At 43.6% G+C, this 125,729-nt stretch overlaps 1 protein-coding gene across 1 annotated transcript; it reads left to right on the top strand.

Annotated features, from left to right (window-relative positions):
- Positions 1 to 4,539: 4,539 nt before the first annotated feature.
- Positions 4,540 to 109,438, top strand: LOC311099670 (eukaryotic translation initiation factor 3 subunit C-like). The gene is given in 28 exon segments (XM_084140390.1): positions 4,540 to 4,632; positions 9,453 to 9,573; positions 9,659 to 9,724; positions 11,705 to 11,894; positions 12,103 to 12,228; positions 21,476 to 21,527; positions 21,876 to 21,988; positions 34,202 to 34,326; positions 34,731 to 34,893; positions 36,868 to 36,959; positions 37,323 to 37,464; positions 38,033 to 38,161; positions 38,515 to 38,613; positions 38,919 to 39,104; positions 45,747 to 45,971; positions 84,121 to 84,312; positions 86,058 to 86,229; positions 87,130 to 87,289; positions 87,609 to 87,674; positions 88,423 to 88,510; positions 88,696 to 88,861; positions 102,174 to 102,218; positions 102,749 to 102,778; positions 102,781 to 102,792; positions 102,970 to 103,017; positions 103,668 to 103,709; positions 104,262 to 104,303; positions 109,117 to 109,438. Coding segments are annotated over 27 exon segments (3,096 nt in total). The 5' UTR covers positions 4,540 to 4,632; positions 9,453 to 9,472; the 3' UTR covers positions 109,341 to 109,438.
- The last annotated feature ends 16,291 nt before the right edge of the window (positions 109,439 to 125,729 follow it).

The following is a 125,729-nucleotide window of genomic DNA, read 5'->3' as shown; positions in this document are numbered from 1 at the left end:
CTTCACAAAATAGATGGCATCATGAGGAAGGGAAATTATGTGGACATATTGAAGCAACATCTCAAGACATCAGTCAGGAAGTTAAAGCTTGGTCGCAAATGTGTGTTCCAAATGGACAATGACCCCAAGCATACTTCCAAAGTTGTGGAAAAATGGCTTAAGGACAACAAAGTCAAGGTATTGGAGTGGCCATCACAAAGCCCTGACCTCAATCCTATAGAACATTTGTGGGCAGAACTGAAAAGTGTGTGCGAGCAAGGAGGCCTACAAACCTGACTCAGTTACACCAGCTATGTCAGGAAGAATGGGCCAAAATTCACCCAACTTATTGTGGGAAACTTGTGGAAGGCTACCCGAAACGTTTGACCCAAGTTAAATAATTTAAAGGCAATGCTACCAAATACTAATTGAGTGTATGTAAACTTCTGACCCACTGGGAATGTGATGAAAGAAATAAAAGCTGAAATAAATCATTCTCTCTACTATTATTCTGACGTTTCACATTCTTAAAATAAAGTGGTGATCCTAACTGACCTAAAATAGGGAATTATTACTAGGTTTAAATGTCAGGAATTGTGAAAAACTGAGTTTAAATGTATTTGGCTAAGGTGTATGTAAAACGTCCGACTTCAACTGTATGTGTGGCTCAGTTGATAGAGCATTGCGCTTGCAACGCCAAGGTTGTGTATTCGATTCCCACGGGGGACAAGTAAGAAAATGTAGGCACTCACTACTGTAAATCGCTCTGGATTAGAGCATCTGCTAAATGACTAAAATGTAAAATAAAATAATTTATGGTGAAGTTCACTGGGTGGTGAAAGTGCATGCTGAGCTTGATGCTCCTTTCCGATAAATATTGAGGGTCTTATTCTGTTGGCATGATGATCAATACTTGACTGCCATTTTACAAATATTCTCTGCTCTTATCCATCATAATCTCATCATGTAGACTAGCCTACCCGCACTGTATCTGCTAGCTGTTGGCTAGAGCGCATTGGCCAAGACCAGAGTAGGGACGTTTGCTATTTAATGCAACAGTTTTTGTGACAAAACATACACAACTATCAGTAGTTGAAAATGAGATGGAAACACATTGAACTTTAGATTTTTATTCGGTACATGAAAATGTAAGCGAAAAATTAAATGATGTGTGCACTACGTCATCATGCCCTGATTTTTCTCTGCAACAAGTCAGTTTGGTGGAAACACACAACTGGAGGAAAAATTCACATATTTTCTTAATGCGGATTTAAGAATATTCGCATGAAAATCTGTCGCCAATTGGATGGAAACCTAGCTTCTGATGGTCTTTGAGTTGTCATCAACTCCAAAATAAACATCCAGTGTTTGGAGTGTTGACAGTCAACATTGTTGTATTTGGCTTCAATGAGTATAGGCCTTTATGCATCTCCTCAAATAAAACATACTAGGCTCCCGTAAATTGTATTGTTTGTGTGAGGCACGTTCTCAATAAGCAAGATATAGCGTAGAAAAATGTGAATATGTTTGGAGGAGCGTGTCTTTGGTAATTGGACAAGAGGCGCTTTTTAGAAATGGGGATGGATACAAGCCCAATGGTGTATGCGCTGCAGGTAGGCCTATGTGAATTGTGAATAATACAAAAGCATTACAGCAAAAGCCTCAAGAGTAGACCATTTAAAAACCTTTTATGGATAGGCTAATTGACTAATGCATGGCCAGGATAAGAAAGACACCAGAGGCATTGCTGTTGAACCAGCTTTCATTATGCTTGTTTTTTAATCGAACGAAAGGGGAAAAAAGCAATTGTTACAGAAAAATCTACTTAAATGTTTCTAAATAGGATTGTCACCGGATTATCTCATATCTCATTCCATGATTGGCATATAGCCTACATGGAGGGGTTTTTACGACATCCAAAATAATAAAAGGAGCTGGCTAAAATAATGTACAATAGCCTACATGGCTAAAAAGGGGATTTCCGCTCACTGTTTTGCTGCTCCCAAACGTGATGTTTTAATAAAACTTTGGTGATTAAGATTTATTTCAAAGCGGTCTCACGAGCCAAACCCTTTATCGATAGTCTTGACTTTTGACCAAAAAAAACAGCCTTCATTGAGAGGAGAGGTTATGCTTGGTTTTTAATCAAATTAAAGAAAATGGGAAAACACTTTTGTTTTGTGTTTCTAAATACGGGGTTTACAGGCATAAAAAGCACATAGCTCTTGTACCATGTGTATATGGGCGCGTCACGGATGGATAGGCTGCACTTTCGTTGTCAAAATCCATGCCATAAACAATCTCATTAGGGACAGATCGGGGGGAGGGGTGGACCAAAATAGGGGAGAGTTGTCAAACATTTTGTTTTGCTTTGGGGAGGGTTGTGTGGTTTTTTATGGGGCACACGGGGAGGGTAGTGCATTTTTTCCCCTGGTTTACATTCGCTCTTCTGCTTGTACAGTATTTTCCCTATAAACAATGGCTTGACTTACTTTTGATATTACCCTAATAAAGTTTAGAAACGTTTGGTATGGTGTGGCTATTATTAAGCTTTAGCTACTGCAGGCCTTTGATATGAAGGCAGTGCGCCAAGGCACTCCAACTGACTACGACAGTTGAACTTGAGGTTAGGAAGACTGTTTCAGGCCTACCAGAGTTACTCCTATTATTGAACAATATAATGCTTATCTTTATACAAAATATTCTGATCGGAAATGTATGAATTACCTTCCTTCTGTACATCTATATATGTATAGCAGACGCAGTAGCCATCTGACATAAAAAAAATGCATATCAGTGTCTTAGCATGCCACAGGCATATCTCTATATCTGGTACCAGTCAAAAGTTTGGACACACCTACTCATTCCAGGGTTTTTCTTTATTTTTAGTATTTTCTACATTGTAGAATAAGAAATAACACATATGGAATTATTTAGTAACCAATAAAGTGTTAAACAAATCAACATCTATTTTATATTTGAGATTCTTCAAATAGCCACCCTTTGCCTTGATGGCAGCTTTGCACACTCTTGGCATTCTCTCAACCAGCTTCACCTGGAATGCTTTTCCAACTGTCTTGAAAGAGTTCCCACATATGCTGCATTTCCTTCACTCTGTGGTCCAACTCATCCCAAACCATCTCAATTGGGCTATCTTCTGTAAGAAGGAAAGAAATTCCACAAATTAACATTTAAGAAGGCACACCTGTTAATTGAAATGCATTTCAGGTGACTACCTCATGAAGCTGGTTGAGAGAATGCCAAGAGTGTTCAAAGCTGTCATCAAGGCAAAGGGTGGCTATTTGAAGAATCTCAAATAGATTTGGATTTGTGTAACACTTTTTTGGGTTACTACATGATTCCATATGTGTTATTTCATAGTTTTGATGTCTTCACTATTATTCTACAATATATAAAAATTGTAAAAATAAAGAAAAACCCTTGAATGAGTAGTTGTGTCCAAACTTTTGACTGGTACTGTATATATTATAATATCATCTTTGTATCTCAAAATCATCATTATGTGGTTAACCTTAAAAATTAACATTATTCAAATCTATACTGAACAAAAATATAAACGCAGCATGTAATGTGTTGGTTCATGAGCTGAAATAAAAGATCCCCAAAATGTTCCATAAGCACACAAAGCTTATTTCTCTCAAATTTTTTTGCACAAATTTGTTTACATCCCTGTTAGTGAGCATTTTTTATTTTCCAAGATAATCCATCCACCTGACAGTTGTAGCATATCAAGAAGCTGATTAAACAGCATGATCATTACACAGGTGCACCTTGTGCTGGGGACAATAAAAGCAATAAAAGGCCACTCTAAAATGTGCAGTTTTGTCACACAATACAATGTCACAGATGTCTCAAGTTTTGAGGGAGCATGCAATTGGCATGTTGACTGCAGGAATGTCCACCAGAGCTGTTGCCAGATAATTGAATGGTCATTTCTCTTCCATAAGCTTCCTCCAACGTCGTTTTAGAGAATTTGGCAGTAAATCCAACCGCAGACCATGTGTAACCACGCCAGCTCAGGACCTCCACATCCGGCTTATTCACCTGCGGGAAGGTCTGAGACCAGCCATCCGGACAGCTGATGAAACTGAGGAGTATTTCTGTCTGTAATAAAGCCTTTTGTGAGGAAAAACTTGTTCTGATTGGCTGGACCTGGCATAGTGGCTGGGCCTCTCCCAGGCCTACCCATGGCTGGACCCCTGCCCAGTCATGTGAAAGCCATAGATTAGGGCCTAATGAATTTTTTTCAATTGACTGATTTCCTTATATGAACTGTAACTCAGTAAAATCGCTGAAATTGTTGCGTTAATATTTTTGTTCAGTATACTTTTTTAGCTACTTTGCAACTACTTAGCATGTTAGCTAACCCTTCACTTAACCTTAACCCATTAACCTAACTCCTAACCTTAACCCTGTTTCTCCCTGTCTCTGGCCCACACTCCAGTACAGTAGGTGGCGGTAAGGCACCGTTGGATGTCAACCGCCGATAAACCCCACAGAGGCTGTTTTGTGAATTCTTCCATAATTTCCTTTCTTGACGCAAGTGTCCGAGAGAGGCTTTGCACGCTGTCAGTTTTCCCGTAAAATCGCAAAACTGGATTACACTACAGGACGATTTTCAAAAGAACATAGGTGAGTCCCTCGCAATGATTTGTTGGATCTGTCTTAAATGGTGTTTACATTTGCTGGGAATGTTTTGGCTAGGCATGTCCGCAGCACTAGCTAACTTGTCGCCGTTTTTGCCGTGAAAAGGAAGCGTTCGCCGTTATTTATCTTGTCTAACTAGCCATTTCACAGTGCGAGAAATACGGCAAACAAATAGTTATTTTCCTTGCTAGCTAGTTTATGTGAATTAGTTAATTGGCTAGCTAGTTACCTTACCCCATCAAGAATGGATGATTGTAACCTACCATATGCTTTTCTGTTTACCTGTGTAGTAAACGTTAGTGTTAGCATGCTAACTTGTCAGTCGTTATACAAGCGTTTGTTAGTTAACTAGCTAACGTAACTACTCTGACCACAAGATTGGTGTATTCACTATTTTGCTAGTGATTAGATAGCCAGGAAGGATATTCAGTATCTTTGGTTATACGACTTGTTCATCAATCAGACATAGTTAGCTAACTAGGTAGCTAGTAAACTAACGTTAGCAATAACAGTAACTAACTGGGCTAGTGTTAGCTACATTGCTAGCTAACTAGGGCTGTGTTTGTAAATTCAACCTGGAGTACCCTCTGGGCGTTAGTAAATTCAGAGCGTTGGTGACTAACTGCTGCTGGCGACAATTTAATTACGCTTTTTTGCCGACGTTTACTGACACCGGCCATATTCAACGGGTGTTGAGCGTTCGTAAATTCGTCAGTTATTCTGCGATCTGGCACACTCAGACGAGAGTGCTCTGAAATCGGAGTTGATAGCCAGATAAAATTTACGAACGCATCCAATGATGATTTGAAGGGGATATCTTTGCTGGTTGAACTGGTATGTTTAAGTTACATGTTACCCAGACCGCGCGTGCGGCCGCCATAGCGCGCAAGTTGATTTTGTCCCCCCCACACCAGACGCGATCAGGACACGCAGGTTGAAATATCAAAATAAACTCTGAACCAATTATATTAATTTGGGGACAGGTCGAAAATAATTAAACATGTATGGCAATTTAGCTAGCTAGCTTGCTGTTGCTAGCTAATCTGTCCTGGGATATATACATTGGGTTGTTATTTTACCTGAAATGCACAAGGTCCTCTACTCCGACAATTAACGGTAGCTAACTCGGTTCCGTACATACATGTGGGCAACCGCGGCATTCAAACGAGGCTGCAATGAAAAGTAATGGGACTGTGTTGGCAATGAAAAGTAATGGGACTGTGTTGGCATCAAAATCCGGGGTGGGAACTAAGTTTGGATTCAGCGTTGATTGACATGGTAATGGACCAATAGTATTGGAGAAATAATCATGCTTATCGGACACCTGACGCTGTACGTTAAAGTTTGTAATGTCATGACGTAACGTATGGCACGCATTATTCAACTCATTCTGTGCCGTACAGCCTCTGTCCACCAGGTGTAGTGCTTCTCACGCAGATTAAAAACAAGAAATGATCAATGGTGAGTGTAAAGTTAATTACTCGTTCATCAATAAATAGTTAATTCAATCAATTGTTAATTTTTCGCGTAATCACTTCTAGCCATCATGACTCTCAAAAACCGTGACACACACAGTTTAATTGTGAAGACTCTTATCTCCCTCACTAACTTTAAGCATCAGTTGTCAGAGCACCTTACCGATCACTGCACAGCCCATCTGAAATTAGCCCACCCAAATACCTCATCCCTATATTGTTATTTATTTTGCTCTTTTGCACCCCAGTATCTCTATTTGCACATCATCTCTTGCACATCTAGCATTCCAGTGTTAATACTAATTGTAATTATTTTGCACTATAGCCTATTTATTGCCTTACCTCCATAACTTGCTACATTTGCACACACTGTATATATATTTTCTGTTGTATTTTTTTGACTTTATGTTTTTTTTTACCCCATATGTAACTCTGTGTTGTTGTTTTTATCGCACTGCTTTGCTTTATCTTGGCCAGGTCGCAGTTGTAAATGAGAACTTGTTCTCAACTGGCTTACCTGGTTAAATAAAGGTGAAATAAAATAAAAATATACATTTTGCGCTGTCCTAAAAACCCTATTCAAATAGGTATGTAGTGAGACATTATATAAACTCTTTATAGTGTTTTATTTACATTTTAGAGGTGATAAGTTGGACAAATCGGGTGAAAAAAGCCAGTTCCCCACACAACATATCTCCCCCTTTCACTATGACGCACGCAGTAGCTTTCGCTTCCCCACCTGGCTATTTTTTCTATGTCTCCAGGGCTCTTATTGTGCTTTAGAGTTTCCTCCACATTGAAAACTGACATGTACTGCAATGCTTCGATGTTGTCCGTCAGTCTCACCCTCAACTCATTAGTGAGGGAGATGGTGAAGGCTACACACCGCTTTCGGACATTGTTTTCATCCTCAGGCGCAAGGTGGAGCTCAGCTGCCTTTGACTCAAAAAGGAACCAAGGTACGGTTTGGGACTGATGTATCCAACTATTGGCCCTTTGAGTACATCAACATTTGCCAGTGGATTCAGCACCCTGCTGCTCAGACTTTATCAGGCTAATCAAGCTGTCAAGTAGCTTAAGAGGATCTACTTGCTCTCCCTCAAAAGCCTTGATGGCCAACTGTACCTCACCCAGCACTGACTTAAAAAAAGTCAGATACAATATGTTTTGAGGATCACTGTACATGGAGTATAAAACCTCAGCCATGTACTCCTGAGTGGCGCAGTGGTCTAAGGCACTGCATCACAGTGCTAACTGTGCCACTAGAGATCCTGGTTCGAATCCAGGCTCTGTCGCAGCCGGCCGCGACCGGGAGACTCATGGGCGGCGCACAATTGGCCCAGGGTAGGGGAGGGAATGGCCGGCAGGGATGTAGCTCAGTTGATAGAGCATGGCGTTTGCAACGCCAGGGTTGTGGGTTTGATTCCCATGGGGGGCCAGTACAAAAAAAATATGTATTCACTAACTGTAAGTCGCTCTGGATAAGAGCGTCTGCTAAATGACTAAAATGTAAAATGTAGCAGTGTTCACTGGACTTGGTGACTGTGAAATGCAGCCTAAGCTCCTCCCACTGGTTAAAAATGCATGAAACTGCAGGTTCAATGGTGAGCCAACGTGTGGCACACACCTTGGTTATCTGTAAAGGTTTCTCCCCACAGTTGATGTTCTCATATAAGGCCTCCCTGCGCTTTGGAGACACTGAAAACCACTTTTTTCTTTCTATCGCGCATTGGCGGGCCGCATTTTACATTCAAACAGCATATCGCTTAGCCGTTCTAAAATTAGGCAACTTGCGGATCGGACCTGTTAACCATTTGTTTAGGCTAGAACTTGTTCAGTCATGTTACCTCATTAGCTAGCTAAGCTAACAACCTGGGGCGCGTTCAGCAGGACACAATGTTTGGAACGTTCAAATATAAATATGTGCTATGTAGAACAAACATGCCTCTGACATCTTGAATAAGGAATAATGTTGGCTCTATTAATGGAATTTCTATTTGCAACGTTCAAAAACATTTTTTGACTGATAACATTACCAGTAGCATATATGCAAATATTTGGAGGCACAGAAAGAACGGAAAATGGATAGAAAACTATTTATTGATTTAAATCCTTCTTGCCACTACACTATATCTGACCTGGTAAATAATTGGAGTTAATAAGGACCCAGTGACTCAGACTTGAGCACTTGGACCAGGACTTGGACTTGAGCACTTGGACCAGGACTTGGACTTGAGCACTTGGACCAGGACTTGGACTTGAGCACTTGGACCATGACTTGGACTTGAGCACTTGGACCAGGACCTGGACTTGAGCGCTTGGACCAGGACTTGAGCGCTTTGACCAGGACTTGAGCGCTTTGACCAGGACTTGAGTGCTTTGACCAGGACTTTAACTTGAGCACTATAACTTGAGCACAGGGACCAGGACTTGAGCACGGGGGACTTGGGACTCGATTTGGACTCAAGGTTTAGTGACCAGTTGGGTTGTTTACGAACGAAAGGCACTAGGCTACACTGACGAGTAGAGCTGGGACGATAAACCAAAAATTATCTACACCGACCATACCAATCACTTCTCAGGCATTTTGCTGATATCGTTCATTACGATAAGTAGCCTTTACTGCTGATGTGTAGTTTGAAATGAAATACGTATGCTAATATAGTGATTGTTAATGGGACAATTGATGGCTACAACCATCAAACCAGTAGTAGTAGTTTAAAGGATCATTTGAAAAAACTGTGGCGCACATTAATGTTATAAACATATTGTTCTATTTATTGTTATCGCATCAGTTCAGGCAATGTATCGCCAAGCTCTACTCACTTTAGTGGTCACCGGCAAGTCTCGACATGGGCATTCGAATCCTAGGAAAATACAAACAAGGTCTTTGGTTTACTTGTCCCGACGCGATACCATACGTTGTATGATTTATGAATAACAAAGGGATATAGATTTACTTTGTTCCGTCAGTTCAACACCTTTAATAAACTAGTCAACACAAGCTGTTCGATCGTCAATCACCGAACAGAAATAACACAGGTACCGAGAGGCAGGGCAGACTGACAAACCAGCAGTTTTTGCCAGGCAATAGATCACTAGAAGATTTATATAGTTCATTCTAGGTAGAAAAGGCTGTATGGACTTTTCTGACTAGTGAATTGAAACTTTTAAATTGAAAGAAGGCTAGTTAATTTATGAAGTAGAAAAAGCGCTTATGGAAAACACTGGGTCATTGAAGTGGATTATAGAATAGTTGTTTTTTCATGTTGCTCCTTTGCACAATATGTTTGAGCCTCAATATAAGATATCATGATTCCACTCCCACAGATTGACGGCACCCTTCAGCAATGTCACGTTTCTTTGCCACCGGGTCCGATAGCGAGTCGGAGGATTCCTTGTCGTCTGATGAGATCACCCCTAAAGTACCCGGCACTACTTTCACCAAGCAGTCAGTACTACTTTCTCTTTCCGAAATCTCAGTCACACTAACTGTTTTGGCAGCTTTCTCACTTTTCCACATTTGGTCCCTGTAGGTCATTGCTGCTTCGTGACGATGAGGAAGACACCAAGAGAGTGGTGCGTAGTGCCAAGGACAAGAGGTCAGTCATTTACTCTACTTCATTATCTAAAGAACCATCTCCTTAGCCTTGTCCCTGATCTGGTTGTGCTGTATAGCCAACTCCTACAGTGAGGGAAAAAAGTATTTGGTCCCCTGCTGATTTTGTACGTTTGCCCACTGACAAAGAAATGATCAGTCTATAATTTTAATGGTAGGTTTATTTGAACAGTGAGAGACAGAATAACAACAAAAAAATCCTAAAAAACACATGTCAAAAATGTTATAAATTGATTTGCATTTTAATGAGGGAAATAAGTATTTGACCCCCTCTCAATCAGAAAGATTTCTGGCTCCCAGGTGTCTTTTATACAGGTAACGAGCTGAGATTAGGAGCACACTCTTAAAGGGAGTGCTCCTAATCTCAGCTTGTTACCTGTATAAAAGACACCTGTCCACAGAAGCAATCAATCAATCAGATTCCACTCTCCACCATGGCCAAGACCAAAGAGCTCTCCAAGGATGTCAGGGACAAGATTGTAGACCTACACAAGGCTGGAATGGGCTACAAGACCATCTCCAAGCAGCTTGGTGAGAAGGTGACAACAGTTGGTGCGATTATTCGCAAATGGAAGAAACACAAAAGAACTGTCAATCTCCCTCGGCCTGGGGCTCCATGCAAGATCTCACCTTGTGGAGTTGCAATGATCATGAGAACGGTGAGGAATCAGCCCAGAACTACACGGGAGGATCTTGTCAATGATCTCAAGGCAGCTGGGACCATAGTCACCAAGAAAACAATTGGTAAAACACTAAGCCGTGAAGGACTGAAATCCTGCAGCGCCCGCAAGGTCCCCTTGCTCAAGAAAGCACATACATGCCCATCTGAAATTTGCCAATGAACATCTGAATGATTCAGAGGAGAACTGGGTGAAAGTGTTGTGGTCAGATGAGACCAAAATGAAGCTCTTTGGCATCAACTCAACTCGCCGTGTTTGGAGGAGGAGGAATGCTGCCTATGACCCCAAAAACACCATCCCCACCGTCAAACATGGAGGTGGAAACATTATGCTTTGGGGGTGTTTTTCTGCTAAGGGGACAGGACAACTTCACCGCATCAAAGGGATGATGGACGGGGCCATGTACCATCAAATCTTGGGTGAGAACCTCCTTCCCTCAGCCAGGGCATTGAAAATGGGTTGTGGATGAGTATACTTTTTTCCCTCACTGTATGTTAGTTTTTATGCCTGATGATAGGAGTTGGCATTACAGCATAGGCATAAACTGATCTGGGACCAGGCTACCACCCATAGGAGTTGGCTGTGCAACATATACATATCTGGGACTAGGCTACCATCTCCTGACTGTCTGAGGCAGTCTAGTATATGCTGGTATGCCTGCCCTGGACTGTGCCATCTAACCCAGGGATTCCCAACATTTGGGGTGCCAAAATTTCGTGTGGGGGGCGTAATACTTTTTTTGGGGTGCAATTCTCGATTGTTTATACCAATCTAAAACAACGCAGAAATCCGCAATGCTTTAGGCTAGAAACAAGCTGTTAAATGCCAGAGGAAGCACAAGGGGATATTTTTGGTTTGTCTCTATGACATTCAGAAGCTGAGCTACGAGGAGTCAAATAAATTTGACTTTGCTTGGGAAGTAATCTTATACAATGTGTCACTCTGTTGCTACCAATTGATCAAATCACTTTCTGTAAAAGAGAATGTATAATTAAATTGAAGGTTCATGTAAATGATCTTAATAAAATATATTTGGTAGCGGAATAACATTTGTGGAAATTGGATCTAGACTTTATTTTCCTCATCCATTATTAGTATTATCATTAAATAGCCTACCTAAAATATGTCATGAGTCTAGTTAAACTCTGTAGAACTGCAGGAAATGAGCGTCGGGGGAAAAAATATATTTTCCTAGGTCCCTCAAATTAAACAAAATCAAGCTGGTGTTGTATTTAATATAGGCTATCTCAATAAACAATCATTAAAAAAATATTATGTCCTAGGTTCGAGGAGCTAACTAACCTGATCAAGACGATCCGCAACGCCATGAAGATCCGAGATATGTCCAAGTGTCTGGAGGAGTTTGAGCAGGTATGTCGAGCGTTCCTCAAAAGCAAGACTATAGTGGACAAGGAAGGGGTGCCCCCCTTCTACATCCGTCTTCTGTCCGACCTGGAAGACTATTTAAATCAGGTAAACATTCTCAGTTCACACTGTTTATGCTTGTGAAACTGCTCCGATGTCACTCAGTGACATCTGATGTGAGGTTATGCAAACTGAAAAAGGAAAGGAAAAATATGCACATCAATCAGGTTCTCGATAGAAAGAAAAAAAAAACATAGTGATTTATTAAGACTCACACTCCTACCACTATGCCTAAGCACAATGTGTTTCCCTACAGCTTTGGGAGGACAAAGAAGGCAAGAAGAAGATGAACAAGAACAATGCCAAAGCACTCAGCACCCTGCGGCAGAAGATCCGCAAGTACAACAGGGACTACGAGACAGAGATCGCCAGCTACAAGGAGGTGAGGCTTTTCATTATGACAATACAGGATGGTAGATTCTTTCTGTGGTTTTTTTAATGTAGCAAATAACACTTACCAATAAGGAACGTACATATGAAGCTACATTAAATAATCCACATATGCATTCTCTTTTGGCAACATTTATAGAACCTTTTGGAGCCCAAATCACACGGGCAGTTGGGAAATCAAATGCATGGGAGTGAATGAGAGAAGACGGGCCGCGAGCATCAACTGCGTCATGAGCTTATATAGCGTGTCAAATTGTTATCGCGTCTACGCAGAGCAATGCTGGTAAAATTTGCTGATAAATTCTAGTGATGGGGAAAAAAATAGATGGTTATTTATCTTAATATTATTTTGGAAAATATAATATCAGTACTTTGACTCCCAAGTATCGATAAATTAATTAAATGCTGTCGGCCGTACCTCCGACAAATCTCTGGTATATTTCATCCTATACCTTAGATAGTCAGCCACCACATTTTCAGCACTTTTATTTCCATGACTGATCAAAACTCATTTTCTCTTTCTTGTCTCTCTGCAGCAGACAAGTAGTGAGCAATATGTTTGGAATATCAAATCGCAATAAAATCGTAGTATCGTAATATCATATGGTGAGGTCCCTGGGATTTCCGAGCGCTAATAAATTGTCAGATAATAGACTGTTTGTGCATTGCTACCTCTGGAATTGTAGAAAATTGGCAGAATCTACCGCACACCCAAAACCGATAAGTGGAGGTGCTGGAGCCAAAATGCTAAACTGAAAAAGTCTGTGCACACTTCCAGTCAGGTTCAAATGTATTTTAATAGTAGCTGAGCTTTCGGTCAGTCGACCGATCAGTGCATATCTTCACCTGACTGACCAAAAGCTCAGCTACTATTTAAAGAAATAAGCATCTGACTGGAAATGTGTAAAGACTTTCTCCAGTTTTTCAGTTTTACCTCTGGAATTCTGAAGTGTATAGTTAAAAAGGGTATATTTAGTGTTTAACTGCAAGCCAATTTATTTATTTATATATACATACACACACACACACAATGAGGTGGAAAAAGTATTTGATCCCCTGCTGATTTTGTACGTTTGCCCACTGACAAAGACATGATCAGTCTATAATTTTAATGGTAGGTTTATTCGAACAGTGAGAGACAGAATAACAACAAAAAAATCCAGAAAAACGCATTTCAAAAATGTTATAAATTGATTAGCATTTTAATGAGGGAAATAAGTATTTGACCCCTCTGCAAAACATTACTTGGTACTTGGTGGCAAAACCCTTGTTGGCAATCACAGAGGTCTGACGTTTCTTGTAGTTGGCCACCAGGTTTGCACACATCTCAGGAGGGATTTTGTTCCACTCCTCTTTGCAGATCTTTTCCAATTCATTAAGATTTCAAGGCTGACGTTTGGCAACTCGAACCTTCAGCTCCCTCCACAGATTTTCTATGGGATTAAGGTCTGGAGACTGGCTAGGCCACTACAGTACCTTAATGTGCTTCTTCTTGAGCCACTCCTTTGTTGCCTTGCCCGTGTGTTTTGGGTCATTGTCATGCTGGAATACCCATCCTCAATGCCCTGGCTGAGGGAAGGAGGTTCTCACCCAAGATTTGATGGTACATGGCCCCGTCCATCGTCCCTTTGATGCGGTGAAGTTGTCCTGTCCCCTTAGCAGAAAAACACCCCCAAAGCATAATGTTTCCACCTCCATGTTTGACGGTGGGGATGGTGTTCTTGGGGTCATAGGCAGCATTCCTCCTCCTCCAAACACGGCGAGTTGAGTTGATGCCAAAGAGCTCGATTTTGGTCTCATCTGACCACAACACTTTCACCCAGTTCTCCACTGAATCATTCAGATGTTCATTGGCAAACTTCAGACGGCCCTCTATATGTGCTTTGTTGAGCAGGGGGACCTTGCGTGCGCTGCAGGATTTCAGTCCTTCACGGCGTAGTGTGTTACCAATTGTTTTCTTGGTGACTATGGTCCCAGCTGCCCTGAGATCATTGACAAGATCCTCCCGTGTAGTTCGCATGATCATTGCAACTCCACGAGGTGAGGTCTTGCATGGAGCCCCAGGCCGAGGGAGACAGTTATTTTGTGTTTCTTCCATTTGCGAATAATCGCACCATCTGTTGTCACCTTCTCACCAAGCTGCTTGGCGATGGTCTTGTAGCCCATTCCAGCCTTGTGTAAGTCTACAATCTTGTCCCTGACATCCTTGGAGAGCTCTTTGGTCTTGGCCATGGTGGAGAGTTTGGAATCTGATTGATTGATTGCTTCTGTGGACAGGTGTCTTTTATACAGGTAACAAACTGAGATTAGGAGCACTCCCTTTAAGAGTGTGCTCCTAATCTCAGCTCGTTACCTGTATAAAAGACAACTGGGAGCCAGAAATCTTTCTGATTAAGGGGGTCAAATGCTTATTTCCCTAATTAAAATGCAAATCAATTGATAACATTTTTGACATGCCTTTTTCTGGATTTTTGTTGTTGTTATTCTGTCTTTCATTGTTCAAATAAACCTACCATTAAAATGATAGACTGATCATTTCTTTGTCAGTGGGCAAACATACAAAATCATAATTTTTTCACTGTGTGTATGTATGTATGTATGTGTATATATATGTGTACATATATGTGTGTGTGTGTGTGTATATATATGTATGTGTATGTGTGTGTGTGTGTGTGTGTATACACTACCAGTCAAAAGTTTGGACACACCTACTCATTCAAGGGTTTTTCTTACTATTTTTGATGTTGTAGAATAATAGTGAAGACATCAAACCTATGAAATAACACATATGGAATCATGTAGTAAACAAAAAAGTGTTTGCCTCGCAAAGAAGGGCACCTATTGGTAGATGGGTAAAAAAAAAGCAGATATTGAATATCCCTTTGAGCATTTTGAAGTTATTAATTACACTTTGGATGGTGTATCAATACACCCAGTCACTACAAAGATACAGACGTCCTTCCTAACTCAGTTGCCGGAGCGGAAGGAAACCGCTCAGGGATTTCACCATGAAGCCAATGGTGACTTTAAAACAGTTAGTTTAATGGCTGTGATGGGAGAACTAAGGATGGATCAACAACATTTTAGTTACTCCACAATACTAACCTAATTGACAGAGTGAAAAGGAAGCCTGTAGAGAGAGAAATATTCCAAAACATGCATCCTGTTTTCAACAAGGCACTAAAGTAATACTGCAAAAAATGTGGCAAAGTAATTCACTTTTTTGTCCTGAATACAAAATGTTAACTTTGGGGGAAATCCAATACAACACATTACTGACTACCACTCTCCATATTTTCAAGCATAGTGGTGGCTGCGTCATGTTATGGGTGTGCTTGTAATTGTTAAGTACTGCAGAGTTTTTCAGCATAGAAATGGAATGGTGCTAAGCACAGGCATAATCCTAGAGGAAAATCTGGTGCAGGCTGCTTTCCACCAGACACTGGGAGATGAAGTTACCTTTCAGCAGGACAATAACATAAAACACAAGGCCAAATCTACACTGGAATTGCTTACCAAGAAGACAGTGAATGTTCCTGAGTGGCAGAGTTACAGTTTTTACTTAATTTACTTGAAAATCTATGGCAAGACCTGAAAATGGGTGTCTAGCCATGAACAACAACCAATTTGACAGAGCTTAAAGGATTTTGAAATGAATAATGTCCAAATATTGCACAATCCAGGTGTGGAAAGCTCTTACATACTTAAGGCAGACGCATGCTTCCCAACCGAAACAATTCGGTACAGTTTGTGCGTATTTTCTGATGACATTTTCTGACGTTTTTGTTCGTTTTGGAGTTTGGTTAGGGTTTTGTCGGTTGTTCGAGCACACACCCCTTCGTCCGTTATTGGTCAACTGTAGGGGTGACGCAAGTTTCTGCTTCTTGTCAATTAACCCTGAAACTCAGTGTGGATTCAACATGGCGAAAGACAACTTTGAGCATCGATTGACCGAGGAGGTACGAAAGTACCTTCACCAGTACGATTCTAGCCATGCATTATAAAAAGACCAGCATGTAAATGCCATTTCATGGAGGGAGATAGCGGAGACGCTGGGGTCCGACCCAACCACTTGTTTGAAAAAGTGGGGTATGGTTCGCGACAAGTTCGTCAAGGCAAAGAAAATAAACTGGCCGCAGTGGAGATGCCGGTGGAAAGGCTACTCCAGAAATGTTGCTGCTGGCTTGTTTGGCACGTGAAGCATGGGAATACTGAAGGCCACATGTCGTCTTCACCAAAGGATGGGGTATGTTGTTGTATTTTCTATTGTAGTCGACGAAAAGAGTAGCCATGTTTTGGTAACAATAGCTAGCGCTAGCTACTTGGCTGGCTAGTGGCTAGCTAGCCTAGCAGCATACTCGTGCAGGGAAAGCAAGCCAACCAACTAAACTAAAGATCTTTAGAACTTTTGATCAAACATAATTTTGTCATAGAAAGAAAATCATATTCCCACATTGGTAACACCAAAGTCAAAGTTTGCTAGCAAGGTCCAGCTAGTCAAAATGTTGCAAAAGTTTGAGCAGAGTTGAGTAGCTAGTCCAGGCCTACTCAACTCTACTCAAACGTTTGCCACATTATATAGTCTATTGTAGTCTTGGTTAATAATATTTGATGGTCATTAATGTTTCGGATATGTGTAGTAAATAGCCCTCTTACTTATATTTTTAAGGCACAAACACCAGTGAATGGAGACAGCACCTGGTTTTGTTCTCTGCGCCCCAGCACTGCCTGTTCACTGGCCCTAAGCACTATCTCTGCTGCCAGTACTGACGGGTGATCGGCCCCCAGCCCATCTCCTGCACATAGTTGCAGTGCAGAATTAGAAACGATCAACATGCAGGACCTGGGAAGCTCTATCCTGGGCCCACCTCCAAGACCGATGCCACAGAGCAGCAGCAGTAGTAGCAGGGGTGTGAGAAGGGAGAAAAGACCTGCAGACTCAGTCCTTGACACATCACTCGCAAAGGCATTGCAAATTATTGAAGACGTATCTCAAGATCTGGAGAACGTCATGCACCGAGCCACCAGCTTCTCACAGAGGTAAATAACAAATAATTTCAGACTTTACTCTGATCCCCTTTCCTCTCTTGTGTTGTCCTTTTTCCTCCTCTCCTCACCATGCATACGGCTTTCCAGACACTCTTAATTTCCCTCCTCTTCTCATCCTCTCCACAGGGTCCTGTCACCTATAGCTGATTTCATGGATGAACTCGCGCCAAAACTCCAGGAGGAATTCGATCACCAGTTGCATGAGTTTGTGCATGACATAACTTGTTCTGTTGTTGTTCAGACATCTCAGGAGTCAGACACTTTCATTTTATTCCATATACACTTTTGTTATCTACAGGTCTGTTCATAAGACACTGTTGTACTATTGTTCAGAAATATTTATATTCAGGAATATTTAACTACTCTGACACATTTTATTCCATAGACACGTTTTCATTTCAGTTCTCAGCAGACACTTTTTTGTATTGTGGTTTACTTTCAGAAGCAAGAATAAAGGTTTATTTGTGTGCTGAAAAAGCTTTGTTGGCATTTCTTCAAGGTGTTTCAATTTTAACATCAAGTGCTGACAACATACAGAAGAGCTGTGTGCCACAGATTTTCTTCTACTTGTGTAGTAGTAGTTTAATCAAAATTATTGCACACTGAGACGTCCCAGAATCTGATTTCATTTTATTAACAAGATTAAAAAACTACTGGTTCACGGTGCACACCAAGAACTGAGTCTGTGCGTCCAATAATCCTCATCCTTGCAGCCATGATGCCGAATGCATTCTGACTCCGACAACGGGAGTGGTAGTTCCAGGTTTACTGAGCTGGACACCTGTGAATGCGAGGTAACGAGAATATATGTCTTATATTTATATTTGGAAAACAAAAAAAACACCATACCATTTTTCAGGAACCATATTCCAAAAGCCTTGATAAAATGGCACTTATCATATAGTGGTGCATACATGTATGCAGTGTGGTGACGTGACTTACTTTAATGTATGACTGTTATTTATCGAATCACCTAACTATGTTTAATTGTCACTCGATTAAATGAATCATGTAACAATTAACTCTTTAGGAATTTGGGGCACCACGGAAGAAGTTGTTTAACGAGTTACCATCTCCCGAATTAAACTCTTAGAAGATATATGTTATATCGATAACAGTCACTTATTAAATAATTACCTCTTTTTAGTCTCATTCTGAATGTCGCATAATCCTTGAACCTGCAAGAACCCTAACCTTATTGATGAATCTGCAATACACAAATTGGCTTCATTATTTATTTACTAACTAAATAATAAAACAAACACACACAGGTTGATTACTAACGTAATACAATGAAACAGGTCCCTAGTGAACTGGACTAACAATAGCATGACTGCTTGGGTAGAGGGAGGTTCAGAGTGGAAGGGAGAGACAGAGATTCAAACTATCGTGGTTACTTTGGAGACTATGCTCACAGTAATCATAATACTTATGCACCCTAATAATGCTCATTCGGATTAGAAATGCAACATGTATTTACGTGTGGCTGTCCTCGATAGTTGAGTTGATGATGTAGGACTCTGGTTTGCCCACCAGAGATCTCAATGTCCTTGGTAGAGTATCTGGTCGCAGTGGTGGTTAGAATGGATACTACAGATGTACCAGCGGTTGTCTGAGAGGGATTGTCCTTCCCACTTCGTGTCTTTAGTGAAAGTTCTCTAGACGACTATACATGCCAGCTGCAGACTGAAATGATAAGGTCTAGTGCATTGTCGTCTTCTTCACCTCGTGTAGAGGTTGAGAGTTCCAGAGTTTCTCAATTTCAAACGTGTGGACTAACGTCTCACTTTTTCTGGTCTTTCTAGTCTAACCATTTTGTAACGTGTAGCTTCAGCTTCACGCTTCTTGGTCTTGTAGAGTGGGGCTTACTGGTCTGGTAGAAATTCAACCATTTGCAACGGTTGGCTCACGCTTCACGTCTGCTGGTCTGAGGTGAATTTCGTCACAAGGCTTTTTATGCACTTGGGGTTAAAGGGACGTTCCATCATGTCTTTGGACCCAAAATAACTATCTTAAAACACTCCACCATAGCTCTCTCGGCCGTATGCCCCTACATCCACCATTGTGAACATGCAGTGGGCATCTTATCTGTCGCCATATCTCGCCTATTATGTGTTGCTAGGTACATCCAATTCGCACCAATAAAATGTTCTTGCCAATCAAGTGTCTCTGTACACAATTTTATTCTCCCGCGCTTCATCTCTTCACTTGTTTGGCCGTAGATGGCTATTACCAGCTCATCGCCCTCTACTGTCCCAGGGTAATATTGCCACTTTCCCCTTTTATTAGTTTTTCAAGCAAGCATCTTATGGCGCATTCGAGCACACTCATTCGGTTCAGCTAACTGACTTCAGCTAGCCGACAGCCAAACTGAAGCATGTTGACGCCTTTACCCAGAAAGACTCACAGCTGTAATCACTGCCAAAGGTGCTTCTACAAAGTATTGACTCAGGTGTGAATACTTAAGTAAATTTGATTTCTGCATTTCATTTTCAATACATTTGCATACATTTCTAAAAACAGTGGCACAGTGGTCTAAGGCACTGCATCTCAGTGCTTGAGGCGTCACTACAGACCCCCTGGTTCGATTCCAGGCTGTATCACAACCGGCCGTGATTGGGAGTCCCATAGGGCGGCGCAAAATTGACCCAGGGTCGTCCGGGTTTGGCCGGTGTAGGCCGTCATTTGTAAATAAGAATTTGTTCTTAACTGACTTGCCTAGTTAAATAAAGGTAAAATAAAAAAATTAATGGAGTATTGTCCAGTGATTGCTATCTTGGTTTCACAATTAGGCTATTTGTTGTATTTACTGTTAAATTATGGCTCCAGAATTTTCAGATTTCTTTTGGTTCAATAGATGAATTTGCCTGCATCTTTATGTGCACTAATATACTAGGCTAATTTATTTAGGTCACTACCTGAGTATGTGGAAACCAAAAATAAACATTAGCTAGATCGTTAACTCTAAATATAATAGCCACTGCTAGTAACCATGTATTAATCTAACAGTGAATTGAATGTCCAAAAAAAGTTGCAGTTGAAGCCTGTCGCCCAATGAGACCCATGCAATGGCCAATGCGGATTTTACGTTGTGCGTATATCAAAGCCATATTGAATATCTTGGTTATAAAATAGTTCATTCTTGAGAAATACAAATTACACCTTCAGAAAGCTGGGAACCTCTCTTCAACTGTGACGACAGGATAGCTGTGTTTTCCCCACAATTGGATTTAAAAATGTAATTAAATCAAAACACTTTATTTATATTTTTCATGAAAGAGTGGCTCGCTCGACACGGCAGCAGGCCCCAGCAAAACAGGTGCAAGGGCAGGCAGAGACTTTCATTACAGGAATCATGAGGATAATGTACTTTACAGTTTGACCAACTCAAACAGTAAAGTATCTCAAAATCTAGTTTTGAGTGAGGTGACCATGTAGAATGTGCAGTTCGCACCAATGCGACCAATTAAAATGTAGCTCGCCATGTCAAAGGGTCGCAAAATGTGACTAAATGGTCGCAGTCTGGAGCCCTGAGTTAATCTGACAAATAGGCTATCTATTTGAAATCAATGCAGCAGCCTGCCTGTGTTGATTTCGATCATGGGCATAGGGGTGTCAAACATACGGGCCACAGGCCAGATTGACTGGGCTCCGGGCCGTATGTTTGACACCGCTGCTTATATGCAGGGGGGTTTGAGTAAAATAAAACATTTTATAATTGTTTTCTGAGAAAAGCGATCTTAATTGACATTGAAATGACTACAACCAAATTGAAACTGTGTAAAGATTATAATGGACCTACATTTATATTCTGTATCTGTCCTGCTTGCTTATCGAAAATTCCAAAAGTGTTGGATAGGGGACTATTTTTAGCAAATTCTGACACAGGGGAAATATAACAACCGTCATTTTACGGGGCAAAATGACGGTTGGAAAACTTGGAGAGTTAGGTAACTCCGATTTCAAAAGAGAATACAACTGTTTAGAATAATTTACTCTTATTCTGGTGTACACTACACTACACACGCTTGCAGCTCTCCCGCGCCTAAATTCACTCCGTTGACAGATGTCCCCCGTGTGTTTTCGGCTTAATTAATCTTTCCCAAGACCCTGCGAGCCAGTGTGAGACGCTTAGTTCCCACTAATGGCTCTGTGGTATAATAGCAATCTTTTCTCTCTCTCATTTTCAGAACCCAATGGCGTCTGCGGATGAGGAGGAGGAGAAGGATGAGGTTGAATCAGGTGAGTTTCTTTCCATGCCTTTTCATTACACCTCGATCTATGCCTACAGTAAATGCCATTAATGGAAGACTCAAAAGTCTGCTTTTGTCATTTGGGAGCTAGCCCATAGTAAAGAAAGTAGCCTTGTCCAAGACAGAACAGCCAATAGGGCAGGAGCTTACTTCCTGTTTCGGTATAAAGAGGCAGCTTGATGTACAAGGAAACCCACTGGACAGGAGGCTATTCTATTGCAGGGCCTTACCCCCAATCCATCTCAGGGCGCCATTGATGCATTCATTCTATGGACTAGCCACTGTTTTACCTGCTGTTTTTTTTTTCAAAATCACCCATCTTCCTTGATGTCTGTAGGGGTGTCGTCAGATAGCGACGACGAACCGGGTGACGCCAAGAGCTTTCTGAAGAAGAAACCGGCCACCGAGGCACCGCCGCCAGACGGTAGCAAGTTCCTGAAGGGAGCGGCGGTAAGATGGAGGACGCTCTCAGTGGCTCTATTGTAGTGCACAGTTAACTCACTCAACAATTCTACAATAATTAGTCGAGTAAGCCAGAAATGTGACATCTATCTATTTTGGCTAAGGGCCTGCCTAATCATCATCTTCCCTACCAAGCCTTCTCCCGCTGACAGTCAATTTTATTGTCTACCATCACTTTAAAGGGGCAGTGCAGTCTAAAACATGAATTTTGTTTTTTATGATATTTCCACACTGAGGGAAATAACACTGAAATTCAGAAAATGATGTTAATGCCCTTTTTGTGTAAAAGTTGTTATAATTATTTATTTTTTTACGTCTCGTATTTCAGCCTCTTCAGGTGGAATTGAGCTTTTGGGCCGCCACATAACGTCACAAGGCGATATGGTAAAAATAGACCAATGACCATATATCCTCCTACTTCTGCCAGTCCCGCCTGGTCAAATTGGTATTCCTCATTGTTAACATGTACAGGAGAGGTAGCTAGTTATGCACGGCCAAATGCAAGAGTGATTGTGCAGTAGCCGGCTGCAATGCAGCAACTGTTTCTTTGCACTGTCTTCCATCAGAACAATCACTTTGTCTGATTTGGCTTTGATTTTATTTCACTTAAGTGCCGTAGAAATTCAGTCTGAACCTGAACATATGCACAGCAGACTTCGACAAGGTAGCTAGCCAGTGGATTTGCAGCTTTCATCCTCCATAAATGGTCTGTCCCATAGCTACATCTTGCATCCGGCAGTGGCAGCCAGCAGCAACCATTCAAGAAGTAAGTCTCTATTATTCTTCTATCTAGCTTCAATGTGATGGACATGATATTGTCGCTCTGCTGCTAGCGAGCTAATGTTAGCTTAGCTAGCTAGCTACTAGCCTCGGCCGCAAAGTGGATAGCTAGCTAGCTACTGACCTGATTTGTATTTACATGGGTACCTTTAGCTAGCTACATATAAAGTAATGTCAGAATTGCTTTCTGTAAGTCGGCAGACGTTGCATCCGACATTGTAAACTATACTGAACAAAAATATAAATGCAAAAATGTAAATAATTTTACTGAGTTACAGTTCATATAAGGAAATCAGTCAATTGAAATAAGTTAATTGGGCCCTAATCTATGGATTTCACATGACTGGGAATACAGATATTCATCTGTTGGTCACAGATACCTGTAGGGGCGTGGATCAGAAAACCAGTTAGAATCTGGTGTGACCACCATTTGCCTCATGCAGCGCAACACATCTCCTTTGCATAGAGTTGATCAGGCTGATGATTGTGGCTTGTGGAATGTTGTCCCACTCTTCAATGGCTGTGAGAAGTTGCTGGATATTGGAGGGAACTGGAACACGCTGTCCTACACGTCGATCCAGAGCATCCCAAACATGCTCAGTTGGTGACATGTCTGGTGAGTATGCAGGCCATGGAAGAACTGGGACGTTTTCAGCTTCCAGGAATTGTGTACAGATCTTTGAGACGTGGGGCCGTGCATTATGCTGAAACAGGAGGTGATGGCGGCGGATGAATGGCACGACAATGGGCCTCAGCATCTTGTCACGGTATCTTTGTGCATTCAAATTGCCATCGATAAAATGCAATTTTGTTCGTTGTCCATAGCTTATGCCTTCCAGTACCATAACCCCAACACCACCATGGGCCACTCTGTTCACAAAGTTGATATCAGCAGAACGCTCGCCCACTCGACGCCATACACGTGATCTGCGGTTGTGAGGCCGGTTGGACATACTGCCAAATTCTCTTAAACTACGTTGGAGGCGTCTTATGGTAGCGAAATGAACATTCAATTCTCTGGCAACAGCTCTGGTGGCCATTCCTGCAGTCAGCATGCTAATTGCACGCGCCCTCAAAACTGTGGAATTGTGATGTGTGACAAAAGTGCACATTTTTAGTGGCCTTTTATTGTCCCCAGCACAAAATGCACCTGTGTAATGATCATGCTGTTGAATCAGCTTCTTGATATGCCACACCTGTCAGGTGGATGTTGTAATGATGTCATGTCATAGTATTGTGAGGACAGAGGAAGAGTTAAAAGATGAGTGGTTTGGGGCCATGAAGTCTACATTCCATTATGTCAAAGGAGATTAGTGATGTTTAGGATAGCATGAATGATGTTTAGGATAGTGACTTGGGGTAAAGAGTGATGAGCATCAAAGATAGGGAGTGCCCATGGAGACTTACCAGATGTATGCCAGGAAGATGGTAATAAAGGGTATATAAGGTAGAGTGTCTTTGTTCAACTGACGAACGGCAAAGCCATGTCCATTTGTTATATGAACCCACGAGCTCGTGATTCAATAAATACTTGGTATGAAATCTCCACAAAATGTCTAAGTATATCCTTGCATCCTTGATTCTTTGATACCCGAGAAACTCATCATAACAGATGTATTATCAGGGCAAAGGAGAAATGCTCACCAACAGGGATGTAAACACATTCTTGCAGAATATTTGAGAGAAATAAGCATTGTGTGCATATGGAACATTTCTGCAATCTTTTATTTCAGCTCATGATGTTGCGTTTATATTTTTGTTCAGTGTATGTTCCCGCATAGCCAGCTACACTTTTCCCCATTCTGGGATTCAGCTAGCTAACATTAGCTAGTAAGTAGCTAGCTTCGACCGCAATTAGCTAGTATACTGACATGACATTTAGCTATATTTACGATTCTGACATAGCTTTATGTACAGGTTCCTAGGTAAATGCATGTCACGTCAATATCCAAAATACGGGGAAGCTAGCTAACGTTAGCTAGCTAACTGCATCCCCAACCTAGGGAAAGTGTAGGGTGAAAGTTTATGCTGCAAAGTTTACATTGTGGGAGGCAAAAGAAGCTCTGCATAAAATATAAATGCGTTGCTAAGTTAATCGAACCATTGGTACATGTGTAACCTCCGATAGCCCCTAAATGCGGTTGTGATAAACAGTGCTTTCTGTTTTTCTCCTGTAATGTGTCTAACTTTTTTATTTTGTTATTTTTATTTAACCTTTATTTAACCAGGTAAGCCAGTTGGGAACAAGTTCTCATTTACAACTGCGACCTGGCCAAGATAAAGCAAAGCAGTGCGATAAAAACAACAACACAGGGTTACATATGGGGTAAAAAAAAACAAAGTAAAAAAATACAACAGAAAATAGATATACAGTATGTGCAAATGTAGCAAGTTATGGAGGTAAAGCAATAAATAGGCTATAGTGCAAAATAATTACAATTAGTATTAACACTGGAATAATAGATGTGCAAGAGATTATGTGCAAATAGAGATACTGGGGTGCAAATGAGCAAAATAAATAACAATATAGGGATGAGGTAGTTGGGTGGGCTAATTTCAGATGGGCTGTGTACAGGTGCAGTGATCGGTAAGGTGCTCTGACAACTGATGCTTAAAGTTAGTGAGGGAGATAAGAGTCTCCAGCTTCAGAGATTTTTGCAATTCGTTCCAGTCATTGGCAGCAGAGAACTGGAAGGAATGGCGGCCAAAGGAGGTGTTGGCTTTGGGGATGACCAGTGAGATATACCTGCTGGAGCGCAGACTACGGGTGGGTGTTGCTATGGTGACCAATGAGCTAAGATAATAATAATAATAAATAATATGCCATTTAGCAGACGCTTTTATCCAAAGCGACTTAGTCATGTGTGCATAAATGTTTACGTATGGGTGGTCCCGGGGATCGAACCCACTACCCTGGCGTTACAAGCGCCATGCTCTACCAATTGAGCTACAGAGGACCACACCAAGATAAGGCGGGGATTTGCCTAGCAGTGATTTATAGATGGCCTAGAGCCAGTGGGTTTGACGACGAACATGTAGTGAGGACCAGCCAACAAGAGCGTACAGGTCACAGTGGTGGGTAGTGTATGGGGCTTTGGAGACAAAATGGATGGCACTGTGATAGACTACATCCAATTTGCTGAGTAGAGTGTTGGAGGCTATTTTGTAAATGACATCGCCAAAGTCAAGGATCGGTAGGATAGTCAGTTTTACGAGGGCATGTTTGGCAGCATGAGTGAAGGAGGCTTTGTTGCGAAATAGGAAGCTGATTCTAGATTTGACTTTGGATTGGAGATTCTTAATGTGAGTCTGGAAGTAGAGTTTACAGTCTAACCAGACACCTAGGTATTTGTGGTTGTCCACATACTCTAGGTCAGACCCGTCAAGAGTAGTGATTCTAGTCGGGTGGGCGGGTGCCTGCAGCGTTCGATTGAAGAGCATGCATTTAGTTTTACTAGTGTTTAAGAGCAGTTGGAGGCTACTGAAGGAGTGTTGTATGGCATTGAAGCTCGTTTGGAGGTTTGTTAACACAGTGTCCAATGAAGGGCCAGATGTATACAAAATGGTGTCGTCTGCGTAGAGGTGGATCTGAGAGTCACCAGCAGCAAGAGCGACATCATTGATATACACGGAGAAAAGAGTCGGCCCAAGAATTGAACCCTGTGGCACCCCCATAGAGACTGCCATAGGTCCAGACAACAGGCCCTCCGATTTGACACATTGAACTCTATCTGAGAAGTAGTTGGTGAACCAGGCGAGGCAGTCATTTGAGAAACCAAGGCTATTTAGTCTGCCAATAAGAATGCGGTGGTTGACAGAGTCAAAAGCCTTGGCCAGGTCGATGAAGACGGCTGCACAGTACTGTCTATTATTGATCGCGGTTATAATATCGTTTAGGACCTTGAGCGTGGCTGAAGTGCACCCATGACCAGCTCGGAAACCGGATTGCATAGCGGAGAAGGTACGGTGGGATTCGAAATGGACGGTGATCTGTTTGTTAACTTGGCTTTCAAATACTTTTGAAAGACAGGGCAGGATGGATATAGGTCTGTAACAGTTTGGATCTAGAGTGTCACCCCCTTTGAAGAGGGGGATGCGCGGCAGCTTTCCAATCTCTGGGGATCTCAGACATTACGAAAGAGAGGTTGAACAGGCTAGTAATAGGGGTTGCGACAATTTCGGCGGCTAGTTTTAGAAAGAAACGGTCCAGATTGTCTAGCCCAGCTGATTTGTAGGGGTCCAGATTTTGCAGCTCTTTCAGAACATCAGCTGTCTGAATTTGTGTGAAGGAGAAGCGGGTGGGTGCAGAGCTGGTGGCCGGGGTAGTGGTAGCCAGGTGGAACGCATGGCCAGCCGTAGCAAAATGCTTGTTGAAATTCTCGATTATTGTAGATTTATCGGTGGTGATAGTGTTTCCTAGCCTCAGTGCAGTGGGCAGCTGGGAGGAAGTGCTCTTATTCTCCATGGACTTTACAGTGTCCCAAAACTTTTTGGAGTTAGTGCTACAGGATGCAAATATCTGTTTGAAAAAGTTAGCCTTTGCTTTCCTGACTGCTTGTGTATATTGGTTCCTAACTTCCCTGAAAAGTTGCATATCGCGGGGGCTATTTGATGCTAATGCAGTACGCCACAGGATGTTTTTGTGCTGGTCAAGGGCAGTCAAGTCTGAGGAGAACCAGGGGCTATATCGGTTCTTAGTTCTGTATTTTTTGAATGGGGCATGTTTATTTAAGATTGAGAGGAAATTACTTTTAAAGAACAACCAGGCATCCTCTACTGACGGAATGAGATCTATATCCATCCAGGATACCTGGGCCAGGTCAATTAGGAAGGCCTGCTCGCTAAAGTGTTTTAGGGAGCGTTTGACAGTGATGAGGGGTGGTCGTTTGAGCGCGGACCCGTTACGGACGCAGGCAATAAGGCAGTGATCGCTGAGATCCTGGTTGAAGACAGCGGAGGTGTATTTAGAGGGTAAGTTAGTCAGGACGATATCTATGAGGGTACCCATATTTAGGGTTGTACCTGGTAGGTTCGTTGATAATTTGTGTGAGATTGAGGGCATCTAGCTTGGATTGTAGGATGGCCGTGGTGTTAAGCATATCCCAATTTAGGTCACCAAGCAGTACGAACTCTGAGGATAAATGGGGGGCAATCAATTCACATATGGTGTCCGGGGCACAGCTGGGGGCTCTGTAGCAAGCGGCAACAGTGAGAGACTTATTTCTGGAAAGGTGGATTTTTAGAAGTAGAAGCTCAAACTGTTTGGGCACAGACCTGGATAGTATGATAGAGCTCTGCAGGCTATCTCTACAGTAGATTACAACTCCACCCCCTTTGGCAGTTCTATCTAGACGGAAAATGTTATAGTTGGGGATGGAAATTTCAGAACTTCTGTACGGTTGAAGCTATAAGCTATTATGACCCCATTCCTGAAAGCTAAGATTATCAGAAACACATCGGTTTCCCTTTACAACACTCACAAGCTGCGCAGGACTCGTTAGTAGTGCTGAGCAATTAACCTATATATTTTTTAACTGATTGACCAACGTCTATCTGAAAATACGTGATTGATACCTAAGTGATTGATAGTTGGTATTCAGCAGTCATAAAAGTGTCTTGTTTACTTTGAAGAACTACTAAAATAGTGATTTTGTCAGACAGCATAGGCAGCAGCTCTATAGAGAACTTTATGTCACCCCATTCTATAATCAAAAGGTAAGGTGTAAGAGTGCAGCCAATCACATAGACGAGTAGCCCCTGTTCATTAACAATTCCTACTAAGTCTGTCAAAGTGCATGGTTTAGCCACAACATGTGGTGAAAAATAGTAATATATAGACATTTCGGTCAATTTTGCTGCCGACTAACTGACCCTCGGTTAACTATTTGTTCCAAATAGATAAAAATAACGTGACTAGGGCTGTTGTGGTGACCGTATTACCGCCACACAAGGCAGTTAAATTCTACGTGACCGTTTAGTCACGGTAATTAGGCTTCTCCAAGCTCTGATGCTGCTGATGGTCATTAGTAGGCTACCAAACTTGCGAACTGCCAGAAACTTAGTATTCTATTGTCCCTTTAAACATTCTGAAATCAATGCAAATGTAATCTAAAATCTAATCAAACACTTAATGAGAGCCCATGAGCTCATGTTGTGCAACATTTCTATAGGCTATGCAATTGCGCGAGAAAACAGTTGATGGCCTCTATTAAAAAGACGATCCCATCAGCAATCTATAGGCTAGGCCTACTATATTTATTTCTCAACTTTCCTGATATTAAGCACATTGCTTATCTTTACAACAGGAGTATAGCCTACCTGGCTGGCATGAAAATGAACCACGGGAAAAGCGTCCTCCATTCGCTATTTAAGTGCATAGATGCCATGTATTTTTTCCCGCTGCCCCTGTTTCGAGACGGGTGCATGATAATGGTCCATTCTAAATCAAAACATATTTCACACAAATATTATTTAGTATACAGTACCAGTCAAAGGTTTGGACACACCTACTCATTCAAGGTTTTTCCTTTATTTTTTTTACTATTTTCTACATTGTAGAATAATAGTGACGACATTTAAAACTATGAAATAACACATATGGAATCATGTAATAACAAAAAAAGTGTTAAACAAATCAAAATATATTTTATATTTGAGATTCTTCGAAGTAGCCACACTTTGCCTTGATGACAGCTTTGCACACTCTTGGCGTTCTCTCAATCAGCTTCACCTGGAATGCTTTTCCAACAGTCTTGAAGGAGTGCCCACATATGCTGATCACATGTTGGCTGCTTTTCCTTCACTCTGCCGTCCGACTCATCCGAAACCATCTCAATTGGGTTGAGGTCAGGGGATTGTGGAGGCCAGGTCATCTGATGCAGCACTCATCACTCTCCTTCGTGGTAAAATAGCCCTTACACAGCCTGGAGGTGTGTTGGGTCATTGTCCTGTTGAAAAACCAATGATAGTCCCACTAAGCCCAAACCATATGGGATGGCGTATCGCTGCAGAATGCTGTGGTAGCCATGCTGGTTAAGTGTGCCTTGAATTCTAAATAAATCAGTGTCACCAGCAAAGCACCCCAGCACCATAACACCTCCTCCTCCATGCTTTACGGTGGGAACAACACATGCAGAGATCATCTGTTCACCCACACCACATCTCACAAAGACACGGCGGTTGGAACCAAAAATCTCAAATTTGGACTCCAGACCAAAGGACAAATTTCCACCTCTCTTTCTTAGCCCAAGCAGGTCTCTTCTTCTTATTGCCGTCCTTTAGTAGTGGTTTCTTTGCAGCAATTCGACCATGAAGGCCTGATTCACACAGTCCCCTCTGAATAGTTGATGTTGAGATGTGTCTGTTACTTGAACTCTGTGAAGCATTTATTTGGGCTGCAATTCCTGAGGCTGGTAGCTCTAATGAACTTATCCCCTGCAGCAGAGAACTCTTGGTCTTCCATTGCTGTGGCGGTCCACATGAGAGCTTGTTTCATCATAGCGCTTGATGGTTTTTGCGACTGCACTTTAAGTAGCAAGCCAATCGTCTCACAGCCCTAAAAAAAAGTTGTTATTGAACATACAACTACTCTAAAGAAGCAACAAATGTAAAACATAATTTCAAACATTTGCCAAAATGCTATTCGTGGGAAAATGCCATTCTAAATAGCGCATCTGATGCAAGTGGTTCCATATGTGACAGAGCTGAAAATCTCAAACGTAGAAAGAGGGGGAATCTAAAGATGCAACAACTAGGATGGGTTGCTAATATGACTAGGATTGTGCCTTTTGCTTCTGGTCAACAAAATAAAGTTGATATGAAAACCAATAGAACAGGAGAGAAATGCTGTTTCAATGGCAAATGAGGAAGTCTTTATAAAATTGCCTCTACGTTTCTATGGTTTGATTTTGGCTAGGCTGGCTACTTAGAAGCAAGGTAATAATATGAAGTAAAACGCCCAGGTTTCAAACAATTGAAGTATGTTTTCAAAACGCATACTTCCTCCAGTTGCAAGGGGGTGGGTGACACGCTCATAGCCTTGCCTATTGTATTGCACATGCACTCGAATGGCGACTGGATGACTGGCTTCAATTCGGAGTTGAGAAAAGAAAATTGTAGCAATATTAATTGTGGCCTTCAAAACTATGTTTTTAACATGCGATTGCATTTAAAATTGTTGCGCAATTACTGTGCTTATAAGAACACGTTTTAACTCCAGCAGCATCCAGCTGTTCGAGAGCTGCATTGTCCGACAGGTGATATTATTTAGCTCATAGCCTACTGGGCACTGGTGGTTATGCTGTGCCTGTTTGATAAATAAATGTACACATGCATCAATTGAATTCCACTAAATTTAGCTAATTAACCTATAGTCCAATAAGCATGTATTTTCGGCCACTAACCGATCAACAGTTAACCATTAACATCCCTAATATAGACCCAAGATTGTTCTGCTTTGGGGGCAAAAGTTCTATTACTTTTTTCAGAGAGTGTAGTAGTTGAACCATGACCTACAGTTGAAGTCGGAAGTTTACATACACTTAGGTTGGAGTCATTAAAACTTGTTTTTCAACCACTCCACAAATTTCTTGTTAACAAACTGTAGTTTTGGCAAATCGGTTAGGACATCTACTTTGTGCACACAAGTAATTTTTCCAACAATTGTTTATAGACAGATTATTTCACTTATAATTCACTGTATCACAATTCCAGTGGGTCAGAAGTTTACATACACTAAGTTGACTGTGCCTATAAACAGCTTGGAAAATTCCAGAAAATGATGTCATGGCTTTAGAAGCTTCAAAAAGGCTAATTGACATAATTTGAGTCAATTGGATGTGTACCTGTGGATGTATTTCAAGGCCTACGTTCAAACTCAGTGCCTCTTTGCTTGACATCATGGGAAAATCTAAAATAAAATCTGCCAAGACCTCAGAAAAAAAATGGTAGACCTCCACAAGTCTGCTTCATCCTTGGGAGCAATTTCCAAATGCCTGAAGGTACCACGTTCATCTGTACAAACAATAGTATGAAAGTATAAACACCATGGGACCACGCAGCCGTCATACCGCTCAGGAAGGAGATGCGTTCTGTCTCCTAGAGATGAACGTACTTTGGTGCGAAAAGTGCAAATCAATCCCAGAACAACAGCAAAGGACCTTGTGAAGATGCTGGAGGAAACGGGTACAAAAGTATCTATAGCCACAGTAAAACGAGTCCTATATCGACATAACCTGGTCCTTTGCTATCGACATATCGACATATCGACATAACCATGGTCCTCTGTAGCTCAGCTGGTAGAGCACGGCGCTTGTAACGCCAAGGTAGTGGGTTCGATCCCGGGACCACCCATACACAAAAATGTATGCACGCATGACTGTAAGTCGCTTTGGATAAAAGCGTCTGCTAAATGGCATATTATTATTATTATTATTATTATTATAACCTGAAAGGCCACTCAGCAAGGAAGAAGCCACTGCTCAAAAACCGCCATGGGGACAAAGATCATACTTTTTGGAGAAATGTCCTCTGGTCTGATGAAACATGGCCATAATGACCATCGTTATGTTTGGAGGATAAAAGGGGTCGCTTGCAAGCCGAAGAACACCATCCCAACCGTGAAGCACGGGGGTGGCAGCATCATGCTGTGGGGGTGCTTTGCTGCAGGAGGGACTGGTGCACTTCACAAAATAGATGGCATCATGAGGAAGGAAAATTATGTGGATATATTGAAGCAACATCTCAAGACATCAGTCAGGAAGTTAAAGCTTGGTCGCAAATGGCTCTTCCAAATGGACAATGACCCCAAGCATACTTCCAAAGTTGTGGCAAAATGGCTTAAGGACAACAAAGTCAAGGTATTGGAGTGGCCATCACAAAGCCCTGACCTCAATCCTATAGAACATTTGTGGGCAGAACTGAAAAAGCGTGTGCGAGCAAGGAGGCCTAGAAACCTGACTCAGTTACACCAGCTCTGTCAGGAGGAATGGGCCAAAATTCACCCAACTTATTGTGGGAAGCTTGTGGAAGGCTACCCGAAATGTTTGACCCAAGTTAAACAATTTAAAGGCAATGCTACCAAATACTAATTGAGTGTATGTAAACTTCTGACCCACTGGGAATGTGATGAAAATAAATAAAAGCTGAAATAAATCATTATCTCTATTATTCTGACATTTCACGTTCTTAAAATAAAGTGGTGATCCTAACTGACCTAAGACAGGGAATTCTTACTAGGATTAAATGTCAGGAATTGTTGAAATGTATTTGGCTAAGGTGTATGTAAACTTCCGACTTCAACTGTATGTGTGGCTCAGTTTACTAGGATTAAATGCCATCCCCCCCCCCAAAACTTTTTTTTACTACTAACTCTTCTGCCTTTCCTGTGATGGGATGAGGTTATAGTTGTGTATAGTAATGTCAGTGTTTGAGAAAGCTGGTGAGGACAATGTAAATAAAACCACTACTTTTTTGTACTTTATACAATCAATGGCTACTCTGCTACTGCTCTACGTTTTAGACTTATCTGGTTATGTTTAACACCCTCTTACTTTCTCCGTGATCTGTTTTCCTCTCACAGGGACAATTTTCCAGAGCTTGAGCACATGTATAACAATAACTGGAAAATATACTTGCATGCTATGATTTAGACTTTCATTATAACCTTGTTTATGATCTGTTTATTATGTTATGTACATATCTGATTAGAATTTATGAAGAATGGCAAACTTTTCATTGGTTTCTATATTTTCAACATCAGAAAACATTCCAAAATGTGTTATTCAAGAGTCTTTTAGGTCTATTTCGTAAAATGAATAAATAGACTTTGTGTTGATACTGAAGATTATACCATATGGTCTGTACTGTAGATAATCATGGCATTCTGCATTGAATAGACCGCAGACACAGTGTAGGCCAAGATGGTCCACCATGCAAACAGGCTGTTCTGGTCCTGCATCTTCTGGTGACCTATTGAAAACAGTACAACAATGATATAGCAAGTTAAGAGGCATGCTGTATGACTTGTTTGTTTTGATGACAAAACAAAGAATCCTACACACTTGCCGAAGTTCATTGCTTTCAGAGTCCAACTCCAACTGACAGGTTGAATACCATGTGCCTTTGTTAGTTGAAGAGGTAAGGGGGTGGGCTTTAGACGATTCTATCAGTCAATCAGGCCTGACTATGTAAATATATTCAGATTTGTATCCCCACGCCCACACAGTCAGACTGAACATTTCAGTGGCCCAAGGAGGCTCAGGGAAATAAATTATGACAAATATATTTTGGTGTTATATTCAATAAATAAACAGTGATTGATTAGATATACAGAGATGATTTAAAAAGAACATTAAAAAGACTGCATGGGGGCTTTAATCTAACTTGTGTGTATTGTGTAATGACAGTGCTTGTCTTCAACAGGATGAGGAGTCTTCCAGCAGCAGTGATGGGGATGACGAAGACTGGGACTCAGACACTGCGGAAAGCGGCAGCGGTAGTGAAGACGAAGAGGGCAATAACGCCATTGCCAAAATCTTCCTCAAGAAGTCAGTCCCTTTCCCTGTCCTTTGTACATCGCACGTTAGGACGGAATTATTGTGGATTGAGTCTAGAGTCAATATCAGTGCCTCTGTAACCGAACATCGCTCTAAGTCTAAACATCCTGCCTCTGACTTTCATTCAGTATCTCTCACTCTGTATGTAAAACTATATTCTAAAGCAGTGGTCGGCAACAGACGGCCTGCGGGACAAATTTGGCCCCAAAGCGATTTTATTTGGCCTCCCGGTTTTGTTAGTTAGTTAATAAAAAAATATATAATCATGTTTAAAAATTGGCTGACGACTGAATATATTTGCCTACCCCCAGCTCTAGAGACTCTTGTCTCTGACATCAGATCAGTTTTACACACTGACTGAAATGTATTCACAACACCTCATTCTGTCTTGCCAGGTCTGGTAGCGAGGTTGAGCGACACACCAGTGAGAAGAAAAAGGAGGACAGGAAGAAGAGACACAAGCGGAAGGAGCGCCTGGAGGAAGAGGCAGAGGAAGAGGCCCAAGAGGAGGGCGAAGGAGAATGGGAGAAGGTGAAGGGAGGAGTGCCCCTCGTTAAGGTGGGTAATCAAGTCATGGCATGACAATACATATCCTCACTCCACTTATCTGTATATATGGTTTGTGTTCATTAACCACCAAATGTAAGAAAACTGACAGAAATGGGGAGGGACCACCTGAACTTTACTAATTAGAAACACTCATTTTCGTTTTTAATTGCAAAATGTTTTAAAGCATTTTCTGTCTCGAGCCCAAATGAACACGACCCAATGGTCCTATATGGTCATAACACGTCTTAGAGTAGAAGTTCTGCCTTTTAGATTGTAATGACTAGACTGGGGGGACCTGATCCTAGCTCAGCACTGCTACTCTGAAACGCTTTATGAAAACTGACCCAAACCTTCCAGGGAATGTGGATAGTGTGCTAATTGCTTTTCCCGACAGGAGACATTTAAAGGTTAGGTAGCATAAACGTAACCACATGTAACATATGGATTGGCATTAGTATATGCATCAAAAGTCCCAATGCAAAGTTGCACCTCACTTTTAAATTTTTCGGATGATTACATAAAACCTATCAGAATGCCGAAGTCATGCCAGAAAATGTTTTTGTGGGTTGTGATGTAATATGGAGGACCCGGCAAGCCAGCCTTTTTCCTATAATGTAAACTCCAACAGAAATACTCACTCAATTACATTTTCAGCCAACTTACAAGAAAATACTCTATGAATTTATTGTTGCAAGCTAATTAGGCCAACCAGCCTGCTAACGTTAGGCCAACCAGCCTGCTAACGTTAGCCCTACCAGCCTGCTAACGTTAGCCCTACCAGCCTGCTAACGTTAGCCCTACCAGCCTGCTAACGTTAGCCCTACCAGCCTGCTAACGTTAGCCCTACCAGCCTGCTAACGTTATGTTAGAACTGCATGGGTCAGCCAGTTGCTATAAAAACCTAGCTTACAGCTACATTAAAGTAAGCCAAAGTTTTGGAAATGCATAACGCAATTTAACCAGTTATCAAATAATGTTACCGGTATATGCAGTTATCTTAGCCAGCAAGTCAGCCAGCTAAAGTGAGTTATTTTAGCCAGCTAACTAGCCTAGCTAGCCAACCACCACGGTCGACATAGCTAAATAGTAAGCCAGAGAACAACACCAACTAGTCTAGCACAGGCAGGAACCCATAGAACACACACAAAAAAAGCCAGCAGATATAAAGTACAGAGAGCGGAGACTGATAGACGGCTGAGTTGGCTACCAAAGAAGAGCCAAGGAGAGAGGCACTTCAAAGGGAGAGGCCGTTTCACCGGCGGAGGGAGAGTCAGCTAATCAATCCTATAGTGAGGTAAATCTAAAGTAGATAGATTCCAGAGGCAATAATCCAGAGGCGGCATTGGGCACAGGAGACAAAGGGAAGAGTCGGCAATAAAACGGTGATCCGATGAAGGCTCCAGGCAGATGGAAATGAACAGCACAGTCAGTCAGTTACTGTAGTGCGCTAGTACTAAGCTAAGGTTGAAAAACTCACAACAGGTCGAAGAGTTTACCAAGTAAATTGGAGGACAAAAAACAAACTAAGAACAGACAAGGTACTATACAATTAGAGCAGGCAAGAATGATTTTCCACTTTCCTTTTGCGCCAGAGGCAAGCCTGCCGGTGCAGGATAAGTCAGAGCTACATGGAGCAGGCGAGCAGGATCATGCGGCCCCCACGTGTGTGGAATCTGATTTGGTTCTTTACATCACACCACCTCGTGATTGGTGGAGTGTAGCTCACCACTGCCAGCACTCTGTCAGCATGGCTAGTGGCTAACGTTAGCCAGCTCGAGCTAGCTAACGCAGAGTAGATTCTCCATATGACGTTGAGAAATAGTTAATTGTGGTTATCCAGAAATAAGTGAATAAATATGTAAATAATAATAACATAACTATGTTTGTAGTTATAGCTAACCAGATCGTGACTTCAACTAAGTCTTTGACCACACTGTGTTGTTACTTTTAGTGAGTAAAAACTCATGCTTCCTACCCTTTAAGATGTTTGCCAAGGGAACAGAAATCAACACAACAGTTGTGGTAAAGAAACTCAACGAGATTCTGCAGGCCCGTGGAAAGAAGGGAACAGACAGGTACAACTCATTTGACTACGTTGACATAAATGCTCTGTCCCAAAATGTGCCCCTAGTCACTTCTTGATGGCGCTTTTGTAGATCTGAAAACCATGCCGATGTAAACAATATGGTATCGGTTCTACCTAAGGCTAGGCAAAGTTTTTGCCTTTCACAGACATAGCACTTTCATGTCTACAAGGGGACATCAGGTAGGGTTTTGGGGTTTCTTTTGTGACCAGACAAAAACTCCATTCAGTAAAAGCCCTAGCCAATATGACACCAAAGCCTGAAAAGACCCTAAACTAACTTAACACTGTCCCTCCTTCCCTACACCCATTGTTCTCTCTACCTCCCTCCTTCTCTACATTCCACTTTGTTCAGAGCTGCCCAGATCGAGCTTCTCCACACCCTGGCCAACATCTCCAATGAGAACATTCTAGGTGAGGGCATCATGGTCAAGATCAAGTTCAACATCATTGCCTCCCTGTACGACTACAACCCTAACCTGGCTGCCTTCATGAAGGTCAGACTCACTGGCATTAAATGCCAAATTGTTAAATGCTTAATTGTTAAATTACTAAATGCCTAAATTGATAAATGCTAAAACTTTCCTGTTTTATTACCGCCCATCTGCCCACTCCACGGATGTGTGGCTATGCTAACGGGATAGACAGACTGTCCGTCGTTGTCTGAAGGGGTTGATCCTGAGTGGTCTTAATTCTGCCACCTCTATATGAAATGACGGCACATTTGAGAGAGAAAAACAGAATATTTAATGTGCAATTCTACAGTAATGGCAATTCCATCCATTTTAATGTCCCCCCCATATCAGTTGGGGAAAACATGGGGTAGGGGAATTTATTTAATGTAAAAACAAAGTTCAAGTTGTACTTTGTCCGTTTTTAGAAATGTGTTCTCAGCATCAGAATCGCCTTGATTCTCCAAGTACATTCACCTGGTGAAATGGTGCTGACAACCATAATCTCCCGTTTTCGGCCCGGATTCTCCCTTATCCGGCCCTGAGTGTGACCCCAATTCCCACTAATATTCTCCTCATCCCTTTTACCTGTCCCGCCCCACCCCTCTCCCAGGCTGATATGTGGAAGAAGTGTCTGGACTGCATTGACGAGCTGCTGGACATCCTCTTTAACAACAACAACATCTTTATCGGCGAGAACATCGCTGAGGACAGCGAGAACCTGGCCATTGCTGACTCTCAGGTAATTATCTCACAGAAAACTCTTAGTGGTTGATTGAGTTTCTTACAGTGAGTGAATGATTGATTGGTTAATTTAATTTATTTGAACTACTCCAAACAAGAAGTTCCCTCACAGGAAAATAAAGTTCTACTATCATTTTTTAAAATATAAATACATATACAGTCAAGAACAAGCAGTATGTACATTAGAAAATCCTATCAAATACATTAGTCTTTTACTTATTGCCATTGTGGTCCTTTTGGCAAGAATAGACAGGCGTGGCAAGAATGGCAAGACACTTCATGTGATAGGCTACAGTTTGCAGTTTGCAGTAGATTGTCCAACTAAAGTCTGTTTCTCTATCTGTTCCTCAGCCATTCAGGGTGCGCGGCTGCATTCTGACCTTGGTGGAGAGGATGGACGAGGAGTTCACCAAGATCATGCAGAACACTGACCCCCACTCTCAAGGTGAGGCCCTCCCATAGTGTACTCGCCATTTTAGATCCACACCCTCATTTTCACATTATAGAAGTCACTTGTGCGTCTGTCAAAGACAAACTTAATTGATACTCAATCACTATAGACACATATGAAGTAAATGGATTAATAGAATAGACAGCAATATAATTCCTATGAAAACATGTACCATGTACATAACACACTATTGGGATTACTTTTTCACTCATTCGTTTGCATATTGATCCGATCTCTTTTTCACACTAACTTTACATTTCACATGATCATATTCAATCACTCACTCTCTCTCCCTCCCCCAAAGTACGTGGACAACCTGAAGGACGAGGGGCGTGTGTGCGGCATCATCGACCGCCTACTGGGCTACCTGGAGACCAAGGGCAGCACGGAGGAGGTGTGCCGCGTCTACCTACGCCGCATCATGCACACCTACTACAAGTTTGACTACAAGGCTCACCGTCGCGCCCTGGGCCTCCAGGGAGAGACCAAGGTAAGGAAACGGGCAGAGACCCCACAATAGACACAGAATTACTTCCGGGTTATGGGTACACTCAATATGGCAGCTGGTCCACCCATCATATAACTTGAATGGGAGTGTCTGTTTTAGTCATTATATTTCTATGGACCCCATGGCTGCTTCTCAATTGTCTGAAATGACTTTGTCTCCTCTTATTCGTTTCAAATTGGCCCCGTGTAGCTCAGTTGGTAGAGCATGGCGCTTGCAACGCCAGGGTTGTGGGTTCGATTCCCACAGGGGGCCAGTATGAAAAAAATTAAAACTAACTGTAAGTCGCTCTGGATAAGAGCATCTGCTAAATGACAAAAATGTAAATGTAAGCGACGTGGTGGATACTTACTAGGAACTCGTGCAAAACGTATGTGGATCCGAAATAATTATTATCCATGAGCTAATGCCATAACTAGAGGATGTGACTAAATGTTTAAATACAAAAAAAATAAAAATGTTTGAACAAAGATGAAAACAATAATAAAAGGTTGTGAATTCAGATATGGTCCTGCGTATGACCACTAGGGTGCAATGCCGTTCAATCTACCGCAGTCCTGGCTACCTACCAGACAGCGCTCACCTTACTGCTGTCCCGCACCCACTTAGCAACAATGGTATTTAATATCGTTATAGGTTCTCTGCTGTTCTCATTTGGCAGTACATGGGACTTCATGTCCCACTTCTCATCAATATTATGGCTCGTTGCAGTACTGTATGACAGCGTGTTCTTAGACGTCTAATAATCTGTTGTTAACGCAACGTATGGGGTTTGAGAGCTTTGTACTTGCAGTTTCATTGTTGTACAATTTCTCCATCTGGGCCGTCATGGTTTTTTAGACATGGCATCTTGTAGTCTAGTTCTAGATATGCCATTAGGGCAATGAAGCCGACATCCTCTACCATTTAAAATGGCTGTATATCAACTGCAATAATTTCTGGTATCAGCGCTGTGATTTTCTCACTCCGTCCCTTATCGCACCGCTGCCAGCAACAGTTTGGGTCTCACGATGCCTCCCTTTCAGCATTGCACCTGTACTGCCACTGTAGTTTCGGGGGGATGGAGTCAAGTGCAAGTGTTGTTCAGGATTTTTTATTTTCCTTGGCAAATAATTTGAAAGATGCATATCTCCTCTTACTAACATTACAACATTGTTGTGTTTAGGTATTTTGTATTTTTCCCTTTATGATGATGATCGGGACCTGTTAGTGGTAGTTTGGTGATAACTGCACTTTGATTTTAATTTTGTGGGGGGAAAACGATTTTAAATTCACACTTATACTCAATACAACACATTGAGTTTAACTCCACACTGTTCAGTGTATAATAGAATACTGCATAGAATGGCTGATTTGCTCATATTTGCAAATGCCTACCTGTGATTTGGTGGGAGGAAAGAATAAACATGCATAATGATCTGCATGTCATTGTGTCAGTAAGGGGAAAACATTGCATGAAACCTTCTTTACACTTCAGTTAACACAGACACACACTCTCCCTCCCTTCCTCACACTCTGTCTCCCTCACTCTCATAAAAACACACACCTCTCTCTCTCCCGCAAACACACATACACACACTGCTCCCATCTTTTAAAATGTTAGGCACCAAACAGAATTTAAGGAGCACCAGAAAGTAATAGATTTTTGATATAGTTTAGGCATACTAAACTCAGCAAAAAAAGAAACATCCTTTTTTCAGGACCCTGTTTTCAAAGATAATTTGTAAAAATCCAATTAACTTCACAGATCTTCATTGTAAAGGGTTTAAACACTGTTTCCTATGCTTGTTCAATGAACCATGAACAATTAATGAACATGCACCTGTGGAACGGTCGTTAAGACACTAACGGCTTACAGACGGTAGGCAATTAAGGTCACAGTTATGAAAACTTAGGACACTAAAGAGGCTTTTCTACCGACTCTGAAAAACACAAAAATAAAGATGCCCAGGGTCCCTGCTCATCTGTGCGAACGTGCCTTAGGCATGCTGCAAGGAGGCATGAGGACTGCAGATGTGGCCAGGGCAATAAATTGCAATGTCCGTACTGTGAGACGCCTAAGACAGCGCTACAGGGAGACAGGACAGACAGCTGATCATCCTCGCAGTGGCAGACTACATGTAACAACACCTGCACAGGATCGGTACATCCGAACATCACACCTGCAGGACAGGTACAACAACTGCCCGAGTTACAGTGGGGGAAAAAGTATTTAGTCAGCCACCAATTGTGCAAGTTCTCCCACTTAAAAAGATGAGAGAGGCATGTAATTTTCATCATAGGTACACGTCAACTATGACAGACAAAATGAGATTTTTTTTCTCCAGAAAATCACATTGTAGGATTTTTTATGAATTTATTTGCAAATTATGGTGGAAAATAAGTATTTGGTCAATAACAAAAGTTTCTCAATACTTTGTTATATACCCTTTGTTGGCAATGACACAGGTCAAACGTTTTCTGTAAGTCTTCAAGGTTTTCACACACTGTTGCTGGTATTTTGGCCCATTCCTCCATGCAGATCTCCTCTAGAGCAGTGATGTTTTGGGGCTGTCGCTGGGCAACACGGACTTTCAACTCCCTCCAAAGATTTTCTATGGGGTTGAGATCTGGAGACTGGCTAGGTCACTCCAGGACCTTGAAATGCTTCTTACGAAGCCACTCCTTCGTTGCCCGGGCGGTGTGTTTGGGATCATTGTCATGCTGAAAGACCCAGCCACGTTTCATCTTCAATGCCCTTGCTGATGGAAGGAGGTTTTCACTCAAAATCTCACGATACATGGCCCCATTCATTCTTTCCTTTACACGGATCAGTCGTCCTGGTCCCTTTGCAGAAAAACAGCCCCAAAGCATGATGTTTCCACCCCCATGCTTCACAGTAGGTATGGTGTTCTTTGGATGCAACTCAGCATTCTTTGTCCTCCAAACATGACGAGTTGAGTTTTTACCAAAAAGTTATATTTTGGTTTCATCTGACCATATGACATTCTCCCAATCCTCTTCTGGATCATCCAAATGCACTCTAGCAAACTTCAGACGGGCCTGGACATGTACTGGCTTAAGCAGGGGGACATGTCTTGCACTGCAGGATTTGAGTCCCTGGCGGCGTAGTGTGTTACTGATGGTAGGCTTTGTTACTTTGGTCCCAGCTCTCTGCAGGTCATTCACTAGGTCCCCCCGTGTGGTTCTGGGATTTCTGCTCACCGTTCTTGTGATCATTTTGACCCCACGGGGTGAGATCTTGCGTGGAGCCCCAGATCGAGGGAGATTATCAGTGGTCTTGTATGTCTTCCATTTCCTAATAATTGCTCCCACAGTTGATTTCTTCAAACCAAGCTGCTTACCTATTGCAGATTCAGTCTTCCCAGCCTGGTGCAGGTCTACAATTTTGTTTCTGGTGTCCTTTGACAGCTCTTTGGTCTTGGCCATATTGGAGTTTGGAGTGTGACTGTTTGAGGTTGTGGACAGGTGTCTTTTATACTGATAACAAGTTCAAACAGGTGCCATTAATACAGGTAACGAGTGGAGGACAGAGGAGCCTCTTAAAAAAGAAGTTACAGGTCTGTGAGAGCCAGAAATCTTGCTTGTTTGTAGGTGACCAAATACTTATTTTCCACCATAATTTGCAAATAAATTCATTAAAAATCCTACAATGTGATTTTCTGAAATTTGTTCCTCAATTTGTCTGTCATAGTTGACGTGTACCTATGATGAAAATTACAGGCCTCTCTCATCTTTTTAAGTGGGAGAACTTGCACAATTGGTGGCTGACTGGATCATCCAAATGCACTCTAGCAAACTTCAGACGGGCCTGGACATGTACTGGCTTAAGCAGGGGGACATGTCTTGCACTGCAGGATTCCTCCTCAGGAGACTAAAAAGATTTGGCATGGGTCCTCAGATCCTCAAAAAATTCTACAGCTGCACCATCGAGAGCATCCTGACTGGTTGCATCACCGCCTGGTATGGCAACTGCTTGGCCTCTGACCGCAAGGCACTACAGAGGGTAGTGCGTACGGCCCAGTACATCACTGGGGCAAAGCTTCCTGCCATCCAGGACCTCTATACCAGGCAGTGTCAGAGGAAGGCCCTCAAAATTGTCAAAGACTCCAGCCACCCTAGTCATAGACTGTTCTCTCTGCTATCGCACGGCAAGCGGTACCGGAGTGCCAAGTCTAGGTCCAAAAGACTTCTCAACAGCTTCTACCCCCAAGCCATAAGACTCCTGAACAGCTAATCATGGCTACCCGGACTATTTGCACTGCCCCCCCACCCCATCCTTTTTACGCTGCTGCTACTCTGTTAAGTATTTATGCATAGTCACTTTAACTCTACCCACATGTACATATTACCTCAACTACCTCAACTAGCCGGTGCCCCCGCACATTGACTCTGCAACGGTACCCCCCTGTATATATAGCCTCCCTACTGTCACTTTATTTTACTGTATATATAGCCTCCCTACTGTCACTTTATTTTACTTCTGCTCTTTTTTTCTCAACACTTTTTTTGTTGTTGTTTTATTCTTAGTTTTTTTGTTGAAAATAAATGCACTGTTGGTTAAGGGCTGTAAGTAAGCATTTCACTGTAATGTCTGCACCTGTTGTATTCGGCGCATGTGACCAATAAAATTTGATTTGATTTGATTTGACTAAATACTTTTTTCCCCAACTGTATACCAGGAACGCACAATCTCTCAATCAGTGCTCAGACTGTCCGCAATAGGCTGAGAGAGGCTGGACTGAGGGTTTGTAGGCCTGTTGTAAGGCAGGTCCTCACCAGACATCACCGGCAACAACGTCGCCTATGGGCACAAACCTACCGTCGCTGGACCAGACAGGACTGGCAAAAAGTGCTCTTCACTGACGAGTCGCGGTTTTGTCTCACCAGGGGTGATGGTCGGATTTGCGTTTATTGTCGAAGCAATGAGCGTTACACCGAGGCCTGTACTCTGGAGCGGGATCGATTTGGAGGTGGAGGGTCTGTCATGGTCTGGGGCGGTGTCACAGCATCATCGGACTGAGCTTGTTGTCATTGCAGGTAATCTCAACGCTGTGCGTTACAGGGAAGACATCCTCTTCCCTCATGTGGTACCCTTCCTGCAGGCTCATCCTGACATGACCCTCCAGCATGACAATGCCACCAACCATACTACTTGTTCTGTGCGTAATTTCCTGCAAGACAGGAATGTCAGTGTTCTGCCATGGCCAGCGAAGAGCCCGGATCTCAATCCCATTGAGCACGTCTGGGACCTGTTGGATCGGAGGGTGAGGGCTAGGGCCATTCCCCCCAGAAATGTCCGGGAACTTGCAGGTGCCTTGGTGGAAGAGTGGGGTAAAATCTCACAGCAAGAACTGGCAAATCTGGTGGAGTATATTAGGAGGAAGAGATTCACTGCAGTACTTCATGTAGCTGGTACTTTTGATTTTGATCCCCCCCCCCCTTTGTTCAGGGACACATTATTCCATTTCTGTTAGTCACATGTCTGTGGAACTTGTTCAGTTTATGTCTCAGTTGTTGAATCTTATGTTCATACAAATATTTACACATGTTAAGTTTGCTGAAAATAAACGCAGTTGACAGTGAGAGGACGTTTATTTTTTTGCTGAATTTATTAGGCCTATATGAATCCTACCTTTTGAAGCACATCTCATGAGTAGCAGACCCTTTTCCTTTTTTCCCTGTGCCAATCAAATGTGCCTAAACCTACTGTCATGTTACCTGGTTGTTAGCTAGCTAGGTACCATGACAGAACAATGTTGTTTATTAAACCAAAGGTTAGCGACCCGCGATTTGTTTAAAACGGCCTTCACCATGGTTTGTGAAATTATATAAAATGTGCGCGAATCCCAATAGAAAGGGAAAAAGGCATCCTCGGTAATATGGGTCATATTTGTTTTTACTGTTTGGGCTAGAGACAAGCCGTTTACTTTGCTGTAAAGCTGCAAGCATGCCTGTCGCGAAGCGGTGCTCCATTTTCCCTCTGACACTGAGGCTGCATGACAGTGAACTTGCAAAGTCTACTCAGACTCTGTGCTCTTGGTTATAACAGGCAATGAAATTATACAATGTACAACATTGCTCGCTTTGCTCGACTGTAACAAATGTACAAATCTAATAACAGAAGACTCATCAGGGTCTGGGTCTGCATCCCTGTTCACCATCCTTGCTAAATTATATATATATTCTAACTGACGGGGGAATAGACACGGAGGAAGAGCGGATGGAGAGAAGCAGGTGAGGGCTGGTAGGGGATGCTGATAGCTGATTACAGCTGCCACATGTGACATGCGCATGAACCTGAAGTGGATATAATTGGACTTGTGCATACAAGAGACTACTAGCTGTTGCTTAAATTCAACTGAATTTATAAACAAAACTGACTTTATAAACATTTTATAACAGGCAGGCGCCAGCAGGTTCTTTAGATCGGTAGGGCTGAAAAGGTCGGTAGCATCATATGAAACGATACTACGGTATTCTAAAAGGTTATCATAAGTTTCATGACATTTTGGTACCGTGAGGATAACGTGGTACCGGTATACCGTGCAACACTATACACACCTACCATTGAATTGGCACTGTCCCTCTCCCCCTTCTCTCTTTGTCTTTCTACTTCCTCCCTAGTCTGAGCAGGATGCAGAGGAGAGTGAGGGTGAGGACAGTGCCTTCATCATGGACCGCCTGTGCAAGTTCATCTACGCTAAGGACCGTACGGACCGCATCCGCACATGTGCCATCCTGTGCCACATCTACCACCACGCGCTGCACTCGCGCTGGTATCAAGCCCGTGACCTAATGCTCATGAGCCACCTGCAGGATAATATTCAGCACGCCGACCCGCCTGTACAGGTATGAACATGTGAGTGTGGACACACACACACACACACACACAACAGGGCAGCATCCAGTATGCCAAGCTGTTCATACATGCAGGGGCACACACACCTGCAGGGCAACATCCGGCACACTACAGGGCTCCAGACTAACTGGTGCCACTAAAACACACAATTACCCTTGGACAAAGGAACTCAATGATATAATTAAGGAAGCTGATCTACTTCACATATTTAGAAACAAGTTACGATGCAATGTCAACTTGATCAAACACAAGTTAACCCTTAGCTACAAAGAAAAATGGTCAACTGATATATGGCTAAAACCAAAGCTCAGAACTTATAACCAGATCAAAACACCTATGATCCAGAACCCTATGTCACCTTTCGCTTAACAGGAAATAAAAGATCCTTGTGTGCCCAGTTGAGAACCGGGATACTGCCTCTGGAAATTGAAGTAGGTAGCTTCAATGCCATAAATGAAGAAGATTTGCTATGTACAGTCTGCAATTTAGGGGAGATGGAGAAATTATACTGTACTTTATATGATGATTTGACTGACCTTGTTTGAAGAAAATGCAACAACAGATTTCACATGACTGGGCAGTAGTGCAGCCGTGGGTGGGCCTGGAAGGGCATAGGCCCACCAACTGGGGAGCCAGGCCCAGCCAATCAGAATGAGTCTTTCCCCACAAAAGGGCTTTGTTACATGGTGCACTTGTATAATGATCATGCTGTTTAATCATCTTCTTGATATGCCACACCTGTCAGGTGGATGGATTATCTTGGCAAAGGAGAAATGCTCACTAACAGGAATATAAACAAATTTGTTCATAACAATTTAGAGAAATAAGCTTTTTGTGCGTGTGGAAAATGTCTGGGATTTTTTTATTTCAGCTCATGAAACATGGGACCAACACTTTACATGTTGTGTTTATATTTTTGTTTGGTGTATTTCCAAAGCTTGGAAGACGCGACAACATAAGTTGTATAACTAAAAGATTTTTGTTTTGTTTCAATTGTTTTCATTTCTGTAGAATTGCAAATGTGTGCATGTATGTACACTGACTGTACAAAACATTAGGAACACCTGCTCTTTCCATGACATATACTGCCCAGGTAAATCCAGGTTAAATCTATTACCCCTTATTGATGTCACCTGTTAAATCCACTTCAATCAGTGTAGATGAAGGGAAGGAGACACATTTAAAGAAGGATTTTTAAGCCTTGAGACAATTGAGACATGGATTGCCTGTGTGCCTCATTGAGGGTGAATGGGCAAGCCAACTTGACACAACTGTGGGAAGCATTGGAGTCAACATGGGGCAGCAGCCTGTGGAACGCTTTCGACACCTTGTAGAGTCCATGCCCAGACTAATTGAGGCTGTTTTGATGGCAAAAAAGGGGGTGCAACTCAATATTATGGAGGTGTTCCTAATGTTTTGTATAGAGAACAACCGATATTGGCCTTTTCTAGGCTTTCTGCCCTTTTCTATCGGCTTTGCCGATATTCCCTCTACATAGCAAAGCTGCTGCTATGCCAGCCGCCACTCACTGCCTGAGCTACGAGCACTGCACTATGCCGAGAAATGTCTAGCAGAGAAAATAATCAGCAGCAAGCTAGCTCATTCTTCAACAGAAAGGGGCAGTATTGAGAAAAGTATTAATTGACGTAGTGACCAAAATCGAACTCCTGTTGCAAATACTAACCTTTTTCAGGACCCTGTCTTTCAAAGATAATTCGTAAAAATCCAAATAACGTCACAGATCTTAATTGTAAAGGGTTTAAACACTGTTTCCCATGCTTGTTCAATGAACCATAAACAATTAAGGAACATGCACCTGTGGAACGGTCGTTAAGACACTAACGGCTTACAGACGGTTGGCAATTAAGGTCACAGTTATGAAAACTTAGGACAATAAAGAGGCCTTTCTACTGACTCTGATAAACACCAAAAGAAAGATGCCCAGGGTCCCTGCTCATCTGCGTGAACGTGCCTTAGGCATGCAACGACGTCGCCTATGGGCACAAACCCACCGTCGCTGGATCAGACAGGACTGGCAAAAAGTGCTCTTCACTGACGAGTCGCGGTTTTGTCTAACCAGGGGTGATGGTCGGATTTGCGTTTATCGTCTCATGGTCTGGGGCGGTGTGTCACAGCATCATCAGACTGAGCTTGTTGTCATTGCAGGTAATCTCAACGCTGTGCGTTACAGGGAAGACATCCTCTTCCCTCATGTGGTACCCTTCCTGCAGGCTCATCCTGACATGGCCCTCCAGCATGACAATGCTACCAGTCATACTGCTCGTTCTGTGTGTGATTTCCTGCAAGACAGGAATGTCAGTGTTCTGCAATGGCCAGCGAAGAGCCCAGATCTCAATCCCATTGAGCACGTCTGGGACCTGTTGGATCGGAGGGTGAGGGCTAGGGCCATTCCCCCCAGAAATGTCCGGGAACTTGCAGGTGCCTTGGTTGAAGAGTGGGGTAAAATCTCACAGCAAGAACTGGCAAATCTGGTGGAGTACATTAGGAGGAGGAGATTCACTGCAGTACTTAATGTAGCTGGTGGCCACACCAGATACTGACTGTTACTTTTGATTTTGACACCCCCTTTGTTCAGGGACACATTATTCAATTTCTGTTAGTCACATGTCTGTGGAACTTGTTCAGTTTATGTCTCAGTTGTTGAATCTTGTTATGTTCATACAAATATTTACACATGTTAAGTTTGCTGAAAATAAACGCAGTTGACAGTGAGAGGACGTTTCTTTTTTTGCTGAGTTTAGTTTATTCACTAATAATAAGGCTTGTCGATGTGCCCGGACATGCATGCAATAAGCAAGATAGCTTAGCAGATAGCTATGTGACCAGTTAGCAAAGATTACGATAACTAACCCTTTCATCTGTGGTGTTGGCTAGCTAGCTATATTAGCTGCTATGCTAGCTAGCTGGCTAGATAAACACAGTGCTGAATTATCAAATAGGAGCTAATAGCCAACATAGCTAGCTAATGTTAGCTGGTTATCATTTTGAACATGCACAATTTTCAGCAACGAGCCATCTGATTTGTGGTCTAACGTTAGCTATTTACTGGTGTGCTGATCTGACCAGCCGCAATTGTATCCATAAATTGACAGTTGATTAGATAATTGTCGTATTAGGGAAGGAAGTGTTTTTTTTTTTTTTTCAATTTGCATTGAATAGATGTTTTATATTCTCAAACTAACGGTAGTGCCTATATGATGTCCTTCCATACAGGTGTGAAATGCTGGAGTGATGCTTCTATGCAAATGTTGTTTATCAGTAGGCTAATATAAGTCCCAAATGGAAGGCAAACAGGTTGTTTGTCATCTGTAGCACCATAGACTCAACAGATCAGCCAAAATAAGCTCAATAACGTAATGCATGCACACATCCTATTGAATATGCTTTCACCTGTACTGTGAGTAGGACTATGCCATCTTCATTGACGCAGTTTATCAACAGATTTACCATTCAAATAAAATTATCATTACGTAGTTAGATTGGTAAAAACAAAGTCAAATGTATTGTTTGATTAAAAATGTATGCATTAATGCATACATGGCTGTCTCTGGGAAGTTTTGTCATAAAAAGATTCAAATGTAATGATATTGAATATCGGCGTAAAATATCGGCCATCGACCTTGACCCCCACAAATCTGCATCGGCCCTAAAAAATTCATATTGGTCGTTCTCTAGTTTTGTACACTGTGTATTTAAAGGGCTCGACATTAAGGCTTGTCCGCTTATCCGGGGCAAGTTTTTAAATTAAAAAAATGCCGGACAACCAGAATATAGATTTCAGTTGTCCGAATGGACAAGTAAAAAATCTGTATCAAACAATTCATTTGATCAGAATTGGATCAGGCAGCGCACAGCAGGGCAGTGCATGGTTGACGTTCTGATTAATTGCCTATTTTCCTATTTGCTATAGCCTATTTCAATAAATATGTTATTTACACAAAGCAAGAGAACAATGTAGACAGAGCTAGTGTCACCAAAGCACCGCAAAATGTCAAATGTTTTCTGTATTTTTTTTTATCTAGGCCAATAGCGGACACTCTGGTGTGTTGTTATAGAAACCCACATTTTCTATTTTCTCTACATTTGATATGAAGATGACTTGGCCTATTATGACTTGGCCTTTTCCTGGTTGCAAAAATTGTAATGGTTCGCCAAATTTCAGTTTGTGACAAAACAAGCAAGTATAGTGTTGAGAATCATTCTACCACCGCTGTGAAATATATTTTCCATAACCAAAAATATTGTATTTACAGCTGTTTTGAAGCTTGTGTAAAAAACCGAATGTACAGTGCATTCGGAAAGTATTCAGACCCCTTTACTTTTTCCACATTTTGTTACGTTACAGCCTTATTACAAAATGGGTTGAGTTGTTTTTTCCCCTCATTAATCTACACACAATACCCCATAATGACCAAGCAAAAACAGATTTCTTGATTTTTTTGCAAATGTATTAAAAATAAAAAACTGATATCAAATCAAACTTTATTTGTCACATGCACTGAATACAACAGGTGTAGACCTTACAATGAAATGCTTACTTACAAGCCCTTAACCAACAATGCAGTTTTAAGAAAGAAAGAACCTAAAAAAAATGAATAATAATAATTAAAGAGCAGCAGTACAATAACCATAGCGAGGCTATATACAGGGGGTACCGGTACCGAGTAAATGTGCGGGGGCACCGGTTAGTCGAGGTAATTGAGGTAATATGTACATGTAAGTCGAGTTATTAAAGTGACTATGCATAGATAATTAACAGAGAGTAGCAGCAGCGTAAAGGTGGGGGGGGGGGCAATGTAAATAGTCTGGGTAGCCATTTGATTAGATGTTCGGGAGTCTTATGGCTTGGGGGTAGAAGCTGTTTAGAAGCCTCTTGGACATAGACTTGGCGCTCCGGTACCGCTTGCCGTGCAGTAGCAGAGAGAACAGTCTATGACTAGGGTGGCTGGAGTTTGACAATTTTTAGGGCCTTCCTCTGACACCACCTGGTATAGAGGTCCTGGATGGCAGGAAGCTTGGCCCCAGTGATGTACTGGGCTGTACGCACTACCCTCTGTAGTGCCTTGCGGTCGGAGGCCGAGCAGTTGCCATTCCAGGCAGTGATGCAACCAGTCAGGATGCTCTCGATGGTGCAGCTGTAGAATCTTTTGAGGATCTGAGGACACATGCCAAATCTTTTCAGTCTACTTAGGGGGAATAGGTTTTGTCGTGCCCTCTTCACGACTGTCTTGGTGTGCTTGGACCATGTTAGTTTGTTGGTGATGTGGACACCAAGGAACTTGAAGCTCTCAACCTGCTTCACTACAGCCCCCTTGATGAGAATGGGGGTGTGCTTGGTCCTTCTTTTCCTGTGGTCCATAATCATCTCCTTTGTCTTGATCACGTTGAGGGAGAGGTTGTTGTCCTGGCACAACACGGCCAGGTCTCTGACCTCCTCCCTATAGGCTGTCTCGTCGTTTTCGGTGATCAGGCCTACCACTGTTGTGTCGTCGGCAAACTTAATGATGGTGTTGGAGTCGTGCCTGGCCATGCAGTCATGGGTGAACAGAAAGTACAGGAGGGGACTGAGCATGCACCCCTGAGGGGTCCCCGTGTTGAGAATCAGCATGGCGGATGTGTTGTTACCTACCCTTACCACCTGGGGGCAGCCCGTCAGGAAGTCCAGGATACAGTTGCAGAGGGAGGTGTTTAGTCCCAGGGTCCTTAGCTTAGTGATGAGCTTAGAGGGCACTATGGTGTTGAATGCTGAGCTGTAGTCAATTAATAGCATTCTCATATAGGTGTTTGTTTTGTCCAGGTGTGAAAGGGCAGTGTGGAGCGCAATAGAGATTGCATCATCTGCTGTGGATCTGTTGGGTCGGTATGCAAATTAGAGTGGGTCTAGGGTTTCTGGGTTATGGTGTTTATGTGAGCCATGACCAGCCTTTCAAAGCACTTCATGGCTACAGATGTGAGTGCTACGGGTCAGTAGTCATTTAGGCAGGTTACCTTAGTGTTCTTGGGCACAGGGATTATGGTGGTCTGCTTGAAACATGTTGTTATTACAGACTCAGACAGGGAGAGGTTAAGAATGTCAGTGAAGACACTTGCTAGTTGGTCAGCGCATGCTGGGAGTACACGTCCTGTTATTCTGTCTGGCCTTGCAGCCTTGTGAATGTTCACCTGTTTAAAGGTCTTACTCACATCGGCTACGGAGAGCGTGATCACACAGTCATTCGGAACAGCTGATGCTCTCATGCATGTTTCAGTGTTACTTGGCTTCTGGTTGGGATATGTACGTATAGTCACTGTGGGGACGACGTCATCAATGCACTTATTGATGAAGCCAGTGACTGATGTGGTGGTATACACCTCATTGCCATCGGAAGAATCCCAGAACATATTCCAGTCTGTGCTAGAAAAACAGTCCTGTAGCTTAGCATCTGCTTCATCTGACCACTTTTTTATTGACCGAGTCACTGGTGCTTCCAGCTTCAGTTTGTGCTTGTAAGCAGGAATCAGGAGGATAGAATTATGGTCAGATTTGCAAATGGAGGGCGAGGGAGAGCTTTGTACACGTCTCTGTGCGTGGAGTAAAGGTGGTCTAGAGTTTTTTCCCTCTGGTTGCACATTTAGCAGGTATACCTCACTGGTCATCCCCAAAGCCAACACCTCCTTTGGCCGCCATTCCTTCCAGTTCTCTGCTGCCAATGACTGGAACAAACTGCAAAAATCTCTGAAGCTGGAGACTCTTATCTCCCTCACTTTAAGCGTCAGTTGTCAGAGCAGCTTACCGATCACTGCACCTGTACACAGCCCGTCTGTAATTAGCCCACCCAACTACCTCATCCCCATATTGTTATTTATTTTGCTCTTTTGCACACCAGTATTTATATTTGCACATCATCTTCTGCACATCTATCACTCCAGTGTTAATACTAAATTGTAATTATTTTGCACTATGGCCTATTTATTGCCTTACCTCCATAACTTACTAAATTTGCACACACTGTATATAGATTTTCTATTGTGTTTTTGACTGTACGTTTTGTTTATCCCATATGTAACTCTGTTGTTTTTATCGCACTGCTTTGATTTATCTTGGCCAGGTCGCAGTTGTAAATGAGAACTTGTTCTCAACTGGCTTACCTGGTTAAATAAAGGTTAAATAAAAAAATAAAAAACATGCTGGTAGAAATTAGGTAAAACTGATTTAATTTTCCCTGCATTAAATTCCCCGGCCACTAGGAGCGCCGCCTCTGGATGAGCGTTTTCCTGTTTGCTTATGGCCGTATACAGCTCATTGAGTGCGGACTTAGTGCTAGCATCAGTTATTGGTGGTAAATAGACCGCTATGAAAAATATAGATGAAAACTCTCTTGGTAGATAGTGTGGTCTACAGCTTATCATGAGATACTCTACCTCAGGCGAGCAAAACCTCGAGCATTCCTTAGATATCGTGCACCAGCTGTTGTTTACAAATATACATAGACCGCCACCCCTTGTCTTACCAGAGGCTGCTGTTCTATCCTGCCTATACAGTGTATAGCCCGCAAGCTGTATGTTATTCATGTCGTCGTTCAGACATGACTCGTTGAAACAACATAAGATATTACAGTTTTTAATGTCCCGTTGGTAGGATATACGTGCTTGTAGTTCTTCCACTTTATTATTAGCAGATTAGCCACTCGTCGCTGGCTCCTTACCGGACACCCCGATCTCCTTCCGCGGTATCTCCTTCTCTTTCTACTACGAATGACGGGAATGAGGACCCTGTCGGGTGTCTTGAACAAATCCCTCTCGTCGGACTCATTAAAGAAAAAGAATTAGTCCAATTCAAGGTGTGTAGTCGCTGTTCTAATGTCCAGAAGCTATTTTCGGTCATAAGAGACGGTAACAGCAACATTATGTACAAAATAAGTTACAAACAATGCAAAAAAATAAAATAATAAATAGCACGGTTGGTTAAGAGCCCATAAAACAGCAGCTATCCCCTCCGGCGCCATTACTCACATTTACATAAGTATTCAGACCCTTTACTCAGTACTCTGAAGCACCTTTCGTAGCGATTACAGCGTCAAGTCTTCTTGGGATTGACGCTACAAGCTTGGCACACCTGTATTTGGGGTGTTTCTCCCATTATTCTATGCAGATCCTCTCAAGCTCTGTCAGGTTGGATGGGGAGAGTCGCTGCACAGCTATTTTCAGGTCTCTCCAGAGACGTTAGATTGTGTTCAAGTCCTGGCTCTGGCTAGGCCACTCAAGGACATTCAGAGACTTGTGCCAAAGCCACAGCCGCGTTGTCTTGGCTGTGTGCTTAGGGTCGTTGTCCTGTTGGAAGGTGAACCTTCTCCCCAGTCTGAGAACCTGCTCCAGAGCGCTCAGGACTTCATCAAGGATCTCTCTGTACTTTGCTCCGTTTATCTTTCCCTCGATCTTGACTAGTCTCCCAGTCCCTGCTGCTGAAAAACATCCCCACAGCATGGTGCTACCACCACCAAGCAAGCTCCCATGTGCCTTCCTGACCAAGGCCCTTCTCCCCCGATTGCTCAGTTTGGACGGGTGGCCTGCTCTAGGAAGAGTCTTGGTGGTTCCAAACTTCTTCCATTTAACAATGATGGAGGCCACTGTGTTCTTGAACCTTCAATGCTGCAGAAATGTTTTGGTACCCTTCCCCAGATCTGTGCCTGGACACAATCCTGTCTCTGAGCTCTACGGACAATTCCTTCGACCTCATGGCTTGGTTTTTGCTCTGACGTGCACTGTCAACTGTGGGACCTTATATAGATAGGTGTGTGCCTTTCAAAATCATATCCAATCAATTGAATTTACCACAGTTGGCTCGAAATTGTAGAAACATCTCAAGGATGTTCAATGGAAACAGGATGCACCTGAGCTCAATTTCGAGTCTCATAGCAAGGGGTCTGAATACTTATGTAAAATAAGGTATTACTGTTTATTTTTAATACATTTGCAAAAAAATCCAAACTGTTTTCGCTTTGTCATTATGGGGTATTGTGTGTGGATTGATAAGGAAAAACATTTATTTAATCCATTTTAGAATAAGGCTGTAATGTAACAAAATGTGGAAAAAGTCAAGTGGTCTGAATACTTTCCGAATGCACTGTAAGTATGGTCATTTTGCATGTGTTTTTATAAATTCACTTTGGCTATCTACTCCGAATTCAGAGCACTCATCTGTGTGCTAGAGCGCAGAATAACAGATGAATTTACAAATATGACCAGTGTTAGTAAACGTTGTAGTACTCGAGTCCGCTCTCGAGACCACATATTGTGTGTCTCGGTCTTGTCTCGTCTCAGACAGTGAGGACTAGTAATTTCTTCCGGAGACCAGCGGAGTAAAAAACTCATTATCAGCATCCAATCAATCAGTGCATAAAACCTCTTTGCCAGGGTAAATAGATACACTGCTTTCTTGAAAGATAAATGTCTTAACATCCTTCATCTATTATAGACATGTTTGCGCAGTGACGAACCTATAGGCCTTCAGTGTGTGACAGGTTCGTGATTCTGAAAGGACAGCAACCGTAATACCAGCGCACTCATGTAGGAGAGTCCACTTTTTATAAAACACAAAGGGCCATTGGTACAGTGGAGGGTATTCACACTTTTTTTTTCAGTGGGCATTGCTTATACTCACTTCTTAATCCCTACTGATGTGTTTCAAAGTAGTGTAGTGGAGGTATACGATTTATCAATTATGTAGTACAATAGAGAAATCATGCACATTTTCATTTACATTTTCGGCATTTAGCAGACGCTCTTATCCAGAGCGACTTACAAATTGGTGCATTCACATTATGATAGCCAGTGGGACAAACACTTTACAATTATTATTATTTATCTTTTTTCTTTGGGGTGGGGTAAGGGGGAGTAGAAGGATTACTTTATCCTATCCCAGGTATTCCTTAAAGATGTGGGGTTTCAAGTGTCTCCGGAAGGTGGTGAGTGACTCCGCTGTCCTGGCGTCGTGAGGGAGCTTGTTCCACCATTGAGGTGCCAGAGCAGCGAACAGTTTTCACTGGGCTGAGCGGGAACTGTGCTTCCGCAGAGGTAGGGGGGCCAGCAGGCCAGAGGTGGATGAACGCAATGCCTTCGTTTGGGTGTAGGGACTGATCAGAGCCTGAAGGTACGGAGGTGCCGTTCCCCTCACAGCTCCGTAGGCAAGCACCATGGTCTTGTAGCAGATGCGAGCTTCAACTGGAATCCAGTGGAGTGTGCGGAGGAGCGGGGTGACATGAGAGAACTTTGGAAGGTTGAACACCAGACGGGCTGCGGCGTTCTGGATGAGTTGTAGGGGTTTAATGGTACAGGCAGGGAGCCCAGCCAACAGCGAGTTGCAGTAATCCAGACGGGAGATGACAAGTGCCTGGATTAGAACCTGTGCCGCTTCCTGTGTAAGGCAGGGTCGTACTCTGCGAATGTTGTAGAGCATGAACCTACAGGATCGGGTCACCGCCTTGATGTTAGCGGAGAACGACAGGGTGTTGTCCAGGGTCACGCCAAGGCTCTTTGCACTCTGGGAGGAGGACACAACGGAGTTGTCAACCGTGATGGCGAGATCATGGAACGGGCAGTCCTTCCCCGGGAGGAAGAGCAGCTCCGTCTTGTTGAGCTTGAGGTGGTGATCCATCATCCACACTGATATGTCTGCCAGACATGCAGAGATGCGATTCGCCACCTGGTTATTAGAAGGGGGAAAGGAGAAGATGAATTGTGTGTCGTCTGCGTAGCAATGATATGAGAGGCCATGTGAGGATATGACAGAGCCAAGTGACTTGGTGTATAGCGAGAATAGGAGAGTGCCTAGAACTGAGCCCTGGGGGACACCAGTGGTGAGAGCACGTGGTGCGGAGACAGATTCTCGCCACGCCACCTGGTAGGAGTGACCTGTCAGGTAGGACGCAATCCAAGAGTGAGCAGCGCCGGAGATGCCCAACTCGGAGAGGGTGGAGAGGAGGATCTGATGGTTCACAGTATCAAAGGCAGCAGATGGGTCTAGAAGGACGAGAGCAGAGGAGAGAGAGTTAGCTTTAGCAGTGTGGAGAGCCTCCGTGACACAGAGAAGAGCAGTCTCAGTTGAATGACCAGTCTTGAAACCAGACTGCTTTGGATCAAGAAGGTAATTCTGAGAGAGATAGCAAGACAGTTGGCTAAAGACGGCACGCTCAAGAGTTTTGGAGAGAAAAGAAAGAAGGGATACTGGTTTGTAGTTGTTGACATCGGAGGGATCGAGTGTAGGTTTTTTGAGAAGGGGTGCAACTCTCGCTCTCTTGAAGACGGAAGGGACATAGCCAGCGGTCAAGGATGAGTTGATGAGCGGGGTGAGGTAAGGGAGAAGGTCTCCGGAAATGGTCTGGAGAAGAGAGGAGGGGATAGGGTCAAGCGGCCAGGTTGTTGGGCGGCCGCTTGACCCTATCCTCTCTTCTCCAGACCATTTCCGGAGACTTTCTCCCAAAGTAGCATACACAATCGCAAAGCACATGAAATATATTCACATGCTCGCCTAGTTTCAGCGGAATATCATCTGCAGGAAGCAAGAGTGTGCAGCTCTCAGCTGGTTTTGGCATGGAGCAGCTCACAGAAGAATGACATCGGTAGCCGGTAGGGTAGGAAAGATGTTTCAACTTATATCTACCAGTAAACGCTAACTAAGGCAACATTGGGTATGCAAACAAGGTATTGAAAAAGTTTAGTCCGACGTGTTGAATAGTAGGCTATTTGTGATGCACAGTTGTCGTCATGCCTGTTTGCATAAGGGCGTAGACATGGATGGGCCTGGGTGGACAGAGGCCTATCCACTGGGGAGCCAGGCCCTGACAGGCCCACCCAATTAGATTGATGTGGTTTAAGCATTGTTGTGGACTTACACAATAAAATATAATTTTTTATTTTTTTATTTTTTTATTTTGAGAGTGAACATATAAAAATCTATAGGAAAACTCTGTATTTTTCACACTGGATTTTTCACACAGAGTGTCTTTCCTTCGCCGTGTGGGCCGTTTGGGAACCTTTTGGCAAAATTAGAGTATACCCACTTCTCCAGGCACCACTACACCACTGCATAGGGCCGATGGAAAGACAGCAGTCACACACAGAATGATGTTAAAGGATAAGCAGTCCATAAACTCAGACGTAATAATCTAGTAGGTCCCAATCATAAGAATACAAAAACACAACCATTTAAGCATTTCCAAATCGAAATGTACAACTATTAATTCCCATTGCAAAAAACATTTCACATTTAGCACACAAAGTAATCGGTGACCTAAGGTTTAAAGTGGAACTGACAGCGTTTTAACTACTTTGCAGATATGAAACCAGCAGACAATCCTAAAATCAGTTAAAAAAAATATATCAAATTCCCAGTTTATGCTACAAAACCAACTTTATAAGAGGTTTAAAAAAAAAAAAAAAAAAAAAAAAGGTTATATTTGACTCAACGTTCCATGATTTACGCCAAGGCATTGTTGGCAGAATAGATGGATGCAGTTCAATGCATGATTAATATAATTCAGCAATACATTTTTTGGTAGTCAAAGAAATATTGCTATCAGGTTGTAAATCACAGCTGGCCTGGTACATTGTTTGCTGCATCTTCGGGATGCATTGTTTCAGTGACTCAATATTCTGGACAAAAACTAAGGCTAGGAATGTCAATACAATCAAACTAGCAAGGGCAATGATCACAAGTCAGTCATAACATGGCTAATAGGCTAGCTTATCTATTTATGTACCATGCTAAAAACCTGGAGCCTAACGTTAGCTAGATAGCTAGCTATCTAGCAAGCTGCTAGGAGGATGTCATGCCATTGGAGGAGTGGGTGACTGACTGACTTTTTCCCCTCCATTGTTTTTCAGTGGATATAAAAAGCTAGAGATGCAGGTGTCATTTGGTTAGCTAGCAAGAACTTGAACAAATGTCTCTTGCGTTCGCAAATTCACTCTGGCTGTCTACTCCGATTGCAGAGCACTCTTGTCTGAGTGTGCCAAAGCGCAGAACAACTGATGAATTTACGAACTCGCACCACCTGCTGAATATGACCGATGTCAGTAAACGTAGGCAAAAAAAGTAATAGTTAGTCAAGAACGCTCTAGATAACATGTAAACAGCCTAACCAGCTTTGCTACGGCAAATAAAATGGTCAGAGTGAGGTTCTCTCTCATTTGTGTCTGGAAGTAGCAAGCTAGCCAGTTAGCTTGGGTGCTTGGTTGGGACAAGCATGCATTGGAAGGCCAAGCTGCAGAAGGATGAGGATTATGCAAGAATGGGCTGCCATCAGTCAGGATGTGGCCCAGAAGTTAATTGACAGCATGCCAGGGCGGATTGCAGAGGTCTTGAAAAAGAAGGGTCAACACTGCAAATATTGACTCTTTGCATAAACTTAATGTCATTGTCAATTAAAGCCTTTGACACTTATGGAATGCTTTTAATTATACTTCAGTATACCATAGTAACATCTGACAAAAATATCTCATAACACTGAAGCAGCAAACTTTGTGAAGACCAATACTTGTGTCATTCTCAAAACGTTTGACCACGACTGTATATGAACAGATTTTAATACGATTTCATGTTGCTAATATGCTGGCAGTTCCACTTTAAATGCAACAATGTTTCACAAACATAAGTTAATTTTAAAGAGATGGTTAACAACAGCTGGTACAAAATAGCCGACAACAATAGCTAGCTAGCTAGACCATGGAAATCTACTGCTCGCTATTGCGCAGTGACTTGTTGGCCTTAAAGAATGCAGAAGTTTCCATACTTTTTGTAAAGATGGTCCCACTCATTAAGTCAATGTGATTGGTTGATTCCACTGTCACTTCAAAATGTTGCCCTAATACAGTTGAATGGCAGATGCCTTTATCTAGCTTCTGATGTCCTAGCCAATGACTGACTTAGTTAACTAGATTTATCTCCTCAGAGACGGCAAAGAAAAATCCTGATTTGATCTTTTTTTCTCTTTAGTGTTAACCCTTTCCTTTCCAACAAAAACTGAAGAGATTAAAGCATAACATTGACAATAATATCATATTATTATTAAAAGTATTATTTTATAAATCCTTAGCCCTTCTCTGAAGGGGTAGAAGGCCCATTGTTCCCCACTGTGTTTGGGTTAGTAATAATTTGTAGAGTGGCTATTTTCACTCGGCATGCATTTTTTCACTATTCTGAATGTCTAAAGAATATATGTTCTGAAATATTGACACTACTGGACATTTTGAGCTCTTTATTATGGTGGGGTTTTGACAAAATTACAATCATGGTCTTGAATTGAACTCACATTTTTCTGGTCTCGGTCTCAGGCCCCTTGTCCTCCTCCCGGTCTTGGTCTTGACTCGGACTCGATTTGCTCCGGTCTTGAATCTGTCTCGCTTTATGTGGTCTCGAACACAACACTGAAAGTAATAAAAATTTTGCCAGCACAGTTAGTCACTAACGCTCTAGATAACATGAAAAACAGCCTAACCAGCTCTGCTAGGGCGAGTAAAATGGTCAGTGAGGGGTTTTCTCATTTGTGTCTAGAAGTAGCTAGCCAACTTTAGCCCGTTAGCTTGGGTGCTTGACTGCCGTTGAGGTCAGAACGCTCGGATCAACCCTACTCCTCGGTCAGAGTGTCCAGTGTGTGCTCTGAACGCTCTGAATTTACAAACGACCCAGAGCGCACTCGGACACACTGGAGGCAATTTACGAACGCACCCTTTATTTGGATACAACAAATAGTGTTTTATAAGCCCATGTGGGCTGGGCATCATGAAGATGCATGACACTATAATAAGATCAATCAAATCAACATTTTCAGTTGTTTGCACCAGCCCATGATTTGGTCGCACCAACATTTTGCTGTGGCGGCAAAACATTTAACAAAAATTTCAGTCTTTATAAAGTAATTCACAGTGCTGCTGAGAGACATATTTCTTGAATCATACTGTCTTCATGACGTGGCAGGCACAGCTTGTCCCATGAATTAATCATAAAAATTGAGGATTAGCTGATAACTGCGAAACAAACATTCTGGATAATTTGAGAACCTTGAACTATTTATTGATCAGCATTTTGATATGCTCGGAAAAAGAATCAGATACATCGAAGCAAATGAGAAGACCTTTCCTCGAGCTCTGCGAGCGAAACTGAAGGGAAGCCGCCGTCTAAAATTCAAAATGTAACATTAGAGGGGGACATTTTTATAAATGTCCAGAAGATAGAGCATTGCTTACAAGCATGAGCGAGCAGTTAAAAAGCTGGATCTATTGCCTGGGCTACTGGGGGAGGTTGAGGCCTTAAAAACAGTAATGGATTACAATAATAAAATGATGGAAGAAATACGAGCATAAAATAAGATATTGAAAACTACTGTGGACTCCCTAAAAGACACTACGGTATGATAAAACACCCTGTTCTCTATTAATAAACAATTTCCCCATGAAATAGTGGAGAGACGACGTGCCCTGTACCCCACTTTCAAAAGGCTCCGAGCAGAGAGCCTAGTGGTCGATAAATTGAATGTAAACAACCAAATGTTCAAGGACACAAAGATTACAACATGGCTGTGAGTGATTGCTCCTTCTTGCTGAAGTAGTCCCCAATACAGATTTGCACTACATTACACAGTACAATTATGGATTCATTTGTTTTTTACAAAAACATTTTTTGCATGATGGACTTTTTTTATTTACGCAATATGGAACTTTGGACTATATGGACTTAAAGTCAAGTTTTGATTTAGGGGAAAGGCGAAGATGGGTAAGGCTGACCTTTTTTTCCTTTTTGATTTGTTTATTTAATTTGAAGATTGTACAGTAGTACATTAGAAATAATTGTAGAGGTCTGGTATATTATGACATAGAAGCTGTTATATAGTGCGGCCCTTGTTCGCGGATGTGAATCGGAACGATTTGCTTTTAAGATATAACGTAATAAATATGAGTAGATTTAATGTAAGGATAAAGGATTATATAATTAAAAACCTGTCTAGGTTCTCTATTGGAGTAGGCCTATACGATCCTAAAATAATTGGTGTCATTATCCTTTTACATTTAAAAAATAAATCTCAATATTAAAAATGTAAAGGACATTATTGTTCCGATACACACCGGCAAATGGATTAGGTATTGTCAACAGTGTTGTTGTCTCTATTAGTGTGTGGCGGGCTGGTTAACACTGGGATAAACTGATTAAAGTTAACGGTAGAACCAACACAATAACTGGCTTATGGAAGCACTTCTCTAAGCGAGAGGTATATTATATATTTCTATATAAGCTACTTACGCTACCTTTTATATTATTGATCCTAATGATATAGGCCTAGGTGTAAAACAGCCGAGGACCCTGGAATAAAAACAAAATGTGTATGGGTGGAGAGAGGGTTGGTTTTACAGGTTTACTCACTCTGGATTGTTAGTACTGCATGTATTCTTGGCTATCGTGCCATGCATGGCTGTGTCAGAGTTGATTATAAGTTAAACTTAGGCATCACACTACCCATAAAGGAAACCTAAGACTATTTTTTACTGGCAGCCGTTAGAATCTGTTCCTTTTTCCTTCCTTTTTTTGTCGGAATAAAACAGGATACATTAAATATGTCTTGCATGTAATGGACATAAAGAACTGGTCTTGCGATATACAGTGAGGGGAAAAAAGTATTTGATCCTCTGCTGATTTTGTACGTTTGCCCACTGACAAAGACATGATCAGTCTATAATTTCAATGGTAGGTTTATTTGAACAGTGAGAGACAAAATAACAACAACAAAATCCAGAAAAACGCATGTCAAAAATGTTATAAATTGATTTGCATTTTAATGAGGGAAATAAGTATTTGACCCCTCTGCAAAACATGACTTAGTACTTGGTGGCAAAACCCTTGTTGGCAATCAGAGGTCAGACGTTTCTTGTAGTTGGCCACCAGGTTTGCACACATCTCAGGAGGGATTTTGTCCCACTCCTCTTTGCAGATCTTCTCCAAGTCATTAAGGTTTCGAGGCTGACGTTTGGCAACTCGAACCTTCAGCTCCCTCCACAGATTTTCTATGGGATTAAGGTCTGGAGATTGGCTAGGCCAAGAAAAACACCCCCAAAGCATAATGTTTCCACCTCCATGTTTGACGGTGGGGATGGTGTTCTTGGGGTCATAGGCAGCATTCCTCCTCTAAACACGGCAAGATGAGTTGATGCCAAAGAGCTTGATTTTGGTCTCATCTGACCACAGCACTTTCACCAAGTTCTCCTCTGAATCATTCAGATGTTCATTGGCAAACTTCAGACAGGCCTGTATATGTGCTTTCTTGAGCAGGGGGACCTTGTGTGCGCTGCAGGATTTCAGTCCTTCACGGCGTAGTGTGTTACCAATTGTTTTCTTGGTGACTATGGTCGCAGCTGCCTTGAGATCATTGACCAGGTCCTGCTGTGTAGTTCTGGGCTGATCCCTCACCTTCCTCATGATCATTGGTGCCCCACGAGGTGAGATCTTGCATGGAGCCCCAGACCGAGGGTGATTGACCGTCATCTTGAAGTTCTTCCATTTTCTAATAATTGCGCCAACAGTTGTTGCCTTCTCACCAAGCTGCTTGCCTATTGTCCTGTAGCCCATCCCAGCCTTGTGCAGGTCTACAATTCCCTGATGTCCTTACACAGCTCTCTGGTCTAGGCCATTGTGGAGAGGTTGGAGTCTGTTTGATTGAGTGTGTGGACAGGTGTCTTTTATACAGGTAACGAGTTCAAACAGGTGCAGTTAATACAGGTAATGAGTGGAGAACAGGAGGGCTTCTTAAAGAAAAACTAACAGGTCTGTGAGAGCCGGAATTCTTACTGGTTGGTAGGTGATTAAATACTTATGTCATGCAATAAAATGCAAATTAATTACTTAAAAATCAGAATGTGATTTTCTGGATATTTGTTTTAGATTCCATCTCTCACAGTTGAAGTGTACCTATGATAAAAATTACAGACCTCTACATGCTTTGTAAGTAGGAGAACCTGCAAAATCGGCAGTGTATCAAATACTTTTTCTCCCCACTGTATATATAAAGCCAGTGGGGGCTAGTGACGGGAGGACGGCCCACAGCAATGGCCAGAATGGAGTGAATGGAACAACACAAAACGGACTAAAACCATGTGCTTGATACCATTCCACTCACCCCACCCCGGCCACCACTACGAGCCGTCCTCCCCTCACCAGCCTTATTTACCATTGGTACACACACTTCACCACAGTGAATGTGTTCCCCCTACTCTATATGATATATATATATATATATGTTTGATGTATTGATGCAGGGCTCAGCCGTAAAGTATTCTTACTGATTTAAGTATTTTTTCACATTTTGTTACATTACAGCCTTATTCTAAAATGGATTAAATAAAAAAATGTCCTCATCAATCTACACATAATACCCCAAAATGACAAAGCGAAAACAGGTTTTTTGAATTTTGAGCAAATCTATGAAAAAAAATATATAAACATCTTATTTACATAAGTATTCAGACCCTTTGCTATGAGCCTCGAAATTGAGCTCAGGTGCATCCTGTTTCCATTGATCATCCTTGATGTTTCTACAACTTGATTGGAGTCCACCTGTGGTAAATTCAATTGATTGGACATGATTTGGAAAGGCACACACCTGTCTATATAAGGTCCCACAGTTGACAGTGCATGTCAGAGCAAAAACCAAGCCATGAGGTCGAAGGAATTGTCCGTAGAGCGCCAAGACAGGATTTTGTCAAGGCACAGATCTGGGGAAGGGCACCAAAACATTTCTGCAGCATTGAAGGTCCCCAAGAACACAGTGGCCTCTATCATTCTTAAATGGAAGAAGTTTGGAACCACCAAGACTCTTCCTAGAGCTTGCCGCCCGGCCAAACTGAGCAATCGGGGGAGAAGGGCCTCCTTGGTCAGGGAGGTGACCAAGAACCTGATGTTCTCTGCCAGATTTCCTCTGTGGAGATGGGAGAACCTTCCAGGAGGACAACCATCTCTGCAGCACTCCACCAATCAGGCCTTTATGGTAGAGTGGCCAGACGGAAGCCACTCTTCAGTAAAAGGCACATGACAGCCCGCTTGGAGTTTGACAAAAGGCACCTAAAGGACTCTCAGACCATGATAAACAAGATTCTCTGGTCTGATGAAATGCCAAGCGTCACGTCTGGAGGAAACCTGGCACCATCCCAATGGTGAAGCATGGTGGCGGCAGCATCATGCTGTGGGGATGTTTTTCAGCTGCAGGGACTGGAAGACTAGTCATGATCAAGGGAAAGATGAACGGAGTAAAGTACAGAGAGATCCTTGATGAAAACCTGCTCCAGATCGCTAAGGACCTCAGACTGGGGCGAAGGTTCACCTTCCAACAGGACAATGACCCTAAGCCCACAGCCAAGACAGCGCAGGAGTGGCTTTGGGACAAGTCTCTGAATGTCCTTGAGTGGCCCAACCAGAGCCCGGTCTTGAACCTGATCGAACATATCTGGAGAGACCTGAAAATAGCTGTACAGCGACGCTCCCAATCAAACCTGACAGAGCTTGGGAGGATACGCAGAGAGGAATGGAAGAAACTCCCCAAATACAAGGTGTGCCAAGCTTCTAGCATCATACCCAAGAATACTTGGGCTGTCATTGTTGGCAAAGGTGCTTCAGCAAAGTACTGAGTAAAGGGTCTGAATACTTATGTAAATGTTATATTTCAGTTTTTTATTTTTTATAAATTAGCAAAAATGTCTTAACCTGTTTTTGCGTTACCATTATTGTGTATTGTGTGTAGATTGATGAGGGGGAAAAACTATTTAATCAATTTTAGAATAAGGCTGTAACGTAACAATGTGGAAAAAGTCTAGGTGTCTGAATACTTTCCGAATGCACTGTATATATTTACAAAAGTATGTGGACATGCCTTCAAATTAGTGGATTTGGCTATTTCAGCCACACCCGTTGCTGACAGGTGTATAAAATCGAGCACACGGCCATGCAATCTCCATAGACAAACATTGACATTAGAATGGCCTTACTGAAGAACTCAGTGACTTTCAACATGGCACCGTCATAGGATGCCACCTTTCCAACAAGTCAGTTCGGAAAATGTCTGCCCTGATAGAGCTGCCCCGGTCAACTGTAAGTGCTCTTATTGTGAAGTGGAAACGTCTAGGAGCAACAACTGCTCAGCCACAAAGTGGGTGGCCACACAAGCTCACAGAACAGGACCGCTGAGTGCTGAAGCGCGTAAAAATCGTCTGTCCTCGGTTGCGACACTCACTACCGAGTTCTAAACTGCCTCTGGAAGCAACATCAGCACAATAACTGTTTGTCGGGAGCTTCGGGAAATGGGTTTCCATGGCCGAGCAGCTGCACACAAGTCTAAGATCACCATGCGCAATGCCAAGTGTCGGCTGGAGTAGTGTACAGCTCGGCGCCATTGGATTCTGGAGTAGTGGAAATGCGTTCTCTTGAGTGATGAATCACGCTTCACTATCTGGCAGTCTGACGGATTAATCTGGGTTTGGTGTATGCCAAGAGAACGCTACCTGCCCAATGAATAAACGCTACCAGTAAACGCTACCTGTGCCAACTTTAAAGTTTGGTGGAAGAGGAATAATGGTCTGGGGCTGTTTTTCATGGTTCAGACTAGGCCCCTTAGTTCCAGTTAAGGGAAATTATAACGCTACAGCATACAATTACATTCTAGACTATTCTATGCCTCCAACTTTGTGGCAACAGTTTGGGGAAGGCCCTTTCCTGTTTCAACATGACAATGCCCCGTGCACAAAGCAAGGTCCATAAAGAAATGGTTTGTCGAGATCGGTGTGGAAGAACTTGACTGGCCTGCACAGAGCCCTGACCTCAACCCCATCTAACACCTTTGGGATGAATTGGAACACCGACTGTGAGCTAGGCCTAATCTCCCAACATTTGTGTCCGACCTCACTAATGCTCTTGTGGCTGAATGGAATCAAGTCCCCGCAGCAATGTTCCAACATCTAGTTGAAAGCCTTCCCAGAAGAGTGGAGGCTGATATAGCAGCGGAGGGGGGCCAACTCCATATTAATGATTTTGGAATGAGATGATTGACGAGCAGGTGTTTTGTTTGCTGTTGCAGGTTGCACACAAGCCACTGCAAATGGAGAGCTCTCAAGCCACTGACATTAAGTGTCTGTAGAAAGGCTATCAGTAGAAAACCTACACATGCAACACTCAAGACATGGCAAGGAAGTCACCTGCAAACGTAGGAAATGGCAAAAACCACCAGGCCTCCAATGAGCAACAGCAGCAAGCTCTTGCTCAGCTACAGATTCTGCCCTAGGCAACAGTTTTAGTCAGGAGGGAGAGTGATATAGACAAGGCCTTTAAGTCAGAAAATGAGCTATACCCACCGGTATCATACAGGTTGACCCAAGTAACAAAAGTTGAAAGTTATTCCCCCAAGGAAATAGTTAACGATGCACTCCATACCCTTCAACAGGCCATCAACCACCACCATGCTATTGTCTCACAATCTCACTCATCTCTCTGGAGTGCCCACAGAAGAGGGAGGGTGACTGTAAGTAATATGCACAAGGTCATTCACTGCAACAGTGAGTCAGTTGTGAAGGCCATCATGGAGTGCATTTCCCATGTGCCCACAGTGAAATGGGGAATTGATCATGAGGAAACTGCAAGAAAGGAATACTGTCGACAGATGACAGACCAGCCCTTATCCTTCCTAGCCACTTCGCCTGATGGGATTTCCTGGTGTGACTGCCATGGGTATACGGTCCTCGAGATCAAGTGTCCCCGCAAATACAAGGACTTGCCTCCAATGGACGTAGTTTAACTGGAGGATCCTGTATTTGGCCTGGACACATATGGGTTGAAGAGAACACACCAGTTCTTCACTCAAGTTCAAACACAACTGCCTGTCACAGGATGTCAATAGGGTAACTTTGTTGTTTGGACACAGCAAGGCATTTCTGTCATCAATGTTCCCCGAGATGAGGCATTTATTCAAGACCTGTTGAGCAAAACCCAAGCCTTTGTTGAACATCACCTGATTCCAAAGTTGCAAATGGTATTGAATGAATAGGAGGGATCAGCAGCAATCTGTTCCTGCAAGAGACTGAAGTTCCATTACATTTACATTTTAGTCATTTAGCAGACGCTCTTATCCAGAGCGACTTACAGTTAGTGAATGCATAAATGTTTTTTAAATTTATTTTTCTCTCTCATACTGGCCTCCCGTGGGAAACGAACCCACATCCCTGCCGGCCAAACCCTCCCCTACCTTGGACGACGCTGGACCAATTGTGCGCCGCCCAGGGGTCTCCCGGTCGCGGCCGGCTGCGACAGAGCCTGGACTCAAACCAGGATCTCTAGTGGCACAGCTAGCACTGCGATGCAGTGCCTTAGACTACTGCGCCACTCGGGAGTCTGTAGGAATCATAAGGAAGACAGGGCAATGCATGTAGGAAGTAACCTAAACAAGAAGCGGCAGTGTTGATTTTACACATGACTGAGTCAAGAGTATACAAAGTTTGGACTGTAGACTGTGGTAAGGCTAGCTCCCCCAGTCTGAAGACACTAGGGCAAGGGAATAGCTTCCCCAGATTTAACCTTTTTAAGCTGATTATTCATTTCACACCGTTTTATAAGTCAAAATGCAACAAAAAAAACTGGGGTAAGAGGCTAGCTCCCCCAGTTATTGTGTAGGTTTCTGTTTTGATATAGGCCTACCTTTTGAGCATTATAGCGTGCCACATTACATTGAATTTTTAAAAAATGTGTTCATGAAATGTCAATATGGTGTATCAAAACTAATGCTACAGAATAAATCAAATAAACAAGATTTATATATAATAAATTATTTAATGGTTGAACAATATTTTGAATTGTGTGTGTTGGTTTCTCTCGCTCATACACATACACACACAGTTATTGAATGAGCTTAGGTCTAAGATCGCTCAAGGCACAGCAAAATGTTAAAATGTCATTAGACAGAGGCACGAACGTGAGTGGAAGAGTCTTTTAAATCGTAATTCTATCAATGGCTCGCTCCACGTGAATTATAAGGCAGACAACTGTCTGGCCCTATCGACTGCATGTCCTGACCATTGATGCCTTCCCTTGAGAAAGGGTTGCATATCAAGTGTGGCACCAAGTGTAGCCAAGTTTTATTTATTTTTATTTCACCTTTATTTAACCAGGTAAGCCAGTTGAGAACAAGTTCTCATTTACAACTGCGACCTGACCAAGATAAAGCAAAGCAGTGCGATAAAAACAACAACACAGAGTTACATATGGGGTAAAAAACATAAAGTCAAAAATACAACAGAAAATATATATACAGTGTGTGCAAATGTAGCAAGTTATGGAGGTAAGGCAATAAATAGGCTATAGTGCAAAATAATTACAATAGTATTAACACTGGAATGCTAGATGTGCAAATAGAGATACTGGGGTGCAAAAGAGCAAAATAAATAACAATATAGGGATGAGGTAGTTGGGTGGGCTAATTTCAGATGGGCTGTGTACAGGTGCAGTGATCGGTAAGGTGCTCTGACAACTGATGCTTAAAGTTAGTGAGGGAGATAAGAGTCTCCAGCTTCAGAGATTTTTGCAATTCGTTCCAGTCATTGGCAGCAGAGAACTGGAAGGAATGGCGGCCAAAGGAGGTGTTGGCTTTGGGAATGACCAGTGAGATATACCTGCTGGAGCGCAGACTACAGGTGGGTGCTGCTATGGTGACCAATGAGCTAAGATAAGGCGGGGATTTGCCTAGCAGTGATTTATAGATGGCCTGGAGCCAGTGGGTTTGACGACGAACATGTAGTGAGGACCAGCCAACAAGAGCGTACAGGTCACAGTGGTGGGTAGTGTATGGGGCTTTGGAGACAAAACGGATGGCACTGTGATAGACTACATCCAATTTGCTGAGTAGAGTGTTGGAGGCTATTTTGTAAATGACATCGCCGAAGTCAAGGATCGGTAGGATAGTCAGTTTAACGAGGGCATGTTTGGCAGCATGAGTGAAGGAGGCTTTGTTGCGAAATAGGAAGCCGATTCTAGATTTAACTTTGGATTGGAGATTCTTTATGTGAGTCTGGAAGGAGAGTTTACAGTCTAACCAGACACCTAGGTATTTGTAGTTGTCCACATACTCTAGGTCAGACCCGTCGAGAGTGGTGATTCTAGTCGGGTGGGCGGGTGCCAGCAGCGTTCGATTGAAAAGCATGCATTTAGTTTTACTAGTGTTTAAGAGCAGTTGGAGGCTACTGAAGGAGTGTTGTATGGCATTGAAGCTCGTTTGGAGGTTTGTTAACACAGTGTCCAATGAAGGGCCAGATGTATACAAAATGGTGTCGTCTGCGTAGAGGTGGATCTGAGAGTCACCAGCAGCAAGAGCGACATCATTGATATACACGGAGAAAAGTGTCAGCCCAAGAATAGAACCCTGTGGCACCCCCATAGAGACTGCCATAGGTCCAGACAACAGGCCCTCCGATTTGACACACTGAACTCTATCTGAGAAGTAGTTGGTGAACCAGGCGAGGCAGTCATTTGAGAAACCAAGGCTATTAAGTCTGCCAATAAGAATGCGGTGGTTGACAGAGTCGAAAGCCTTGGCCAGGTCGATGAAGACGGCTGCACAGTACTGTCTATTATCAATCGCGGTTATAATATCGTTTAGGACCTTGAGCGTGGCTGAAGTGCACCCATGACCAGCTCGGAAACCGGATTGCATAGCGGAGAAGGTACGGTGGTATTCTAAATGGTCGGTGATCTGTTTGTTAACTTGGCTTTCAAATACTTTTGAAAGGCAGGGCAGGATGGATATAGGTCTGTAGCAGTTTGGATCTAGAGTGTCACCCCCTTTGAAGAGGGGGATGACCGCGGCAGCTTTCCAATCTCTGGGGATCTCAGACGTTATGAAAGAGAGGTTGAACAGACTAGTAATAGGGGTTGCGACAATTTCGGCGGCTAGTTTTAGAAAGAAAGGGTCCAGATTGTCTAGCCCAGCTGATTTGTAGGGGTCCAGATTTTGCAGCTCTTTCAAAACGTCAGCTGTCTGAATTTGTGTGAAGGAGAAGCGGGGGGAGCATGGGCAAGTTTCAGCGGAGGGTGCAGAGTTGGTGGCCGGGGTAGTGGTAGCCAGATGGAAAGCATGGCCAGCTGTAGCAAAATGCTTGTTGAAATTCTCGATTATTGTAGATTTATCGGTGGTGATAGTGTTTCCTAGCCTCAGTGCAGTGGGCAACTGGGAGGAAGTGCTCTTATTCTCCATGGACTTTACAGTGTCCCAAAACTTTTTGGAGTTAGTGCTACAGGATGCAAATTTCTGTTTGAAAAAGTTTGCCTTTGCTTTCCTGACTGCTTGTGTATATTGGTTCCTAACTTCCCTGAAAAGTTGCATATCGCGGGGGCTATTTGATGCTAATGCAGTACGCCACAGGATGTTTTTGTGCTGGTCAAGGGCAGTCAAGTCTGAGGAGAACCAGGGGCTATATCGGTTCTTAGTTCTGTATTTTTTGAATGGGGCATGTTTATTTAAGATGGAGAGGAAATTACTTTTAAGGAACAACCAGGCATCCTCTACTGACGGAATGAGATCTATATCCATCCAGGATACCTGGGCCAGGTCAATTAGGAAGGCCTGCTCGCTAAAGTGTTTTAGGGAGCGTTTGACAGTGATGAGGGGTGGTCGTTTGACCGCGGACCCGTTACGGACGCAGGCAATAAGGCAGTGATCGCTGAGATCCTGGTTGAAGACAGCGGAGGTGTATTTAGAGGGTATGTTAGTCAGGATGATATCTATGAGGGTACCCATGTTTACGGATTTAGGGTTGTACCTGATAGGTTCGTTGATAATTTGCGTGAGGTTGAGGGCATCTAGTTTGGATTGTAGGATGGCCGGGGTATTAAGCATATCCCAATTTAGGTCACCAAGCAGTACGAACTCTGAGGATAAATGGGGGGCAATCAATTCACATATGGTGTCCAGGGCACATCTGGGGGCTGAGGGGGGTCTGTAGCAAGCGGTAACAGTGAGAGACTTATTTCTGGAAAGGTGGATTTTTAGAAGTAGAAGCTCAAACTGTTTGGGCACAGACCTGGATAGTATGATAGAGCTCTGCAGGCTATCTCTACAGTAGATTGCAACTCCACCCCCTTTGGCAGTTCTATCTAGACGGAAAATGTTATAGTTGGGGATGGAAATTTCAGAATTTTTGGTGGCCTTCCTGAGCCAGGATTCAGACACTGCTAGAACATCAGGGTTGGCGGAGTGTGCTAACGCAGTGAATAACTCAAACTTAGGAAGTAGACTTCTGATATTTATGTGCAAGAAACCAAGACTTTTGCGATTACAGAAGTCAGCAAATGATAGCGCCTGGGGAGTAGGAGTGATACTGAGGGCTGCAGGGCCTGGGTTAGCCTCTACATCACCAGAGGAACAGAGGAGGACTAGAATAAGGATACAGCTAAAGGCTTTAAGAACTGGTCTTCTAGTGCGTTGGGTACATAGAATAAAGGGGGCAGATTTCCGGGTGTTGTAGAAAAGATTCAGGGCATTATGTACAGACAAGGATATGGAAGGATATGAGTAAAGTGGGGGTAAACCTAAGCGTTGGGTAACAATGAAAGAGATAGTATCACTAGAGGCACCAATTGAGTCAGTCTCTGCGTGTATGGGGGGTGGGACAAAGGAGCTATCTAAGGCAGGTTTAGCTGGGCTGGGGAATCTACAGAGAAATAGTACAATTAGAAATAACCGAAACAACAATAAGCTAACCATGTTTGGGCTGAGGCTAAACATAAACAGGACGTAGTACCGTAAAAAGGAACAGTCCAGCAGACATCAGCTGTATAGCTGAGTTATCATAAGGTCCGGTGAACAGCAATAGGATAGTTCGGAGGCTGCTAAAGCATTAGCAAGTAAGAGGCCACGGCTAGCGTGTGCTAGCGGGCCGGTGCTAGCAGATGGAATCTTCGTGGTCGACGTCGTCGTAACCACATCAGACGATTTCGTCGGCAGACCAGTCGTGTAGGATCGGCGGGGCTCCGTGTCAACACTAGGTTGTCCCGTCCGGTTGACAGAGAGGTAGATAGCCGGGAGATGGGCCTAGCTCAGGATGATTAGCCAGACCACAGCGTCCATTTAGTTGCAGCTAGCTGGTAGCGATGAATCCGGAGTTAAAGGTCCAGTGATTCAGTGATTCTGGCAGAAAAACTGATATGTTCTGGGTCGATAACGCGCTGTGCAGACTGGCCGAATATCCGGTGATTAATATCCAGTGATTAAATTAATCCCGCAGAAAAAAATCCAATGTTCTGGGTGAAATACCGCTAACTGTGGCTAATAGCAAGTAGCTAGTTAGCTGGCTAGCTAGTTTCAACTGGAGATTCTAGATAAAAGGTAAGTCAATAATAGAATCCGTTCCACATTGAGTGAGGCGGGTTGCAGGAAAGTATATTTTGTAGAAGGATGAAAAGTCTGATAGGGAAATATGTACGAAAAATACAAAAAAACAGGGTATTTACAGGCTATTTACAGACACACGACAAAAACAGAACTGCACTACTTCGCCATCTTGGAAACAAGAAGTCTTGAGCAATCAGGAATCCTCTTTCTGCCATCACCTGGTCTCCAGGATTGATACATGCATGAAAGTCAGACTTTGCTGCTGTAATGTCTTTGTCTGAGATTCTCCCTCCCAAAAGCTTTGAAACAAACGAAATGGCATCATATGGTATGATGCCAATTACAGCTTTCTGTGTTATGGTGTTTGTAGCTAGACCAGGTTTGTGCCCTTGCCCTCAAATTTAATGGCCTCATAATAAATAAATATAATTCTTGCATTTTTCCGGCATATTCTTCAACATCTTTGCTAATTGCAAGGCAATAACAAACCACAAACGCCGTGCCAGAACAGGTATTGTTTGATTAATTATTTTTAACACACAAGCAGCAGACACCCGGGAATTAAATGTTAAGTCTGTGTTGAGTCCATGCCGTAACTCAGTAGTTTTCAAACTATTTCAGCGGGGACACCATGTTTTGCCCCAAGAATTTATTGCGATCCCACCCCACCCCTAATCGAATGACACAACCATAAAATCTGTAAATGTTGATTTTTCAACAACAAATAACCTTCAATTAATTGCATTTATCTTTTATCAAAATGTAAATTCATTTCCCGAAGCTCCCCAGGTCTAAGTTCTAGACCTCAGCTGAATCTGGTAATGAATGGTGTAGCTGTTGAACAAGTTGAGGAGACTAAATTACTTGGCGTTACCTTAGATTGTAAACTGTCATGGTCAAAATACACTGCTCAAAAAACATTTAACAACACTTAAACAACACATCCTAGATCTGAATGAATGAAATAATCTTATTAAATACTTTTTTCTTTACATAGTTGAATGTGCTGACAACAAAATAACACAAAAATTATCAATGGAAATCAAATGTATCAACCCATGGAGGTCTGGATTTGGAGTCACCCTCAAAATTAAAGTGGAAAACCACACTACAGGCTGATCCAACTTTGATGTAATGTCCTTAAAACAAGTCAAAATGAGGCTCAGTAGTGTGTGTGGCCTCCACGTGCCTGTATGTGCCTCCCTACAACGCCTGGGTATGCTCCTGATGAGGTGGCGGATGGTCTCCTGAGGGATCTCCTCCCAGACCTGGACTAAAGCATCCGCCAACTCCTGGACAGTCTGTGGTGCAATGTGGCGTTGGTGGATGGCGCGAGACATGATGTCCCAGATGTGCTCAATTGGATTCAGGTCTGGGGAACGGGCGGGCCAGTCCATAGCATCAATGCCTTCCTCTTGCAGGAACTGCTGACACTCCAGCCACATGAGGTCTAGCATTGTCTTGCATTAGGAGGAACCCAGGGCCAACCGCACCAGCATATGGTCTCACAAGGGGTCTGCGGATCTCATCTCGGTACCTAATGGCAGTCAGGCTACCTCTGGCTGTGCGGCCCCCCAAAGAAATGCCACCCCACACCATGACTGACCCACCGCCAAACCGGTCATGCTGGAGGATGTTGCAGGCAGCAGAGCGTTCTCCACGGACTCTGTCACGTCTGTCACATGTGCTCAGTGTGAACCTGCTTTCATCTGTGAAGAGCACAGGGCGCCAGTCGCGAATTTGCCAATCTTGGTGTTCTCTGGCAAATGCCAAACGTCCTGCACGGTGTTGGGCTGTAAGCACAACCCCCACCTGTGGACGTCGGGCCCTCATACCACCCTCATGGAGTCTGTTTCTGACCGTTTGAGCAGACACATTTTGCAGGGCTCTGGCAGTGCTCCTCCTGCTCCTCCTTGCACAAAGGCGGAGGTAGCGGTCCTGCTGCTGGGTTGTTGCCCACCTACGGCCTCCTCCACGTCTCCTGATGTACTGGCCTGTCTCCTGGTAGCGCCTCCATGCTCTGGACACTACGCTGACAGACACAGCAAACCTTCTTGCTACAGCTCGCATTGATGTGCCATCCTGGATGAACTGCACTACCTGAGCCACTTGTGTGGGTTGTAGACTCCGTCTCATGCTACCACTAGAGTGAAAGCACCGCCAGCATTCAAAAGTGACCAAAACATCAGCCAGGAAGCATAGGAACTGAGAAGTGGTCTGTGGTCACCACCTGCAGAACCACTTCTTTATTGGGGGTGTCTTGCTAATTGCCTATAATTTCCACCTGTTGTCTATTCCATTTGCACAACAGCATGTGAAATTTATTGTCAATCAGTGTTGCTTCCTAAGTGGACAGTTTGATTTCACAGAAGTGTGATTGACTTGGAGTTACATTATGTTGTTTAAGTGTTCCGTTAATTTTTTTGAGCAGTGTACATTTACTCAATAAAATTAACTTTCAAATTATCTTTCTCAAAAGCGTTTGTATATTGTCCCATACAATAATCTATACTCTTTACTTTTTGTTCCTATTTTTTACATTTTGGCGACCATACTGCAGTTCCCTGGGGTCGTGACCCTGACTTTGAAAACCACTGGCGTAACTTAATCAATGTAAGGAACAATTGGCTTTCCTTTGAAAGAATCCTCTCACTAATTAATTGTGATACCAGGTTAAAAAATCCACACAAAAACAACCATGCTGGGAATCCCACAGTAGTATGAGAAAAATCTATTTCCTCTCTCTCTCTTCATGTGTTTCATTGTTGTTTCTGCTTGTAAAGGTGTCAACAGAGAGCGAGAGGATTTAGATGCCTTCTCTTTGTAGAAGTCTCTCTCTGCTGAAACCCAGCAGCATTGCAGTACTTAACACACTCAAACCGGTGCGCCTGGCACCTACTACCATAGGCACTTGCATTTTTCGTCTTGCCCATTCACCCTCTGAATGGCACACACACAATCCATGTCTCAATTGTCTCAAGACTTAAAAACCCTTCTTTAACCTGTCTCCTCCCCTTCATCTACACTGATTGAGGTGGATTTAACAGGTGACATCAATAAGGGATCTTACCTTTCACCTGGATTCACCTGGTCAGTCTGTCATGGAAAATTTGCAACAAAAGTGCTTTACGGCAATCAAAGGTTATGTAAACGAACCACTGCACTGGACAGTTAGAAAAATAAGCATTAGTGTAGCTAACGTTAACCATGTTGTTGCTAGCCCGTTGGCTAATGACTCATACAACCTACAATGAAGCCAAAGTAAGAAACTATTCTAATGACTTACTTGTTACAAAGTGCTTCCCACAAATCCAATGGTTAATCGTAGTCTGCCAGTTGTTTGACGTTTTTCCTTTGTTTACCAAACACCACCGCTGGAAAGGAGCAACCTTTGCAGAGTAGCTTGATCAGGATCTTCTTGTTTCAAATCAAATCAAATCAAATTATATTTGTCACATACACGTGTTTAGCAGATGTTATTGCGGGTGTAGCGAAATTCTTGTGCTTCTAGCTCCGACAGTGCAGTAATATCTAACAATTTCACAACATATACACACATCTAGTAAGGAATGGAATTTAAGAATATATACATATATGGGAAAGCAATGACAGAGCGGCATGGACTAATATACAGTAGAATATTATAGTATACAGTATATACATATGAGATGAGTAGTGCAAGATATGTAAACATTATTAAAGTGACTAGTGTTCCATTTCTTAAAGTGGCCAGTTATTTCAATAGGCAGTAGCAGCCTGTGCTAGTGATGGCTATTTAACAGTCTGATGGCCTTGAGATAGAAGCTGTTTTTCATTCTCTCGGTCCCAGCTTTGATGCACCTGTACTGACCTTGCCTTCTGGATGATAGCAGGGTGAACAGGCAGTGGCTCGGGTGGTTGATGTCCTTGATGATCTTTTTGGCCTTCCTGTGACATCGGGTGCTGTAGGTGTCTTGGAGGGCGGGTAGTTTGCCCTCAGTAATGCGTTCGGCAGACATTTACATTACATTTACATTTTAGTCATTTAGCAGACGCTCTTATCCAGAGCGACTTACAGGAGCAATTAGGGTTAAGTGCCTTGCTTAAGGGCACATCGACAGATTTTTCACCTAGTCGGCTCGGGGATTAGAACCAGCGACCTTTCGGTTACTGGCACAACGCTCTTACCCACTAAGCTACCTGCCGCCCTGCAGACCACACCACCCTCTGGAGAGCCCTGTGGTTGTGGGCGGTGCAGTTGCCGTACCAGGCGGTGATACAGCCCGACAGGATGCTCTCAATTGTGCATCTGTAAAAGTTTGAGGGTTTTAGGTGCCAAGCCAAATTTCCGAGACAGAAGAGTCATTTTCCTGTGCGTTTTAGCTGCCAACTTTACGTTATTTTCCTTTTTTCCATCGCAACTTTTTTCCCTTATTCAACTTTTTCACTCCGGACGCTTTATCTGGACATGGTTCATCAACATCTTCAACAGCCGAAGCTAAGTAGTAACATTAACATGATGTCTTCTAATTGCAGTCGCTGTACTCATAATATACAGGAGAATTCTCGCCTTACGGCGAGAATAGCTGTGCTACAAGCCCAGCTTCAGACGCAATCGTTAGGCAAGGGTAATATCAGTGTAGGAAAGGAAGAAACAGCGTCTGTGCCACCAGTAAGTACAGACAGTAACGTCAGTATAAATCCCCCCGCACAGTCCCCGCAGCCGGACAACTTTCTCATGGCTTCTGGAGGGAAATACTGTTGGAATGCTCAACCGGTGTCGCTCATTCAGCCGACAGAAACCTTCAACCGGTTTTCCCCATTATGTAGCGAGTCGGAGTCTGAGTCTGAGTCTTCTCTAGTCTCTACTCCTCCCGTTACGGGGTCTGAGACTCCGAAGGCTCCCACCATTAGCTCTGACAAATTGAAAACCCTAGTCATTGGCGACTCCATTACCCGCAGTATTAGACTTAAAACGAATCACCCAGCGATCATACACTGTTTACCAGGGGGCAGGGCTACCGACGTTAAGGCTAATCTAAAGATGGTGCTGGCTAAAGCTAAAACTGGCGAGTGTAGAGAGTATAGAGATATTGTTATCCACGTCGGCACCAACGATGTTAGGATGAAACAGTCAGAGGTCACCAAGTGCAACATAGCTTCAGCGTGTAAATCAGCTAGAAAGATGTGTCGGCATCGAGTAATTGTCTCTGGCCCCCTCCCAGTTAGGGGAAGTGACGAGCTCTACAGCAGAGTCTCAGCACTTAATCGCTGGTTGAAAACTGTTTTCTGCCCCTCCCAAAAGATAACATTTGTGGATAATTGGCCCTCTTTCTGGGACTCACCCACAAACAGGACCAAGCCTGACCTGCTGAGGAGTGACGGACTCCATCCTAGCTGGAGGGGTGCTCTCCTCTTATCTACCAACATAGATAGGGCTCTAACTCCTCTAGCCCCACAGTGAAATAGGGTGCAGGCCAGGCAGCAGGCTGTTAGCCAACCTGCCAGCTTAGTGGAGTCTGCCAATAGCACAGTCAGTGTAGTCAGCTCAGCCATACCCATTGAGACTGTGTCTGTGCCTCGATCTAGGTTGGGCAAAACTAAACATGGCGGTGTTCACCCTAGCAATCTTATTAGGATAAAGACCTCCTCCATTCCTGCCATTATTGAAAGAGATCGTGATACCTCACATCTCAAAATAGGGTTACTTAATGTTAGATCCCTCACTTCAAAGGCAGTCATAGTCAATGAACTAATCACTGATCATAATCTTGATGTGATTGGCCTGACTGAAACATGGCTTAAGCCTGATGAATTTGCTGTGTTAAATGAGGCCTCACCTCCTGGTTACACTAGTGACCATATTCCCCGTGCATCCCGCAAAGGCGGAGGTGTTGCTAACATTTACGATAGCAAATTTCAATTTACAAAAAAAAAAATGGCGTTTTCATCTTTTGAGCTTCTAGTCATGAAATCTATGCAGCCTACTCAATCACTTTTTATAGCTACTGTTTACAGGCCTCCTGGGCCATATACAGCGTTCCTCTCTGAGTTTCCTGAATTCCTATCAGACCTTGTAGTCATAGCAGATCATATTCTAATTTTTGGTGATTTTAATATTCACATGGAGAAGTCCACAGACCCACTCCAAAAGTCTTTCGGAGCCATTATCGACTCAGTGGGTTTTGTCCAACATGTCTCTGGACCTACTCACTGCCACAGTCATACTCTGGACCTAGTTTTGTCCCATGGAATAAATGTTGTAGATCTTAATGTTTTTCCACAAAATCCTGGACTATCGGACCACCATTTTATTACGTTTGCAATCGCAACAAATAATCTGCTCAGACCCCAACCAAGGAGCATCAAAAGCCGTGCTATAAATTCTCAGACAACACAAAAATTCATTGATGCCCTTCCAGACTCCTTCTGCCTACCCAAGGACGTCAGAGGACAAAAATCAGTTAACCACTTAACTGAGGAACTCAATTTAACCTTGCGCAATACCCTAGATGCAGTTGCACCCCTAAAAACGAAAAAGATTTGTCATAAGAAACTAGCTCCCTGGTATACAGAAAATACCCGAGCTTTGAAGCAAGCTTCCAGGAAATTGGAACGGAAATGGCGCCACACCAAACTGGAAGTCTTCCGACTAGCTTGGAAAGACAGTACCGTGCAGTACCGAAGAGCCCTCACTGCTGCTCGATCATCCTACTTTTCCAACTTAATCGAGGAAAATAAGAACAATCCAAAATTTCTTTTTGATACTGTTGCAAAGCTAACTAAAAAGCAGCATTCCCCAAGAGAGGATGGCTTTCACTTCAGCAGTGATAAATTCATGAACTCCTTTGAGGAAAAGATCATGACCATTAGAAAGCAAATTACGGACTCCTCTTTGAATCTGCGTATTCCTCCAGGGCTTAGCTGTCCTGGATCTGCACAGCTCTGCGAGGGCCTGGGATCGGGAGAGACACTTAAGTGTTTTAGTACTATATCTCTTGACACAATGATGAAAATAATCATGGCCTCTAAACCTTCAAGCTGCATACTGGATCCTATTCCTACTAAACTGCTGAAGGAGCTGCTTCCTGTGCTTGGCCCTCCTATGTTGAACATAATAAACAGCTCTCTATCCACCGGATGTGTACCAAACTCACTAAAAGTGGCAGTGATAAAGCCTCTCTTGAAAAAGCCAAACCTTGACCCGGAAAATATAAAAAACTATCGGCCTATATCGAATCTTCCATTCCTCTCAAAAATTTTAGAAAAAGCTGTTGCGCAGCAACTCACTGCCTTTCTGAAGACAAACAATGTATACGAAATGCTTCAGTCTGGTTTTAGACCCCATCATAGCACTGAGACTGCACTTGTGAAGGTGGTAAATGACCTTTTAATGGCGTCAGACCGAGGCTCTGCATCTGTCCTCGTGCTACTAGACCTTAGTGCTGCCTTTGACACCATCGATCACCACATTCTTTTGGAGAGACTGGAAACCCAAATTGGTCTACACGGACAAGTTCTGGCCTGGTTTAGATCCTACCTGTCGGAAAGATATCAGTTTGTCTCTGTGAATGGTCTGTCCTCCGACAAATCAACTGTACATTTCGGTGTTCCTCAAGGTTCCGTTTTAGGACCACTATTGTTTTCACTATATATTTTACCTCTTGGGGATGTTATTCGAAAACATAATGTTAACTTTCACTGCTATGCGGATGACACACAGCTGTACATTTCAATGAAGCATGGTGAAGCCCCAAAATTGCCCTCGCTAGAAGCCTGTGTTTCAGACATAAGGAAGTGGATGGCTGAAAACTTTTTACTTTTAAACTCGGACAAAACAGAGATGCTTGTTCTAGGTCCCAAGAAACAAAGAGATCTTCTGTTAAATCTGACAATTAATCTTGATGGTTGTAAAGTCGTCTCAAATAAAACTGTGAAGGACCTAGGCGTTACTCTTGACCCTGATCTCTCTTTTGACGAACATATCAAGACTGTTTCAAGGACAGCTTTTTTCCATCTACGTAACATTGCAAAAATCAGAAATTTTCTGTCCAAAAATGATGCAGAAAAATTAATCCATGCATTTGTTACTTCTAGGTTAGACTACTGCAATGCTCTATTTTCCGGCTACCCGGATAAAGCACTAAATAAACTTCAGTTAGTGCTAAATACGGCTGCTAGAATCCTGACTAGAACCAAGAAATTTGATCATATTACTCCAGTGCTAGCTTCCCTACACTGGCTTCCTGTTAAGGCAAGGGCTGATTTCAAGGTTTTACTGTTAACCTATAAAGCGTTACATGGGCTTGCTCCTACCTATCTTTCCGAGTTGGTCCTGCCGTACATACCAATACGTACGCTACGGTCACAAGACGCAGGCCTCCTAATTGTCCCTAGAATTTCTAAGCAAACAGCGGGAGGCAGGGCTTTCTCCTATAGATCTCCATTTTTATGGAACAGTCTGCCTACCCATGTGAGAGACGCAGACTCGGTCTCAACCTTTAAGTCTTTACTGAAGACTTATCTCTTCAGTAGGTCATATGATTGAGTGTAGTCTGGCCCAGGAGTGTGAAGGTGAACGGAAAGGCTGGAGCAACGAACAGCCCTTGCTGTCTCTGCCAGGCTAGTTCCCCTCTCCACTGGGGTTCTCTGCCTCTAACCCTGTTGCAGGGGCTGAGTCACTGGCTTGCTGGTGCTCTTTCATGCCGTCCCTGGGAGGGGTGCGTCACTTGAGTGGGTTGAGTTACTGACGTGATCTTCCTGTCTGGGTTGGCGCCCCCCCCTTGGTTTGTGCTGTGGTGGAGACCTCTGTGGGCTATACTCGGCCTTGTCTCAGGATTGTAAGTTGGTGGTTGGGGATATCCCTCTAGTGGTGCGGGGGCTGTGCTTTGGCGGAGTGGGTGGGGTTATATCCTTCCTGTTTGGCCCTGTCCGGGGGTTTCTTCGGATGGGGCCACAGTGTCTCCGGACCGCTCCTGTCTCAGCCTCCAGTATTTATGCTGCAGTAGTTTATGTGTCGGGGGGCTGGGGTTAGTTGGTTATACCTGGAGTACTTCTCCTGTCTTATCCAGTGTCCTGTGTGAATTTAAGTATGCTCTCTCTAATTCTCTCGTTCTCTCTTTCTCTCTGAGAACCTGAGCCCTAGGACCATACGTCAGGACTACCGGGCATGATGACACCTTGCTGTCCCCAGTCCGCCTGGCCTTGCTGCTATTCCAGTTTCAACTGTTCTGCCTGCGGCTACGAAACCCCTACCTGTCCCAGACCTGCTGTTTTCAACTCTTAATGATCGGCTATGAAAAGCCAACTGAGAGACCTGAGCCCTAGGACCATACGTCGGGACTACCGGCCGTGGTGACTCCTTGCTGTCCCCAGTCCGCCTGGCCTTGCTGCTATTCCAGTTTCAACTGTTCTGCCTGCGGTTATGGAACCCCTACCTGTCCCAGACCTGCTGTTTTCAACTCTTAATGATCGGCTATGAAAAGCCAACTGAGATTTATTCCTGATTATTATTTGACCATGCTTGTCACTTATGAACATTTTTGAACATCTTGGCATGGTTCTGTTATAATCTCCACCCGGCACAGCCAGAAGAGGACTGGCCACCCCTCATAGCCTGGTTCCTCTCTAGGTTTCTTCCTAGGTTTTGCCTTTCTAGGGAGTTTTTCCTAGCCACCGTGCTTCTACACCTGCATTACTAGCTGTTTGGGGTTTTAGGCTGGGTTTCTGTACAGCACTTCGAGATATTAGCTGATGTAAGAAGGGCTATATAAAATAAAATTGATTGATTCAGCCTCCTGAGGTTTGAGCTTGTTTATCCAAGCTTTTCTTTGACTTTTTGCGATTTAGTTTTTCCCTGTGGCAAATCGATAAAACCCTAATCCCCCCCACCTCCCCCCCACCCCACCCTTTTTCGAAAATACGGCCTTGCACCCCCAAACACAGCATGATTTTGGCATTATGATAAATGTAAATGGTCCGTCAGGTCTACCAATCTTAATGCGTTCACATTAGTCCAAATTCCGACGGTTACAACAACCCAAAACTAACAGAGCAGCCTTTGTTTACAAACATTCTGATTTGGTCTATATGACTTCATTTACTTACATATTTTTTGTGTGCTAATATCACATAGGCTTTTCTTTATTTGGGGCTTCTTCACCATCTAAGGAAGTGGAAACTCAATTAATTGGCTAGACCGCTAAATATAATAGGCTGCCAGTTAGACGTGTAATTGATTTATCTAACAGTACATTTAATGTTTTAAAAATGTGGCATGATACTATCCAATGATGTCTATATAGGCCTATGCAAACACAAGGAATTGGTCGATGCGCACTTCACCCGCTCTGAATCTCAAAGATCCATACCAGTTGTAAAAACTGTGCTAGAAATCTCTATTGAGAGTTCAGAAATAAATTGTATGTCTACAGAAGCTGTCTACTCGAAGTGCCCAGGGCAGGGCAGACACTTTGATTGCAGGGATCAGGATAAGCCTGTTTGACCAAATCAAGGTTTAAGCCGCCCCGAAAACAGAAAGCTTTGAGTGAAGTTACCAACTAGAATTTGCAGCTGGCACTGATGCGACCAAGTAAACATTAAACTTGAATAGCTAAGTCAAAGAGACACATTTTATTAAATGGTCCCACTCTGGAGCCCTGCACTCAAAATATGTTTTTGCGTATGTACATCCACCCACACAGACTGCTAGAACTATCTGTGTGTGACCATGTCTCCCCCAACCCTCTCCCCCTTCCAGATCCTGTACAACAGGACCATGGTGCAGCTGGGGATCTGTGCCTTCCGCCAGGGCATGATCAAGGATGCCCACAATGCCCTGCTGGACATCCAATCGAGTGGCCGCGCCAAGGAGCTGCTGGGCCAGGGCCTGCTCATGAGGAACATGCAGGAGAGGAACGCCGAGCAGGAGAAAATCGAGAAGAGGCGACAGGTAAGCTACGGCTCAGCTAAGCTAAACTCCGCAAAGAGACCACTGGTCGGCTACGGATAGGTTAGGCCCAGCAGAAAATACCAGAGGTAGCCTGAGGATAGGCATATGAATCAAATCTTTTAAACAATTATTTTTGATGAAACTAATGGTTCACTTTGCCGTTATAAAAGTTTGGATTGGTTCAATCGCAGTGACTCAAAATAATCATTTGTGAATCGCGAACAGTAATTTTAGCAACAAATATTAGCTGTAGCCTCGCTTGGTAAGGTCACTAGGTGTTGTACTAAAGGTTGTTAGTAGTAGTATTTTTACAAGGGGTGCGTTCACCTCTTATTTTTTCAGATATTTAATCTTTATTCACTCGCTCGCGTCACTTTTCGAAAAATATGAAATCCATTAAACAGTCAATCAACTTTGTATCGTCTTAGGATGATATACACAACATAACCAAAAGTATGTGGGCACCTGCTCTTCAAACATCTCATTCAAAAATCATGGGCATTAATATGGAGATGGTCCCCCCTTGCTGCTATAACAGCCTCAACTCTTCTGGGAAGGCTTTCCACTAGATGTTGGAACATTGCTGCGGGGACTTGCTTCCATTCAGCCACGAGCATTAGTGTGGTCGGGCACTGATGTTGGGCGATTAGGCCTGGCTCACAGTCGGCTTTCCAAATAATCCCAAAGGTATTAGATGGGGTTGAGATCAGGGCTCAGTGCAGACCAGTCAAGTTCTTCCACACCGATCTCGACAAACCATTTCTGTATGGACCTCGCTTTGTGCACGGGGGTATGGTCATGCTGAAACAGGAAAGGGCCTTCCCCAAACTGTTGCTACAAAGTTGGAAGCACAGAATGGTCTAGAATGTCATTGTATGCTGTAGCGTTAAGATTTCCTTTCACTGGAACTAAGGGGCCTAGCCCAAACCATGGAAAAACAGCCCCAGACTATTATTCCTCTTCCACCAAACTTTACAGTTGGCACTATGCATTAGGGCAGGTAGCGTTCTCCTGGCTTCCGCCAAACCCAGGTTTGTTCGTCGGACTGCCAGATGGTTAAGCGTGATTCATTACTCCAGAGAACGCGTTTCCACTGCTCCAGAGTCAATGGTGGAGAGCTTTACACCACTCAAGTCGACGCTTAGCATTGCGCATGGTGATCTTAGGCTTGTGTGCGGCTGCTCGGCCATGGAAACCCATTTCATGAAGCTCCCGAAGAAACAGTTATTGTGCTTATGTTGCTTCCAGAGGCAATTTGGAACTCGGTAGTGAATGTTGCAACCGAAGACAGGCAATATTTACGCGCTTCAGCACTCGGCGATCCCGTTCTGTGAGCTTGTGTGGCCTACCACTTTGCAACTGAGCCGTTGTTGCTCCTAGACATTTCCACTTCTCAATAACAGCACTTACAGTTGACCGGGGCAGCTCTAGCAGGGCAGAACTGACTTGTTTTACGAACTGACTTGTTGGAAAGGTGGCATCCTATGACGTTGAAAGTCACTGAGCTCTTCAGGAAAGCCATTCTACTGCCAATGTTTGTCCATGGAGATTGCATGGCTGTGTGCTCGATTTTATACACCTGTCGGCAACGGGTGTGGCTGAAACAGCCGAATCCACTAATTTGAAGGGGTGTCCACATACTTTTGTATATAAATAGTGTACTATAGTCTCTTTATGAATATTGTACAGTATTACACTGACTGTAGTTGGTTTCCGACGTGACATTGTTATCCATCTTGTTTCAGGTTCCCTTCCACATGCACATCAACCTGGAGCTGCTGGAGTGCGTGTACCTGGTGTCTGCCATGCTTCTGGAGATCCCCTACATGGCAGCCCATGAGTTTGATGCCCGCCGCAGAATGATCAGCAAGCAGTTCCACCACCAGCTCAGGGTGGGCGAGAGGCAGCCCCTTCTGGGTACGTACAGTAGACTGTGCAGACAAAGCAGGGTTGTGTTCGTTATGCACTAAATGGAAGAAAAAAGACAGAAACTGGGAGGGACTACCAGGACCTGTCCAATAATAAATGCTATTTAATTTTTTTTTCAAACTTTTTCTGTTGAGTGCTCTAATGAACACAGCCTAGTTTAGGACCAAAATGTGGGTGGTTACATACCTAGATAAAAGACGGACAGGATTTAAAGGGGCAGTGCAGTCAAATACGTGTTTAAAATGTATTTCCACACTATGAGGTTGGAATAATACTGTGAAATTGTGATAATGCATTTTAGTGTAAGAGCTGCATGAAAAGACAGCCTGAAATTTCAGCATGTTTGGCTGGGTGGGGTTTTTGGACTGCCTGGTGACATCACCAGCCAGTCCAGAAATAAGTTAATAGACCAATAAGAGAGTTTGTCCTGCTCTCTGCCAATAACAGCTAGTTACACATCCCTCCCATTAGGCTCTTCCAAATATGCCCCTCTCTGACCACTCTCAGACAGTCCTTGCAAAATTCTTGCTTGAGAAGTAGCATTTTTCCAAGAAGCTGTTTTTGTTTCTTTTTGACCATTTTAATTGAAAACAATCACAGTAAGGTACTTAATTCTTAACCAGAAATTATTTGATATTGTGATAAAAACGGCTGCATTAGACCTTTAAGAAGACATAGGGGCACATTTTTTTTGTTTTTGTTTTCTGATTAGCCTTCACAATATAAAAAATATCCAGTAATCCCGAGATGTACTTTGAGGAAAGTGGGTGGCTAAGAATGTCATTAATCCTTACGATAAGATTGTACAGCTAATACAGACAAGTACCAATACAGATACAGCAATGGACATACACTAAACAAATCTATCCCTCTCCATGGCCCTTCCAGGACCCCCAGAAAGCATGCGCGAGCACGTGGTCGCGGCCAGCAAGTCCATGAAGATGGGCGACTGGCGCACCTGCCACTCATTCATCATCAACGAGAAGATGAACAGCAAGGTTTGGGACCTATTCCCTGAGACGCAGTGCATACGAGAGATGCTTGTCAGGTGAGTGTGTCGAAAATGGATGATATAAAAGGGCTGCTTTAACCCCTATTGTGCAACTGTCCCCCATTTTATCAGTAGTCGTATTTCAGTAGGCAGTATCAACGAATCGCAGCCTGGAATGGTTGAATAAAATGAATTCAATCAAGTTGTAGTAGGGCTAATAAAACAACCCTTTAGTAGCTTTCCTTTAGAAAAATAAAGTTGCACACTAGTACTCACAGTAGTTTGTAATTTCATGACTGAACTAATGTTTCGGCAACACAGTGCCTCCTTCAGAGGTATCATTCCTGTAACGTTTCCTGATGGTTTGTGGTTGCAGGAAGATCCAGGAGGAGTCTTTGAGGACGTACCTGTTAACCTACAGCAGCGTTTACGACTCCATCAGGTAATAACTTTTAAAACTAATCGGGCGGTTTCCCAGTTATAGATTAAGCCTAGTCCTGGACTAAAAAGCACTTTCAATGGAGATTGTCTATTCCGTGTAGCCTGGTCCCCAACTGTTGTATAGCCAACTCCTATGGCATGACAACGACCATGGGGATTACTATATGCTTATTCTGGCGTAGTCAGCCTTCCAAAATCCCGTCTTGTTCACTCAGCTATTGGAAGTCTGGTGAACTTCATGTTTGGGTTTCTGCCAGAGTCGGTGACATTCAGTGCTCGCATTTGATTGGCTCTGAGTAGAAATGGCGTTTCCCCTCCGGAGAGGCATTTCCTTGTCTATCGTGTTTTCGTTTTTTTGTCCATATCTCGGTTTTAGTAGCCTATGCGGCATTCGTTTTGTATCTTATGTATGCCAACTTGTTGCAAGTCAACATTTGTTTTTGAAACACAATGTCTTTTAAGAACTGCACCCATGCAAAATCCTTGATTGGTTTGATGTGTCAACACGTCACTAGAGTCCATCTAGACTACCAAACTCAACCCAAGCAAGACTGCTTCCTGAGGAGTTGCTTTCTAACTACTGTGAGAAACCTGGGATTCGGAGGCTACCATTGGTTATACAGCACAAAATGATCTGGGACCAGGCTACATCTACTCTGCCTCTTTATATCATTTGCTTGCCTGGTTAAACAGATGAATGGATAAAATAAAATAAACGAATTTCTCCTTCCCCTTTTATTGTGTCTCAGTATGGAGACGCTGAAGGAGATGTTTGAGCTGGAGCTGCCCATGGTGCACAGTATCATCCGCAAGATGATCATCAACGAAGAGCTCATGGTAAAACCCACGGCATCAATGTGTCATGTGTAAACCGTACAGCACCATAGACTTAATAAAGCTAGATGACATGATTGTATGAATCTGGAGGTGTAATATGTAATATGAGGTGTGTCTCTCTGAATGGCTTTCGCCTGTGTGTGTGTCTGTCTGTCCATGTCTCGTCTGTGTCGCTCCTCCCCCAGGCATCCCTGGACCAGCCCACCCAGACGGTGGTGATGCACCGCACAGAGCCCACCTCCCTCCAGAACATGGCCCTGCAGCTGGCCGAGAAGCTGGGTGGCCTGGTGGAGAACAACGAGCGCGTTTTTGACCTCAAGCAGGGCGTCTACGGAGGCTACTTCAACAGAGGTTAGTGAAGCAGCCACATAGAATACATGTGCAGAGCCTTTCGTCTAGTGGTAACACCTGACTCCTAGCACATACATGCCAACCGCAGAGACCGGGGTTCAATCTCCGTGTCCGCCATTTATACGGTCTCCCTTCTAGGGCTGACATGGTAATTGTATAACCGTGTAACCGACGATTATGGATGAAGACCGTAAATAAAATAAAATAAAATAACCGTCATAACCGTTCGAATACATACATTTTATTGTATTTTTAAGTACATATGCCCAATAGCGGTAGTGTACATGAATGAGTATTATAAATAATAGTTTTTCTACCTTAATCCGTCAAACGGTCTCCATCTTCTCCCTCTAAAATGCGCTCTCTCCTTAAAATATACTCCCTTTGATGCTGTAACATGATCTGTATCTACCTTATGTGCCCAGCTATACGTTTTATCCGGGGGGGCCAGTATGAAAAATGTATGCACTCACTAATTGGGAGTCGCTCTGGATAAGAGCGTCTGCTAAATGACTAAAATGTAAATGTAATCCGGTTTGTAAAGATGCAAAAACAATGCTAAAAACCACCATCTCTGCTGAAATGAACTACCAAATGTGATTCTTGTTGAGTGTGGACCTTTATAAGGGAATGTGAATCTGAGAAGGTGATGAAAACGGTTTTGAATAGATGGAATACAGCTTTTGTCAGATTTGACTTTGTAGCATGTTAGGAGAACTTCCGCAGCAGGTTAGGATAATTAATGTAGTAGGTTAGGATAATTAGTTTAAGGTTATGAAAAGGGTTAGGGTTAGATAAAATGCCCCCAAAATCTTTTGACGTTAATTTGACCAAAGATCTATCTCTTCTAGCCATGACCGATGAAAACCGAAGTTGAAATCCATGCTAGACTAGCAAAAGTGATGCATGTGTGCAACAGCATGATCACTGCTTCAAATATTTGTATATATAACCCAAGATAGACCACAGCCTGTCGTTTCCAATGGGAGCACATTAATCATAGAGGGCAGAACAAGCAAGGTGGTGGGCAGAGCCAAGCACGCGCAAGCGAGATCCTATTGGTGCGATCTAGGATGTATTTACATACAGTGGGGAGAACAAGTATTTGATACACTGCCGATTTTGCAGGTTTTCCTACTTACAAAGCATGCAGAGGTCTGTAATTTTTAACATAGGTACACTTCAACTGTGAGAGACGGAATCTGAAACAAATATCAAGAAAATCACATTGTATGATTTTTAAGTAATTAATTTGCATTTTATTGCATGACATAAGTATTTGATACATCAGAAAAGCAGAACTTAATATTTGGTACAGGAACCTTTGTTTGCAATTACAGAGATCATACGTTTCCTGTAGGTCTTGACCAGGTTTGCACACACTGCAGCAGGGATTTTGGCCCACTCCTCCATACAGACCTTCTCCAGATCCTTCAGGTTTCGAGGCTGTCGCTGGGCAATACGGATTTTCAGCTCCCTCCAAAGATGTTCTATTGGGTTCAGGTCTGGAGACTGGCTAGGCCACTCCAGGACCTTGAGATGCTTCTAATGGAGCCACTCCTTAGTTGCCCTGGCTGTGTGTTTCGGGTCGTTGTCATGCTGGAAGACCCAGCCACGACCCATCTTCAATGCTCTTACTGAGGGAAGGAGGTTGTTGGCCAAGATCTTGCGATACATGGCCCCATCCATCCTCCCCTCAATACGGTGCAGTCGTCCTGTCCCATTTGCAGAAAAGCATCCCCAAAGAATGATGTTTCCACCTCCATGCTTCACGGTTGGGATGGTGTTCTTGGGGTTGAACTCATCCTTCTTCTTCCTCCAAACACGGCGAGTGGAGTTTAGACCAAAAAGCTATATTTTTGTCTCGTCAGACCACATGACCTTCTCCCATTCCTCCTCTGGATCATCCAGATGGTCATTGGCAAACTTCAGATGGGCCTGGACATGCGCTGGCTTGAGCAGGGGGACCTTGCGTGCGCTGCAGGATTTTAATCCATGACGGCGTAGTGTGTTACTAATGGTTTTCTTTGAGATTGTGGTTCCAGCTCTCTTCAGGTCATTGACCAGGTCTTGCCATGTAGTTCTGGGCTGATCCCTCACCTTCCTCAAAATTGTCAAAGACTCCAGCCACCCTAGTCATAGACTGTTCTCTCTGCTACCGCACGGCAAGCGGTACCGGAGTGCCAAGTCTAGGTCCAAAAGACTTCTCAACAGCTTCTACCCCCAAGCCATAAGACTCCTGAACAGCTAATCATGGCTACCCGGACTATTTGCACTGCCCCCCCACCCCATCCTTTTTACGCTGCTGCTACTCTGTTAAGTAAGTATTTATGCATAGTCACTTTAACTCTACCCACATGTACATATTACCTCAACTACCTCAACTAGCCGGTGCCCCCGCACATTGACTCTGCAACGGTACCCCCCTGTATATATAGCCTCCCTACTGTCACTTTATTTTACTGTATATATAGCCTCCCTACTGTCACTTTATTTTACTTCTGCTCTTTTTTTCTCAACACTTTTTTTGATGTTGTTTTATTCTTACTTTTTTGTTGAAAATAAATGCACTGTTGGTTAAGGGCTGTAAGTAAGCATTTCACTGTAATGTCTGCACCTGTTGTATTCGGCGCATGTGACCAATAAAATTTTATTTGATTTGATCATTGATGCCCCACGAGGTGAGATCTTGCATGGAGCCCCAGACCGAGGGTGATTGACCGTCATCTTGAACTACTTCCATTTTCTAATAATTGCACCAAGAGTTGTTGCCTTCTCACCAAGCTGCTTGCCTATTGTCCTGTAGCCCATCCCAGCCTTGTGCAGGTCTACAATTTTATCCCTGATGTCCTTACACAGCTCTCTGGTCTTGGCCATTGTGGAGAGGTTGGAGTCTGTTTGATTGAGTGTGTGGACAGGTGTCTTTTATACAGGTAACTAGTTCAAACAGGTGTAGTTAATACAGGTAATGAGTGGAGAACAGGAGGGCTTCTTAAAGAAAAACTAACAGGTCTGTGAGAGCCGGAATTCTTACTGGTTGGTAGGTGATCAAATACTTGTGTCATGCAATAAAATGCAAATTAATTACTTAAAAATCATACAATGTGATTTTCTGGATTTTTGTTTTAGATTCTGTCTCTCACAGTTGAAGTGTACCTATGATAAAAATTACAGACCTCTACATGCTTTGTAAGTAGGAAAACCTGCAAAATCGGCAGTGTATCAAATACTTGTTCTCCCCACTGTATTTCCGTTAGTGCGTGTGTGCAATAACTCAATTCGCCCTTGCACTCCTTCTAAACAACGCAATTTTTTGAAACATCCAGTGAAACATCTGGCTCATTGTTCTATCTGTGACTGTGTGATGGACTTGTTTACTGCAGTTGCTAGGCAACTGAAAGCAACATGCTACTTATAGAAATAGAAAGAATAGAACATGCTTTGAAGCTCTAACCCTGGCAATTTGACTGATAAACTCATGGGTACACTCGCAATGGTTGCCTGGTATAGTGCTCTGCTCCACTCATAGAACTGGAGTTACAACTCCGGTAACTATTGTTCTATATCGTGGAGCTCCGCCCCATAGGGGAGCTCTGCTCCTATTTGGTTTACCCCGCTGCCTAGGCAGCGAACAGCCTGAGACAAAATTATGCACACACCTGCAGCCAATAGGAGTACAGGTGTCCCTATAAGAGGGGACACTTCCCCTCAATCAGCCTCCCATTATCTTCAGCGACTGGACTGAAGAAGCTACGAGACGAAGACTCAGGATGAAGAACGCTGTTGATTTTCAGCTCAATGTCGCTGTTCCGCCATGACGGCTTCTGACCCCCACGATTTATGTTTCGTGTGTTTAGGGTCACAGCACGCCAGGGACGGCCTCATTGATCTGCCAGCTGCGCCCTCCTTTCTTTAAAGGAGAGGAAGCAGCGTTGGGCATTTTTCAGGGGGCATATTCCTCTTGAGGATGTGCTATCGGTGTTAGCCTCAGCTTCTGAGGTGTCATCCAAGGGCGCTAATTCAGGAGAAGAAAGGGATATTGGGGATGAGATGGATATTCCATTGGAACAATCCGTCTCAATGACCCAGATTTTCAAGAACCCCTTTCCTTTGGAAAGCAAGAGGTCATGTTCATCCCTGGGCAATGACGACACGGGCTCTGAACATTCAGCAGCCCTGTCTTACGCTGCAGCCTCTCTGCGCTCAGATTTTCCAGGGCTCATTGAGAGGGCTGCCAAACGTCTAGAGATCAAGCTGCCCTCCAGATCGGAAGTGGATATGATGGAGGACGGCCCTTATTCTCGGCCGAGGAGGAAGGCGGAGCCTCTGGCTCCAGCCATGCCCTCACTTGGTAAGTACGTTAAGGGCTCATAGGAGGCACCTTTGGCGGTGCGTTCGCCGGCCAAGGCGTACCTCCCATTCACCAGAGTGGAAGGGAGACACCAGGGCTTCTCAAAGGGAATCCCCAGGCTCGAGAGCGCCATGGCTGCGTATCTCGTGCCGGGTTCGAGTCCCTGGCCCTCGTCCAAGAAAGCCACCTTGCCTACACAGAAGGACCGATTCACAGCGCAGCTTCTTGAGAAGTCCTTTGTGTTGGGAGCCCAAGCTGTAGCAGCAGCAAATAACATTGCCCTCCTCGCAGCTTCTCTGTCCCGCTTAACCACGGGTAGGACTGAGCTCACGAGGGAGGAGGTGGAAGAGGTGTCCAGGATTTCTGGCGCTATTCTCCACCTGACACAAGCGTCAGCTGTCTGTGCAGGGAGGTCCATGGCCACTTCGGTGGTCACGGAGCGACACCTGTGGCTATCCATGACGGCCATGAAGGAGGCTGATAGAGCGTCGCTCTTGAATGCCCCCATCTCTGACGACAGCCTTTTTGGGGTCGTCGTCAAGGATGCGACGGTGCGATTCATGAAGCTGGACGAGGAGAGGAAGCAGTTGGCCAGACACCTGCCACTGGCAGGGAGATCTAGCCATGCGACGCAGAAACCGTCCACCTCCACCGTCTCTAGTAGACCTGTGTCTACTGCAAGGCGTCGTGCCCGGCGTCAGACGGCGACTTCGAGCAGCAGGAGAGAGGGCTCCGCCCCCCCAGCAGCACCTGAGGTTCCGAACATTCCGCCGGCAAGGGAGGTCATCAGAACGCCGACCTGGCATCACCCGAAGGGCAGCCAGAAGCGACGGCGTCTATGACAGGACGAGGAGGAGAGAATGGAGGCTGGCACAGTGTCTGGTTCGACTGCGCCCACTATTCCCACCCCACCCTTCTGTTGAGGGTACGGAGGAGACTATGTATCGACGTGTGTAATAAAGAGTTGGCTCCAATTGACTTTGTCACAAGAGAGCCCCTTTTCCATAATACATCTGAGAACGTTCAGGATTCTTCACTCTATGTCTCTCTCTCACCACTCTGAGTGTAGCTCAGCCCACCAAGGGTGCGTAGTTGAGTACACACGAGGCGGGTGTTAAGGTGACAAGGCGCCGCCTTGCTTTACCTCATAAAGACCTCACATCACAGACTTCTAGTGCTGTAGTGAAGGTCTCACATAGCAGACTGCAGTCACAGCCAGATAATGGAATGATGACGCAATCGCTATTCGGGGACGGCGCTCTGTCTCAGGCTCCTCAGTCAGTGCAGTTCAGACCCGTGCTGCGTTCACGGAGGGCCGGGATATCGAGGTTACGAGTTTAACCAACGTATCGGCGTCCCCGTTTCTCTCCGAATGAGCTAATGTTTCCTCTCCCTTTCTTGGGAGGCCCACCTTGGGCTGTTCCACAACTTCAGTGTTGGGGAAGAGCAGCGGCGAGGGCCGTCGAGGAATACAGGTCCTTCCTACTGAATGTACCACAGCTTCGCGCTCTTCCGCTTTCTCTGCATTGCTGGGAGTGGCGGCGAAGCTGTACCCTCTCTCTCTGGTTAGACCAGACGCTTCAGAAGGGTTATGCCATCCAATTTCATCGGACCCCTCCCCCATTCAGGGGGGTGGTGGAGACGGTAATGAAAACTCCCGAAAAAATCACCACTCTGGTTGCAGAGATTACGGAATTTTTGGCGAAGGAGGCGGTCACAGTAGTTCCCTGGGAGCAAAGGAACAAAGGACTATATTCACCCTATTTCCTGGTGCCAAAAAAGACAGGGGGATTTACGCATTCTCAACGAGAGCGTAGCCAAACGGCCCTTCCGAATGCTAAAGACAAAACGTCTACTGGAATGTGTCCAGAAGAGAGACTTTTGTACGAGCATAGACCTAAAGGACGCGTACTTTCATGTGCCGGTGCAGCTGCGTCACAGGAAGTTTCTGCGGTTCGCCTTTCAAGGGGTGGCGTACGAGTTCACGAGGATGCCATTCGGGTACACCCTGGCACCTCGCACGTTTTCCAAATGTGTGGAGGCGGCATTAGAACCGTTGCATCGTCAGGGAATAAGGCTACTAGCCTACCTAGACGACCTACTGGTTCTCGCCCCGTCAGCAGAGCTGGCGTTCACTCACACGACACAGACAGTGATTATCTCACGCGTCTGGGTTCGCTGTGAATTGGAAAAAGAGCTGTGGGCTCACGAGCACCTTCGCTCATTGAGAGCAGCACACATTCCAGGCTACTTGAACGTAGGGGCAGACATCAAGTCTCGAGGGGGTCCTCGAGACAACGAGTGGCGTCTGCATCCGAACATCATTCTCCAAATTTGGGAACGGTTCGGGAGAGACGAGGTGGATCTATTCGCGTCACGCGTGAACGCGCATTGCCCTCTTTGGTTCCCTCTTCGAGCTCAGGACGAACCGCCACTGGGGAGGGACGCATTTGCACACCGACTGTGGCCGAGAGTTCTCCTGTATGCTTTCCCACCGCTGTCCTGCATTCTCCCACTGTTAGCCAGTGTGAGATCAGGCGGGCTGTCAATCATATTGGTGGCTCCCGATCGCCCAGGGGCTCCATGGTTCGCGGAGATGATTCAGATGTTGATTGCACCACCTTGGCCAATTCCACATCAACGGGACACGTTGTCTCAGGCGGGAGGCGCGATAGGGCAGTTGCCCATAATCGGCCAACCACTGAAGGCTTGGCTCCTGAGAGGGACAGGCTAGAGCGCCGTGGGTTATCTGATTCTGTAATCAGAACCATACAGGGTTCACGTGCCAGTTCCACTTCCAGGGTTCATGCCAGCAAATGGAACGTGTTTTCACAGTGGTGTGCCACAGAAAATGTGGACCCCGTGTGCTGTCAGGTTGAGAGTGTTCTCTCGTTCCTACAGTTCTTATTTGATAAGCAACGATCGCCCGCCACCATTAAGGTGTTTGCAGCGGTGATTTCGGCTTGTCATGAGGGGTTTGGCAGAGACACTCTCATCAGCCACCCTCTGGTGAAACGTTTCCTTTTGGGAACACGGCGGATTAGGCCAACACCTAGAGCCACGGTTCCTCAGTGGGATTTGTCTCTGGTACTCGAAGCGCTCTGCGAGCCGCCGTTCGAACCATTGAACCAAATTCCCCTCAAGATGCTGTCTTTGAAGACTGCATTGTTGCTCGCTTTGACTACTGCTAAGCGTGTCAGTGATTTGTGTGCGCTTTCTACGAGACCCGACTGCCTTGCCCTTAATGGCGATTTGAGCAGAGCGTTGTTACAGTGAGGGAAAAAAGTATTTGATCCCCTGCTGATTTTGTACGTTTGCCCACTGACAAAGACATGATCAGTCTATAATTTTAATGATAGGTTTATTTGAACAGTGAGAGACAGAATAACAACAACAAAAATCCAGAAAAATGCATGTCAAAAATGTTATAAATTGATTTGCATTTTAATGAGGGAAATAAGTATTTGACCCCTCTGCAAAACATTACTTAGTACTTGGTGGCAAAACCCTTGTTGGCAATCACAGAGGTCAGATGTTTCTTGTAGTTGGCCACCAGGTTTGCACACATCTCAGGAGGGATTTTGTCCCACTCCTCTTTGCAGATCTTCTCCAAGTCATTAAGGTTTCGAGGCTGACGTTTGGCAACTCAAACCTTCAGCTCCCTCCACATATTTTCTATGGGATTAAGGTCTGGAGACTGGCTAGGCCACTCCAGGACCTTAATGTGCTTCTTCTTGAGCCACTCCTTTGTTGCCTTGGCTGTGTGTTTTGGGTCATTGTCATGCTGTAATACCCATCCACGACCCATTTTCAATGCCCTGGCTTAGGGAAGGAGGTTCTCACCCAAGATTTAACGGTACATGGCCCCGTCCATCGTCCCTTTGATGCGGTGAAGTTGTCCTGTCCCCTTAGCAGAAAAACACCCCCAAAGCATAATGTTTCCACCTCCATGTTTGACGGTGGGGATGGTGTTCTTGGGGTCATAGGCAGCATTCCTCCTCCTCCAAACACGGCGAGTTGAGTTGATGGTAAAGAGCTCGATTTTGGTCTCATCTGACCACAACACTTTCACCCAGTTCTCCTCTGAATCATTCAGATGTTCATTGGCAAACTTCAGACGGCCCTGTATATGTGCTTTCTTGAGCAGGGGGACCTTGCGGGCGCTGCAGGATTTCAGTCCTTCACGGCATAGTGTGTTACCAATTGTTTTCTTGGTGACTATGGTCCCAGCTGCCTTGAGATCATTGACAAGATCCTCCCGTGTAGTTCTGGGCTGATTCCTCACCGTTCTCATGATCATTGCAACTCCACGAAGTGAGATCTTGCATGGAGCCCCAGGCCGAGGGAGATTGACAGTTCTTTTGTGTTTCTTCCATTTGCGAATAATCGCACCAACTGTTGTCACCTTCTCACCAAGCTGCTTGGCGATGGTCTTGTAGCCCATTCCAGCCTTGTGTAGGTCTACAATCTTGTCCCTGACATCCTTGGAGAGCTCTTTGGTCTTGGCCATGGTGGAGAGTTTGGAATCTGATTGATTGATTGCTTCTGTGGACAGGTGTCTTTTATACAGGTAACAAGCTGAGATTAGGAGCACTCCCTTTAAGAGTGTGCTCCTAATCTCAGCTCGTTACCTGTATAAAAGACACCTGGGAGCCAGAAATCTTTCTGATTGAGAGGGGGTCAAATACTTATTTCCCTTATTAAAATGCAAATCAATTTATAACATTTTTGACATGCGTTTTTTTCTGGATTTTTTTGTTGTTATTCTGTCTCTCACTGTTCATATAAACCTACCATTAAAATTATAGACTGATCATTTCTTTGTCAGTGGGCAAACGTACAAAATCAGCAGGGGATCAAATACTTTTTTCCCTCACTGTATAGGACATGACTCCTGATTGACATGTTCAGTACAGTAGAGGGAATGTTGTTAATCTGCCCACCAGTGTTACTGGGTTGGGGCGGGATAATGAGGGAAATAGTTTTAGTAACTTTGTTACATTACTATTAGACCGGTCATAAAATATTGACGGAATTGTGACATCATCTATCTGCTGGTTCAGATTAGTATGACTCATATTCTGGTTATCTGCCCACTAGACATTGGCAATGCCATTGGACTAGGTGGGGCGGATTTGTACCGAGGACACAGTATATTGTAACACAGTGTGTTACAGTACTGTGGGACTTGGTCGCAGCCATTGCTAGGCCCGACCTTTTCATTTAAGTGGGAAGTGTTGGGCTCGGCAGGGAGTTCATTTTGGAGCGTTGCGCTCTGCCTTAAACCAATAGGAGCAGAGCTCCCCTATGGGGCGGAGCTCCACGATATAGAACGATAGTTACCGGAGTTGTAGCTCCAGTTCTATGAGTGGAGCGGAGCCCCATAGGACTTAAGGCCCTGCCAACCCTCCAGTCTCGCTGAAGATCATTTCTTGGGAGGCTGATTGAGGGGATGCGTCCCCTCTTATAGGGACACCTGTACTCCTATTGGCTGCAGGTGTGTGCACAATTTTGTCTCAGGCTGTTCGCTGCCTAGGCAGCGGGGTAAACCAATAGGAGCAGAGCTCCCCTATGGGGCTCCGCTCCACTCATAGAACTGGAGTTACAACTCCGGTAACTATCGGTACACTCGCAATGGCTGCCTGGTATTGTGATGCAATAATTTCCATGGTAATTTGGGATGTTCTATCAACTGATGCTCAATTGCCATGGTAACTTAGAATGTTCATAAATTATGCTAACTGATGTGGCTCATGCAATGGAATGCACCTACTACCATACCCTGTTCAAAGGCACTTAAACCTTTTTTGTCTTGCCCATTCACCCTCTGAATGGCACACATACACAATACCTTATTGTCTTAAGGCTTAAAAATAATTTAACTGGTCTCCTCCCCTTCATCTACACTGATTGAAGTGGATTTAACAAGTGACATAAGGGATCATAGCTTTCACTTGGATTCATCTGGTCAGTTTGTCATGGAAATAGCAGGTGTTCTTAATGTTTGTACACTCAGTGTATGTCTAAATAAAGCACAAAATAAAAGCACTCAACACGACAGACATAGGGGAGAGACTGTAAATCGTTAGCCATGTAGGAGTCAATTTAAAATAAAATGGAGTGCGTACGTTTCTTATCACCCACCCTTACTAGATACAAGGGTTAGTTCGCCAATGGTCTTAATCAGATCAGTCTATCAAATCAGTCATATAGAATAGTCCATCTGTGGCTCTGTATCAAATTACCTGAAATGTGAAGCGTTACTCAACCCCAATTTCAGCCTTTGCCCAACCCCTTAAAATAAAAATTTTAAAAAGCGATCAGGTAAGACATTTGTGGGTGGGGGGAGTTGCTCATAAATATTCATTTTGGGGGCGGGTAAATGTAGTTGTGCCAGATCCCAACACTTTCTCACTATAAGTGTACTGATAATAAAATTGTGCTTTGCGAGGAAATATGGTTCTGGACAGTTAGCTCACAGTGGTAACGTGCTTAGTTCCTGACATCTATTTCCACTTGCGGTGTAAGTTCGAATCCCCCATTGGGCACCCCAAAAATATATTTAAAATGTGGATTCACATTTATTGCGGTATTGTGTTGGGAAGAAAAGTGCAATCATCACCTTGAAAATGAAGATTAGGGGTTCAATCCAACCTGCATTGTCGTAATTATTTACGCAATAGCTCTTTTTCCAATGGTCAAACTAACTCACAGATTGGTCTTGGGTACTGTATATAAAAAAACTACTACCAGGGCGACCCCTCTAACAGGTATGCTTTCACTTTTCAAAATTAGAAGTGTGTGTGTACGGGATGAATATTGTAAATAAAGGATAAAAAAGATTTAAAAAAAGATATCTGACCCATGTGGGATTAGAACTCACAACCGTTGAACCAAGAACCAACTGTCTTAGCGGACTGTGTCACCAATTAGTCATAGGGGGTGGGGAAAAAAACGAGTTCACATGACCACCATTGTCATCTATTTCTTGTTTACGATGGGATGGATGTACACTACATGACCAAAAGTATGTGGACACCTGCTCGTCAAATATCTCATTCCAAAATCATGGGCATTAATATGGAGTTGGTCCCCCCTTTGCTGCTATAACAGCCTCCACTCTTCTGGGAAGGCTTTCCACTAGATGTTGGAACATTGCTGCAGGGACTTGCTTCCATTCAGCCACGAGCATTAGTGAGGTCGGGCCCTGATGTTGGGCGATTTGGCCTGGCTCGCAGTCTGCGTTCCAACTCATCCTAAAGGTGTCAGATGGGCTTGAGATCAGGGCTCTGTGCAGGCCAGTCAAGTTCTTCCACACCGATCTCGACAAACCATTTCTGTATGGACCTCGCTTTGTGCACGGCGGCATTGTCATGCTGAAACGGGAAAATGCTTTCCCCAAACTGTTGCCATAACGTTGGAAGCACAGAATGGTCTAGAATGTCATTGTATGCTGTAGCGTTAAGATTTCCCTTCACTGGAACTAAGGGGCCTAGCCCGAACCATGAAAAACAGCCCTAGACCATTATTCCTCCTCCACCAAACTGTACAGGGCAGATTTGTCCGATGGACTGCCAGATGGTTAAGCGTGATTCATCACTCCAGAGCATGTTTCCACTGCTCCAGAGTCTAATGACGGCGAGCTTTACACCACTCCAGCCAACATTTGCCATTGCGCATGGTGATCTTAGGCTTGTGTGCGGCTGCTCGGCCATGGAAACCCATTTCATGAAGCTCCTGACGAACAGTTCTTGTGCTGACGTTGCTTCCAGAGGCAGTTTGGAACTCAGTAGTGAGTGTTGCAACCGAGGACAGACGAGTTTTACACGCTACGCGCTTCAGCACTCGGTGGTCCCGTTCTGTGAGCTTGTGTGGCCTACCATTTTGCAGCTGAGCCGTTGTTGCTCCTAGACGTTTCCACTTCACAATAACAGCACTTACAGTTGACCGAGGCAGCTCTAGCAGTGCAGAAATTTGACTGACTTGTTGGAAAGGTAGCATCCTATGACTGTGCCACGTTGAAAGTCACTGAGCTCTTCAGTAAGGCCATTCTACTGCCAATGTGTCTATATGGAGATTGCATGGCTGTGTGCTCGATTTTATACACCTATCCGCAAGGGTGTAGATGAAATAGCCAAATCCACTCACCTTGTGAGAAGGGGTGTCCACATACTTTTGCATATATAGTGTAGGTACGAATATAATCGTATAATCCTCATAGCCTACATGTTTATTTGTCTTTGTAGAAACACAGATGTATATGAAACGGTAAGCAAAAACTTTGAATTTGGTCATGTGGAAATGTGCCTTACTGCCTTGTGAATTTTGTGTAATGTCTGTAGTGTAGTCAAGGAAGCATCATGGTAAATATATTGGCACACTCCATTGCCAAATAAGGCGCGCTGTCACCTGCTTTTATAGTAAGCTTTGAGGTGGTACCACCCAGCACATCTAGAGAGGAGTGTATTTCATACCGAACCCCTCCCACCTTCACAAGGTGTCTCTACATCACGATTTCAATGGTAGAGTTTAACTTATGCAACAAACTGTCAAAATAAAGACCAGAATTAACTTGTTTCACTATAACTAATCTGGTTTTAGATATTTTTTTTCTTCCTGAAAGTTACTTTTTAAAATGTGGCAGCTTCTAGGGCTTTTAGCCAAACGTTGCAATATGGTGTAGAATGAAATGCCTTACTCCTACATAGTCCAACAAGAACACAAATACTAGCATACTGATTATGTATCAGTATTTTGTTTTTATATGCCCTGTTGCGTGACATGATGAAAATTGCCACATACCACTTATCCAATTTGTAAATCGCTCTGGATTAGAGCATCTGCTAAATTATGTAAATGTAATTGAATCCTCTTGGTCCCTTGGGACACATAAGGCACCACATACCACAAGTAACACAGACTGTAATTGATTTTAACGGGTCCTGTGTGTCTCTATTACAGATCAGAAAGGTGGCTACCAGCAGAAGCAGGGTGGCTACAACAGAGGTAAGTGCCAATCTTGTAAACACAGGTCTGCCTTAGGGTGTGTGTGTGTGTTTCCGTACCACTGACCACAATATTATCCTTAGCAAACCTGAACATTTCTTAGAGTGGATGCAACGCAGGTGGTCGCTGTCCTGTATTTTGAATGTTGTAATGATGTATTATTTTCTCTCAATGCATTGAGAGGTAATTATAATGCATGGTTTATTGAATATGTTAAAATGTTTGGGTGTGAGGGTGGTGGTGTATTGCCCATTTCTCACTACTGAGACGGGCTGCCTGGTTATACATCCACCATAAATACTGGAACCGTGCCGGAGAGGACAATGTGAAAATAAAATATTAAGCTAACACAATGAGATTGTGGCTGGCACGATAGTGTGAAAAAAGTATTGCCTGTAGGCAATAGGCATATATTGTGTGGGAAAAAACTGAATATTTGTGTTTGTATGTGATATTTATTTTGTTATCCCACGCTCATTGCGTGCCGCAGCTGTGTGTAATTCTAAACTGTTTTCACTGTACGGTTTCAGACCAGAGAGGCAGTTACCAACAGAAGCAAGGTGTTACAACAGAGGTGTTTGAAATAATTGATTGAAATGCATGATTGTCTGAATCTTATAAGAGAGCAACTGTGTGTATGGGTCTTATTTCAGTTTGATGTGAGAGAGAGTGAGACAAAAAAATATATATGTCGTCAGAAATGTGTTATTTTTTCAGCTGTGTGTAAAGTGTTTTCATTGTACGTTTTCAGACGGTCAGAGAGGCGGCTACCAACAGAAGCAAGGAGGTTACAACAGAGGTGCTTATGAACCAATTTCTACTGCCTTTATTTTCTAATGAATGTCTTTATTGAAAAACTAAAATCTTATGATATTTTTAAAGCCACTATCAGTGAGCTGCAGACACCTCTTATCATTCTGTCGTGCCAGAGCCGCTGGACATGGTTGATACTATTCTAGAACCATCAGGATTTGACACCTACAGAATGGCGGCAACAACCATCTTTTTAATATCTACATTTTAAAGAGTATTGTAATATGTATATCTTCACATTGTGTTTAGGCAGTTCTTCAGAAACATTGGGATAAGTTAGAATTTCTAAGAACACAATGTATTAATGGGTTTACTGCACTGTAAATACTGTCTTAATTGTATTGAGGGATTGCTCTAGCTTGAACTGTGAAACAGAAAGAACATGTAATTGAACCCAGTAACAGCTTCTTGCTATGACGACAAATATTTTATTTTACGTAAACCCAGATGCAAGGTCAATTGATGAAAGCATAGCTGAACAATTAACTTGATATAAAGTGTGAACAAGCACAAATGTATAGACATTATAAAGGAAAATAACTGTTATTAAAGTGCACAAGTCATTTGTGGATTATATTGGACACATTAGTTGTGGCCTCGCTTGTGCTTACAGTTTATGGTTACGGTTGTTTTCAGACGGAGGCGGTTACCAACAAAGGCAAGGCGGTTACAACCGAGGTGCTTATGAACCATTTTATACCACCTTTATTTTCTTATGAATGTCTGAATTCTCCTTCTGTTTCTTCGTAAAGCTACCGTCAGTGAGCTGCAGTCCCCTCTTCTCCCATTTCGAAATGCCCAAACCTTGGGCACCATTAATAGTAGTCTAGAATGGGATTTGACGCCTATAACATTATTATTTTTTAAAGTGTACTAATTCGATGTAATATATACCATCGTAAAAACAATGCATTGGTTATGTTTAGGTAGTTCTAAGGAAACCAGTATTTCAAACATACTATCAACTTTATATTTATTTGTGGAAAAAAACACACATTTTGTTTTTATTTGTGGATTACTTGAGCTAAAACTCTGAAACAGAAAGAACATGTATTTGAACCCAGTAACATATTATTTATATAACGAGAAAGAAAAGTACCCTAAACCCGCATGCAAATCATGAAAACATAACTAACCACCAATGCAAACAAGCACAAAAGTCATTTGTAGAATATATTGGACACGTTAGTTGTGGCCTCGCACATGCTTACCATTTAAGGTTGGTTTCAGACGGAGGCGGTTACCAACAGAGGCAAGGCGGTTACAACCGAGGTGCATATTAATTTATACCACCTTTATCCTCTAAAAAATTTCTGAATTTTTACTTCAGTTTTTTCTTAAAGCCACAGTCTGTGACCTGCACTCACCCCTTATCATCCCTTCATGCCTGAGCTTTTAGGCCACTCTAAAAACATCCCCCCACATTTAATTTTTTTCACATTCTCTCCTGCAGTCTTTCACTTCCGTTCTTCGCACAACTTGTTAGCATTAGCCCACACATAGTACAGTGCATTCGGAAAGTATTCAGACCCCTTGACTTTTTCCACATTTTGTTACGTTACAGCCTTATTCTAAATTTGATGAAATTGTTTTTTTCCCCCTCAATCTACACACAATACCCCATAATGACAAAGCAAAAACAGGTTTATAGAAAATGTATAAAAAAATAAAAGACTGAAATATCACATTTCCATAAGTATTCAGACCCTTTACTCAGTACTTTGTTGAAGTACCTTTGGCAGCGATTATAGCCTTGAGTCTTCTTGGGTATGATGCTACAAGCTTGTCACACCTGTATTTTGGGAGTTTCTCCCATTCTTCTCTGCAGATCCTCTCATGCTCTTGTCAGGTTGGATGGGGAGCGTCGTTGCACAGCTATTTTCAGGTCTCTCCAGAGATGTTCAATCAGGTTCAGGTCCGGACTCTGGTTGGGCCACTCAAGGACATTCAAAGACTTGTCCCGTTGTCTTGGCTGTGTGCTTAGGGTCGTTGTCCTGTTGGAAGGTGAACCTTCGCCCCTCTCTGAGGTCCTGAGTGCTCTGGAGCAGGTTTTCATCAAGTATCTCGCTGTACTTTGCTCCGTTCATCTTTCCCTCGATCCTGACTAGTTTCCCAGTCCCTGCTGCTGAAAAACATCCCGACAGCATGATACTGCCACCACCATGCTTCACCGTAGGGATGGTGCCAGGTTTCCACCAGACGTGACGCTTGGCATTCAGGGCAAAGAGTTCAATCTTGGTTTCATCAGACCAGAGAATCTTGAGTCCTTTAGGGGCCTTTTGGCAAACTCCAAGCGGACTGTCGTGCCTTTTACTGAGGAGTGGCTTCCGTCTGGCCACTCTACCATAAAGGCCTGATTGGTGGAGTGCTGCAGAGATGGTTGTCCTTCTGGAAGGTTCTCCTATCTCCACAGAGGAACTCTGGAGCACTGTCAGAGTGAGCATTGGGTTCTTGGTCACCTCCCTGACCAAGGCCCTTCTTCCCCGATTGCTCTGTTTGCCCGGGCGGCCAGCTCTAGGAAGAGTCTTAGTGGTTCCAAACTTCTTCCATTCAAGAATGATGGAGGCCACTGTGTTCTTGGGGACTTTCAATGCTGCAGCACTTTTTTGGTACCCTTCCCCAGATCGGTGCCTCAATACAATCCTGTCTCTGAGCTCTAAGGACAATTCCTTCTACCTCCTGGCTTGGTTTTTGCTCTGACATGCACTGTCAACTGTGGGACCTTATACAGACAGTTGTGCATACCTTTCTAAATCATGTCAAATCAATTTAATTTACCACAGGTGGACTCCATGTCACGCTCTGGCTCCGGGACTGTGTATTTTGAGCCAGGGTGTGTTCATTTGGTTGTGTTTGGTATTGGTTGTGTTGTATTTGGTTGTGTTTCCTTGTTTGGTCGTGTGACTCCCAATCAGTGGTAACGGGTGTCAGCTGTCGGCTCGTTATCTCTGATTGGGAGCCATATTTAAACTGTCAGTGTTCACCTTAGTGTTGTGGGTTTTTGTTCCTTGTCAGTCATTGTAACTGAGGACTTCACGATTCGTCGTTGTTTGTTGTTTTTGTAGTGAGTACTTTAATTTAATAAAGTCATGTTCGCTCAACGCGCTGCGCTTTGGTCTCCCTCATTAGACGATCGTGACAGAAAAACCCACCTTAACCAGATCAAGCAGCATGAAGAAGAGAGAGGATGGACTTGGGAGCAGTTGAGTAGGAGTCTCGACTGGGCCAAGCCAAGAGAAGAGGAGAGAGGCTGGACTTTGGAGCAGTGGGGTGATAGTCTGGCGAGAACGATGGAGGCCTGGTCCACGAAGAGGAGAGAACCCCAGAAAATTTTTAGGGGGGGGCTCACGACGTCGGACCAGCAGGAGGCCGCGATAGAGCGGTCCAGTGGGTTGCCGGAGGAGGCCGTCGGGTTACGGGGGCCACTGGTCGAAGAGGGGATGGAGGAAGTAGAGGCACGGCGAGAGGTACTGGCGTGTGTTGCCAGTCCGGTCCGGCCCGTTCCTGCTCTCCGCGCCAAGTCTGTGGTGCGCGTCGCCAGCCCTGTCAGGCCCGTGCCTGCTCTCCGCACCAAGTCTATGGTGCGTTTCGTCAGCCCTGTCCGGCCCGTTCCTGCTCTCCGCACCAAGTCTGTGGTGCGCGTCGCCAGCCCAGTCCGGCCCATCCAAGCTCCCCGCACCAGGTCAGTGGTGCGCGTCGTCAGCCCGGTCCGGCTCAGTCCTGCTCCCCGCACCAAGACAAGGGTGCGAGTCGTCAGCCGGATTCAGCCTGTTCCTGCCACTCGCACCAAGTCAAGGGTGCGAGTCGTCAGCCGGATTCAGCCCATTCCTGCTACTCGCACCAAGCCAAGGGTGCGAGTCGTCAGCCGGATTCAGCCCATTCCTGCTACTCGCACCAAGCCAAGGGTGCGAGTCGTCAGCCGGATTCAGCCCATTCCTGCTACTCGCACCATGCCAGGGATGCGAGTCTTCAGCCTGGTGAGGCCTGTTCCGGCTCCACGCACCATGCAAAGGGTGCGTATCGTCTGCCAGGTCCGGTCCATTCCTGCCTCACGCGCCAAGCCAGGGGTGCGCGTCGGCAGTCCTGATCCAGCTAACTGGGTCAGATCGGACTGGGGGCACTACGGGGGGATTGTAGTAGGGTGGTGGTCAAGCCCGGAGCCGGAGCCGCCTCCGAGGAGCAATACCCACCCAGCCCTTCCCTATTTGGGGTGTAGGCGCGGTCGGAGTCCGCGCCTTTAGGGGGGGGTACTGTCACGCTCTGGCTCCGGGACTGTGTATTTTGAGCCAGGGTGTGTTCATTTGGTTGTGTTTGGTATTGGTTGTGTTGTATTTGGTTGTGTTTCCTTGTTTGGTCGTGTGACTCCCAATCAGTGGTAACGGGTGTCAGCTGTCGGCTCGTTATCTCTGATTGGGAGCCATATTTAAACTGTCAGTGTTCACCTTAGTGTTGTGGGTTTTTGTTCCTTGTCAGTCATTGTAACTGAGGACTTCACGATTCGTCGTTGTTTGTTGTTTTTGTAGTGAGTACTTTAATTTAATAAAGTCATGTTCGCTCAACGCGCTGCGCTTTGGTCTCCCTCATTAGACGATCGTGACACTCCAAGCAAGTTGTAGAAGCATATCAACGATGATCAATGGAAACAGGATGTACCTGAGCTCAATTTTGAGTCTCATAGCAAAGGGTCTGAATACTTATGTAAATAAGATATGTTTTTTATTTTTTATACATTTTTACAAATGTGGAAAATGTCAATACACTGTATATAAGGTCCCACAGTTTACAGTGCATGTCAGAGCAAAAACCAAGCCATGAGGTCGAAGGAATTGTCCGTAGAGCTCTGAGACAGGATTGTGCCAAGGCACAGATCTGGCGAAGGGTACCAATAAATGTCTGCAGCATTGGAAGTCCAAGAACACAGTGGCCTCCATAATTTTTAAATGGAAGAAGTTTAGAACCTGGCCAAACTGAGCAATCGGGGGAGAAGGGCCTTGGTCAGGGAGGCGACCAGGAACCCAATGTTCACTCTGACAGAGCTCCAGAGTTCTTCTGTGGAGAAAGGAGAACCTTCCAGAAGGACAACCATCTCTGCAGCACTCCACCAATCAGGCCTTTATGGTAGAGCGGCCAGACGGAAGCCACTCCTCAGTAAAAGGCACATGACAGCCCGCTTGGAGTTTGTCAAAAGGCACCTAAAGGACGTTCAGACCATGAGAAACATTATTCTCTGGTCTAATGAAACCAAGATTGAACTCTTTGGCCTGAATGCCAAGCGTCACGTCTGGAGGAAACTTGGCACCATCCCTACGGTGAAGCATGGTGGTGGCAGCATCATGCTGTGGGGATGTTTTTAAGCGGCAGGAACTGGGAAACTAGTCAGGATTGAGGGTAAGATGAACGGAGCAAAGTACAGCGTAAGGGCTATTTGACCAAAGAGAGTGATGGAGTGCTGCATCAGATGACCTGGCCTCCACAATCACCCGTCCTCAACCCAATTGAGATGGTTTGGGATGAGTTGGACCACAGAGTGAAGGAACAGCAGCCAACAAGTGCTCAGCATATGTGGGAACTCCATCAAGACCGTTGGCATTCCTCATGAACTGGTTGTGAGAATGCCAAGAGTGTGCAAAGCTGTCAACAAGGCAAAGAGGGTGGCTACTTTGAAGAATCTCAAATATAAAATATATTTTGATTTGTTCAACACTTTTTTATTTACTACATGATTCCATATGTGTTATTTCATAATTTTGATGTCTTCACTATTATTCTACAATGTAGAAAATAGTAAATATAAAGAAAGACCCTTGAATGAGTAGGTGTGTCCAAACTTTTGACTGGTACTGTATCTACATTTGCAAAAATGTCTAAAATCTGTTTTTGCTTTGTCATTATGGGGTATTTTGTGTAGATTGATCAGGGGGAAAAAACAATTTTAATCAATTTTAGAATAAGGCTGTAATGTAACAAAGTGGAAAAGGTCAAGGGGTCTGAATACTTTCCGACGTTTTACTTTTCTGTTCACATTTTCCTAATTTAATCTCTTCAAACCATTCTTTTCTTTCTCCATCTCTGGTTCTCTCCACAGATGGAAACAGAGGCGGTGGTGGCTACCAGGGGCAGAACAGGGGGGGCTACCAGGGAGGCGGGGGCTACCAGGGTGGTGGCGGTGGCGGCTACCAGGGTGGTGGCGGTGGCGGCTACCAGGGTGGTGGCGGTGGTGGCGGGGGCGGCTACCAGGGTGGTGGCAGTGGTGGATACAGGGGAGGCTACAAGGGGGGCTACCAGAACCAGGACAGGAGAGACTACTGAGCCAGAGGAGGAGCCCTTGGAACCTCGTCCAACAGAGCCAGCCAGTCTTCATTCCAAAACAACATTATCTTGGGTTACATTACTTGACATTGCACCTCTACTACGCTTTTCTCCCTTTGTACAACATTGATCAGCTTTCCCTATACATGACAGGCTTGAAAACTGTTTTACTTCTTCAAAATAAAAGTCAGTTTCCCTATATATAAAAAATGTGTAGTGTAATATCCGCATTGCCTATGCTTTTTGTCGAGTGTGAATGTGTTTTTGGACAAATGGCATTTAATAATTGTGTGTGACAAGATTAATGCATTTGCAGTGTAGCAGGGTCAGAGATATGTCAAGTGAAGTCTTTTCAGTTGTAACCTCCGAAATAAACATTGAATTAATATATGGTTTTGTATGATTATTTGATAAGTCCATTAAAACATTGTTGCCCTCTAATAATGATAACTACAGCAAAATCAATCTGGCACCTGACACGCATCTCTTGCCCAGCAATACTAGACTAAAGCTGTACTCGGGAGAGCTAATGAGCTCTATGGGCATCTTTGAGACCGAATGTGTTATTCGGGGACACAAACAAGCTGGTGTTTTGAGATTGTGAAAACCAGTCAACATCCTCTCCTCTCAGGCTCTACATGCGAACGCCTGGGACTGAGACAGTTCACCTTACCCAATGACCTGCACATCGTGGAGCATGTCCAGCATGTACTCCTGTCCAAAGAACAACTACTCAGCAGATATGACGATGTATTCAACAGGCCTGTTGAGTCAGTACCTGGGGAGGTACACTTTTAATTGGATGAGAGCCTCACTCCTGTCCAGTGTGCTCCTCGCAATGTGCCCATTGCAATGAAAGTGGCTGTGAAGGCCCAGCTGGACAAGTATGAGGCCGATGGCCACATGACTGAACCAGCTGACTGGATCAGCAATATGGTCATAATGAAAAAGTCAGAGAAGCTGAGGGTCTGCATCGACCCAAAGCATCTGAACCAAACTGGAGGATGTCCTCTACAAGCTTCCCAAGGCCTGGATTTTCACCTTGGTGGACGCCCGAGATGCATTCCTGCAATGCAAAATGGACAAAGAAAGCAGCTTCATGACCTACCTTCTGGACCTCCTGGGGTCAAACGCTGGCTCAAGCTCCCGTTTGGTGTTTCCATGGCGCCTGAGGTATACCAACACAAGCGGCACGAGTTACTGGCTGGGCTCAAAGGCATTGAACCCATCGCTGATGATGTCCTGATCGTAGGCTGTGGTGACACAGACGAAGACGCAGAACACGACCACGAGGTGAAGCTCCTGGCACTGATGGAGTGCTGCCGATCAGTTAAGCTGCCCCTTGGCCTGAAGAAGCTGCAGTTCAAGGTAAAAGACGGTCACTTCCATGGCCACATTCTTTCGGCCACAGGCCTGAAGCCGGACCCAGATAAAGTCAACATGATCCTCGACATGCCAAACCCGTCTGATGCAAAAGGAGTGTAGCGTCTCATCGGCTTTGCAAACTATTGCACATTTCATGCCACACCTATCAGCAGTCTGTGAGCCCCAGCGCCGGCTGCTGGACAAAGACACACCATGGCACTGGCTACCCAAACACGAGGTCTCGGTGCAGGAGATTAAATCTCTGGCTTCATCCATGCCAGTGTTGTGCTACTACGTACAAAGCCTGTCACAATCCAGAGCAACTCAAGCCAAAGTGGACTTGGATGCTGCTTTATGCAGGAAGGCCAGCCCATTGCGTTTGCCTCGAGAAAGAGTGCCTTGGCATCGTCTTCTCCTGCCAGCGCTTCCATCACTACTTTTGTGGACGAGAGCTGGTCACCACTGAAACTGATCACAAACCACTCATTGCCATATTCAGTAAACCTCTCCTCAACGCGCCCAAGAGGCTTCAAAGCATGCTCCTGACTCTGCAAAACTACAGCCTTAAGGTCGTCTACAAGCCAGGACCAGAGATGTACAGTGGGGAAAAAAAGTATTTAGTCAGCCACCAATTGTGCAAGTTCTCCCACTTAAAAAGATGAGAGGCCTGTAATTTTCATCATAGGTACACGTCAACTATGACAGACAAATTGAGGAAAAAAATTCCAGAAAATCACATTGTAGGATTTGTAATGAATTTATTTGCAAATTATGGTGGAAAATAAGTATTTGGTCACCTACAAACAAGCAAGATTTCTGGCTCTCACAGACCTGTAACTTCTTCTTTAAGAGGCTCCTCTGTCCTCCACTCGTTACCTGTATTAATGGCACCTGTTTGAACTTGTTATCAGTATAAAAGACACCTGTCCACAATCTCAAACAGTCACACTCCAAACTCCACTATGGCCAAGACCAAAGAGCTGTCAAAGGACACCAGAAACACAATTGTAGACCTGCACCAGGCTGGGAAGACTGAATCTGCAATAGGTAAGCAGCTTGGTTTGAAGAAATCAACTGTGGGAGCAATTATTAGGAAATGGAAGACATACAAGACCACTGATAATCTCCCTCGATCTGGGGCTCCACGTAAGATCCCACCCCGTGGGGTCAAAATGATCACAAGAACGGTGAGCAAAAATCCCAGAACCACACGGGGGGACCTAGTGAATGACCTACAGAGAGCTGGGACCAAAGTAACAAAGCCTACCATCAGTAACACACTACGCCGCCAGGGACTCAAATCCTGCAGTCCCAGACGTGTCCCCCTGCTTAAGCCAGTACATGTCCAGGCCCGTCTGAAGTTTGCTAGAGTGCATTTGGATGATCCAGAAGAGGATTGGGAGAATGTCATATGGTCAGATGAAACCAAAATATAACTTTTTGGTAAAAACTCAACTCGTCGTGTTTGGAGGACAAAGAATGCTGAGTTGCATCCAAAGAACACCATACCTACTGTGAAGCATGGGGGTGGAAACATCATGCTTTGGGGCTGTTTTTCTGCAAAGGGACCAGGACGACTGATCCGTGTAAAGGAAAGAATGAATGGGACCATGTATCGTGAGATTTTGAGTGAAAACCTCCTTCCATCAGCAAGGGCATTGAAGATGAAAACGTGGCTGGGTCTTTCAGCATGACAATGATCCCAAACACACCGCCCGGGCAATGAAGGAGTGGCTTCGTAAGAAGCATTTCAAGGTCCTGGAGTGGCCTAGCCAGTCTCCAGATCTCAACCCCATAGAAAATCTTTGGAGGGAGTTGAAAGTCTGTGTTGCCCAGCGACAGCCCCAAAACATCTGCATGGAGGAATGGGCCAAAATACCAGCAACAGTGTGTGAAAACCTTGTGAAGACTTACAGAAAACGTTTGACCTGTGTCATTGCCAACAAAGGGTATTGTTATTGACCAAATACTTATTTTCCACCATAATTTGCAAATAAATTCATTAAAAATCCTACAATGTGATTTTCTGGAAAAAAAATCTCATTTTGTCTGTCATAGTTGACATGTACCTATGATGAAAATTACAGGCCTCTCTCATCTTTTTAAGTGGGAGAACATGCACAATTGGTGGCTGACTAAATACTTTTTTCCCCGCTGTACATCAGCGACACACTGAGCAGGGCAACAGCACAATGTACAGGCAGAGGCACTGCCTATCAGCGGCATGCCATCTGTTCGCTACAGCAGGAACAACCAAGATGTTCAACAGATCAATCAGGGAGACTACTTAAACGTAACAGATCACCGCCTAGCCCAGATCAGGCAACACACTGACGAACGAACACCTACAGTCACTGAAGTCCATGGTTCTCACAGGTTGGCCGTACCTGAAAGAGGAGACACCTTTCACAGTGAGAGAATACTGGACCTTTCGAGATGAGATCAGCGTGCACAATGACATCTTGTTCAGAGGTCAAGAAGGTCATTCTCCCCAAATCACTATGTCCAGAGATGCTTACCCGCATACACTCCAGTCACGTTGGAGGTGACGCATGCTACCGCCAGGCACGCGAAACATACTGGCCAAACATGCGAGCAGAAATGAAAGACTGTCAGCAGCTGTACCACATGCAACGAGTACGCTTATGAACAGCAAAAGGAAACCATGATGTCGCACGAACTACCCACAAGGGCCTGGCAAATCGTCAGCATGGATTTATTCAGCCACAGACAAAAGGACTATCTTCTCATCGTTGATCACTACTCTGACTTTTGGGAAATTGAACTGCTCCCTGACTTGTCAGCCAGACAAGGTCATCACGGACAATGGCACACAATTGACTGCACAGTTCAAGCGTTTTGCCTCAGAATGGGAGTTTGACCACGTGACATCCTCTCAAAGGCAAATGGCAAGGCAGAGACAGCGGTCAAAGTTTGAAAAACAAAAGCTGTTGCGCAAGGCCTTGCGTGACAGCAACGACCCCTGGAAAGCCATCTTACAGCGGAGGAACACACCCACCGAAAACATGGACAGCAGCCCAGCGCAACGCCTTCTGTCCAGACGTCTGAAGACTACCATCCCCGTAGCTAACAAGCTACTTGATCCCTGCATCCTGGTTGGCATCACGGACAAACTGCGCCACAGAAAGCAGCTCGCTAAGTTATTCTATGACCAGACTGCTCAAGACTTACCAGAGCTGGAGGTGGGTGAAACAATAAGGATGAAACCGCTGTCGGAAGACCACACAGGACTGGGCACGTGCCTACAGAGAGTTGCACCAAGTTCTTACATGATGGGTGTCGGTGGCTCCCTCTATCGTCGCAATTGGGTGGATCTGCGCGTAGCAGAGCAGACAACAAACCAGAACACGCCATACACTCACCTAGATGAGCTTGATCACAGTCCAGGCCTAAGGATAAGGGGTGCAGAATTGAGACATGAGCTAACTGAGGGTGAGGCTTCTACCCCACCAAGCTCTCCAGCTCGTGGCCCTGTCAGAGCCCACACTTTCTACCTAATGGGTCGGCTGTGTAAGCCACCGGACAGGCTTACTCTGTAAGCAAGTATCGTGGAAAATGACTAACTTTGTTATGCACATGCGCTGTATGAGCCATAAACCTGTACATTTCCACTGTCTGTTTCTCTCATGTAAGAAGAAGCCAGTTTTTTTCCTCTTATTTCTGAGTAACTTAGTCACGCGGCCAAAGACAAAGGGCCGTCTGAGAGTGACCAGTTTTTGGTCCATCCTGTTATTTTCGTATCTTTCAAGGGCACAGCTGTGTGGAGATATGAAGAGAACAGAGGCTGGCTTGAGCAGCAGCGACAATTCTATCAGCAGAAAGGAGTAACAAAATTGGTGTTATCACTTGTTTGTACGCTATGTTCCCATCATGATCTCACACACCTGCTAAACTGCCATGTAGACAAAGGTTATAAAAGCTGAGACCCAACTCTTGTTCGTTGGGCTCTTGACTGCACCTTTTGAGTGATTGTTAACCGCTCCAGAATTGCAATTCTTATAATAAAATAAGTTGTTTTGAAGAATCTGCACTCTTTCTTTTGATTAGAATTTCCACGACACAAGGAACTGTGTTAAATTGTCTTCTTATATTAAAAAAAAATTAAAAATAAAGATGACAACTGAAGTAAAAATCAAATATAATGCATTTTCATTTTATGACTTGACTGTTAAGAACTTAATGTTGTGCTGTTATGTTTGCACTTTCTATTGAAAAGGATGATGTTACAGAGTCTAGTTGATAAGTAATCGACTAGCTGGGCTGTTTCCCGGACCCCATGTGTAGGGACTTGTACAATGCTTGAACATGGCTATTGAACTTGACATTTGTGTCTCTTTATTCTTTAATCTAACATATCATACAGAAACAGAGCGAGCTGGCCAAAAGTTGGCTTACATTAGCTATTATTTTTGCCTCAATCAAACTAGACCTGAATCAAACGATAACCATTGGCCAAATGATTGAAGAGTGATATTCAGATGTTTTTTTCAGTGCAATGTGTGTTGTATTAGTCAGTACGTCAATGTAACGTTATTGATCTGTCAGTTTCCCTAGCTAATTCCTTACTTTTCACACTGACACAGCTCTAACCTAACAGGCTTCACTGTCATGGTGCACAGTAGAGGTCAGCGCAGGACCAATTTCTTCATCCCGCTCCCGCTGGCATTCTGTCCGACTCCCACCCACTACCGCAAGAACTGGTCCCAAATCCAACCGCAGTTCCCGCAATGTTATTTTAGGCATATGTGACACAGCTCACTTGCCAGCTATGGTCACAGCCATTTTGTGCCCTATAGGCAATATCAAATGTTCAAAAATAACTTAATAGGCTAAATTACCAGAGATTTTCACTAGGCCCTTACATTGTATTACTGGGCTATATCAGCCAATATGCTAGATGTAGTTTGAAGAGAGCAGAGTTGGAGAGACTTGCACTTTCTCTTGAGCTATTTTTATAGCTTATCTTTAAGGAGTGGGAAGATTTTCAGAATGAGAAATATGGGTGATCAATATTTAGGCCTATTTCTAGGCAATGTAGTAAACTATAGCCTAATCATAGGTCTATTTAGGAAGTACATTTCCTTGGAAAGATAACTGTCCCGTGCTTCTCCGTCCATGTATACATAGGCTATAGCCTACTCTATTTAATTGAGACTACACGCACACCTGATCTCGCAGGTATGGCTACTGAACTGGAAGCAGCAAGAATGATGACAGCAACACTTGCTACGTTTTGCATAGTCCTATAGGATATAGCCTACCCTTTAGGACAGGGGTGTCAAACGTCCGGCCCGCGGGCCGGATCAGGCCCGCAAACGGGTTTAATCCGGCCCGCGAGATGATTTTGTAAAGTATAAAAATGAGCTGCAAATTGTGTCCACTGGATGGCGCAATAGCAATTGTGTTAAGCAAGCAAACTGTTTATACCGGGGCAGAGCAAATAGGTCAAGCAAGTGCAGCCAGTCCGGATGAGCTACTTTGTTTTGCCCGCGATATTTATTACGGCTTCTACTTTTAACATTATGTGCTTTGGCACCCTCATTGCCCCAATATGTCTCTGTCAAAAAAGAGAAAAGTGGACGCAGAGTGCAGAGTGTTCCAAGAAAAATTGTCATCCTTCTATTTATTCACGGAATTGAATGGGAAAGCTATATGTTTGGTGTGTTCACAGCATGTTGCAGTGCTGAAAGAATATAATCTTCGTCGCCACTATGTGAGTCTTCATGCCGACAAATATGACAACTTTCAAGGACAGCGGAGAAGAGAGAAGGTGAATGAACTGTTGGCGGGTCTGAAGAAACAGCAGTCTGTGTTTACTCACAGCCGAGACATCAGTGACGCTGCAGTGAAAGCTAGCTACCTCATTGCTAATGAAATCGCAGTGGCTTCAAAACCATTTAGTGAGGGTGAATTTGTAAAAACATGCATGATGAAGGCAGCAGAGATTGTGTGCCCTGAAAAGCACCAGGCTTTTGCAAATATCAGCCTGACAAGAAACACAGTTGCAGACAGGATTTCCGATCTTTCAGTGGATTTGGACAGCAAGTTGAAGCAAAAAGTAAAGTCATTTATTGCGTTTTTGGTTGCAATTGATGAAAGCACGGACATTACAGATGTTGCACAACTGGCCATTTTCATCCGCGGAGTTGATGACACATTGACCGTCACCGAGGAGTTGGTGGAGTTGGTGCCGATGACAGATACAACGACAGCAGCTGATATTTTCACTGCACTCGTCGGCGCGCTGGACAGGGTCGGAGTGGACTGGTCCCGCGCTGTCAGCCTGGCTACAGATGGTGCGCCCTCAATTATCGGGAAAAAAGCAGGCGTTGTGACAAAGTTCAGAGAGAAAGTGCAATCTGCAAATGGAGGACGTGATTTTTGGACTTTTCACTGTATTTTGCACCAGGAGGCTTTGTGTTGCAAGTCATTAAAGATGGATAACGTCATGAAGGTGGTCATCCAAACTGTTAATTTCATCCGATCCAGAAGCCTGAATCACCGTCAGTTTGACAGCCTTCTCAGAGAGAAAGACCACATCAATGGCCTGCCATACCACACTGAGGTAAGATGGTTAAGCCGAGGTGCTGTGCTGAGGCGTTTCTTTGATTTACGAGAAGAAATTGAACAGTTCATGGAAGAAAAGGGCAAACCAGTGTTAGAATTTAATTCCGCAGAATGGATGCAGGACCTTGCATTTATGGTGGATGTTACAGAGCACCTGAATAACTTGAACAAACAGCTGCAAGGGCGCAACAAAGTTGCCACGCAGTATTATGACAGTATTATGACAGCATTATGACAGCATACTCCTGAGTGGCGCAGTGGTCTAAGGCACTGCATCGCAGTGCTAACTGTGCCACTAGAGATCCTGGTTCGAATCCAGGCTCTGTCGCAGCCAGCCGCGACCGGGAGACTCATGGGCGGCGCACAATTGGTCCAGCGTCGTCCAGGGTAGGGGAGGGAATGGCCGGCAGGGATGTAGCTCAGTTGGTAGAGCATGGCGTTTGCAACGCCAGGGTTGTGGGTTTGATTCCCACGGGGGGCCAGTATAAAAAAAATATATATATGTATTCACTAACTGTAAGTCGCTCTGGATCTGCTAAATGACTAAAATGTAAATGTAAAATAAGTTCTTTCAAGTTGAAGCTGTCATTGTGGGAGACGCAACTCGCCGGTGGTGATGCAGCTCACTTCCCCTGTCTGAAAAATGTGTGCGCGACCCAACATGTGGCAAACATGAAGCGGTTCAAAGATAAAATAACGGGACTGTTAAGGGAGTTTGAGCAACGCTTTCAGATTTTTGGTGAACTGGAGAAAGACTTCAACATTTTTTGTTCGCCATTCACCGTGAATCCCTCTGATCTGCCCGTCAGCATCCAACTTGAAATAATAGACTTGCAGTGTGACTCGGAATTGAAGGGCAAATTTGCCGCAGCTGGCTTGGACACATTTTATCAAAATCTCTTGCCAGGTTACCCCAACTTGACAGCCCTCGCTGCAAAACGGTTGTGCATGTTTGGAACCACATATCTTTGTGAGCAAGTTCTCTGTAATGAGCATAAATAAAACAAAGCTGCGCTCAAGGCTCACACACAAGCACTTGAATCACATCCTGAAGTTGGCTGCCACTCAGGATGTGACGCCTGATATTGATGCGCTGGTGAAAGCTAAAAGATGCCAGGTATCAGGAGTCAAATAAACTATGCAACCCCACTTAAAGTGCTGCATGAGACACCCTGATATAGTTCTGTGATCTGTGATATACTTCTGTGAATCACTGAGGCATTGTGTGTTTGTGTGTTGTTTGTCCTCAGAATTTCAAATAACTTGAGGTGTTTTATGATTAATAGTGATGTTGTGCTTTTGGACACACTGTCCTCAGGCTCCAGCTTTATGTTTATACCATGGTTTTACTGGTCCGGCCCACTTGGGAATAGATTTTCCTCCATGTGGCCCCTGAGCTAAAATGAGTTTGACACCCCTGCTTTAGGAGGACGATTTGCAGGCAGAGACAAATAAATGGGTAATCATACTTATTGAAAATGAAAAGGTGCAATGCTCGCTCACCATAGTAGCCTAACCTATGTGCCTTTTCAATCATGATGAAATTTTTTGATTGCACTTTGACTCACATTGGTTGAGTGCCCTCCACTTTTCATGATCAATATTTATTTACAGACACTGTAGTAAACTACAGTCTAATCATATTTCAGTTAAATATTCAAGTTAACTGCCACGTGATTCTCCGCCCATGTAGGCAGCCTACTCTATTTCAATGAGACCACACATACTAGGCGCACTTGAACTCTCACGCCCAACTAGGAGAGGTAGGCTACTGAAGTTGAAGCAGTGAGTGTGTGAATAATGCGAAAAATATGTGCTTTTAATACATTAGCTAGGCTAACGCATACATAGCAGAAAGAGGACCGTTTCAAAATAATCTGTGGGACAACAAAAATTCCAAACCTTGGAAGGAAGTTGTGTTGGGGAGAGAGTTGTGTTATTGACTAGACTGGTGGGGGTCGGGCGTGTAGGCGGCTCGGGTTGGCTGGGCGGTCTGGCTGAAATTTGATATAGAGGACGTCTTAAATATAATCAAAAGTTGTCTTTGTACTTTATTTATAACTGTTGTTCACTTGTTAGGCTATTGGTTATTGAATTGTCATGGATCTAGTTCAGTCTTATCAATCACTTAAACATATTTAATAATCTCTTACCTAGCTTGATGACTGTTGGCATTTTTGCTTACTTTTTGTTGTTCTAAATAGAGACGGCTAGAAGGGCCAAGGGTCATATTAGATTGTGTAGAAATGCAGGAAATGTGCTTTAGATGCCCCCCAAAAATGGAAGGACCCCCAGACCCCCTGCCAAGTTATGTCCCCCTCTGCAAATAGCACTGCTGAGTGATTTAAAAAAAAAATTAATAGTCAATCGATCAATAAAATAATAATACTCTTAGCAAAAATTTTACTTTTTTATTTACAATATGTAGAATCTATGAGAATAGAAAGGTTCAGAACTTTTGTGAAACATCACAGCACAGTTGAAAAAATGAATGGCAAATAACTGGATGGTGTTCAGAGATAGATGGGAGGGGTTGAGTGGATCTGAAGGATGGGACTAAAAACAAACAAAAGATAGCTATTGTAAAATATACTGTGTCCGAAAGATGTATATAGTATGTATAAGCTGGAAGTAGAAGCCTAAGTGTTGTTGTCCATTAGTTTACTCCAATTAGGGGAGGGATGGTAGGGTTATGGGAAAATAATAAAGGAAAATATATTTTCAAATGTTTTTATATATTTTTTATTTTTATTTTATTTTTATTTTTTAGTACAGTATTAGGTAGAAGGGTTTAATTTTTCTTAATGTTTGTTTATTTATTCATTTAGTCTGTAAACTGTGATTGACTACACACTCCAGTACAGTAGGTGGCGGCATTCACTTCTAACGTTTGTTTGTGGTCGCCATACTACCTTAGAAGATGAAGAAGACCGGGAGAAGTTTTGCCATAGAAATAACAATAAATAGAATGTCTTGGACGCTCTAACACTGGCAATTGACTGGTGATCTCATGAGACTTGGGTACACTCCCAAAAGATGCGGTAAAGGAGTCAATGGAAAGCAGACATTCAACAAATCTGATCTAACAAAGTGGATGTTCGTCAAATCCGTCATGATTTATGCATTGTAACAGGCCCACAATGTGTTTACTTAAGTCAGATTTTGATATGTTTGGCTGTTTTCACTGCATAACGTGTAGAAGTTGTCCCTTTTCAGGTTTAGAAGAAGTGACTGCTAAATGCTAACTCCCGTTTGTATAAACTGGCTAGCATACAGAAATTGTTGATGGTAGTCAGTCGTTTAACTGTAATGCAGTTGATTGGTAAGGATTTGACATCCATACAAGCATTATACTCAGATTTTTACATCAACATAGTGTGAAATTCACATATAAACAATAGCCTAAATGTAGTCTAATTTTGCTGGGGACAATGAGGAGACAACTTTCCCCCACAACCCTTTTCCCCACATATTTCCATGGCAATTCCATTATTTTGGTCGAGTTCAATTGACCTCTTTACCGCATCTGTGGCTGCCTAGTATTGTGATGCAATCATTTGCATGGAATTTTCAAATGTTCTATCAACTGATGCTGATTGCCATGGTAATGTAGAATGTTCATTAAAATGATGCTAACTGATATGGCTCATGCAATGGAATAGGTAAGGGATAATCAATGAGGGGCTATGAGTTCTATCGAAAGTAATCGGACTTAGAAGCTCTAACGCTGGCAATTTAACTGGTAAGGTCATTGATCATGCAATGGAATGTACTTGCAATGGCTGCCTGGTATTGTGATGCAATCATTTCCATGGTATTTTGTAATGTTTTGCTGGATTGCCATGGTAAAGTAGAATGTTCATTCAAATTATGCTAACTGATGTTGCTCATGCAATGGAATGTATTTTTTGTAATGCCAGTTGAGTTGACTCAACAAATCACAGCACAGATTGAAGGGTACACTTCCTGCTTTTACTTTCTGGCATGGGTACACTCAAAATGGTTGTCAGTCCACCCATTATGCCATCATTACTTGAATGGAGACGCTTTTTCTATGTTCAACATCCACTGAAGTAGCTAGCAAGTCTACTAGACAGCTACAGTAGTTGCCTTGGTAACCAGACAGACTTACTAGTTTAGCTAACCAAACCATCAGTCCTAGCTTGCTATTATGATAATCGAATTCAACAATGCCAATAATGTTTTCAATTCTAATTTTGCTTTCAAAACCAGCTCTAACATAGAACATGTAAGAATGAACTACAGCCATTGAATTCTACCGTGCTGATATACTGTGCGTTAGAGGGAAATAATGCATGCTCTAGAATGCCCTTCAAGCCAGTCAAAAAACTAGTATTCAACAATGCCATGGTATACATTTTTTGTAATGTCAGTTGAGTTGACTGCACAAATCACAGCACAGATTGAAGGGTACACTTCCTGCTTTTACTTTCTGGCATGGGTACACTCAAAATGGCTTCCAATCCACCCATTATGCCATCATTGACATTCTATTCATTCGTATTTCTATGGGTTTTGCATTGGTGGATCGAGAGTAGGGCTGTGGCGGTCACGGAATTCCGTCAGCCGGTGATTGTCAAACAAATAACTGTCGGTCTCAAGGTAATTGACCGTTCATTAACATAAACACATTTAGCATCTCCTGGCTTCCACACATACAGTTGAAGTCGGAAGTATACATACACCTTAGCCAAATACATTTAAACTCAGTTTTTCACAATTCCTGACATTTAATCCTAGTAAAAATTCCCTTTCTTAGGTCAGTTAGGATCACCACTTTATTTTAAGAATGTGAAATGTCAGAATAATAGTAGAGAGAATTATTTCTTTCATCACGTTCCCAGTGGGTCAGAAGTTTAAATAAACTCAATTAGTATTTGGTAACATTGACTTTAAATTGCTTAACTTGGGTCAAATGTTTCGGGTAGCCTTCCACAAGCTTCCCACAATAAGTTGGGTGAATTTTGGCCCATTCCTCCTGACAGAGCTGGTGTAACTGAGTCAGGTTTGTAGGCCTCCTTGCTCGCACACGCTTTTTCAGTTCTGCCCACACATTTTCTATAGAATTGAGTTCAGGGCTTTGTGATGACTTTGTTGTCCTTAAGCCATTTTGCCACAACTTTGGAAGTATGCTTGGGGTCATTGTCCATTTGGAAGACCCATTTGTGACCAAGTTTTAACTTCCTGACTGATGTCTTGAGATGTTGCTTCAATATATCCACATTATTTTCCTTCCTCATGATGCCATCTATTTTGTGAAGTGCACCAATCCCTCCTGCAGCAAAGCACCCCCACAGCATGATGCTGCCACGCCCGTGCTTCACGGTAGGGATGTTGTTCTTCGGCTTGCAAGCAGCCCCCTTTTTCCTCCAAACATAACGATGGTCAATATGGCCAAACAGTTCTATTTTTGTTTCATCAGACCAGAGGACATTTCTCCAAAAAGTACGATCTTTGTCCCCATGTGCAGTTGCAAACCGTAGTCTGGCTTTTTTATGGCGGTTTTGGAGCAGTGGCTTCTTCCTTGCTGAGCGGCCTTTCAGGTTATGTCGATATAGGACTCGTTTTACTGTGGATATACATACTTTTGTACCTGTTTCCTCCAGCATATTCACAAGGTCCTTTGCTGTTGTTCTGGGATTGATTTGCACTTTTCGCACCAAAGTACGTTAATCTCTAGGAGACAGAACGCGTCTCCTTCCTGAGCGATATGACGGCTGCGTGGTCCCATGGTGTTTATACTTGCGTACTATTGTTTGTACAGATGAACGTGGTACCTTCAGGCGTTTGGAAATTGCTCCCAAGGATGAACCAGACTTGTGGAGGTCTACAATATTTTTTTTGAGGTCTTGGCTGATTTCTTTTCATTTTCCCATGATGTCAAGCAAAGAGGCACTGAGTTTGAAGGTAGGCCTTGAAATACATCCACAGGTACACCTCCAATTGACTCAAATGATGTCAATTAGCCTAAAGCCATTACATAATTTTCTGGAATTTTCCAAGCTGTTTAAAGGCACAGTCAACTTAGTATATGTAAACTTCTGACCTACTGGAATTGTGATACAGTGAATTATAAGTAAAATAATCTGTAAACAAATGTTGGAAAAATTACTTGTGTCATGCAGAAAGTAGACGTCCTAACCGACTTGCCAAAACTATAGTTTGTTAACAAGAAATTTGTGGAGTGGTTGAAAAACAAGTTTTAATGAATCCAACCTAAGTGTATGTAAACTTCCGACTTCAACTGTAGCCTACAAGCCACTGATGCAGACCTTTGGAACATCTACATTTTATAAAGTCTAATAAATCCATGTAATATAGCCTACACCTTCACAATAAATCCATTATTTATTTTAGACAGGTCTAAAGAAACATGATATGAAGAAAATGTAGTCTATTTCAGAAGAACAGAATGGCATACTCTGAGTTGTCCTGATCTGGCTATGACATATGGCTCTGGGCTACACTAGTTCATTTAGCAGACAACATTTGCTTAGAATTCTGTGGCATTATTTTATATAATAAAGAATACAATTGAACAAAGCTCTGAATAAAATAGAAAGGATGTTTTCTCCAAAAGATTTGTTGGTGCGCACATGCGGATATTCTGTGGTGTGCAGTTAACAAAGACATAGGTACTCCTATGTGCTTAATTTAGAGTTATTAATGTAACTTTAGTTGTTCTACAAATGTGAGGCTATATGTTTTGATTTTTAATACATTGTAAGGCTGCATGATGCGACTGATGATTTGAAAAAAGTTGCTTGAAAAGGCATGAGCTCTGCTTTGATTTTTTCGCGCAGGCTGTACACACTTCATCAGTCTTTCATTCACAATTTGACAAGCACTTGATAATGCCCAGCGGCATCCCCTTTGTGTAGCCGTAATACATCCCCCAAAACAAATCCATGCGTTTTGCGGCAAGTGGTGATTAAGATTTTTCAGTAAACAATTGGATAAACAAAGTTAATCACAGACATGACGAACATATAGTCAGAATTCTCTGTTGCTAGGCAATAACTTAATTGGTTCATTTCACTGGGTTTGTGTGTGTGTGAAATGGGGATCTGACCTTGGGTCAAATTCCTCGCTCTTACCTAATCCATGGCTGTCCTACCTTATCAGAGACTGAAACCAGACTGTTGCCTTTTGCCTATCTCCTCAAAACAAAGTCCTGAGAGCGGAGCCAGAGTTGAACAGATTTCAGACTAATCCTGAGTAATTACAGCATGACGGGAGGGAAGAGAGGAGTGGGTTTGAGTATGTTTGAGAGATTGAGTGTGGACCTGTCATGTCCAACAATCAATCTTCAGGTCAAGCCAGGGTGAGCCGGGGTTGAACAGAGTTTAAACTGAACATGATTATTTGTGCATGACAAGGGCTTGATTGATGGTACTACTATTGATTCTAAACTGAATAAAAGTCAAATTTAGCCGCTATCATAGACTAAGGAAGTGGGCGGGGTGGTCGAGAGGGTGAACCCAAGAGGGAGGGGCTTTAAGCTAAGATGTATGTGAATATGACTATATAAACGGAGAGCTGAGAGGTAGACGAGAGTTGCTCTGCAGACCAGCTCGGCTTTCGTTGCTCTATGTAATAAAGTCTATCTTGATTCTACAAAAACTGGAAGAACTTAGATTTTTAATAAGTATAGTCATCATTTTCCACATCATATTGGCGCCCAACGTGGGGCTGGAAAAAGAGACCATTGGGGGGTACTGCGCCATCGGAGAAAGTTTAGACGAATCACACACAAAAATACAGTGGCCGCTGTTAATAGAGGTAGGCGACGTTCTTACTTTTAACATAGAAATTGTGTGATTCGATCAAGCTGAATCTGAGAGTAAGGTACGGGTTTTTGTTGGAATGAGAAATAAGCATGCATGAAATGTTTTTGATTGTTGAATATTGTTGGTAATTACAAATACGTTAAATCCTGTGGGTACCGCTTTGGAGAGCTAAAATTAGCACTCCAGAGGGCTGAACGGGCAGGTGGCTAGCCAAGAGATCTTACGGTTACCGCTCTAACGTGGAGTTCATTGTTAGAGGCTGCTCGGGGGTAGGTGGTGCATATGTGAATAGGGGCCTACGGTTACCGCTCTAGCTTTAAGTTCATTGTTAGAGGCTGCTCAGGGGTAGGTAGTGCATCATCCTGTGGGGGTGATGCAATAATTAGACTGGGCCAATCTGGTAAAAAGTAGGTCATCCTGAGTAGGTGACACCATAAATTGGAAGTAGCGCCGGTCATCCAGAGTAGGTGAACGGTTGTGAAATAGCCACAAGGGCTTCAAAATATAAAGAAAGTATTACATAGAGTAGGTCTGCTCATCTCGTGTGGGTGAATGGTTTGCTTGAGCGGCTGTGAGTCATTCAATTGTGATTAAGTTGTATGTTTCATCTGTCTCATTCAGGTTG

The sequence above is a fragment of the Coregonus lavaretus genome (assembly GCF_964263955.1).
Source record: "Coregonus lavaretus genome assembly, chromosome: 1".
Lineage (NCBI taxonomy): Eukaryota > Metazoa > Chordata > Actinopteri > Salmoniformes > Salmonidae > Coregonus > Coregonus lavaretus.
Note: the sequence above shows the minus strand (reverse complement) of the source record. Positions and strands in the feature narration are given on the sequence as shown.